The sequence below is a fragment of the Brassica napus genome, chromosome C1 (genome assembly GCF_020379485.1).
Source record: "Brassica napus cultivar Da-Ae chromosome C1, Da-Ae, whole genome shotgun sequence".
Lineage (NCBI taxonomy): Eukaryota > Viridiplantae > Streptophyta > Magnoliopsida > Brassicales > Brassicaceae > Brassica > Brassica napus.
The window spans coordinates 15,672,366-15,787,111 of NC_063444.1; the positions used below are offsets into that span (position 1 = coordinate 15,672,366).

General features: G+C 38.1%; 6 protein-coding genes, 1 long non-coding RNA gene, 2 other non-coding genes and 1 pseudogene across 9 annotated transcripts; 6 read left to right on the forward strand and 4 right to left on the reverse strand.

The window, feature by feature from the left end:
• The first annotated feature begins 21,907 nt into the window (after nucleotides 1–21,907).
• On the forward strand, nucleotides 21,908–22,435 carry BNAANNG11940D. Its single transcript, XM_013873241.3, has one exon. It carries the CDS (start codon nucleotides 22,024–22,026, stop codon nucleotides 22,210–22,212), a length of 189 nt encoding a protein of 62 aa, XP_013728695.1. The 5' UTR covers nucleotides 21,908–22,023; the 3' UTR covers nucleotides 22,213–22,435.
• Nucleotides 22,436–28,922: 6,487 nt separating this feature from the next.
• On the forward strand, nucleotides 28,923–30,465 carry LOC106432397 (annotated as a pseudogene).
• A 33-nt stretch (nucleotides 30,466–30,498) lies between these two features.
• LOC106432396 lies at nucleotides 30,499–40,352 on the reverse strand. Its single transcript, XM_022711733.2, has 4 exons — nucleotides 39,989–40,352; nucleotides 31,133–31,440; nucleotides 30,936–31,022; nucleotides 30,499–30,816 (listed from the first exon to the last, which is right to left on the reverse strand). Exons 1-4 carry the CDS (start codon nucleotides 40,224–40,226, stop codon nucleotides 30,691–30,693), a joined length of 759 nt encoding a protein of 252 aa, XP_022567454.2. The 5' UTR covers nucleotides 40,227–40,352; the 3' UTR covers nucleotides 30,499–30,690.
• A 1,649-nt stretch (nucleotides 40,353–42,001) lies between these two features.
• LOC111210935 (glutathione S-transferase T3-like) lies at nucleotides 42,002–42,775 on the forward strand. The gene has a single exon (XM_022711732.1). It carries the CDS (start codon nucleotides 42,002–42,004, stop codon nucleotides 42,773–42,775), a length of 774 nt encoding a protein of 257 aa, XP_022567453.1.
• A 1,200-nt stretch (nucleotides 42,776–43,975) lies between these two features.
• LOC125579838 (putative nuclease HARBI1) lies at nucleotides 43,976–45,538 on the forward strand. The gene has a single exon (XM_048743711.1). The coding sequence runs from the start codon at nucleotides 43,976–43,978 to the stop codon at nucleotides 45,233–45,235; it is 1,260 nt and encodes a 419-aa protein (XP_048599668.1). The 3' UTR covers nucleotides 45,236–45,538.
• A 401-nt stretch (nucleotides 45,539–45,939) lies between these two features.
• On the forward strand, nucleotides 45,940–47,325 carry LOC106432403. Its single transcript, XR_007317917.1, has 3 exons — nucleotides 45,940–46,617; nucleotides 46,733–46,797; nucleotides 46,886–47,325. It is a non-coding gene; the product is annotated as an uncharacterized LOC106432403 (long non-coding RNA).
• A 12,180-nt stretch (nucleotides 47,326–59,505) lies between these two features.
• Nucleotides 59,506–60,006, reverse strand: LOC106432402. Its single transcript, XM_013873234.2, has 2 exons — nucleotides 59,745–60,006; nucleotides 59,506–59,633 (listed from the first exon to the last, which is right to left on the reverse strand). The coding sequence occupies exons 1-2, from the start codon at nucleotides 60,004–60,006 to the stop codon at nucleotides 59,506–59,508; spliced, it is 390 nt and encodes a 129-aa protein (XP_013728688.2).
• Nucleotides 60,007–77,592: 17,586 nt separating this feature from the next.
• LOC125581152 lies at nucleotides 77,593–77,699 on the reverse strand. The gene has a single exon (XR_007318863.1). It is a non-coding gene; the product is annotated as a small nucleolar RNA R71 (small nucleolar RNA).
• A 1,238-nt stretch (nucleotides 77,700–78,937) lies between these two features.
• LOC106367870 lies at nucleotides 78,938–79,378 on the forward strand. Its single transcript, XM_013807733.1, has one exon. The coding sequence runs from the start codon at nucleotides 78,938–78,940 to the stop codon at nucleotides 79,376–79,378; it is 441 nt and encodes a 146-aa protein (XP_013663187.1).
• A 10,806-nt stretch (nucleotides 79,379–90,184) lies between these two features.
• On the reverse strand, nucleotides 90,185–90,292 carry LOC125581151. Its single transcript, XR_007318862.1, has one exon. It is a non-coding gene; the product is annotated as a small nucleolar RNA R71 (small nucleolar RNA).
• Between the last annotated feature and the right edge of the window lie 24,454 nt (nucleotides 90,293–114,746).

Consider the following 114,746-nt stretch of genomic DNA (forward strand, 5'->3'; position numbering starts at 1 on the left):
GTAGGTACTGAGCAGATGGTACATGATCATTATAGAGGGGAAGAACCAAATCCCGAATCTAGGAGATTTTTTGACATGTTGGATGCAGGAAAACAACCTTTGTATCAAAATTGTAGAGATGGTCATTCAGTCTTATCATCTGCAACTAGATTAATGGGTATTAAGACAAACTATAATTTGGCTGAAGAATGTATGGATGCGATTACTGATTTTGTCAAAGGTATTCTACCTGAGGATAACCTTGCACCGGGTTCATACTACGAGGTTTAGAAACTTGTTGCCGGTCTTCAACTACCGTACGAAGTGATAGATGTATGTTTTGACAACTGCATGATCTACTAGAGAGCGGATGAGACACGGAATGTATGCAAATTTTGTGGGAAACCTCGTTATCAGGAGACGAGGGGAAGAGTTCCGATCCCATTCAAAAGAATGTGGTATTTGCCTTTGACGGAAAGATTGAAGAGGTTGTATCAGTGTGAGCGCACAGCAAAAGCAATGAGATGGCATGCAGAGCATTCCACAAATGGTGAGATTAGACATCCTTCAGATGCGAAGGCTTGGAAACATTTCCAGTCAACATATCCAGAATTTGCGGAAGAGAGAAGAAATGTTTATCTTGGATTATCTACTGATGGTTCCAGCCCATTTGGAAAGCATGGAAGACAGTATTCTCTATGGCCAGTTATTGTGACACCGTACAACTTACGGCCGAGCTTGTGCATGCGACGAGAGTTTTTGTTTCTCTCAATTCTCGTCCCCGGGCCAGATCATCCTAAAAGATCACTAGATGTGTTTCTTCAACCACTGATATATGAGTTGCAACAACTATGGGCGCATGGTTTTGAGACATACGATGTTTCGTGCAAAGAAAACTTTCAGATGCGGGCAGTACTTATGTGGACAATAAGTGACTTTCCAGCATATGGTATGTTATCTGGATGGACAACACATGGGAGGCTATCATGTCCATATTGTCAAGATGACACAGATGCTTTCCAACTAAAGAACGGAAGGAAAACGTGTTGGTTTGACTGTCACAGACGATTTCTACCACCTGATCATCCATACCGCAGGAGTAAGACTTCGTTTACGAAGAACAAGCAGGTGTTTGATGGTCCACCTGAGGAAGTTAGTGGGAAAGATTTGTTGAAGCAGTTTAGGTATTTTGATGCAGAAAGGACGCCAGATGTAGGTGGACATGAAAACATTCGAGTCAGTGCGGTTGGAGAGCTACATAACTGGCACAAAAGAGTATTTTCTGGGATCTGCCATATTGGGAGAGTCATCTATTGCGGCATAATTTAGATGTCATGCATATTGAGAAGAACTTCTTCGACAATCTGATGAACACAGTCCTTAACATCCAAGGTAAAACGAAGGATAATTTGAAGTCAAGGTTGGATTTAGTCGATATCTGTGATCGTTCTGAACTTCACGTTGATGAGAACGGTACGGCCCCTTTTCCCATTTATCGGCTGGATGGTGCTAGAAAAGAAGAGTTCTTTGATTGGATTACAGATAAAGTGAAATTTCCTGACGGATATGCATCAAATTTGGGGAACTGCGTTGATAGAAGCGAAGGAAAGTTTACTGGCTTGAAGAGTCATGATTGTCATGTAATTATGCAGCGCCTCCTTCCGTTTGCCTTTTCAGTATTATTGCCACGTAATGTTCATGAAGCAATTGCAGGTATCTTATATTTTTACAATTTAATTTATTTTTATATTTAACAATTATGCTTATAAAAACTTAATACTTACGAAAATTATGTATTTTATCTATGTAGGGATTAGTGTTTTCTTCCGCGACTTATGCAGCAGAGTAGTGACTGAAGAGAGTATTAATAATTTGAAGACAAACGCACCAGTCAGCATGTGCAACCTTGAGAAGATATTTCCTCCATCATTCTTTGATGTAATGGAACATCTTGCTATTCATCTCGCAAGAGAATTGGAACTTGGTGGTCCTGTGCAGTACAGATGGATTATATTTTTGAGCGTTATATGCATCATCTGAAGAAGATGGTCAAAAATCAAAGCAGGGTGGAAGGATCTATAGTGGCACAGGTGATCAATGAAGAAACTGCAATCTTTGCTGAAAATTATTTTCCACCAGAAGTGCATACAAAAACCGAAGACCTGCTCGGCATGATGATAGAGGGGAGAGAGCAACATATCATGTTACTGTCCCAAGCATGTTCAAGGAAATAGGACGACTTAGTGGAAAATTCACGAAGCGGAGACTTACGGACACTGAGCACGCTCATTTGCAAACATATTTGCTCACCAACTGTGAAGATGTTCTACAATATGAGAGGTAAAAATATTTATTCATTTATTGTTAGATTAATATTCAATAAATTTATTTCATATTGATAATATTTTTGTATATAGTGTATATATGGCGGAGTTGCGTATGACTCACAGGCATGCAACAGAAGATGAGCTTCGACAACTTAGAGATAACGGATTTGCTGCGTGGCTTCGTAGTTATGTGAGTCATATATCATATTACCCTATGCAAATGATTAGTTTAAATTTAATATAAACTAATTAACTTTTCAATCATATATGTTTTTAATTTATAGGTGAATGATGGTTTGGCCAGAGGTCTTGTGTTCGATGATTGGATACGCGAATTTGTGCAGGAACCAAACTATGTGGTCAAATCATATCCTAAATTTTGTACGCGAGGATATGCATTCACAAGGAAAGGTCATTCTAAGACAACATATGATGCTGGTGTTTCATCTTCTTCCGGTGACGATGTCTACTACGGCAACATAAAAGAAATATTGGAAATCCAATTTCTGGAATGGTTGGATTGCGTTGTGTAGTATTCTATTGTGATTGGTATGACACCACCCCAGATAGAGGAGTGAAGATTGATGCGTTTGGTGTTACATCAGTTCATTCGCGGCGGAAACTTCAATATTATGATCCCTTCATTCTTGGTTCGCAAGCTGATCAGGTATGTCAATCTATTCATAATTTTTTACCAATATAATTAATTAATGTTATATATTTTACTAATACTTGTATAATTGATATGTATAGGTGTGCTACATAAGTTACCCTCGGGTGACGTACAGAGACGATCCATGGGTTACTGTAACGCAAATCAACCCAAGAGGACGAGTGGATGGAACTTCTGATGATGATGAACCATTGCAACCAGAGTCTACCAGCAACGCCCATGCAGTTGAAGATTTGGAAAATGTTTAACTTGTTGAGAATTTGACTGTGTTTGGACATGATGCTGTTGTACATTCGGAGCCAGATGCCGAGGTTGGGGAGTTTGATGAAGATTCAGAAGATTCTGATTAGTTTTTTTTTTTTTGTTTTTATTGGTCCGTCAGAAATCCCTCCCAATATACCGACGACATAGCGACGACCAAGGGTTTCGTTGAAGTTTGTAAAGGTCGTCGGTAATTCGTCGGTATATACCGACGACATTCCGACGAACTAGTATAGTATTAGATCGCAACCGTTCAAATATAACAACTCATTAAAATATTTATGTATGCATATCATTGTTTTCATAACATCTCATCTTAACACTCATATACTTATACAATCATATTCATATAATTTTACATTACAAAAAATGTTGTTGTGTAAAATTGTGTTATAAAAACATTTTTGTTGTTAAATCTTTATGAAAATACTATATATCTTATCAAAGATATGGATTTTGCATTTAGAAACTTGTAATCAACACCCTAAACACTAAGTCGTCGGAATTCTGTCGGAATATACTGACGGCACATTCCGTCGGAATATACTGACGGACACATTCCGTCGGAAATCCAATTCGCCCAGGAGAACCAAACCGCGTGAAAATTTTCGCGAATCGCCATTTGGTGTATTTTAATTATACCGACAGAATACTGACGAACCCGTGTCCGTCGGAATCTTCGGATATAATAACCCTTCTTCTTCCTTCTTCGTTATTTCCGCCTCTCTCTCAAAACGATCTCTCTCCGGCGATTTCTCCATCTCTCCGGCGATTCCGGCCCTTCTCCACCTCTCTTCACCGGCGAATCCTCTTCTCACCCTCATATCTCTTCCCCAAACCCCAAATCATGTAAGAATCATCCCAAACCTTCTTTTATATCAATTGTTTAGGGTTTTGGAAGTTAGATCTCGGATTTTAGGTTGTTTGATTGAAAATTTTAGGACTGAATGGATAGTTTAGGATATATAAGTTAGGATTGTTGTTTTAGTTTTTTTTGGAATTTTTTTTTTTGTTAAAATTCAAAACGTTTAAATATTTTTAAAATGTTTTTTGATTTTTAAAAACGTTTTTCAAGTTTCCAGTAATGAAATATATATAATAAAACGTTTTTAAAATTTTATAAAAATATTTAACAATATTTTCATATATTTATAATTTTTTTATAATTTTGTATACATATATATATATATAAATCATGTATAATAAAAATTTTAAAATTTTTTATAATTTTTTATAAGTTTCCACTAATAAACTATGTATAATAAAACGTTTTTTTAAGGAAAATTTATAAATATTTAACAACATTTTTCTACATTTATAAATTTTTTATAATTGTGTTTACATATATATATATATATAAATCATGTATAATAAAAAATTTTAAATTTTAAATTATTTTTTATAAGTTTCTAGTAATAAACTATGTATAATAAAAGGTTTAATAATTTTTTTAAAACGTTTATAAAACCATTTGTAAATATATAAATGAAAATATTAAAAATAGAAATGATTTGAAAATATTTTTGATGTATTAATTTTTTTTAGGGCCGAGGATGAACCCCGCCTCGCAGCCCGTTTTCGACGTAGTTCGGTGAGCAGTTCCCGTGCATCGGGATCGTCTCATGAACAAAACTCGGTTCCCGCATATATTCCCGCTCCAGCTCCCGCTGCCCCTCGCGCTGCTGCTCAACAGGATCCGGGGGTCATGCCAGTTCAACTATTGGTTCAACAACCAGGTCGAGAGCATCTCCCGGTTCTCCAACCCAACCCACGACGAGGACATAGCACTTGGTTAGTATTTTTTTTATTTGTACCATTATGTTTTTTTCCTTTAATTAACTTGCTAACTTGTATTTTTTTTAAAGGTTCACCAAGTCAAAAAATGGCATTAGCCGGAGCATCAACCAGATGATGTACTCCATGCTCCGTTTTGGATATCCAAAGTGGAGTGTGATCCCTTCCGACGAACGAGAGTTGTGGTTTCGTCAGTTTGCGGTATACTAACTCTTCATTTTTTTAAAGTTTTTACATTTTTTAAATATATTTACTTATTAAATTATGTTTGTTTTGTAGCAAGAGTTCAACTGGCACTCCGATCATACGGAAACAGTCTGTAAGAAATTCAACGAAAATGCCATGGACTCTTATACGAAGCAGATAAACGCGTGGAAGACAGTTTGGCAGAAGAACAAGAGGCCACGGTTCATCAACGGGACGGTGTGGGAGTAGTTGATAGCTCATTGGGAGAAGGAAAAAACTGCAGAGACGTCTTCTAGGAACTCCAAGAACCGGAAGAGCGATCGTGGCGGGAAAGGTATGTATGTGCACAACCTCGGCGCTTGCTCTATGTCTACTAAGGAGGATGAACTTGTAAGTTTTTTATTATTATTTATCTTTATATTTTTTAAATAAATATTTTATATATTCCTTGGCTAATAATGTCGGTTTTTTTTAGATCGAAGCAAATGACGGTAATCCCGTTGATCGTCTCCAACTCATTAAGGTGGCTCACACTAACAAGACGACATGTCAAATTCAGGACCCCGTGATCAAAGGTGTCGTTGATTTGGTGGAAGCTGAAATAGTATCTCAATCTCAGCCTCTCTCTGATGACGGCGATTCTACGGGAGCTTCAACCAACTTGTCTCTATTGCAAATAAATGAGATGGTTGAAAAGGTAATTTTTTTTTATTAATATATTTTTTTTATAATGTCGATTACTAACTTGTCCATATTTACTAACTTTAAATATTTTTGTAGGCGGTTCCTAAAAGGAAAGAAGGCCGTTTAGTTGGGTTGGTCCGCCGTGCTTCTTTGTATCCGGCATCTTCTTCGCAAGCTCCGTATGCCGATCCCATGATTCTCGAGGAGCTACATGACAAAGATGAACGGATTGGGGCATTGGAGGAGCAGAACACCACTATCCTTTCTGAGAATGCCACTATCCGTTTGGAGAATGCCACTATCCTTGCTGAGTTGGCATCCTAGAAGAAGTTCAACACCGAGATAATGCAGAAGCTAGATCGTTTGATGTCTTCGAGTTCATCTTAGTTTTTTTTGGCTTTTTAAAACTTTCTGAATGTTTTTTTTTCTATTTCGGTTTGTATGAATTTTAAACTTTCTGAATGTTTTTTTTCTATTTCGATTTGTATGAATTTAAATTCTATAATATTATTAGTTTTAAATTTCTGATTTTTTTTAATATAAAAAAATATATAAAAAAGCAAAATTAATTCGTTTTTAAAATTGGTATATTCCGACGAACTCTGGGCGTCGGAATATACCGACGGACAACGGTTCCTCGGAATATACCGACGAACCAACATCCGTCAGAATTTACCGACGAACCAATATCCGTCGGAATATACCGACGCACAAATATCCGTCGGTATATTCCGACGAACCAATGTCCGTCGGTATATTCCGACGAACCAACGTCCGTCGGAATATACCGAGGAATCCACTACGTCGGAATTGTCTGAGAAACGTTCTCCGTCGGTACGTAGTTTTTCCGATGAACTATGGTCTCGTGTGTCCGCATCGTAATATCGTCGGAAGTTCGTCAGAATGACGTTTCTCGGTATTCGTCAGAAAGTCGTCGGAAGTTCTGACGAAATTTCGACGAATTTTTTTTTTCCGACAAAACGATACCGACGGACAGGTTCGTCAGAAATTCGTCGGAATCGGTGTATTCCGACGAATTTCTGACGATTTCGGCCATCAGAATCCCCCTGTTTTCTTGTTGTGTTATTAGTTATGGATTTAAATGTGTGTGTTTTATTTAAAATAATTATAGTTAAAATATTTCTATATTATTATTTTTATTTAAAAATAATTATAGTTAAATGATTCTATATTATATTTTAACTAAAATAATTATAAAAGCTTATTATTAGTTATGGATTTAAATGTGTGTGTTTTATTTAAAATAATTCTAGTTAAAATATTTCTATATTATTATTTTTATTTAAAAATAATTACAGTGAAAATGATTATATATGATATAACGAACATTTATTTTTGCTTTAGGCCACCCAAACTTTTAGGACGACACTGATAAAAAGGTCGGTCATAGAAGTCTGTTTCCTTGTGAGCTACGAAAAACCAGCTTTGTCATATCACCTGCTTTTACGTTAACACTACGCTCAGTCTTCAAAGTAAATCATTTTGGATAATTGAGCTAAGTTGTTTACATGCAGTTCAAAAGTAATGGTTTTGATTTTGAGATATTTGCAAGAAAATATGAATAAACTTTGAATTTTGGGTTTATAATTTGTAACCGAAAGATTGCTAACCAAAGGGATATTTATATATGTTCATATGTGCACATGAATAGCGAAGATAATTAGCAAATTGCATGGAAACAACTAAAATATTTCGGGGGGAGGGTTTCTTTTTGAATTGTTCACGTAACGTCGTTTTCACAACCGTACCACAATTGCTTCCCTAACGGGATTCTTCCTTCTCAGTATCGATAAGTGTTCAGGAAAAGAGTTTAATTTTGTAAGCAAGACGCTCTCTAGTTAGCTAGTCATCTTCACACTCCTAATTTTGTTGAAAGTACTTATTTTGATGATTGTAATAATTCTCACTTTCTTGAGTTCCATATTTAGTTACATAAAAGAGCTAGTCATTTGTTTATCAGTACTATTTGTTTATACGGTTAGGAAATTATTGGCCCCACACTCATGAACTCGATAATTTTTGGTCAAAGTATAATCAATATATATATATATATATATATATATATATATAGGGTATTTTTTTATTTATTTATTTTATTTTTTTTTTTTTTTGACATCGAACGGCCATTCTATTACTCATGCTTGAGGTGGTCTGGGTAACCAGACCGGAATAGAACAACCAATGAAAAGTAACTCCCTATGGAATGATCTAGCATTCTTAGCTAAAAAGTCTGAAAATTGATTTCTCGCTCGTGGAACATGATTGATGCTAAACTCCGGGAAGCATATCCGTAACGTCTCTATCCTCTCCAATTCCGTCGCAAAGCTAGGCCACGCATGAGGATCATCTAACATTGCGATCAGTTTCTTACAATCCGTCCCAAAGCGCTGGCATGTTGAGTGCTGTAGCATATTCTCCATTGCCCACCGTAGCGCTTCTACTTCCGAATGCAAAGCTGATTCACGTCGAGGAAGATTGTGCGATTGCAATTTTGAATATAAGTATTGGGTGTTGTGGCCTGGTTGTTTCAAATAAAAAGGTGTCATCAAATAATGTTTTGAAAATAAGAACGTGAAATCAGTGATGCTTTTACAAAGCACATGCAATAAATAAACTACCATGCAGATCTACAAAATAAGCCTTACCCATTGAAATGTCCATCTCATTAATAGCAATCGAACTATCTAATTAGTTAATATGTGTGTCGACGTGGACAAGATCATCCCCATTTTTTGAAATTTTTCTGATATCTTATTCGTGTGAAAATTTCGTAAATATTGAGATATTTGATACTTAAAAAAAAAGATACTTACACCTAGGTTTTAATCAACTGCATTTATGTGGCCAGAAAGCGGAAGAAATTTGGCTCTCTCATGTCTTTGTGGCTCATATGAATTATGACTCACTTTTATCTCTATCCTTGAACCTGTTCTAGGTGTTGGCTTCTTTTAAACGTTGATTTATGCCCTGTTTTTTAGTTTCTTTTTGACAGGGCATCTCTTGTAAAGGCTTGCTACTTTGTAGAACAATCCTCATATCTTATACAATTAAGGAGCGTTGTCTCTTTCCTCCTTCCTCCACATCATCGTTTTAGTATGGGCAAAATTGGACACGTGGCAGGTGATTTTTTTTTGTTTACTCTTTCTTTTTTTACGTTTTGAGTGTTGGGCCTCTTATTTTGTCTTTTGTTATTATAGTTTTCTGGATTTTGGGCTTTTACAAGACGTTTTTGTTCAGACCAATCACGTGTAGGGTTTCATCATCTTCTTAACTTTAACATTCATAGCTCAGCAAGTCAGCATCCTTGCTAAGCCGTCGATCAACTCACTATAACGTATCTAATTTGCATTAAAACTTACATTAATCCGAGTTTTAACGTGATTACCCCCAACTCCTACTCTCAAAACATTCAATTGGACTCATCGTCTCCCAATTAAACCGACGGGGGCTCCGACTATAAATCTCCTAGCGATGACAGCACAACTTCACCAAATCGAGAAGAACGAGGACCAGTCTCCAAGGTCTTCCGATCCGTTCACCCTCTCGATCACTCTCTAACTTTCGTTATCATCTCCTTGCTACTTTCGATTTCAAAATTTTAGTGTTTTTTCTTTGTTTTTTATGTGGGATAGTGTTGGAGATCAAGAGATCAAAGGATTGATCTTTTGATTTTAACACGATTATAATTTTATGTGCAGGAAGATGACAGGCTTAAGAGTATGTGATCAGTGATGCTACTGCGATTGTCCAGACAAGTTTATAGCATCGTATAATATCGTGGACGGTACTGTATACCAGGCTCCACAGCGTTGTAGTGTCTTTGCAGCTCGAGTTGTATGTTTCTTCATCCTTTCTATTTACGTTCATGTGTTGCTAAGAGGGCTGAGACGCAAACAGTTTTTTTTTTGTTGCTGCTAAAGTGTTTTTTTTTTTGTTTTCTTCTCTTTCTCCTTTAAGGTTGGCTGTTTATAATATTTAGAAGGATTTCTCTGCAGCTGCATTAAAGTAGGAGACCATTAGGCAGGGTAAGATTCTGTTTTCTTCAATAAGTTGGTTCTGTCTCAGTTTCATGTGATGTAAATATTTTTGCTACTAATAGTTAGTTTCAAAGTTTGTTGCGAGCTTGACTAGCTATGTCCATAAGACTGGACTGAGAAGTATATGTTTTTTTTTGTATGAACTGCATGTAGATGCAAATGTAAAAATTCTTTTAAATTAACTTAGGAAGCTCATACCTGAACAGATTTAATTTATCAAGTACTTTAGTATCTGTTGTTCTTTGTTGTGATTAACTTCATCGATCTTATGATATGATCTATGGTTTTCAGTTGATGCCAAAAACCAGAATGAGCCTTCTGAGACAAAGCCCCCAATAATACACAATCTTTCACACCACTTCTCTTTCGGTAAGTATCTCCAATATAAATTATTTTTTTTCCTCCGTTGGGTTTTGTGGGATTGCTCTGTGACAGAGGAATTGAATTTGATGTTCTTAGATTCATCAAAAGATGTCTTCATAGAAAACATGAAGCAACACACCTTATATAAGAAAAAAACGGAATTGAACAGTATATATGTCGAAGAAGTCAAGACTTCTTTGAGCAACGCGTTTCTTCAGGCCGATCTTGCTTTAGCAAAGGACTGCAACAAAGGCTCTTTTCTCAGGTTTTTCTTCTGGTACCTGGTACCTCGGCTCTTGCTGCCCTTATTTTTGGAAGGTATTTTTGTTAGCTTCGACCAAACCCGTCTTCAGAATCACTAAGATTTGATCTTAAGTGTAGGTTTGTGTGCTCATGATTGTTGTTCTGTTTCTGAACCAGACACTTAATGGTTGCAAATGCAGGAGATGGCAGAGCTGTTCTCTGTAGGAATGGTGAAGCCATAGACATGTCTCAAGACCACAAACCCATCTACTTACCGTAAAGAAGAAAATCGAAGGAAGTGGCGGCTTTGACGATGCCAGTTACTTAAATGGCATAGCGATTAGGACATGAAACTATCACGAGGGTCATGATATCCACTCATAGAAGAGCCAGGAGATCAAAAAGATACATTTAATAGAGGAAGACAAGTTTCTGATAATGGGATGCGATAATTCAAAAGGTTTTTGTATCGTTAGGTGTGAATTACGTCGTCACCATGACCCGATAAAGCTTGCTTTGAGGTCTTTAAGGCTAGATAAGTTTGCTAACCTAACAGTGGTTGTTTAATTCTTGTCGGCTGATGACATGGCGATGGTCGCTCCTCTGGTGGAGGATCAAGTTTGACGGCATAAGCTTCTCAGAGATTGTGGGCCTTATTTGACGGTTGAATGAAAAGATAGTAACATTCCCTTTTGTGTTCTTGGCTGAGCTTTTTCTTTTTGTTGTATATTTGGTGTCTGTATGTAACTTCCAGTGTCTACATGCCCCAGTTTTGTGTAAGCGGTTATGTGTTCATGAATGGATTGAAAGTTTTTATATGTACATGCTTCATTTAGCTTATATAACTCCATGGATTCCAGTTTTTGAAAACAAACTAGATTTGTATGCTTGGTCGCTAACTACATGCATATCCAATTTGTATGCTTGGTTGGTCGCTATTTTGTCCACTTTCTTAAGCAAGCAAATAGTTTTGTAATATGAACATTAACAATATACATTATTAAACACTTAAGGTTAATTAGGAACCAACAATTGTCCAACATGAAAATAGTTTTGCATATTTTTTCACTTTTTAGAAGATCATAACTACACTAGAAATTCTACAAATTAATATTCAATAAATTAATAAATATTATAAATTAATAAACTTAATCGATTTCAAGTTGGGTCAATTCAAAATATGACACAAATTGATAAAATAATAAGATAATATCTTGTTGAAGATCCCATGTAAATATATAGTCTCGCTAAAATCATAATTTAATAATTTCTATATATAAAATTCCCGTAAGTATAAATAATATATTATTGTATTGTTTGTTTTCGATTTACAATGGTATTATTTTATAATATCTAAAAATTTGTCTCTAAAAACACATTTAAATTATATGATACATATCTCATATACATCAAATAATATAATAAAAAGGATATGCAGGTCGATGTATAAAATTTAATGAATATATAAACAGTGAAATCAAATATTTTTTCTTATTATACGAAAATATTTTCAAAATATATATATTTAAAAATTATTATTTTTATAAATTAATAATTCTGTAAAGTAATAAATTTATATAGTGCCAACATTTTTAATAGAGTTTTACTGTATTTTTATTTGTCCATTTTCTCAAACAAATAGTTTAGTAGTATGCATATTAACACTACATTATTAAACACTAAAACTGAACTATAAGTTTCTGTCTAACATGAAAAGTTTCTATAACTTCCATAAAGAAATACATTTACACTTAAAAAAAAAGCCGCATCCACATAAATTGCTATATCAGTTGAATGTCAAATTAATCAACAATACCATCAAAAAAAATGTTCATATTTAAATAACAACAAAAAAGTTTAAAGCAAATAAGAAAACAACTACAATTATTAATACATCAGTAACCCGCCATCTAACAAAAGTTCTATATAAGATCTTCAACAAAGAGAAAGATTCACAAGAAAACATATTTCTCCACTATATTCAAAAACAAAAGAAAAAACAAATAAAATGGTATCATATACTTTTAGTCAACAATTATAACAAACCCTGCCGTCCACTTCAAAAACCTTAGCCTATGATATTTTGCAGCAGAACTACTTAGGATGATGAATCAACACATTCAGTTAATGAATCAATGTTTGGATAATGACAATTCAGAGGGTCATTACACTGAGGGGTTAAATCATTATTTCTCCACCATAAACCTATCAAATGACTCAACCATCTTTGTCAATCCGTATATGGGAACTATGACCATGGTATGTATCTTTATGGTATATTAATGTTGTGTAGAGACAATTGTGAAGATGTAAAGAATTTTTGAATAAGCTATCCTGGAAAATAGTCAATTCAAGTCCGATCAATGTTGGAACATGATTAAGAATTCACTTACTAGATTCCAAATCACTTTGAAAACAAAGTATTTAACCAATACGACCCCAATGAAGCCTCCAACAAATTGCCACATCTTTGACATAAACAATGTATGCAAAAATTGTTACTATTTTAAGAGGATGAAATAATTTATTATCTTCCTTAAAACAAGATAATCATAAAAAAACAAAAGCATTTACATTTTTCCTTCTGGAACATCAACTTTAATTCATGTTTAAATGTCAACTGAATTTATTTTATTACGACTATCAGCTTTTTATTATACTTTTATTGATCAGTCATAACTAGTTATGCTATTCCGTATTGTCCTAAGCAATTTTAAAACAAAATAATACACTACGGCCGCTTACCACTATCAAATGAATTAGAAAAATATCATTATTTTTTAATATACATTCATCTTCATATTTTTGAACATATTTTCTTTACTAATACCACAAAATAAACTATAAATTTATTTAATAATAAAACATGCGAACCTGGCGCGTAGCGCCAGAAGACCACTAGTCTTAAATGAAATTAACATTCTTAGCAAAAAATATATGGAGGAACAACTTATCATTTTTTTTGTCAATTCAAGAACAACATATTTTTTTTATTTACAATAACCAATCAACATTTATTTTTGTTAAAAGTAAACGTAACTCGTCAATCTACATGTGTGTTACTTTTCTTATTAAAAAAAATTTGCTTGAAAAGCTAGTTCTAATGATTTCATAATCCACTATTTTATCTGGTATATGAAACTTATACCAATGTGTTCAAATTTCAGATATATAGCCAGGATTATGAAAAAATATATATTTGAAAAATCAATTTTGTTAAAAAAATCCAGATCATGATAAAAAAATTCCATGATTAACAAATGATAGTAAAAATATTGACATTTAAGTGATTAAAATTGTTTAAATGATTAAAATTGTCTAGGACTAGACCATATCCATTAGTAATTTAAGTTTGTCGTACATGTCATGCCGACTCTGTCCAAAAATCTTTGAGAGATACTAAGATCAACTGATCGATGACATCAAGTATACAATAGATTACACCATACTAATTAAACTTGAAATCTGCCATTCGAATCTATTGTATATGAATCTAACCACTTGTAAGGGAGAAAAGAGACATAAGAATGCAAGTAACCAAGTTAAAAAAAAAAAGAATCCAAGCAGAAGGCGGACCTACGTTATGAGATGGTGTGTCAATTGACCCATGTTAAATATTTAAAACTTTCTTGTGGCCTATGGTAATTATGTCTACTCAGCTCAAACGGTCAGTGTTGCACCCCTTTAAATATGAGTTAACGGGTTCAATACCCTATTTTGTTTTACTTTTTCAAATGTAATTAACCATTTCACAAAAAAAAAACAAGTAAGAGTATCATGTTGTTTTTCTAGTGTGTCGTAGCAGAATGTTTGGGTTTTATTCATAAAGAAAAAACTATTTAATATTTATTGTATTAAATTAGAACTGGTCAGTAAATGAGTCCACATGTTCCTAATGTTACATCGCGAGGCTTCTGTTACTTTCGTCGACTCGTCATGTGTGTGAAGCTTTTAGCTTCGGATCTTCAAGCCTCTATAGGAAGCAAGTGTGGATGTGTTCTGCCTCCCCGAGGATGTGGCCGGTGTTTGGATTCAACAGACATCTATTCTCCTCTGCTTCTGGTTTGGTTGGATTTTTTTTTTTTTTTTTGTAACTTTGGTTTGGTTGGATTTGGGTCTCGCTTGACTTCGATGGCTGGGGCCAGGATGCTGAACCGCCTCGGCCTGTCTGTTTGTCAAGCTTCTGGTTTGGTTGGATTTGGGTCTCGCTTGACTTCGATGGCTGGGGCCAGGATGCTGAACCGCCTCGGCCTGTCTGTTTGTCAAGTGACTAACTGTTTCTCCTGCAGGTTTCCGGCGAATAAACTAGTTTGGTCTACGGATGGCTTATAGCTGTTGTTAACTCAATCTTCCGTTTAGTTTTAACCATGGTCATTCTGATTTTGTTTAGACCTCTAATTAATGTATCTTTTTGAGGGGGCTCTTAGATAGGATTTTGCTTCACAGCAGCTTTAGATTCAGGAATTATGTATCTCTTTGCCATTTCTTTATGAAATGAATTCACATGCTTGACAGAAAAAAAAAATATAAGTAGACAACAATCTAGCTTTGGAGCGCGAAGTAGTGGAAAGTGGTTCTCTCCTTTTTGTTTTTTGAACATAATTTTTTTTTGTTCAAGCTTTATACGAGATCGATCCTTATATACTCCGCATTATTCATATACCGTCATTTTTTACGAAATGTTTAAGTGGAATTTTTAACTCTTCACAATTTTTTTTATGTACGCTAGATCTTCGTAAGTTTCTAACTCATTTTAAAGGTTAACTTTAATTAATTCCAAATCTTTTTCCACGATATCTTTTTAACCCGGATATTGTGGAAAATAGCAATATCCCAAACATTATATTTAATCAAATAATTTAGTTTTGCAAAATATTTAAATTGGCCAGGGTAATTATTTTTATAATTTTGATATGGTTTAAATTTGAGAAATTTCTTATGATAATCCTTTTTAAGTTCGTGTCACAAAAATAATTCTTAGTAGAGATGACAATTGGGTCCTTAGCCCGCGGACCTGGCCCATAAAAGTCTAGTGCGGAACAGGTTTGAGTTTATATTTCTTAGGACCGAAAATTTGCGGGCCTTGTGGGATGGGCCTCTGCAGGTTGCGGGTCACGCGTAGAATCCGCTTTGCTTCATCACTTTCTAAGTTTCTAGACCTTTGGAAAGCTCACCTACGAAATGGTGAAACAATGTCGACTTTGGAGCGATTCTTGAGACACTCCACCACCGTTGCTTCTCTTATTCTTCGAGCCGATAATGGAGATCCGATGATGGCCGTTTTATGTCTGGATAAACATATTTGACATCTCTAGCTCTTAGGAAAAAAATGACTAAAATAAGTTTTATTAAAGGGTAAAAATACATTTTACCATAGGGTTAACTTATCTAGACTTAGGGTTTAGAGTTAAGGAGTGTGGTTTTGAAAAATTAAAAAATTAAAAATTAAAATTAAAATTTTAAAAATAAAATAGCTCTTTTGATCATTTTCTTATTTGATGGCTATTTTGTGACAAGACTTAAAAATACTATTTGAGATAATTGTCTTTTAAATTTAATATAGATGGTTGAACAAACTCAAAATAATCAAATTATATATATAAAATTAATTTTAGGTATATAATCAAACGCGTAGATTAGGTCAATGTCGTTCTCACGTTGATTCTTAAATTAGTTAATTACAATAATAACCTTAATGAATTTAAATTATTATAAATATGCCATTATTAATATATTTATTAATTTTTTTTGTCTAAACACTCAAATGTTTCTTTAGTTAAAAAAATCATTTGAGTGTTTAGACAAATATATAATTTTTAGATATAAATGATGGAAGATACGCAGATTGTTATTAAATCTTTATTATTAAAATCATTAATTATCATATATATATACTATAATCATATTAGGCAATTCCGTAGCTTATATTTAAAGAAAGATAAAACATATTAATTGTTCATTATTAATTAATTTTATAATTAGTTTAATGAAAACTATAATTTATATTTTATGGACCAACATATTTTTTAAGAGAATTTGAGAAATATTCTAGTGATGACACGTGTCATAGCTAAAATATTGTAATGTTTTTCTTTAAATATATACTAGGATAAAACATGTGCATTGCGCATAGTGAACTATTTATTAAAAAACTTATGTTTTCATATTGTAAAATTTGATGATTTCTGAATACATGTGTTTTTGTGGTCAAAATATATTTGGTATTTATGATTTTCACAATATAGAATAATTAACTAACTATAAATATTTGGTACACATAAAAAAGTATAGAAGTCCAAATCAAACGATTAAAATGTGATATCATTGATACTCATATAATCATAAATTAAGAGTTGTGAAAAAATTTGAAGGTATTTCTAAGGGAAAACTCAATTGTGTATATATATATAGGTAGGTTTTCGGATTGTTTGGAAAGTTAAAATAATTAGCATTTCTTTCAAAAAATAAAATAATTATCATTAATTATCTAGAAACCGTATTTTAGCGTGATACATTGAACCAATATTTATATATCAATTTTCAATAACTACAACGAACATATTTGACAAGTTGTTTTCAATGGTCGAAATTATAGACTTGGTGACAAAGTATATTATTATCTTAGATTAAACTTACCATATAGAACTTCTTCAAAATTTTCTACCAAACTTACAAATTCGGTGGAAGCATTAACTTGGTAGAAAAGTTTCTTATTTATTCAAACAGCCTGGTATAAAAACAGTTAATTTAAACTTACCAGAAGAGCTTAATTCTAAAATTCTGTATCATGAAAATTTGGTTCAAATTTTAGAATTTTTATTGTCTACTAACGATAATAATACCGACAGCTTACGACTGATCTTCCTTCGGCTCAATTGAAATCAAAATGAACATTTAAGCGACCTCATAAATAATCTGAAATAAGTAGTTGTTTTCTAATTAAAACATGTTATATTGACAAATTTAAGATTTATATATGATCGAATTGTTTTTATATGTATACAATTTTTGATTGTGTATATAATCATCTACATGTTAGGTCGATACATTTGGATATTTTTTTTTACTAACTTATGAGTAAATAAAATTTATACTTTTTTTATTTTGAAGTTACACTATTAATAAGATAGATAACAGTGAAAATACATTCACCCGAGAATTCAACTGGTAAATGCATTTGAAACTTTAGTGTCTTAGTCACGTTCAGGATATGCCTATGTTTCCTTTCTACTCTTCCATTCTATTGAGAAGTGTCTACACGATGTTCATGATATCCCCTATATATTAAAAGAGAATCATTGGTTTTAATGTATTCACACTACCTTTGTCACGTGGCACTCTCACAGTAACTTAAAAAAAATTTCGCTAACGTGTCGCTTTCACAAAGCTTCTAAAAAATTTGTTTTCTTTTATTCTTACAACTTAGGACATCACGTAAACTCACAAGACGTGTTTACTTCGTTAGGACACGCCGTGAACTCATCAGCCCCTCTCGAAAGATGTAGTCTTTCTCCCCGGAGACACGATCGGGGAATGGGTTACGTCATATCTGAAGTCGGTTCCGACTTTGGAGACGAGATGGCAGAAGACGGAGGAGGAGTCCAGGACGTTGGAGATGAAAGAGGTGGCACCGCCGAGGGTTTCGGCTACGATGGATCCGTTTTTGATCAGGACGTCGTGGCAGTAGTTTCCGGCGATGAGAACTTGGCGGTTGGGAATTGGATGCAGCGATGGAGCAGAGGATCATGGAGATGGTGAGCTAAAGAAGGTAGTGAAAGTGAAAAGCAGAGTCATGGAGGAAGAAGAAGAGACAAAAGCTTATACGTAACTACTTGAGATTCATTCGTTCTCTCTGTTTTTATGATATGTGTCGTGCGAAAGATGACACACCCCATCACCTAAATTCGGTTTTTAAAAGAAAAAGACTTTCCAAGTTTGCATATTAAAAAAAAAAGAGTACGAGTTTTCTAATGGCGTATCAATCTCTCAAGGTTTTGGCGAGTTTCCATAGTGATCAAGTTCATGAGAAGCAAATTGGAGATGCAAAGCAGGCTCAAAATTACCTTTTCCCACAAGAACAATCAAGGCTTTGACTGAAGTAGAGGCTTTTTTCCTTGAAGCTGAAGAGCTCAAGTTTTTAGCAAGTCAGTTTAGGAGACTTCATAGCCGACAGGTTGAACAGACTTTTAGGTTTTACTCTCAGCAATGGAGAACTTGGGCTTCTTCCTTCATCCAAGCTGCTTGGAACATTTAAGAAAGAAAAACGCTGAGCTGAGACGAATTAGAGAAGAGGAAGATGAGATGGGTTATGAAGATGAGTATGATGATGCTGAGGAGGAAGACAACATGACTCCAGTGTTTACAAGAACAGAGTCTTCTTCTAGACTAAGGAGCACAGAGAGTTCAAAGAGGTTGTTGACTCTGCAAAAGCCTCCAGAACCTGATTTTGATGTTAAATAATAACTCTTGTGTAGAGGAAAACATAGAGCAGAGACTACATAGTAATTGATTTATACACATAAATGCTATATATACAACGTGTTTCACAAACTTGTAAGAGTATCTACACGAGAACCAATGATCCTTCAAAGACATGCATTGTATTTTTAGCAGTTCTTACGTCTATATCTGCTATACTTCCAGTCTTTGAAGCAATAATGACACAGTTACTCCTCTCTTCTGCGTCTGGTACAAAGAGATTCGCTTTCTCTTCTGAACAGAACAACCCAATACTGAAAGAAGGAGAAACACCTTTTGGCAGACATAGACGTTCTTTATCCATAGCCCAGAAAGAAGAATCAAACAGTGTCACTGCATATGATCCTAGACCAGATTTGGTTGATATTGGCCATTTTGTTTATCGTTTATGTTTTTGTATATCCATGCACGTAAGAAGAACGTGTTTCTCACCATAATATGTATATAATAATTTATTTATTTTTTAGGTGAATAGGAACAATGTATCCATTTACTTCTTGATATTATTATGGTTAATAATGTAAGTTCATATAAAAACATGTTAAGTTGATAAAATTGACGGGTGTACACATACCGAATTAAACCGAGAGTGTGGGTTTTGAATAGCAATTAAATTTGGTATTTACACATAAGAAGAATGTTTTGAAAATATTTATTGTGGTGAATGATTGTGAAGGTAAATTTATGATGTAAATTGGTATATATTTCGAAGTTTTATGTTATGGAAATATTATTATTAATGAGTGATTGTCAAGGTAAATATATATGCCGCTTAATGTTATATTTTTCGAAGATATTATTGATATCGAATTAGGTATATTCAACCTATATAAGACTCGCGTCTCCCGTTCGTTTTATTCATTCTCTAAACTCTGAAACCTTAAAAACTATTTTGTAAGAATAATGTCTGCCAGAACTGTTGTGTCTGATTTGAAACCATTCAAGTCAATGAGATAATTAGGGTGAAGATCATCGTTTGTGGAATAAGTATTCTACTGCTGGTGGCCTAACGATTGAGATGATTTTAATCGATTCTAACATGAGTGTCCCTTAATCTATCTCTTACTAAATTATATAAACTGAAATGCTTTCGTTTTCATATATTTAAGTTTTGACTATCTTTTTATTTTTATTGTATGGGGTCTTTATCATCCTATGTACTATGTTGGTATGTGAACTATTGCTTAATCCCTTATGCACATGTATTGTTTTTTAGATAATTTGTGTGATTGTTAACTAATCGTCTCAAATATATCTAAGCAGATTTATACCCTTACTATTTTCTTATGTAGATCTATGTGGGGCGTTGGGTGGAGTAGGACAACTTCAAGCTACTGAGATTGTTGAACCTGGCAACAATTACAGTACCATGCTTTATTCGATGGAGTTATCATTAATAAATCTAGAGTTTGAACATTTTCTAATTACATCTTTTAAATTTCAATGCTTCTATAAAATATTTTAGTATTGACAAATCATTTTTTAAAAATAGTAGGTACATTCATATCAAGTGTGTTGCGCATGGAAGTATAGCCCGTAAGTTAAATGAATATTTGCGTTCGACTACTGCAAATGTTGTGCTTGTTTGTTCTAAGTATATGGCTAATTGAGTGGGGGAGAAAGTAAGCAATAATAATTTGTATTCTTTGGTATTCATATATTTGGTTAGTTTTTTAAATATTGATTTATCTTAAATAGTGGCTTCAATTATGTAACAAACTTAGAAGGTGGTACCCAAATTTTATTTGATACTGATATCCCGAAATTTAGTACTTCAACTCAAAGTAAGAATATTATACCAAGTTTTTATTTCTTATTTCTGTATATATACTAACAAACTCGATGTGTGTTTCAGATGTTTTTTGTATTTTGTTATGACACCTATTTGTTTACTCAAATAACTAATAAAGTTTACTAACAGATAATGGCAATTTGAATATAAGCCTGCTTATTTTATATCAACCCCAAATTGTCATGTCGAATAACACCTGGAAACGAACAGTACACACATCTTTTTTATATTAATTTGTTAAAATTTCAGATCAATTAAAATTTGAAACCCTATAAATTGAAATATTGAACTGTTATTGTGAATGGTTCAATAAATAACTAACTGTACATTGTGATTAAGGAAAAAAAATACGAGCCATTCTTTTCTTTTGTCTAAAGAAAATAAATTCATTGGAACTTTCACTGGTTATCATCTTCCTGCAGTTTTGAATGTTTTGAATTCTTCATTTATCTATGTACTCTAAGCAATTTAAACTTAGGATATTCTATGTATATTTTTATTAAAAAAATTATTATAAGTACATTTTATACCTTATAAACATGAGCCATTGAAGTAGAAAATTATCCTTTAGCAGCTACAAATTGTTTTGATGGATCAGTATAGCCGACAATGGCTTCATTTTATTCGACATTATGATTGTATAAAATTCATATAACATAAAATCAAACAAATAATATGTTTCTGTTTATAACCAAACAAACAAAAACCTAAAGCATTTTAACCGAAAAACCAAAATAAATATAAATTATAATGATTGTAATATTTTAGAAAATTAAAAACCAAAAAAAAATCCAACCCGAAACCGAATCGATATCCAGATTAAACAAATCTACGTTTTCTTATTTGAAAAATAACCAAATTAATAATCTCATTCAGCGGGTTATGCTGAAAGCAGATTATTGTCTTTTTTTGCCAACGCTGTGTGACTATTGTCTACAGCGCGTGACACGAGGCAAGTTACTAAAAAAAAGCATAAAATAAAATAACTCAGGAAAGTAATATACGTGTACGAGTATCCAGAACCACTTGTGGAGCTCTAAGATTTTATGGCCTATATAAATGGTGGTGTGTCTCTCAATCCCAACACCATTTCCTAAAGAGAAAGACAATTTAAAAGGCAGAGAAACTTCTAGATTTTCCGGCGAATCCTTTGAGAAGAATATATATCCACTATAACTTCTGAACATGATTTCTGTTGTTATCATCACTGAGCTACTGCTCGAGTACACGGCGGCCCTCGCGAAACTCACAGCTGGTATTCTTCCTAGACGGCGAGGTGACGGAGATGTTGTAAGGATCGGTGGTTTCTCTCTGCGTTGTCCTCCTAGATCGTCGCCTATTCCAGATTTCTCTTCTCATCTCGTTGACTTCTGATATGCGCCCCAAAGGACTTCTTTCAGATCTCAGTGTTGTGCTTTCACCGGAGCTACTAGGATATTGTGACGGCCGAGACTTTTTATTTTCCCTCTGATCGTGTCTCTTTTTCTGTAACTTCTTTTTTTAGCTGAGGAAGCTTCATCTAGATTCTTGATCATAGCTTTGTAAAATTGTATCAACAATCCAATTATAAATAGAGGTTGATGAACTCTTGATCTTACAGTGTTTCTTAATTTTGACCTTTTCATTCTTATTAAAAAATATATTTATTTCGGCTGTGGGATGAGAATCTCGCTTTCGCGTTTCAGACTGAACATATGCTGTAAAGCCTAACCTTAGTGTCCATAGGGCAAAGCGGGAAATCCTTCTGTTCTAGTTTCACTTTTCTGTCAAGACGCATTTGTCTGTTTAGCTTCTGTTAATTCACTTTTAAACCAACGTAGCTTGTAGGCTCGTAGCTATATGGTCCCAAAGTAATCAACTTGAGTTAGTAACTTGTTAACTATCGCTTTTACTTGAATGTGTTCAGTAAAGTTAGTGAAGTGACTAAAGACAGGACTAGAGAACTTACTAGAATTAATAAGTAATTTATATTTTCAGACAAATAAAATAAAGTTCAAAACAAATGAAACAATCGCATGTAATTATATTTTCAGGATTTTTTCATACTTTAAATATTAATTTTTGTAGGATAGTAAATCTGTAAAATTCATTTGCAGTTAATTTCCTACGTTGAAATGATTTGCAATCGTCCTATGGACCATTAATTTTGTATAATGTTATGCCATCTCTCAATTTGGTCTGTTTGGACCAGTAGGTCAGCTGGATCAACTCAGACAAAAGTGAATATCCATCAACCATTATCAGCAACAAGGTCACAGTAACTTCAGAGGTTGATCCCTTAAATACAACACCTACCAGTGAATTTGAGAGTCCTTCTCGTTTTACAATTCTAGGAGATGTGGATGAAGCTGGAATTGAGCCTTCAAGCTCGTGTAACTTCACAAGAGGTGGGAGAGAATCAAAGCCTCCTATCAAATACCAAAGTATGGAAAGGAATACGGTTCATGGGAGAGACAAGTGTGGTTGTCGCGGCCGAGGCTCCTCTCACTAGATATTGTATTTCATACCATTGATGGTCTATCTTACCTTTCCCATACTTTTGTTTTCACTGGTCTGGGATTGAATTCGCTCATGAAGTTTGTTTCATGAAAACTTTTCCCGACTATAAGACCTTTGGGTCTTATCCTGTAATTGTTTTAGTTTAAATTTGAATGCTCTTTGTCAAAAAAAAAAACACAAGAGATGGGAAAGAAAATTTATGGACCTCGCTGGTCATCCAATATCCACACAAGAGTTGGGCAAGAAAACTATTAATACTCGTGGGGCATAAAAGTCAGGTTTATCGTCTTCCTCCAGTGGACCACACCATTTGAAGCCGATTTACTAGTATCTTTGAAATTGATATATGTGGTTATTTAGACTGTTAATATGTGGTAGGGTATGATATGCTCAGTCAATGCATGTGTGTTTTCTTTCTCAAATAATTGAAATAATCAAAAGGAGATTATCTAATTTCGTTCATATTGATTTAATTGATAAAATATGTCAACATTGTAGTTACATTGATGTATACATGTAGAAAGGGAAAGAGATATTCGAGAAATTTAAAGAGGGAAAATAATGGTTAGGTGGATAGATGGGAGTGTCAAAAGCAAAGTATATGGATTTCTAGAGACAACACCACACACATCAAACTACTCGTAGACGTGTCTCTATATTTAGGACTATATGGAGTTGTGGATGTGGTTATTTCCTTACTCCTTATTTTTCAAATCTCGCAATTATGCAATAAAGACAAATCTTTTGATCACTTACAATTTTCAGGCGTCTTTCTCATGTAGCTTAGGCCTAAACCGGCTTTCACACCTATCTTTATTCTTATCTTCCATAATGGGTATAGCTTATTTTTGTTAATCAATGTTCTATGTATTCATTAGTTACCACTAGAACATCATTCGGTTTGTTGCTTCTATATCGCGTGTGTATGCGTTATGATTTCAAATCTATTTACCCAAAAAAGTTGTTAAGTGTTTGTATATAATTATGTATCAAGGGTATCATTTCTATTTTGAGGTCTACTGAAACCTAATACTGTAGTTGCTTATGCTATCTTATCTAGTTAAAGCTTTGATCTCCGATCAAACCTTTTATTGTTCTAAGAGGGTTCTTTTTACTTTTTTTTGTGTGGCCCTCTTAGGCACATCTGCAATGTTTAGCATCTATAGATTCACTAGGATTTGATTTCTTCAGAACCTATTGTATCTCTTTGTATCATTACTCTGTTAATGAAGATTCACATACTTAACAAAAAAAAAAGGGTAGTGCATGCATACATAAATATGTAACCTGATATTTTGTACTAGTGATGTTTCCGAGTCACGTTTTGGGTACAAGCTTGATATAATACACATATCAGCTGTCAAAACAAACGATCTACATCCATTGTTATTATAATTTTCCATATCTTTTATCTTTCAAAAGATTATCAATGTAAAATCGTCGCATTTAGTTGGTGTTCTTGGATTTATCAAAATGATTAAGCAGTATTTCAGTAAGACACTTTATATAAAACGTTATAAGTGTAAGGAATTGTGTATATGAAAGCTGCGGTGCACAACTTGATCCACGATCGTCTTTATTCGGGTTGAAGGAGTTTGTATCCATGTGACTGTTTTCATATATAAATGCTGCTGGTCAGTTGATCCCCGAATCAAATAGCAAATAGCATCCACTAATAATCAACACACTTTTATGATTTAACTCTCCAAATTTGGTATCCCAACCTAAAGTATCTAACGGCATCCACTAAATTGGAAAAATCTATGGCTTATATAGTTATATGGGAAGATTCAAAATAATTGGGTAGAAAATTCTTACCTTGAAGAGTAGTCTGAACAAAATGTAAAATGTCATTTCCCTTCTTCTTTCCTTTGCCCTGTTATTTTCATAATAAATCAGAAGTTTGGAACAGACAATAACGATAATAATAAATGGAGACAGCAATTAGAATGATAATTTATTGTTATCTTTATTGTAAGTAGATTTAAAAAAATAAAAATAAAGAAGTGTACACTTTTGTTTATGAGGTTAATGACATTAAATTTTATTGATTAGGATTTAAGAACAAGTTTTTTTATAGTTAGTTTTGTTAGACATAGATAAAATATAGTTTGACTTGAAGTTTAAAGTAATTACTGATTCAAAAAAGAGTTGAAATTTAGACTACTAGCCTAATTTACATCATCACCGCAAAACAAAGAGGCAAACTGACAAAGTATTATAAAGAGACCTTTCACACGCGATTTGGCGGCCTGTGTGAAACTAGCCAAGAGACTTCTTCCTAAGACGCCCGCCGTTCATGTATGGAGCCACCTTTATCACTTAATATTTTGATATTAAGCGATGATTGACAATTAGTTGTAAATTAACAACTAAACTCCACTTCAGATTCAATAAGAGGGTCAGCTCAAAACACAACAACAACATTTTGGGTATACTATTAATTCTCGTATTATCAATTCAATTCGCTACAACTTGCTACAGCCATCGCTGGACCAATTCTGACATGCCTATCTAGTTAACACACTGAAAACAATCAACTTCCATCAATATCTTTTGTAAGATTTGATTGCCAATAATTATAAACTTGTAATTGGTTGATAATAATTGGTCCTTTTTGTCTAGTGATATCTAATTTTCTTAGCGACAAAATCTCTAGAGTTATTGAACATTAATTTTTGTTTTACTCCATTTCTAAAATGAAGACTTTTTGGAGGCCGTGTTCAGTTTAGACACACTGTATTGAAACAATATCCAATGTTTGGTGTCCTAATAGCAGCATTAACGCGGGTTGTTAGGGAGATGCTTATGTGATTTTTGGTTTAAAAAAAAGAAGAAAATGATGTTATTAACCAAACATTGACTTTTAATTAAGCTCAGGAAACAGCGGTGCTTGCCAACACGTGTCACTCTCTCAGCACTCCGCGTTTCTTTCTCTCTCTCTCTCACGAAACATAAGTCGTTTGTGTTTCTCTCTCGACGACTCCGCCATCTTCTCTCTAGACGAAACCAATCTCTCCGTCGACTCCACCACGATGGCTGAGTGATCAATCACGGCTGATGTCGCCTCGTGTCTCTCGATCTCCCTGAAGGCTCCGTGATCAATCGGCGCTGATGTCCCCTCGTGTCTCTCGGTCTCCTCGACACCTCCTCGACGACTCCGCGACGATGATCTCTCCTGGTCTCTGTCGATCTCCTCGACGACTCCGCGACGACTCCGCGACGACTCCGCGACGATGATATCTCCTCGTCTCTCTCTCTCTCTCTCTCTCTCTCTCTCTCTCTCTCTCTCTCTCTCTCTCTCTCTCTCTCTCTCTCTCTCTCTCTCTCTCTCTCTCTCTCTCTCTCCTCGACGACTCCGCCATCTTCTCTCTAGACGAAACCAATCTCTCCGTCGACTCCACCATGATGGCTGAGTTATAAATCACGGCTGATGTCGCCTCGTGTCTCTCGATCTCCCTGAAGGCTCCGTGATCAATCGGCGCTGATGTCTCCTCGTGTCTCTCGATCTCCTCGACGACTCCGCGACGATGATCTCTCCTGGTCTCTGTCGATCTCCTCGACGACTCCGCGACGATGATATCTCCTCGTCTCTCTCTCTCCTCGACGAATCCGCCATGAATCTCCTCTACGAAATCAAAAAGAAAGGTAAAGAGACAGACATATATGTCTCTATCTTTGTTTATGTCTCTGTCTAATGATATGTCTCTGTGTTTGTTTCTTCAGATGGACGGACCAAGAGACGGAGGCTGGTCAAACGAGACAACAACAATGAAGCGTCTGTGATTCAGGTAAAATTTCAACATGATTTGATTGAACGTTTGATAAAAAGACTTGGTTTATATTGTAACTGAGTTGAGATAGTATGAACTGAATGGTTTCATGTCCTAATTGTTTAAGAGTTCTCAATTGAATCGGGTCTCATGATAGCGGTTCTGTTTATCACTTGTTTCATGAATGGTTCTTGTCTTTATTGTTTAAGAGTTATATTAGATTGAAATAGCTTTTATCTGAATTGAATCGAGTGTCCTGAACAATGATTTGTTTCTGTTTGTTTGTCTCTCTATCTCAGTTTTTCATTGTTGTTTTGTTTTTGCTTGTCTGTCTGTGTCTTGAGCTCCATCACTGAAGCAAAACAGGAAGGATCGTCTGCAACCAGAGGAGTTTATTCCCCTGCGCAAAACATGTAGATGTTTAAAACTTTTACTGCCATTGAAAGCTTTATGGTTAGGTAGTTAATGCGTTTGGTGTGTTTGCATTGATGTTGTTAGTTAGGTTATTTAAAACTTGCTGTAGTTAAATGACTTTCTTTGGTTTGAATTGCCGATAATAAATTTTTTGCTTTAGTTTGAAGTGTCTAAATTTGAGGTTGATTATGGTTGTGAAACGGTAATAAATGGGAGTTAGATATATGTCAACTCGTAAACTCTTTTAAAACTCCTTCATTCTCATCCATCTAAAACAGATTCCTATCTGTTTTTTCTCTATTCTCTAACCTCGGAAATGGAATTTAATCCTTTTACTGAGCCTTCAAACTTTGTTGACCTGCTTAGCAGTCAACAGAATGTGGTCTTTGGTAATGTACCCGAGTCACAGCTTCCCTTCTTTGCCAGTCAAGACACACACGATTCGAACATTGGTGAAGAGACTCAAGGCAGTCGTAAGGAGAGGAGGACGTGGTCTCCAACTGACGACATTGTGCTCATAAGCTCGTGGTTAAACACGAGCAAAGATGCAGTAATGGGGAATGAACAGAGGTCTATTGCATTGTTATACAAACACAAGACCATCTCCTTTCTTCTCATTGTTATACAAACACAAGACCATCTCCTCTCTCATTCTCACCAAACCATCTCTTCTCTCATTCTCACCAAACCATCTCCTCTCATTGTTTCTTCACGAGTTCTCACCAAACCAAAATCACTAATCATATGGCTTCATCTTCTTCTCAAAACCTTTTAGATGAAGCTTTTGATGACAGATTTGATGAAATCTTTGATCAACGTTTTGATCAAGCCTTCGAAAAACTTGTCATTGGTGGTGATGAAGATGTACGAGGTAGAAAAAGAAAAAAATGACTTTATATCGAAAGAAATCGGGAAGAAGGCAATGAACGTTTATGGAATGATTATTTCAGTGAAACGCCAACGTATCCTGGAAATTATTTTCGACGACGTTTTCGAATGAACAAGCCATTGTTCATGCACATTGTTGATCGACTCTCGAACGAAGTTGACTTCTTTAACCAAAAGAGAGATGGTCTTGGAAGGCTTGGTCTCTCAACACTCCAAAAGTGTACAGCAGCTATCTGTGTCTTGGCATATGGTACTGCGGCGGATGCGGTCGACGAATACCGCCGGCTCGGTGAAACGACAACTCGGTCATGTGTGGAGAATTTTGTGGAGGGAATAATTTATTTGTTCGGAGATGAATACCTACGAAAATCAACACCGGATGATCTTCGACGTCTACTTGATATAGGAGAGTATCGTGGATTTCCCGGGATGATAGGAAGCATCGATTGTATGCATTGGGAGTGGAAGAATTGTCCCACTGCTTGGAAAGGACAATATTCTCGTGGTTCGGGCAAACCAACAATCGTATTAGAGGCGGTTGCTTCATATGATCTCTGGATATGACATGCGTTTTTCAGACCTCCAGGTACCTTAAATGATATCAATGTTCTTTGATGACATAATAAAGGGTCAAGCTCCGCAAGTTACCTTCTCGGTTAATGGAAGAGAGTATCATATGGCTTACTATCTCACCGATGGTATTTATCCGAAATGGACAACTTTTATCCAATCTATTCCAATACCACAAGGACCGAAAGCGGTTTTATTTGCTCAACATCAAGAAGCTGTCCGAAAAGATGTCGAGCGTGCTTTTGGAGTCTTGCAAGCTCGCTTTGCCATTGTTAAAAATCCAGCACTTTTTTGGGATAAAGTCAAAATTGGTAAGATTATGAGGGCATGTATCATACTCCATAATATGATAGTAGAAGACGAACGAGATGGATACAGTCAATTTGATCTTTCCGATTTCCAACACGGAGAAGACAATGGAAGTTTACATGTCGATCTCACGTATTCTACAGATATCCCTACAAATATCGCCAATATGATGGGTGTTCGAACTAGACTTCGTGATCGACAAATGCATGAACAACTGAAAGGTGATTTGGTTGAACATGTGTGGCGTAGATTTGAAGGTGATGAAAACAACCAATGAGTTCACACGTTTTTTTCAAATTTATCTTCTTTATTGATCTAATCTATTTTAATATGTTTTTAAAATCTATGTTTAAAATGTTATCTTTTAATATGTCTGATGTAATAAATAAATTTTATCAAAAAAAAATTAATATTTTATTTTCTTAAGCACTCCATAACAAGCACCTTGCATTGGAGGATCAATATATACAAGTTTCTTAATCAAATGCTTAAATCCTACTTAATAATAAAAAAGTGATTAAGCACCCTTAATGGGGTGCTCTGGTTAATGCTGCTCTAAGAGGACAGCATGTATCCTTTTCAATTAGTTCATTATTGACTTGTTGGAGATTCCAGAACCAATGGTATCGCACAAATTCAAATTTTATACTTCTATTTCTTTAAAGCACAAAATCACCTATAAATCTGCATTCCTTCTTCAGAATATTCATTTCCTCTTCATTCTCCACTTCCAACACAAATAAACAATCTTTCAGATATCCATTGGAATTTCATTCCACAAGAACATTCATATTCTCTAGGTTATTCCACGAGGAGAAACTTTAGCTGTGCAACTCGCTTTCTACACAATGCTTTCACTAGTGATATTTGCTGAGTTACTTTGCGAGTACACGACTGCTCTCACCAAAATAGCTGCCGGAATCATTCCTCGACGTTCCAATGATCGCCGGTGAGATATTCGCATCGGCTGTCTCTCCTTGCCTCGTCCTTCCTCGTCACCTGTTCCGGACTTCTCCACACATCTCGTTGACTTTTGAGTTCTAATTCGTTAAGATTGTAGCAGCCACGTTAGAGATTTTTTCGTGTCACAAGACTCACAACTCTGTTATTCTTCTATCTTTGCATAACTTGTAATCTCTTAATGAGCAAATTAAAAAAGAGTGTCTTCTGTGTATAGTAGTAATAAAGTACAAACGAAAAGCGAAGGTAAAGCAGAAATGAGGTTTTATTCATTTTATTAAGTATAATATTCAGCTAAAGATGGGGGCTGAGTTACATACAATATTCATAATATAATATTCATCAATCTAGCTTCTGCCATTGGAAACCCCAAAACTCCATCAGAAAGTCCTTCACTTGTTGTTTGGTGTTTTACAAAGGCGAGCAGCAAGACTCCTGTTTACTTGCGGTGAAGCTCCCGTAAACGGTTCCACCTTCTTTCCGCCGATGCTTCACAATGCGATTCGTAAGCAATAGGCGTCCAATGTGGGCAAGGCGCAGCCACATCACATACATAACAGTAGCACTACACACACCAACAACATTAAAAAGACAATCATCAAACTCTTGAAGCTCAGAAGAAAAAAAACATGTTTCCAAACATCAAACATAACACATTAGAAAATAACACCAGATCTGTCTTACGTTGTTACAATGGAGTTGGTGATTGGTTGATCCAAATGGATATTTCAAGCAGAGATGCCTTGGGTGTGGGTAATCCCTACAAGCCACCTGAAAGCACCAGATTCAATCACAAAACCCTAAATTCAGTAATCAATGCGAAAAAAGCCCTAAACTTTACAGAAAATCAGAACAACCCATGAGTTTTTTTTTTTTTTAACCTGGCCTTTCTCATGGACAATCGCCACGTCATCGTCACTTTCTGGGTTTTCAGAGGAGGAGAGCTTCTCTGAGTCAAACGAATCGTTGGGATCGAAATCGAGGATAAAGCAATCCTCTTTCTCCTCGAAGATCTTCATGTCTTGTCTTTGTTTAAGACAGAAGATGCCCGTGAGAGGTGTATCGTCTTCTTCTTCTTCTTCTTCTTCCTTAGCGAGCTTCTTTCTTCTCTTGGTGATCGTCGTCTCCCGTGTAGTATTATTGGTTCGCTTCGTCCTCACCATCTTTCGAAATGACCGTTGCGCCTCCACTGCAGTTTTGAGGTTTGAGAAGGAGTGATGAGCGATTCAGTTTCGTCTCGAGTTCAATTTAAATATTAAATTGTTTTGAATATCGATCAAGCGCAATTGTTAAGGGCTTTGGTCCGTTAAGTGAATATGGGCTTAATAGACAGCCATACATTCGGTTCGGTTCATAGAACACAATAGATCGTGCGGCTGAGATGTCTCATTGACAACTCACCAACAGGGTATAGAACTTGTATATTCAACCCTTTGTCTGTAAATTGTAAACTTAAAAAGTAATAAATGGAATAAATAGGAATAGAATAAAATGCATGCAATGTACATTGTACTAAAACAATTGAATAGATTCATTCCATTTACTGTTTATCAAAAGTGGAATGTTTTGATTTGAATACAACTGGATTATCAATCTTTGGAATGAAATAATATGGGATTACATATTCTATTAATTGCAAGGATTTTTGACCATTTATCTTGACTGGAATAAAATGAATGAAATGTAATAGAAAAATAGAATAGATTTATTCTATTTAATTTCTATTTAATTTTAATGACTGTAATTGAATCAATATTTGGAATGAAATAGTTTGAAATGACGTATTTCATCAAGGAAATGGAATATAATACCTATTGCATTAGTTATATAAATAAATAAAAATGCAAATAAAACGAATCTATAACAAATGTGATAATGAATGAATGAAATGATAATTTAAATATATTTTTAATGTATTCCATTCATTTATCCCATTTTTTTATTCTATCGATTCCTAAAATATTTACCAAGTTGCAGATGTTGTAATTTTTTTTTTGTGTGTGTGGAATTTATGGAATTATCATTTCATTCAACAACATTATATTTCAAAAATAAGTGATCTAATTACAGCCTTTAATTTGTTAATGGTCTCCTTTTTTAAGTTATACAATTTAATCACAATATTAATATATTACAGCCAAACTCAATAGAGTTTTAAGTATTTGATGCTCTTACAATATTAAGCGAATAGGGAAACCAATTGTGTTGCCCAAAAAAAAAAGGGAAACCAATTGTAGCTGAGAATTCGGCCAAAAAAATCACGTACTTTGCACGAATTGCCAAAAGAAACCTGGACATATTGGCTGGCCAATAAAACACTGAACTTTTATTGACTTTTTTAGTTTATTAAAAAACTTACGATTGACTGACCAGATCACACCGTTAACCGAGTTAACATATAATTTAGACGACATTAAGTCGAAGTTAATTTTGGGTGTTAAAGTATACGACGTCGTTTCATCTCTTTGTCTGATTAAAGACAAATGAATGAAACGTCGTCGTTTTATATATCTTTGTTATTAAAAATATGGGCTTCCATCGAATCGAACCCGTGCACTCGAGTTTAATGGTAGGGGTTTTTGCCACAGAAGCATCGCGTTTTCCACCCTTCTTCGCCGATCTCTTTGGTTCAGACACACTCCCATCACCACCTTTTCCACCCTTCTTCGAGTGTTGAACCACTTCTTCACTCCCACCACCATTTTCATCCCTGTTCGACTGTTGAACCGCTTCTTCACTCCCGTAATCGAAAGTCCTCAACGCTCCTCCCCAAATCATTACCTCCCTTCCATTCCTTGTGAATTTCGTCTTTACCATCTCTTCACACCACGAGACTACATAGCCTTAGGGTTTTCACAGAGAAAAATCCAGAAATCGATTTGGATTTCTGAGAAATTAGGGTTACGTTTTGTTTTATTTCAATCATCCACATCTTTTGATCAATAAAAAGAAATATGTATGGTAATCTTCTGAAAAGTCCACTAGCTCAATGGTAAAAACCCCCTAAAGACCACGAGTGCAGGAGTTCGAGTCCAACCAACAACAATTTTAATTAAACAAAACGACGTCGTCTTGAGATTTTGTCTTAAACAAAACAACTGGATGAAACGACATCGTTTCACTAAACGGCAGTATTTAACGGTGAGTTAACACTGTCTTAACTGTCGGTTAACGGTGTATTAATCTGGTCAGTCAATCGTAAGTTTCTTAATAAAATTAAAAAAGTCAATAAAAGTTCAGGGTTTTATTAGTCAGGCTCGAGTACAGGTTTTTTTTGGCAATTCGTGAAAAGTTCGTGATTTTTTTGGCCGAATTCTCAATTGTAATTTGTTAAAGTTCTCTGATTGAGATGTAGAAGTACAACGGGACGGGACACAGTAGTAAGCCCGATTATGAGCGTTTATAATAAAGTCCAATTGAATTATTATAAAGGCTTTCATATAATAGTAGGTTAATGGAATGCTTTGATCACCATTTTGTTTTGTCTGTCTTGAAATTGTCATGGTTAACTTAAACTAATACTAGTGTTACAAAAAAAAAAAAAAAAAAAAAAAACTTAAACTAATACTAATAAATTGATATGTCCATAGTATATGTTATAAGGTTTAAAAGAATTGATTTTGCTATCTATATCATTAAAGTGAATTTACTTTTTTCGTCACACATCGATTTAGAACTCCAGAGTTAATCGTGCTTAAGCTGGAGTAACAAAAGAATATGTGACCTATCGGAAATTGATTCGCGATACCGTGTAAGTGAAACCAAAGCACGAAAAAATGTCATGTGGTGATTGCAGGGTTAGTAAACAAAACTTTCGAGCATTCGAAAAATTAATGCATCGCCTGTCAGACGGGATCGGGCCCACGGATCGAGTGAGCGGGTGTGAGAGGTCCATTAACCGTGGGCGATCAGGATGTTACAAGTGAAATCAGAGCCAAATCCAGACGAGTGTGGAGTAAGTGAGGGCTTACATTAACATGGATAACGATCCCTAGAGCGCAATAGAGACGTTGCGTTCTTTGAGAGGGAGTGAATTGTAACATCCCGGTTTGTGGTATATATTTGAAGGCTTAAGAGAATTGATTTAGCTACCTATGTCACCAAAGTGTATTTACTTTTTTCGTCACACATCTGTTTAGAACTCAAGAGTTAAGCGTGCTCGAACTGAAATAATAAAATGATGGATGACCTATCAGAAAGTGATTTGCGATACCGTGTAAGTAAGACCAAAGTACGAAAAAATGTTATTTGGTGACTGCATGGTCAGTAAACAAGACTTTCAAGTATTAAGCAAAAATAGTGTACTACCCGTTAAACGGGATGGAATCCAAGGACCGAATGAGCGAATGTAGGAGGTCCGTTAGCTGTAGGCGATCGGGGCGTTAGGTTTTATTCCACCACAATTTTTAACGACATGATAGTAACCAGTCATTGTCAAAAACCATAGTTGTCTATGCATTGCATGAAACAAGAAGGCTGCTTAGAGCATCTCCATTAGGGGTTCACTCTCCAATCTCTCATATTTTCCAAAAAAATAAAATATTATAATATTTATGGACTCCACTGATTTTATGAACCTATCTCGCAGAGGTGCTTCCTTGTGAACCCGTTTCATCAATGTTTCGCGGGCTTCACGCCACGTAGCGGCCCGCGATTGGCTCAGTTAATTATTTTTAATTTTTTTAAAAGATAGAACGAAAAAAAATAAAAATAATAATAATCAATTATGTTGTTTTGGTAATCGAGTCCCCTTAAGTTTCACTAATGGGATGCTGTTAGGCCATCCATAGCGATAAAACATTCTTCCCAGTTTCTTAAGACATATTTTAACATTTAAATAAAGTTTTCTACTCAAATGATGACATAGACATATGTGTCAAAAGTTTATCATGGAGAAATTGTAATACAGTTTCTGGGAAGAGCTGGATGTTCCTTCTCTTTCTTTCTTTTTAACTGGTATTATTTTTTATTTAATTTACCATGAGAGACGGACTAACAATGCGCATGTCCTTATGGAATTGTACATATTATTCTTCTTTTTTTTTTTTTTTGTCATCTACTTTACAAACTCATATAGACTCTGTGAACCAAACTGAGAGATCTTGATCCATGTGAACTACAAAAGACGTTTCTTTCCTAGCGCTACGGGCTAAGCTATCCGCCTGCTTGTTCTGCGTTCTTGGGACATAGATAATCTCTGCACAGGAAAAACTCTCCTTCAAGCTGTTTATATCCTCCAAATAACTTGCAAATGCTGGCCAACCCTCTGGTGTTGAAACCATCTTCACCAATTGAGAACAATCTGTTGCAAACGTAACCTGAAATTGTCGTAAGTTTTTCATACATTCCATTGCCCATAACAAAGCTTCCATTTCTGCATGAAGTGGAGAAAGGGACGCCCGGACATTCCTTGCACCCATCAAACCCGCAAATCCCTCTAGAGTACTATACCATCCTTGTCCTGAGAAAATATCATTGTCTTTCCAGGAACCATCCGTAAAACACCATCTTCCTGGGATTGACGGAAGAACCATTGCACCAACCTGTTGAACTCTCTTTTCATCAGTCAGAATTTGCGACTCAGCCCAAAGCTTTGATTCCGTGTCAGCCAGTTTAAGGGTATCTAGCGGATCTACATCCATATTACTAAAGACTTTATTATTTCTTCCCTTCCAAATATACCATAGTATCCATGCAAACTGATGATCCTCCATCTGTGGAAGCACTCTCCAAAAAAGATGATCCATATTCACAAAGAGGGAACTTGTCGGAAACATATTTGGATTTGTTGGAATCTTTGAAAGAGCCCATGTCTGAAGTGCAGGAGGGCATTCAAAAAACACATGGTTGATTGATTCCTCCTCCGCACCACATCTTGCACAAACAATGTCTCCGGGTATCCCTCGCTTATGCAGATTTTTCTTGACTGCTATACACCCTGTCACCAATTGCCATAGGAAATGTTTAATCTTTGGTGGACACCGTATTTTCCAGCAATGTGCCTTCAAAATATCCACCGTAGGTCCAAACACTACTGGTGGTTTTTCCCTATCTGGATATATCCTTTCCACCTGATATCCAGATTTAACCGTGTATTTTCCATTATTTGTGAAATGCCATCCATCTTTGTCTGCCATCCGAGTCCTACTCAAAGGTATACTCTCTATTAATTTCACATCCTGTGGGTCCACCAAAGCCCGAATCGCCTGCGAATTCCATCTTCGCAAATGAGGATCAATAAGCGAATCCACTGTAAGGTCTGAGTAAAGATTGTGTTGATTTTTATTTGCTGGTCTCGGGCGAGTGGTTGGGAGCCAAGGATCATTCCATACAGATATGGAGGATCCTGTTCCCACCCTTTTGATTAGTCCTTTGCTTACCAGAGATCTAGCAGAAACAATACTCCGCCAACCATAAGACGGAGAGTATGAACGAATCGGTTCCAGGGGTGAAGCATTCCTGTAATACCGACCTTTAAAAACTCTAGAAAATAGAGTATCTGGCTTTTCTATCAGCCGCCATAATTGTTTGCCAAGCATTGCAGTGTTAAAGTCAGTGATATCTTTAAACCCTAAACCTCCATCTTCCTTACTGACACATACTTTGTCCCATGATTTCCAATGCATTCCTCTTGTGCTACCGCTTGGGCTCCACCAAAACTGAGCTACCGCACTCGTCAGTTTTTTTGCAGTAGCCTTGGGTAAACGATAGCACGACATCACATGATTTGGCAGAGCCGTAATCACGGATTTGATGATCACCTCCTTTCCTCCTTTTGTAAAGAACTTAAAAGTCCAACCATTGACCCTATTATTTAACCGTTCCTGAACAAAGACAAAAACTTGTATCTTAGAACCTCCAAGACTCTCCGGTAATCCTAAGTATGTTCCCATTCCTCCCAAATTTTGAATGCCCAAAACATCCCTTAGCTCCTGTCTGACAGATTCTTCAATTTTGTGTCCAAATTGAATCGAAGACTTATCAAAGTTTATAAGTTGACCCGAAGCTTTCTCATATTCCTTTAATATCCTTAGAATAGTATGACATTCCTCCTTTTGAGCTTTGCAGAAGAAGAGACTATCATCCGCAAAAAGCAGATGTGATATTGATGGGCATGCCCTGGCCACCTTTATTCCTGTTAATTGTTTCTCCCTCTCCGCCTTCTTAATATTTGATATCAGAGCCTCAGTACACAGAATGAATAAATAGGGAGATAAAGGATCTCCTTGTCGTAAGCCCCTCTGTGGTATAATAAGTCCTTTTGGTTGGCCATTCAAAAGAACCCGATATTGAACTGATGATATGCATTCCACCATTAGTTTAATCCAATGCTCATGGAACCCCATCTTTTGTAATAATGCCTTAATAAATGCCCATTCAACCCGATCATAAGCCTTACTCATATCCGTTTTGACTGCCATATACTTGCCTTTACACGCCTCATTAGTCCGTAATCCATGAAACATTTCCTGTGCTATAAGGATATTATCAGAGATCAGTCGCCCTGCCACAAATGCTGATTGCGTTTCTGAAACTAGGGAAGGCAGCAATACCTTCAGCCGTTGACACAAAACTTTCGAAATAATCTTATACCCTACATTACATAAGCTGATAGGTCGCAACTCAGTCATCCTTGTAGGTCTCTCCGTCTTTGGAATCATGCAAATATTAGTAATATTTAACCTTGAATCCATTTCTCCAGACACTAAAAAATCATTCACCATCTCCACCAAATCCCCTTTAATAATATGCCATGAATGTTGAAAAAACAGAGCTGTCATGCCATCCGGTCCTGGTGCCTTCTCAGGATGCATCATAAACAGAGCCTCTCTGACTTCCTCCTCTGTCGCTATCCTCAATAATCGTTGATTCATCTGTGGAGTTATACCCGGTGTTACCTCTGAGAGAAACGCATCAAACTCCGATGGAGAGGTAGTAGTAAATAAATCCTCAAAATATTCAACCGCCACTCTCTCTATTCCAATGTCCTCTGTAACCCAATTTCCTTCCCCGTCATGTAACCCAACTATCCTATTCCTTACCCTTCGTTGCTTAGTTAAAGCGTGATAGAATTTTGTATTGAGATCTCCAGAAGAATACCACATATTTCTACTTTTCTGATGCCAATACTCTTCCTCATCCTTATATGCCTCTTGTAGCTTCCTGGACACCTCAATAATATCCTCTTGAGTTCTAGTATCATCTGTTTGTACCTCTTCCAACGCTTTCTGTAATTCCGATATTTTTTCCTTCCCATAAGGTGGATTATTTTTCCTCCATTTGGCTATCTCACGGCGACAGTGACTAATTTGTTCCACTACACCCGGTCTTGTGTCTCCATTATTATCAGACCATCCCAGTGTGATTGATTCTATAAGACCTTCCTTACCAACCCATCTTTTATCGAATCGAAACTGGCCTTTTCTCTTGGGGACTTTATCTTCTAGATAAGCCACCACAGGACGATGATCCGATGCCACCATCCCTAGATATTCTGTATAAGAACAGGGAAAAAGCGTATGCCATTCTTCATTTGCTAACGCCCGATCTAACCGACATCTAACCATAACTGCCCCTTTGCCCTTGCCCCTCCTTCCTTGCCATGACAACTTATTTCCTTTAGCCGGAAACTCAAGTAAACCACAATTCCTTATCATATTATTAAAAGGAACAAATGAACTCGCACTCCGTAACCCTCCCCCTTCTTTTTCATGATTTCCTGTAATCTCATTTAAATCACCAATAATAAACCAAGGTTCTGAACGCGAAATTCCAAATCTGGTTAATCGTTCCCACACTTGTTCACGCAAGTCTTGCACTGGTTCTCCATACACAAACGTCATATAAACCATTTTCCCAAGAGCCACTGCTTCCACATCTATCATCCGGTTACTTGAATATAACACGTTAACCTGATACTCATTATTATAATAAAGCGCTAATCCACCACTTCTTCCAACCGGATCCACTGTGACCAAATTATCAAATCCGAAATGACCTTGAAATTTCTGGACAAACCCAAAATTTTGCTTTGTCTCCGATAAAAATAAAAAATCCGGTTTGTGTTTATGCCATATCTCCGTTAAATAACTTATCGTCCACTTACTTCCTACTCCTCGGCAATTCCATCTTAATATTCTCATTTAAAAAACTCTTTTAAGCTGGCGAAAGTGGGTGTAATGAAACCCTGAGCTCTCCAATACCCTCCTTAACCCCTAATAGTTTTCCTTTTAAACTCCAATTAAAGCTCCTATATAACCCGTACAAAAATGAAAAATAAGGGTAGTCACTAGCCAATAACAATTTTCTAATATCCAATCTTCTCTTGGAATTCCTGAGATATCCAGCTAGCAACACATCCCTGCCCTTTCCCACAAGCTGACTCTGAGTCATTATCACCCAAGCCAAGATAGAAACGATAGAAATATAAAACTTTAGTGAGATGAGATGTGAAACTGTGATAATCTGTTCTAGTTCACATCTACTTTTATAGCAATTCCATATGCTTGTCCCCTCACACCAAATTCGAAACCCATTAAAACCATATCTCCTACAACAGATTCTGGAAATCGCAATCCGAGAATCAAGTATCCTGACAATAATTTCCAAGGTTCCATCGCTTAAAAGATCCAGTATCCCTCTATGCCATTCAGTATAATGATCTAATCGTGAGTCAATATCCATACTTTCAACATCCAGAGAGTAAAGGTCCGTTTTGATGAGAACAAAAATCATACCTCTGTAATCTTGTGATTGATCCTCTTGATTCCATGTCCAATCCAAAGATCTCCATAGAGGTATCCCTTCAAAACCCATATTTCCTCTATACCGTATGTCTCTTCGTAAGTCCCGTCGAGCCCGTTTCGCCGAAATTCCGTATCGAAACCATATCATCCCGATCTTGTTATCATGAGAAAGATCTGCTCGATTCCGTACCTTTCCTTCACTACCCGGATCCCACCTTCGAAAATCCATGGTTAACCTAGGTTTTAATCACCGTCGCCATCGCCACACATATTTTTATTGATTTTTTGGTTTTGTACATATTATTCTTCTAAAACATTGAATAATAAGTTGAAACTTAATTAAATGCAATAATATAGTATTTTATTTTTGCATAAACATGCAGTAGTTAAAAACATTCGAAACGATTATTAGATAAGCATGCTTAGACCATGCGCATCAGGGGATCATGACGGGGTCGTGGGCTCGAGTTCTTAGACCCGAATGATTTAAAGAAAATCAAAAATGGGTTTAAATCGACGAACCGGGCCTTACGCTTGAACCCGTAAGAGGCGAGTTCAAGCCACGCGTCGCTCGCTCACTTGCTTCTCCTTTCCGCGTCGACGAGGAAAAAAGCAGGGTATACGCGTTACACGATTCATTTCTCTCATCTGTGAAAAAAGCTAGGGTTTAATCTCTCCGAGGCGATAATTCGTGGTTGGGCGATTTCCGTCGTTTTTCTCCATCAAATCGATTCTGTTTTCTCTTCTCCACACTCTTAGGTCAGTATTGAGTAGATTGACGGTGTGTTAGCGTCGATTTTGTGTGCGATAGGGATTTGCGATGGGGTGATTTTAAATTGATTTGGGGAATTTTTTTTTTCAGGGTTTTTAATCGTTATGGGAGTTCGATTGAGGGTTCAGTTACTATTATTATTCCTTTATTATGTGCTAATAATTTGATTTCTGGATCCGGCAGAGGAGAGAAGACATTCACAGAGGCAACGGGATCACATAAACATGCTAGGGTTCGTGAGCGATTCAGAGTACGGGATTCCTAAAAAGTGTCCATGTGGTGGGAGAATCATCGGTGAGGTTCGCCGGAAGAACGAATACGACACTCTTCCGGGGAAGCGGTTCTTCACATGCAAGAACTACGAGGTAAGTTTGAATTTAAAGGCTTTGATTATCGTTTATGGGTTTACAAATTGAAAATTTTCTGATATTTGTTTATGTTGTAACCAAGGCTGATGGGTTCCACTATCGTCAGCCTTGGGTGATAAGTGTGCATGAGGAGATCGAAAGGTTGACTAAGCGGGTGGAGGAGGCTGAACAAGTGATGTTGGGGACGTCGAATCTCAGTAAACTGATCGACAGACTGGAGGTTAGTCAAAACACTTTTTCAATACTTTTGTGGTTTGTTTTGCGTGACTAACACTTTTTGTTTGATGTTTCCATTTCCAGGATCAGGTTAAAATCCTCTCTGACCAGGTAGATAACCTCACCGTGCAGGTTGCTACGTTGGAGAAGGTCTGCTTCGAATGAAAATCGAAGGTAAGACTCAACCAAACTTTAGATGTAGTTCGAAAATGGCTGTTACAAATTGTTGATTAGTATAACCAGTTTAGCTATTTAAGTAGTTTAATACAAAGCTAACTGGTTTTGAAAGTTAACTAGAAGTTATGAAAGCTTAAAAGATAACTACAACAATAACTAGAAGTACAACCCAAGTAAACTACAACGACACATAGAACTCTAACTACAACTTTTAAAAATCTATAATTAATTATTTGTTAGTTGTTGGTTGCTGTGATCACTTATATATTGTACTTAGGTGTAGTTAATATTTTCCAGTGATTTGATGTGTATTCACTGCTATTTGTGAACTACTTGTGGTAGGTAGACTTTGTTTAATTCTTCTGCTGTAGTTAATTATCTCAAATGAAAGCAAAAACTTGTTTATAAAACATAGCAAATCCACAACTAAAAACACACAACATATAAACAACAAACCAAACCCAAACGAAAATGGAACCTTTCTCCTTCAACTCTCCCGGGTTTGTTAACCTTTTAGCTTCGCAGAGCAGTCCACCAATAGACGTTGACTCTGCTGAGGCAGTTGGTAACTCGCCCGGGTTAGTTAAACCTTTGGAAAGGAGAAAGTGGGTAGTCAAAGAAGACTTTGTGCTCATTAGAGCTTGGTTGAACACGAGCAAGGATCCCATAGTCGCTAATGAGCAGAAGGCATGGGCGTTTTGGAAGAGAATAGAGGAGTATTTCAACTCAAGCCCTCAGCTCATTGGCGCCGTTCCTAGAGAATGGGGTCAATGTAAGCAGAGGTGTGGAAGGGTGAATGAGCAGGTGTGCAAGTTTTTGGGTTGCCATGAAGCCGCTTTGAAGGAGCAGACGAGCGGCCAAAATGAGAATGATGTCATGAAAGCTTCACATGACATCTTCTTAAATGACTATAACAATAAGTTCACACTTGAACATTGCTGGAGGGAGCTGAGGTTTGATCAGAAATGGAGGTCACACGCGTTGTCGGTGAAGAGGAAGGAAGCATGTCCGGAGGTGGTGCCTGACGATGAAGAGGTGAGGCCTCCTGGTGTAACGGCGAGCAAAGCAGCCAAGCGCAAGAAGGACGGGAATGAAGCAGCTTATGATCAAATACAAACCATGCTAGCTCTGAAAAATAACATTTCGAAACAAAAGATCCTTGATCGTCTCCTTGGCAAAAATGAGGAGACTCTTTCTGATCAAGAAAAATCCCTTAAGAATAAACTAATTGGTGAAATGCTTTGAGTTGGTTAGTGCCTTGTATTGGTGCTTTGTTTAGGTTGCTTTGCTTAGCTTGATTCGATGGAATGTTTAGGTTGCTTTGCTTAGAATATGTTTAAGTTGCTTTGCTTTGTTGCTTCGATGTAATTGTTGGTTGAACTTGTTGGTTAAATTCTTGAATTATTGATTGGGTTTTATTTTATTTTTCAGGTCAGAAAGTGCAGGTCACGGGTTGGAGTAAAGGTGTTGGAGGTGAGCAGTTGTTGCAGGTGAAGCCTAGTTGTTTTTTTATGTATGTTGCGGGTAGTAGGACTTTAGACCAGCTTTGGTCATGGGAAAGTGTAGTGTTTTGTTTCTTGCTACACTTATTTTCATTCACGGATTATGTACTATGTATTGTGTCAGTCACAACTTGATTCACGGATGATGTAATATGGTTTCAAACTCTCTATATATGTTTGCATTGTATCATTTTATGAAATAGCACTTCTCTCACTTTTTACTCTCTATCAAGTTCATTCTCTTATAGCACTTGTCTTTGTATTGAGTGAGATAAGAATGTTTCCCACTTCGTGATGTCTCAAGTTCATTCTCTTCTCTTACTTTTTACTCTCTATCAAGTTCATTCTCTTCTCTTACTTTTTACTCTCTAATTTTACTCTCTATCAAGTTCGTGATGTCTCATCATGGTGATTCCCACTTCTCTCCATGGTGATTCTCGTATAACACTTCCCTCCAAGGTGATTCTCTTGTACCAGTTCTGAAGGAAACCGAGGTGATTCCCACTTCTCTGCAAGGTGATTCTCTTGTACCACTTCTTTCCAACAGTCATCTTCATCTTCACAAACGGAGACAATAGCAAGGATCCACAACAAGGTATAATATACAACAAGGTACAATAGCAAGGATCCACAACAAGTATGTAAAAAACAAATAGAATACGAAAAAAATATAATTATGACAACTTTTATATAATTATGTAAAAAAAAAATTATATTATGAAAAAGATGATAGAGTCATGTAAAATAAAAGATTATGAAAATAATTTATAGCATTATGACAACTTTTATAGAATAATGTAAAAATAAAAGATTATGAAAATAATTTATAGCATTATGGCAACTTTTATAGAATAATGTAAAAATAAAAGATTATGAAAATATTTTATATAATTATGACAATTTTTATATCCCCTTTTGTCATGTTAGGAAGAAAAAATCAACAATGTCTTCCTCATCAAGTGATGAAGTTGATGAAGTTATAGAAGAAATGGTCGACCAAGTAGTTGATAATTACATCGACTCAATAGTTGAGGTTCAAGCCAACAAGCCGAATAGACGAGCTTATATCGAAAGAGATCGGGAACAAGGACACAATCAACTATGGAACGATTATTTCAAGGAAAATCCTACATACCCACCGGAAATGTTTAGGAGGCGTTTTCGAATGAACAAGCCATTGTTCCTTCGCATTGTCGAACGTATAAGTAATGAAGTTCCATACTTTCAGCAAAGACGAAATGATTGCGGAAGGAACGCGCTATCTGCACTTCAAAAGTGTACGGCAGCTATACGTATGCTGGCATATGGTCAATCGGGAGATACATATGACGAATATCTCCGACTTGGTGACAGTACATCACGTTTTTGTTTCGAAAATTTCACTAATGTAATAATACAATTGTTTGGAGATGAGTATCTACGAAGTCCTACACCTGAGGATCTTCAACGATTACTCGATGTTGGAGAGGTACGCGGGTTTCCAGGGATGATAGGCAGCATCGATTGTATGCATTGGGAGTGGAAAAACTGCCCAACGGCTTGGAAAGGTCAGTACACACGTGGTTCAAGAAAGCCGACAATTGTCTTAGAAGCCGTGGCATCACATGATCTTTGGATATGGCACGCTTTTTTCGGATTACCAGGTACCCTCAACGATATCAATGTTCTTGATCGGTCACCAGTTTTTGATGACATCTTACAAGGTCGAGCACCTAAAATTAAGTTCAAGGTCAACAACCACACTTATCGTATGGCCTACTACCTTACGGACGGAATTTATCCGAATTGGGCAACATTTATCCAATCCATCCCACTTCCTCAAGGTCCTAAAGCAGAGCTATTTCCTGAACGTCAAGAATCCACCAGAAAAGATGTCGAACGGGCTTTTGGAGTATTGCAATCGAGGTTTGCAATTGTTAAAACCCCAGCTTTAGTATGGGACAAGGAAAAGATAGGAAAGATAATGAGAACTTGTGTCATATTGCACAATATGATAGTAGAGAACGAACGACACGGATACGCTCAAATTGATACATCTGAGTTCGAGTCAGGAGAGTCAAGCAGAAGTTCGAAAGTGAAAAGGAGAGAAAGTATTCATGTCGGTGATATGTTAGGCATTCGCAGAGAAGTTCGAGATACAGAGAAGCATGATCGTTTGAAAGCTGATTTAATGGAAAATATATGGCAAAAGTTTGGTAATTAAGATGAATAATGTTTGTATGTTTGTATGTTCTCTGTAATCTACTCTTAATGTATTGAATAAAAAAGTTTTAAAATATTTATTCATGTATTTTCAATAATTTGATTTTTTTTTAAAAAAATATAAATATTATTATTTTATTCCTATAAACTGATTCTTCAAGTTCACTAATGCACAAAACAATAAATACCGATTCATAACTATTTATGGACCCACTAAAAAATATTAAAAAATCCTTATGAACCCGAAGGGAGGTTCACTACTGCTCATGCTCTTATACTTTAGAATAGTGACAAGATGCAATATTATTATTTTATAAACACATTAAGTCTTTTAAAGCCTTGGGATAGTATATATGAAATACTTAGAAACACAATTTTTATGTTCGTCGATTGGTCCGACTCACCAACTTTTGTTGCATGAGCCATGCCGTTTCCTCTCTATCTTTTTTTTTTTTTTTTTTTTTGCTAAAAACCTCTCCTCTATCTTGTTAAACTTAATATATATATATATATATATATATATATATATATATATATATATATATATATATATATATATATATATATTTGCATTTGTTTTATGTAATGGTATTTGACCTATAGTTAAGATTTATTTTAGAAACATCAATTGCGTGACTAAAGGAAGAACCAAATTAATGAATTCCGTAAATACATATAATTCAATGCCCATGTTGGTATAGGTCGACTACCTTTTAGTATAAATAGATAGCCTTTCAACCCTAATTCTCATTCATCAGTTTCACAACATTTTCAAGTCAGAGACCCAAAAACGTCAAATCAAAACACAGAGTCATAATGGGATCTTTGGCTGAAACACATATCACTTAGGTTAAAAATCTCCGACGAAGAAGCCAACCTCTTTGCTATACAGCCCGCTGGTGCCACCGTGCTTTCAATGGTTCTTACATCTGCCCTAGAGCTTGACCTTCTCGAGATCATATCCAAGAATGTTGCTCTCCCTAGGGGTCAACTGTCTCCTCGGATGTAGCTTCTTATCTTCCGACCAAAAACCCTGATACTCCAATCATGGTTCACCGGATCCTTAGGTTGCTTGCGGCTTACTTCATCTTGACCTGCTCTGTTCTTTAGCTTTCTGATAGCGGCGTGGAGCGTCTGTACGGATTTGGACCAGTATGCAAAGTACCTCACTAAGAACAAAGATGGAGTCGCACTCGATGCACTCTTGTTTTTGGAATGTCCAACTACACCATCGTCATGACCAAGATTCTAGAGACATGCAAAGGCTTTCAGGGATTTTTTCGGTTGATGTTGGTGCCTGGTGGTGGCATTGAAGTCACTTTCCGTAATCCGTATGATTGTCTATGTTCCCTCATGTCATTGCGGAAGCTGTTTCTTATCCCGGTATATGTACTTTCCTTTTTGCTATTTCGGAGAAGCATTGAATCCTAGTATATATATATATATACTCATCGTGGATGTTTCAATGTCTTAGCTTGAGTTTTGTTGAATGATTCAGGTATTGAACACATTGGGGGAGATATGTCTCTAAATATCCCTAAAGCAGATGACATCTTCATGAAGGTAAGTAAACTAGTCCTATTATAATTCCTGACAACAAGTTCTTTATAAGAATTAATGCATTTCAAACATTTTTTTTTACATGTGATAGTGGAAAAATGTCATGATTGGAGCGACCAACACTGTTTAAAATTTCCGAAAAACTGCTATGGACTGCCTCATGCTGGCTCACAACCCCGGAGGCAAAGAACGGACTGAAAAGGAGTATGGAACATTAGCCAGAGGTTCTGGCTTCCAAGTTGTCTGCAGAGCCTATGGTACTCACATCATGGAGTTCCTCAAGAAGATATGAGCCTTTTAAGTACAAATATCCATGGAACATTTTCTTCTCGTTTTTCTTTTGCGTCCAAGTATTTTTCTACATTTCCAATGTTATCTTGTTCTGCATGTGTTGTCTCTCTGGCTTGTGAGGCCACTATCGTCGTTGTTTACTTGTTTAAGCTGTTTTGATGTTATTGGAAAAGCATTTCTTTGTAATTGTACTCCGATTTTAATGCATATGACTTATGAAAGTGGATTAAAAGTTTGTTTCTCTATGCCTATGTTAGACTAATTAATACAATGGATCAACGATAACTGGTTTACTAGGTAATAACCCGTCCTTGTGCGGAATGTGATTATTAGTTTCGTTATTTTTTTAATAAAGAGACATTAAGCTGTTTAATCTGGATATCAGTTCGGTTTTAGGTTGTTTTTTGATTTTTAATTTCCTAAAATATAACTATCATTTTAAATCAATAGTTATTTGGTTTGTTCGGTTAAAATGTTTGATGTTTTTGTTTTTTTTCCTGTGATAATCAAAAATTACTATTATTTGTTTGTTTTCATGTTATGAATCTTAGACAGTCGTGATGTCGAACCAATGGTTCCATATTATAGTTTCTAAACGGATAATAGTTAAAAAAAAGAAAAAAAAAACTATTAAGACAAATCATTTTACTACAATTTGGTCTATAGTGAAAGAAGCATTAAGAAAAAAAATATTTTAACTTCCAAAAAAATTAGATATTTCAGTTGTGGTAAATACTTAGTTATAAGGAGCTCACGTCAATGTGCACATGTATGTGTATGTAAAAGTATATAAATATGGTTGATAAATATATAAAGATACTGTTAATTAATATTAAATGACATTTTTTTCAAACTAATACATGAAAAATAAAATTCTTAAAATGAAATTATTTAAAAACAAAAATATTGTAAAATTTATATAAACTATTATATATAACTTATATATAATTCTTTAAATATATGTTTATATATGCATATAACAGATCAAATTGGATATATGTTCCTATAAATATTGATATTTGTGGTTTTTTTTTTTTACGGATATTGCATTTTATTATTTGATTTGTTTCGTAGAATAACGAATATCCGAATTTTTTGGTTCGAATCAAAACGAATAACGAATCGAATCAAAATTTATGAATAATTTGTCCAGCTCTATTCGTAAACAGTAAAATTAACGTAAAGAAGAACCATGCATGTGAGTTTTATATTAAAAAAACGTAAAGTACATAGTGTGAACATATTTATGTAGAGTTTGACTGAGAAGCTCTCTACATATGACATGTGTCCATTTTAGTATGAACACATTTATTAAAATGCTTCTACACATGACATGTGTCCAGTTTAGTGTGAACACATTTATTACAATGTTTTTTCTTTAATATATAAGAGATATCATCTTTTTATCCCAAACTAATTTAAACCAGACATATGAACTAAAAGTTTTGTTTCCCAACCTAGTGGATGCTGGTCGTATTTGTCGTGGGGACATTTTTGGTTTAAAACATGCACGTAAGAACTTATTGGTGATTTATAGATCCCGTCGTCAAGTGATGAAATGAACTAGAGTAGAAGAGTTCATGCTTTGTTAGGAAGTATCAGGAGTACGTCATACATGAAGCAACGAATTGAGTTTTCAAGTTTTGGCGACTACATCTTAAAACATGACTTGCACTATATATACTAGGTAAGGAACCCGTGCAATATAGCACGGGAACTCATATACAATCTATAATTTATAAATCTATATGCTTAAGTAATAATCAAATTATATAAATAATTAAATTAATCTTAATAATTAAAATATGATTTGCAAAGTATTAAATATATATATATATATAAACCTTAATGTTCCAGTTATATTTTATAGAAAAAATATTGCATACAATTCCGTCTCTATCTTTTAAAAAGATTTCTTAAATTTTAACATGATATATTTAGCTCCAACCAATCTTGAAAAAATCCAGTTATTTTCACATGAATTTTTTTATAAAATTTCTATCTAAGAGATAATATTAAAATTATTAGTTTATACTCTTTTTTTTAAAAAAATTACTATTTCTATGTTAGTAAAACAGTTATTATTTATACATAATTATTTATCGGCTTTATTTCTAGAGAAAAAAATATTAAGAAGATTGAATATCATAATAAATATATGGAGACTTATGTTGATATATATGACCTTTTCATTTATAATATCATCTTGAATTTCTAAGAGAGTTCTTATAAAACACTAACACTTATTATATTAAACTAACACAATAATTATATAAAATCATTAAAATTGATAATTATGGATTTCATTATTGAAATCATGCTGACTTTTGTTAAATCAGCAAATAGTATTTTTGAAGTCGATGTGGTATTGAAATATAAATACTTTAGAGGTTTATCTGTTTTTCAATCAAATTTTCCTATCTTAAGCTACGATAGAAGAACAACACAAAAAAGGTTTTGATGTTTATATGTGTTTCTTCAAAGATTTTTGAAAATCGTTTAATAGTGAGTTTCTACATTTTTAGTGTATTGGTGGTTTGTCAATGCCTACAACTTCTTATATAAATGACAAAAGGTTGCACTATTCGATAACTAAACATTGCAATGGTTAGCTAACAGTTGTAATGGTTAACACCAGAAGTTACGAAAAAAATCTATATTAATAATAATATATAAAAAATTAAAAATAAAGTTTAAAAATATTTCTATAATTAATATAGTTAAAATGAAAACACTTTTTTCAAAATAGTTTTAAATTATTAAAAATTTAATAAGTATAAAATATGATAAAATAATGCAATCTCTTAAATATATTTTGGTTTTTGTTTGCGCAATATATTTTGGTTTAATATTACTAAAGAGTATGAATAAATGTATATATATATATATAGCAAAAGAAAAGTCGCTTTTAAAAGTGATACAACTCTTTAAAACATTTTTTGTAATGTTAAATCGTCAAAATGTCTGTAATAACAATTTTTTATTTTCTTTTATTTTTCAGTTTTAAAATTCACATGCATTTGCTATTATTTGTTTTCTGTAATTAAACTAATAAATCATATATCTAATTCCTAAGAAATTAAAGTTAAATGAAAACAATTTAACAAAAAAAAACTTTTCATAAAATTTAAAATAAAATTAGTATATTAGAGAAAATTTATAAAATATCGAATCATTACAATATAGTTTATTTTAGTGTGATATTTGAAAATGAACAATGAGTTTGTTATAATTTGCTAACAGAATTTTATTAAAAAACTTATCTTTTGTAATAGTTTGGGACTTTGAAAAATTATGATGAATTTTTTTGACATCTAAAACCTTCGTTTATACTAATCAAGATTACCAAGGTTATTAACAAAACCATATAAATGATTTTTTACATAAGCTGTTATCCTTTTATTCTTTTATTGAGGATAATATACATTTTGCTACCATACCTTCTTTTTCATACGTCTTTTAAACTCATAATCGCATAACTGATCCCGTTGCTTCTAATGTTGGTTCCGTGAAAGTATATTGATACCAATTAGCAGTGGTGAATGTAGGTTGACGATTATGGGTGCAAGGGCATCCACTCTTTTAAAAAAGTTATATATTTTGTAAGAATTTTGTTTAAATTTTGCCATAATTTTAACCAAAACAGAGTTCTGCACCCATTGAAAATCTTTTATGCCCCACTTAGATTCACTTATGATGTCCTTCTAATTTATCTATCTACTAAAATGTGCACCCACTAATAATATATTCTGGATTCTCCCCTGCCAATTAGTCTGTACCAATGTATTTGGTGATAAAGTAACCCTTGCGGTGAAATTAATTTTGACTCAAAACACAATCTATCATGTCGTACTCGACGTGATTCCGAAAAAGGCGTAAACACTTTCACCATTATCCTGACTTCAAAATCCTGGACTGCTTTGATGTAAACCTGAGAGATCTTGTGTCACTTGCGACTTCTCCTAACATTAGTAAGCAAGGTTTTTCAAAGCATGCATCTTCATTCTCACAAGGCTCAGATTATAGAGAATTGAAAGTTGGTGTAAGAATATTTTATATTCTTATATGACCTATATTTTATATTCTTATAAAGTTCAAGTTCACATTAAAGTTATAGATTCTAATATTAAAAACTATATTAATGACTTCTTCTATATTGGTGCTATATATATATATATATGTGTGTGTGTGTGTATGATGGTGCTGAGAATATGTTGATCAGATAGAAAGTATTGTTTGTGCTTGAAAGAGTATAAAGGAAAAGGTGTGATTATCGAAAAGGCACAACAACACATATCTATGTATATGCTCGCGTGTGTTGGTGGTTAATATAGAGAGAAAATCGACTTTTCTTATATGCAATAAGAGTTACGTTTGTGTCGGTAATAAAACCATTACGAAACGTATAAGCCACCGTAATAAACGTGAATAGAAGGGTTTAGATTCCTTGGTTCATCAAAGGGAATCATAAAGGATTGAAGGCCAAAGAGAGGAGAAGATAAATTGATAGAATTGCATTTATATTAAGTCTAATCAAGCATGATCAAGGTTAGTGTTTCTTTCTCCTCATAGAACACTATTAGGGTTGAATTAAGATAAATCTAGTTTGGTCTTGGGTAGATTTCATAACTAAAATCATAAAAGTATATCTTACTAGGGTCGGCCTGGGCTACGCCTGAGATTTTCTTATATTTTTTGTTATATGTATGGTATTTATAGTTATATATATATATATATATGTGTGTGTGTTATAAAAATATATGCCGTTAGGTAATTTTAAAATTATTTTCATTGTTTTTTTAACGAAATTTTTTAATAATAAAAACTTTTTTGGGTGTTTCAAAGAAAAAACAAAACTTGCTATTTTTATTATTAAAACCTATGTATAACATAATGAGAAAAACGAATAAATAATAAATTTAATCTTTAGATATGGTCTGAATATTTTTTGACCTTTCTTATTTATGTTTAATGTACAATAATTGTTAAAAATACACAAAAAAAAATTACTTTGGCTTTGGAACCAATAATTTCATAATTTTAAGGGTTTTAGAACATTTATTTTTTGAAGTTTTTTCTTCAACCTGTCCTAAATATATTTATTTACTTGTACCACCTATATTTTCAAATATATATATATATATAATCAATTTTGAAAAATGGTCATAATCGTATTTGCATAATATTGTTATTTTCTTGAACATAATAGTTATTAAAAAATTATGTAGTGTGGTTAAAATTCTATATTATAGTTGTCTTTGGATGTCGTATGATAATACATATCATATGATATGTACTTTGACATTTTTCTTTTTAAAAAAATAATACAAATTCGGAATTAAATGTAGGTTTCAATACTTGTTATGCAATTTTTAAATTAACATATTTAAGCATTTTATATGGTATATAGTTTAATTTAAACAATATATATATATATATATATATTTTTTTTTTTGAATATCTATTAAATGAGATTTTATATCCATATGATTTTATATCATTTATTTCTTGTTATAACAAAATAAAGTTAAATCACTACTCACAAATTTTCAAGGTAGGATTTTTTTAATAATTTTAGTAATTTATAGTCATTTAAAAAAATTCAAATATAAGTTAGAAAAAACTAAAATTTTTATTATATAGTTAATGGGATGTTTAGTTTTTTTATAATATAAAATTAAACAAAAAAGATGGATAATACAAAATTGTTATCAAATCTTTATTAATTAAAATAATTAATTGTCATATATATTAATTATTTTAGGTAATTTTATAGTATTTCTTTTTTTAAAAATGAAAAATTATTTTTTGTACACTACTAATCAATTTGATAGTTAATTTAATAAAATGCATAATATATGTTTAAATAAACCAATATATTTTTTTAAAGATTCTAAAAATTATCCTAGTACTTTAAATACATAGTAGATGAAACAATAAGTTTACATTCTTAAGTGTGTTATAAAAAAACCTTGGAGTATAGAGTTTATTTGTTTTAAAAATAGTGACAAAAAAGATCTAGATTTGTTCGAAGGGTTCTACAATAACATGTTTTTTGGTGGTATGCCGTCATGTTTGACGGGCCACATGGATGTTATAATTAATTTCTTTTGTATCATATGGTTTTCGTAGATATTTATCTATTTTTTCTTGTTTTATTTATTTTATCGTAAAGTTTAATAGTATCTGCTAAAGAGACCCAACAAAATGTAATGGATTAATATACATATATTCTTTATACATTTTGTTTTTACTCTTTACAGCGTTTTGTTGGCCAACACATAGTTTTAGTTTTGTATAAAATGAATTTTACTATTTTATTTTATTTTGTCAATGAAAATTTTCATTGATTCTAGCCCATTGGGAATACTAATTCTTTGGAAATTGCAACATTTGGTATGAGATTTTGAATTACAATAAAAGAGAAGCCCAAAAAATTAAAAAATTACAGCCCAAATTGGAGATGAATCCAGAAACCTTCCACGTTTGACAATGATCTTGTTGACTCCACATCACCAGGACACGCATCTAACATGCGTTAAGCAGCCATCACCGCGGCATTGCTGAGCGTCAGCGCCGTAAGCTTGACATATCCAACTATTCCGATACCAAATATAGCCTTCCACTTTAATCAGGCGGAGACAGATCCTGACACAAAGATAACATAGAGAAATCTGGAGAAACCTAGTTCCAAAATCAAGGGAATTGTAAAAGAAATTTATGATTTTCGATTTAGAAGAGAAGGAGAGGAAAGGATGCCACTTCCCGAACACACCTGACAGAATGTTGCTGATTCAGATGGATTTGATGTTCTACCTTTATTCTCTAATGAAGCTCCCTTTAACGCTAAATCTTCATTTTCTTCTGGACATGTGTCGTCTTCACCCAAAGATGGAAGCAAAGAAAGAAGCCAGAGAGATGATTTCGAGATGAAAAATCCTAACATATTTATACCCGAAATCACACCAACGCATTGAAGACCTCATCACGGCTGATCGAATTAATGGAGGAGTTATCACGAAAAAGCCACAAACTCGAACCGTTTCAGAGATCTATGAGAAGTTCAGTAGTTGCAAAGTCGCTGCATAAGGAAGAGAAAAGACGAATGCCACTTCTTCGCTGCATTAGATCTAGGGTTTCCAAGAATGGACCGTTGGGCCTCAGGCAGAATCTGTAATTCATAGCCCAAAAGCATATACAGTTGCCAAGACACGAACTCCCGATGTCACAAAGACGAAGCCCATACATGATTTCGTTTTAATGAAAAGTGGACACGTGGCGCGCCCATAATCATTGACTTTCCTAGCTGGAATCCTACGTGGACAGCCTAGGAGAGAGTTAAACACTCTTTTATATATATAGATAGATATATAGTTGGTCCTCCTGATGCATGAAGGAACATGCCACCTCCGATCTCGAACCTTTTTTTTTCATTTCCTCTGCCTCATAAGCAAACTTTGATACGATCTTTTGAACCATATAACCAGTGAATTCTCCAAAAATAATAAAAACAATGGAAACTCCATTCCGAATCCCTTTGTCAAGATTGGAAAATGGGAAAACACCGGAGAACAGTTTTGTAGAACTTAAAGTCACCACCCACTGCATTTACCGGACAAAACCCGCGAATAACGATAATGGTAAACCATGCATGTGTTCATCAAAGACGAGTACTAAAAGTAACCACTTGAATTATTGGAGATTAGTCAACTCCGTGACGAAATCTGAAAATCTAAAAACCGTGTAGTCGTAGTTCTTAATCTCTGGAACAACACATGAAGAAATATGAAGATGCGTGTAAAGATGACTCCACCGTTATGAATCGTATTTTCATTCATAGGTCACCTTTATCGCAGTTAACAAGAGAATTTTTAGTGATCTGGGTCCCGCAAAAATGTGAATAATCGATTCTAAAAGTCACTAAAGAAGAAACCGTAATTGTGAGTTTTTTCAACTGTTCATGGGTCCCATTGACACTCGGCGGTTCGCGATTGGTTTACTTTTTAATTTTTTTTTTAAATCAGAAAAAAAAAATAAGAAACCCTTATGGGTTTTTATGAATAATGATGCTCTAGCCTCTTCCACTGATTTTAATGGTAGTAACCAGAGATCTAAATGTATTAAAAACAGAGTAAATAAAAAGAGAAAACAACCATCGTTGGGGTCAACGTTGGCCGAAAATAAAAAGAAAATTGTTTAATAGTCGCTTGAAGATACAACAGAGCGAAGATATGCATATTAGATTATGATAATTTGATGGTGCAAAAAATTGTGAACAACACCGATTATATAGACTTCAAAAGACATAAAGGAAAAAAGACACAACTTTATAACGACAAGATCCTGTTGTAAAAGAATGGGAAATTGTTTCTGTGTATTATTAATGAGTAATAGATGTTCCTTATATAAGGATTACAAAGTATAGGAAAAAAGAAATTATCCAAAACCTAATACAACATGAAATAGGAAAAGATTTAAAACAGATAAATGGAAACATCCTAGATCTAAGGTCGGCCAATCTCTCTCCTCTTGGGCCGCCGACTCTCTCTCCTCTTGGGCAAGGCCACGGCTGGGCCTAGACATGGTCATTGGTTATGGGCCATCCACATAATGATTTATAACACTCCCCATTGGATGCCATAACCATATGGGTTTGTATCATGCACGACGTTGCCTCATTAAAACCTCTCTAGGAAAACCAAAAACCCAAGGTGGGAAAAAGTGGAAACCGTAGACAGGAAAAAGAGTACAACACATGACACTCCCCCTGATGAAGGCATCACTGAAGATCCTTCAACTGGCGCATTCCTATCTGATGAACCAGCTTCCTGAACGTTGAGGTCGGCAGAGACTTAGTGAACAGATCGGCCGAATTGTCACTGGACCGAACCTGAACCACTTGAACTTCTTTAGCCTTCTGCAGGTCGTGGGTGAAGAAGAACTTAGGCAAGATGTGTTTTGTTCTATCTCCCTTGACGTATCCATCTTTGAGCTGAGCTATACAAGCTGCATTGTCCTCATAGATGATCGTTGGTTCTTCCTTTTCCTTTCCCACGGCCAGGCCACTTTCCTTAAGGATATGGCCGGTCATGTTCCTCAACCAAACAAGCTCTCGGCTTGCTTCATACATGGCTATGATCTCGGCATGATTAGAGGATGTTGCCACTAAGGTTTGTTTCGTGGACGCCAACTTACTGCAGCCCCACTGTGTATGAACACATAACTTGTCTGAGATCTAGCATTGTGTGGGTCAGATAAGTACCCAGCATCTGCATATCCGGCCATGCTTTCTTTTGGCCGATCGGTATAGAACAATCCGAGATCGGTCGTTCCTTGCAGATATCTGAACAGATGTTTTATTCCGTTCCAGTGCCTAAGTGTCGGACATGAACTGAATCTAGACAGTAAACTCACGGCAAAACTTATGTCCGGTCTAGTATGGCTAGCCAAATACATTAAGGCTCCAATGGCACTTAGATAAGGTATTTCCGGCCCGAGCATATCCTCGTCCGGCTTCTTTGGTCCGAATGGATCCTTCTCAAGGTCTAAGGACCTCACGACCATAGGACTTGACAAGGAATGAGCCTTGTCCATATTAAACTGCTTGAGTATCTTTTCTGTATATGTCTTTTGATGCACAAGGATTCCATTATCCACATACTCAAATTGCAGTCCCAAACAGAACTTAGTTTTTCCTAAGTCTTTCATTTCGAATTCTTTCTTTAGACATTCGACCGTTTGGGAAATCTCTCCAGGGGTTCCAATCACATAGGTCGTCCACATAGACAGACATAATCACGAAGCCCTTGCTGTCAAATCTCTTTATAAAGATACATGGACTTATTGGATCGTTCTTATAACCTTCTTTCATTAGATACTCTGATAATCGGTTGTACCACATTCGACCTGATTGTTTCAAACCATATAAGGCTTTATTCAGCTTAATACAATGCTGTTCTCGAGAACCTTTCTTATCTTTGAGCTCAATACCCTTTGGAACTCTCATATGAATTTCATTATCCAGTGGACCGTACAGATACACTGTTACTACATCCATTAGGCGCAGATCAAGTTTCTCTTTCACGGCCAGACTGATCAAATATCGTAATGTAGTTTCGTCCACCACAGGGGAATAAGTTTCCTCATAATCTATTCCTGGTCTCTGTGAGAATCCTTGTGCTACAAGCCGTGCTTTGTATCTCACTACTTCTCCTTTCTCATTTCTCTTTCTCACAAAGACCCATTTGTATCCCACTGGTTTGACATCTCTAGGTGTCACGGTTATAGGGCCAAAAATACCTCTTTTCTTTAATGATTCTAACTCCACGTTTATAGCTTCTTTCCATTTGATCCAATCTGATCTTTGCATGCATTCATATATGGACGTGGGTTCCAGATCCTCATCTTTTTCCATGATCTCAAGTGCTACTTTATAAGAAAAAATATCATCGACGTCGATATCATTTCTGTTCCATTTCGTTCCAGACATTATATAGTTTATAGAAATCTCTTGATTGTCCGGCCCTTGTGTCCCATGAAATTCGGCGTCCCGAACCCCATCATTTGGAACGGTCGGATCATTTGGTATGGCCGGCTCACTTGGCTCGACCGTCTGGGTCGGCTCGGCCGGTCCATCAATGTTCTGGACGATTTCCTTGATGCTCTCGGATCCAGCACCTCTCTTGGACTTCCGAGGCTGTTTATCTTTGGAACCAATAGGTCTACCACGTTTGAGACGTTGGTTAGACTCTGTAGCCACTTGACCTTGTCCCTTCTGGACGTCTATTCGTATTGGTGCATTACAAGCCGGGATATACGATTTTATCACTCTATTTGGGTCAGCAAATGATTCTGGCAGTTGATTAGCTAGCTTTTGAAGATGTATAATCTTTTGGACTTCCATATCACATTCTTTAGTTTGAGGATCTTGCCAAGATATTGATGGTCGAGACCATTCGATTTCTTTGCTCAACCGGCCGTTATCTCCCCCTAAGGTCGGATATGTGGACTCATCAAACTGTGAGTCTGCGTATCTGGCCTTAAACAAATCACCGGTTGTTGGCTCAAGATACTTTATAATGCTCGGGGAGTCATATCCTACGTATATTCTCATCCTCCTTTGTGGTCCCATTTTCGTTCTCTGTGGTGGAGCAATTGGAATGTAGACGGCACATCCAAATATTTTGATGTGGGACACGTCTGGCTCATGACCCGTGAATAACTGGGATGGCGAATATCTATGCTCACTAGATGGCCTGATGCGAATCAGTTCTGCTGCATGTAATACGGCATGTCCCCACGCTGATACCGGGAGCTGAGACCGCATGAGCAATGGTCTGGCTATCAGCTGGATACGTTTAATGAATGATTCGGCCAAGCCGTTCTGCGTATGTACATGTGCCACAGAGTGTTCTACGCTTACCCCCATGGACATACAATAGTCATTAAACGTCTGGGACGTAAACTCACCAGCATTGTCTAGACGTATAGTCTTTAAAGGAAAGTCTGGAAAGTGTGCTCTCAGTCTTATTATCTGAGCAAGCAGGCGTGCAAATGCTAAGTTCCGAGTGGACAGTAGGCAGACATGCGACCATCTGGTCGATGCATCAATCAGGACCATGAAATACCGAAATGTCCCACTAGGTGGGTGTATAGGTCCACATATGTCTCCCTGAATCCTTTCCAGAAAATTTATAATCTCTTTATTAACTTTGGCTGGTGACGGCCTAGTTATGAGTTTCCCTTGTGCACATGCTGCACATGTGAGATTGTATGGGACAACTCCTTTGAACGTGTGCCCTTGTGAGTTCATCATCAACTTTCGCATCATGTTAGTACCGGGATGGCCAAGCCGGTTATGCCATAAAGTGAAATTGTCGCAGGCATTAGCCTCGATCATACTGACCTTTGCATAGTATAGGCCAGTAGACATTGCAGGTAAGGTTTCTAGGATCCTTTTATAGCCTTTGGTGATCGAAATTATGTTAAGGAATTCTTTATTTCCTTCTTCCCATGTTTCAAGATGGAAACCGTTCAATCTTATGTCTTTGAAACTCAATAGACTCCTTTTAGAGCTTGGGGAATACAAGGCATTTTTGATCCCTAGATGAATGCCCTTAGGCATCAATACATAAGCCTGGCCATGACCTTCAATCAGGCCGGCTACACCTGCAATGGTGTGTACGTTTGCACTTTGCATTGTGAGATTTAAGAAATATCTTTTATCTCTAAGAATTGTATGACTTGTGCCACTATCCACCACGAGTATGCTCATTTCGTCATTCATTTCTATAAATAAGATTTCATTTCTCAGAGACTTCAAAAATTTCATTTTATTAAAGTTGCAGAACACCAAAAATAAAAACACCAAATCAATCATAAAACAATAATAAAGCAGTAAAAACAAGTCGTATCGAAAATTTAGTCTTTGAGACAATCAGAAGTCTCAAAGTCCATCAGGTCGTCATTTGCAACATCAGATTCTTTATCAGCCTCATAACCGGAATCATGAACCATATGAGCCTCCGGGTTCTTGTCCTTAAGACTCTCTTGGTAGAGCTCACATAGGTGCTTAGGAGTTCTACAATTCTTGGCCCAATGGTTGCTCATCCCACATCTGTGACAATCGGATTTGGTCGAGTAAGACGGTTTGGATATACCGCCTCGAACTCGTCCATATCTGCCTCGGCCACGGCCGGGATTGGAACCACGACCACGGTTATTGTGGTTTCCTTTCCGGCCGGCCAAGTGTCTATCTCGACCGTTCGAGTAATTGTCACGGTTCATGTATCCACCACGGCCTTTGCCATGTGATCTCTTATCATTCTGGATGTAATTGCACTCGTTGGGATTTTTCTTTTCAACTCCATTGACCTCTGGTAATGGAGCAGATCCGACAGGTCTAGCTTCACTGTTCTTCATCAGGAGCTCATTATTTGCCTCGGCCAGGAGCAGGCACGAGATCAGATCAGTGTATGTGGCGAAGCCTTTCATTCGGTACTGCTGCTGCAGGATAATGTTTGAGGAATGAAACGTAGAGAATGTTTTCTCGAGCAACTCTTCTTCGGTTACTACTTCACCACAAAGTCTCAACATTGAGACCGTCTTAAACAAGACCGAATTGTACTCATCCACTGACTTATAATCCATGAATCTTAGATTCTTCCAGTCATTTCTAGCTTTTGGGAGTAACACCGTTTTCTGGTGATCATATCTATGCTGTAAAGCATCCTAAAGCTCTATTGGATTTTCCATCGTAATGTACTGATCTTTTAGACCTTCAAAGAGGTGATGGCGTATAATACTTATAGCCCTGTACCGATTCTTATTGGTCTCATTGTTGTCCTTGATAATTGTATCACCAAGACCTTTTGACCTTAAGCTGATCTTTGTATCTAGCGCCCACTGCAAGTAGTTATCTCCGGAGAGATTAAGGGCTGCGTAGTCTCTATTTGAGATTTTCGACATCTGTATCACATTATCATTTCAATTTAGGTTCACAATGTGATCATGTGGCCGCATGGTATAACAAGCTCGGCCACAAACTTGTCTTACGCATCTATGAAAAACAATCAATCTAATCGACCATGGTACGAACAAACAAGCCGCACAGCTATGTGGACAAGCAATAGGATCGGGCGTGTAAAACTAAATTGACCATGGTGCGAACAATCCTAACATTTGATTCTACATGTACCAGGAAGATTAATGCCACACGGCCATATGAATTTAAATGCAATTAGATTTGAATTCGTATGTTTTCTACATGCTGGTCGATTTCATTAATCAATGTGAATGCAATCCAATTCAAATTCATATGTAATGCAAACAACCTTAGCAATTGATTTATGAATTTAGGGTTTCAACTTTAAAACTAAGGCTGCCGGTTTAATTAAAGGTTTCAAGGCCTTTAGGATTCAAGTTCTAGATTAGATTACTTCAATCAATCAATCTAACAATCCTAAAACCTCAAACATCAAACATTCAATCAATTAAAATCGAATTCTGTCCTTTAGTGTTTAGGGTTTCGATTCCTAAATTAGGGTTTCTCAAAATCAAATCAGGAACAACCAATTTAAGTTCTAAGGAATCGATTTCTATCTTTCAAGTTAGGAGATTGCCGATTTTAATCTTGTAGGTTTTTAGGGTTTTGATCAAGATCAAAGTTTCCATATTTATGGATTAGGGTTTCTGATCAATCTAGGTTCTCAGATTAAGTTTATACCTTTGTTTGTAGGGGATTTAGAACCGGACCACCTTTAGAGAGAGAGAGAGGACGAGCGGATGCAATCGGGCCGCGGATGGTAGCAGACGCGAGCTGAGGACGATCGCCGGCTGTCTCGGGTGTGAGTCTCTCGGACGCGGGTCGTGTGCGATCGCGTCTCGGGTGTGGATCGCGAGCTGGACGGGTTCTTCTGAGCTGGAACGTGATCTGAGAACGTCAAGGATTCAAGAGGGATCTTCTGAGTTCTTGAATGAACTAAGAACAAGATTAGGGTTTAGGGTTTTTTCTTTGGGTTGTGGTCGCCGGTTTTGGCTTTTAGGTTAGAGAGAGGTTTCGATTTTGTCTCAGGGATCTAGAGACGATCGTGTTGATAACGTGTTGTAAAAGAATAGGGAATTGTTTCTGTGTATTATTAATGAGTAATTGAGGTTCCTTATATAAGGATTACAAAGTATAGGAAAAAGGAAATTATCCAAAACCTAATACAACATGAAATAGGGAAAGATCTAAAACAGATAAATGGAAACATCCTAGATCTAAGGTCGGCCAATCTCTCTCCTCTTGGGCCGCCGACTCTCTCTCCTCTTGGGCAAGGCCACGGCTGGGCCTAGACATGGTCATTGGTTATGGGCCATCCACATAATGATTTATAACAGATCCAACTTTATAACGAAAAGAAACATCCTTAGTAACCGCAAACGGTTATAAACGAAAAGATACAATAAATAGGTGTGAGTAAAGTTATAATAAAAAGACGCAAATGTATGAATTAAAAAAACTATTTTTTCTTTTACAATGGAAAACATGACTCTTCGTATTAATTAATACACAATTCTTGAAATAAATAATAAAAAAACACATCTTAATATATAATAAAAGATACAACCTTTAACAAAAATTGAGAATATTATAAAATCACGCTGTTTTTGGAATTATTTGGAATTGTTATTATTAGTAGATAAGTGTATAGTTACATTTCTAGCACAAAAATATGACGTGTACTGTACACGTATATATATTCAGTTTATGTCATCACAGCTGTTTATACGATATCGTTTTCTGGTTTGATTACACATGTTGTTAAAATGAAGAGATGATGTGAAATGTCAACGGCCAGACTTTCGCTCCACATTTTTGATATTCCTATCCTGTTAGAGAAAATAATATGAATTTATATTGATATATTACGTATGAATTATATAAATATAAATTAGTCAGTAGAAAAAAAATACTTATTATAAGATTCCTGGAAATAATGGATTCCTGGAAATAATGGACAAGAATAAAAAACTTATTAGTTTTACTTAGGGGTAGGCGTTCGGGTATCCATTCGGGTTCGGTACGGGTTTATTCGGGTTTCAGATTTTCGGGTTCAAAGATTTCAGCTCCATTCGGGTATTTCTAAATTTTGGTTCGGGTTCGGTTCGGATCTTTGCGGGTTCGGATAACCCATTTAAATTATTTTAAAATTTTTAAAATTCATTATATATATACTTTAAATTTCTCAAAATCTATAAACAAAGCAATATACTACATATAAATTCGAATAGCATATGTCAAAATACCTAAAATTAACATATAAATTGGTTTGGTTTGAATATTTAGATTGAGAATCAATAGATATTTTAAGAATTGTTGGTATTTTGAATATACTTTAGCTATTTTAGGCAAATACTTTTGACTATTTGTATATATTTATAAGTATTTTGGACAACTTAAAAATATCTTATATATTTTGATGTTTTTAATATATATTAAATCTAAAAATAATTAATATATATATAGGTATATAAATCAATTTCGGATATAATCGGGTACCCGAAATACTTCGGTTTCGGTTTTTTAAATACCAAAATTTTGAATCCATTGGATATTTAATCAATTTCGGTTCGGGTTACATACTACTTTTTTGGATCGAGTTCGGTTCGGTTTTTTGGATCCGGTTTTTAGCCCAGCCCTAGTTTTACTTTTAGTACTCATAAGAAAATCACAGCAGCCATTTATGAAACCAGTTACAAAAATAATTTAATAAATCATAGATGAATCTATCAATGTCAAGAGGACTTATTATTTTTCTTTTACTCCTTTTTAAGGTCTCGATGGTTTTGGTTTCAGACTCTCATGTTGACGTGATCTACTACTTGTTTTGTTGACTCTACTCAGCGACTACTTTTTTTGAATCGTTCCACATTTTCTTTCGTTACACATTATAAACTCACAAGATTTACCCAGTGCCGGTCTTGAGATACTCAAGGTCTAATACGAAATAAAAACCGAGGCCTTAAATAGTTCATAAAGTTAATCTTTTTTAAAAAATCCAAAACTTAACCTAAAAACATTAATATTGTCATTTGTCAGTCGTTGTTTTTCTTAATTTTCTTATGAAAATAAAAAGTATTTAAGATTTATTTGCTTCTATTTTAAAGTGGTCCCATAGCTTGTGATGTTTTTTTTTTTTTTTTTGAAAAAAAAGGCTAGCTTGTGATGTTTCATACATCTTATATATTAAAACAGAAGTCAAGACTTTGATTCATGTGTAATTTTTTTAAAAATGGACCTAATGGACCTATTCCTAAAAAATCATGTTACATTTAATCTCTAATCTTATCATTTAAAATTTGGACCTACCAGAAATTTTTATTGGGTTATTAATAATTGGATTTAAACAATAGATGATTCATTGGATTTATAGATAGTATAAATTAAATAGATATAATTTAATGTTGTAATATTATACCTCCGTATATTAAATATTTAAATATTTGCCGATGTTAACTTTTAAAATTATAAAGATTTTTTTTTTAAATAACAAAAAATATATTATTTAACAATGATTAATCTTTACTACCTTAAACCAATGAAAACAAATTCTAAACTATATAGTTTATTTTAAAAATTAAACAAAACTAAATGTTTAATTATTTACTCGATAATATAAATCTATGAAGCAAAAATTTTAATTTTTAAAAAACTTTCTAAATTTGTGAAATGTTATAATATCTTTAAATATGACAATAAAAAAATATTTTTCTAATCTTTTTATATATATAGTTACAATTTTAATAATGAAATAATAATCCAAAAATATATAAAGAAGATACAAATATATGTGAAAATTTGAAGCAATCTATTCAATGAAAAAATATACCGTTAATTTATTATATTTTAAAAATTGATAGACACATAATATTATAATATATACCAACTTAGAATTAAAAACAAAATATTTATATAAAAATAAATAAAACAAAAATCTGCGCGATCGCGCGGATCGAGATCTAGTATTCTTCTAAAATTGCATATGTTGCTACATACCTACTAACAACAAATCAAATCAATGGTCATCAATTTTTTCTAAAAATATCTAGGCACCATTCATTTGTTTCATGAGAATTAAGGCAAAACCCGACATTGCATATATGCAGTACAGGTTTTTAGATATTTGGGATCCAACCAAGGCCCTAAATAGTTCATATTTTTTTCTTAAAAAAGTTCCAGAACTTAACTTACAACATTAAAATTGTCAATCGTTGTTTTTCTTACTTTTCTTATGAAAATAAAAAATATTTAAGATTTATTTGTTTATGTTTTAAAGTGGTCCCATAGCTTATGACGTTTCACTTATTCTTTTTTTTTTTTGAACAACACTTATTCTTTAAAAAAAAAATCCATATGTTACTACATACCTAGCAATAAATCAAATCAGTGGTCACCAAACTTTTTTTGAAAAAATCAAATCAGTGGCCCTAGTCATTTGTTTCATGGGAAAGGGGTCAAAACCGGTCATGGATTTACGAAATGCTAGTTTTGTGAATTCGTAAAATATTTATTTCTGTATTTTTCTCAAATGGGATGGAATTGAGTATCTGTTATATACATATATAGATGGGTTTTAAGATATGAAACCTAATATCGGGGTCTGCTTTGTGACCTGACATTTGGGAATCACGCTAAACGACCTAGATATTTTGGATTTACAAAGTCATTATTTAACTTATTTGGAGTTAAACTTTTTAATTTGGATTTAATTCAGAAATTAAATTTGCTTTATTTTATAGCATTTAGGTAATTGTTTATTTTAGTTTTAAAGACATTTCTATAAATGAGATTAACAATAAAATAAATATTCAAAAACTTCTGGATAGGAACAATTACTTTTAGATTTTACTTAAGACCAACCTAAATAAAATCAAATAGCAAATTGAGCTAAACCAGTTTGTAAGAGAGTCACAATCTACCGACCGTTGATGATATCCACATGATTTAGAGATTTTAACCACTTGACTTGAGCACCACTCAGTATATTACATTATCCAAAACTTCTATACCTACAATGTCAAGAGTTGCATACTTTAGTAAGTCTTTAGCATCAATTGTCAAATGTCTCCCCATGTGTTCTATGGAGCTCATTCCTCGTAGTCATGTTTACTTGGACGAAAGCTAGTTTGTTGATGAACTTTTGCATTTTACGTGATTGTACTACGTTATTTCATCTGAAATTCATTTACTGCTACTGCAAATTCTAAATATGTCGGTCTGTTTCCAAAATAATTCAGAGTATCATCAGTAAAACGTAGTTATATGCCGGTCTTGATAGGAAGCACAAGCACCAACTTCCAATAGAACTATGGTATGACAGCACTATAGAACTCGAGATTAAGATATAAAGAACACTCTTCTTTATTGTTTTAGAAAAATAACTCAAAAACTAAAGCTCTCAATCACAACAACGCATATCATAATATCATTACTCGACACTGCTTATATAGAAATATTATATTTCCTATTCCTAATTGTAACACACACAAATCATGACCTTTATCTCTTAAGATGATAAACTAACTGGGAATAGGTTGCTTGACTCTCAAGCTATCTTCAAGAATATCCTAATATTTTTTTCTTTGAGCTTGAATTCACTCTCACAAACTTCAAGTACTCCAATAAGTTGCCTCATCTCTTTAAACTTCAGGCGACCAAGCGATTTCGTAAATATATCGGCTCTTTGTTCATTTCCCGTAACATGCTCAACTTTAACTTGTTCATTTTCAACACACTTCCGTATGAAGTGAAATCTTTTATGAATGTGTTTACTACGACCGTGAAACACATGATTCTTTGTGAGTGCTATTGCGGATTTGTTGTCAACCCTTATGATGACTTTCTTGCTTGTTTCTCCAATAACTTCACTCAAAAGTTTCTGAAGCCAAATAGCCTGTTTTGCAGCCTCTGTAGCTGCCATAAACTCGGTTTCACAAGAGGATAATGCAACTATCTCTTGCTTTTGAGAAGACCAAGTCACAAGACTATTGCCGAGATAGAAGACATGCCCGGTTGTTGACTTTCCATCGTCTATGTCCACACTATGCGAGCTATCACTGTAGCCAGTTAGTATTAAACTCGTTGCTCCAGTAAAACATAGACCGGGAGATGTTGTTCCGCGTAAGTACCTCAGAACCTGTTTCAAAGCTGCGCCGTGAGACTCCTTGGGATCTTGCATATATCTACTAAGTACTCCAACACAGAATGAAAGATCAGGTCGTGTATGTAGTAAATAACGAAGACACCCAATGCTTCTTCGATACTACCTTTCATCAATACTTCTTTCTTGTGGAGATTTTGACAATCTTATGTTTGCTTCCATGGGAATGTGAGTAAGATTGAAAGCGTGCATAGCGGTTTCTTCAAGAATCTTTTTCGCATATCTATCTTCTGATAACACAATGCCTCCATAACATTGTTCACTTTGATGCCTAGATAATAGGTTAGTTTTCCCAAATCGCTCACCTCAAATTTACTCCTCATCTCCCTTTTAAAGCCGACCTTTAGTTGCAGAGACGAGCTTGTAACAAGCAGATCGTCGACATAAACACACACAATGAGAAGACCTCTTCTCCTCCTTTTAATATAGCAACAACTCTTTAGAACATCGTGTAAAGCCAAGTTCTTGTAGGATCCGATTGAGTTTGATATTCCACTATCTAGGAGCATGTTTCAAACCATACAAAGTTTTCTTCAATCTATAAACCTTGTCTTCTTTTCATTTAACTTTGAAACCCTCAGGTTGAGTAACACACACCTCTTCTTTTAAATCTCCGTGTAAAAATGCAGTTTCAATATCAAGGTGATGTATCTCCCAACCATATGATGCCGCAAGCCCAATGATCAATCTGACTGTCTCAATCTGAGCCACTGGTGCGAAGACCTCGTCGTAGTCGATATCGTGTCTCTGAACATAACCTTTTGCCACTGAACGAGCTTTGTACTTGCTAATACTCCCATCTGCATTCATTTTAATCTTGAATACCTACTTGAGTCCAATAGATTTGAATCCTCTTAGTAAGTCGATAAGGACCCAAGTGTTATTCTTCTCTATAGATGCAATCTCGTCTATACATGCATCGATCCACACCTTTAGCTCTTTGGCTTCATTGAAGTCGTATGGTTCATTATTGATTACCATCAATAATCTTTCACACTCCGCTTGTGCCAACAAAACATAATCATCTAGGTACGAGGGTTTAAAGCTTACTCGTGTTGATCGTCTTGGATGCAATTGTTCTTCCTCCTTTTTGTTATCATCAGCATGTTCTTCACCATCAGTATCTTCTTTGCTATTTGCATTCTTACCTATAGCGTGATCACCGGGATGATATTCACTACCTTTCAATAGTCGCAGCTCGATTTCAAAGCTGTCATCCTCCTTAGCTTTGGCTATGTTCCAGTTCCATCGTCGTTCTTCATCAAAAAGCACATCACGACTCACCACGATCTTCTGGTTTGTTGGATCCAGAAAACGATAAACCTTTGATCAAGGCCCTGTTCCTAGGTGCACCAAGACTCGTTAACGATCGTCGAGTATCTTCCTTCATGCCACCTCTGTTTTGGGGTAACATACGCACCCAAAGACCTTGAGATGCTCAAGGTTTGGCTTCTTAGCTCGTAATACTTCGTATGGTGTCCTACCAACCAGGGATCTCGTTGCAACACGATTCATCAGGTAAGTAGCATGTCTAACTGCTTTGCCCCACAAGATATTCGGTACGCCCATGTGCTTTAAGAGACTTCTCGTCTTCTCTAGTAATATGTGGTTTCGATGTTTGACGACTCCTTTCTGTTGAGAAGAGTACGGAGCTGTTAAATGTCTATTTATACCGTTTTTGTCGCAATAAGATATGAACTCATGCGACATAAACTCCTCTCCTCGGTCAGTCCGGAATGTCTTCACCTCTGTTCTCGTCTCTTGCTCTGCAAGTATTTTAAACGTTCTAAATTTGTCGAAAGTTTCATTTTTCTCCTTAAGTAACACTGTCCACATGTAACGAGTGCAATCATCTATTAGCACGAATACATAAAGTTTGTGCCCTGGTGTAGTAGGAGTGATTGGCCCGCATAAATCTCCATGAACAAGCTCAAGTGGATGACTTGCTCTGTATACGGTTAACTGTGGGAATGACTGCCTCGTTTGTTTGCCAAGGTAGCATGATACACATGTTTCTTTCTCGACATTCAGCTATGGTATACCTATGACAACTCTCTTGTTTATCATCAACTTCATTGTTTCCAGATTAATATGACCGAGCCGCGCATGCCACTTCGATGATTCACTAGGGACTGTCGTCAGTCAATAGACATTGAATAGAGTCAGCCTGTAATATTACCTTATACAAACGGTTTCTTGATCTTGTCGTTTTAACCATCAAGTGGTCTAAACGATCGAGAAGAATTAGTTGATCATTTTTCATGCTTACTTCACACCCTGCTTTTGTGTCCTGAACCAAACTAATAATATTGCTCTTCAATCCATTTATGTAGTAGACGTTACTCAAAATCTTCTTCTCACCTCCTTCTAAGATAAATCTTATAGAGCCTTTACCTTTTATGTCAATTCGAGAATCGTCTATGAATCGTACTTTTCGGTGATTTATTCGTTTAGAAGGAAGATGAATGAACGGTTTCCACTCATTTGATTGTTTTCTCCGGTGTCAAGATACCATAAGTTCTCCACACTCTGCTCTGCTTCGTATACACTTGGGTTTACTTTTTTTGTTTAAGTAAACTACCTCGTGCATCATCAACTCTTCCGCTTCTTGAGTGTTACCTTCTTTCTACTCAACAATTTCCTGCAGTTAAAGCAACCGATCGGGACAATTTGCTGCGTAATGGCCAAGTTTGTCACACCAAAAGCATGTGATGTGAGATGTATCTCGCTCTTGACCCTGTTTGTATGATTCTCTTTGCGCATAGAAGCCTCTGTAATTGTGCCTCTCGTACTCTCTCTGCTCCAACGTGTCTTGTGATATACCATGGATTTTACCCACTTTCACCCATGGTATATAAGTGTTTTAATACTACTATATAGAGTCTATTTAGAGTATTTACAGGTTCAAGTACGTTCTAGAGAAATATAGTGATTTTTGAGCCTTTTGAGGTGCAAAACTGCACAGACGCATCAGATATTTAGCTATGGATGGAGACCTTCCCACCGTTAGACCGAGCCCATCTTTTGACACAAGATATAGCTTTGAGTTAGATTTCCAACGCCACCGGTTTGAGATCAATCAGCATCCTGTAGCAAACGTTATGCCTGTTTTATTGAAGAGCGGTCAGTCTGCCTCGCGAGAGGAAGTTGCCGAGGAAATGAAGGACTCTCGATCGATATTGCATCATTGGTGTCGGTCGACAGTGATTCCAGAAAACAGGACAAGCCTGTTTCGTGACCAATTTAGGCCCAAAAGTCACCACATATTACGAATATACCCCTGGACGACCTGAAACCCTATTTTACTGTTTTCTAAGCCATTGTTGACGGCTATGTTTCATACTATTCTAGAGAGAGAGAGCTGAGGATTGGAGAGAGAGAGAGATCTGTACACCTTGAGAGAGGAAAGATCTTGAACTCCCTTTGTTTCTATACTCTATCATGTTTTTATTATTTTATTTAAGTATTATTCAGACTATGTTTTTCATGAATATGTCTCAGTAGTCCTTGCTGTAAGGTTTATGTTTCTCAATAGGTTGATAAATGTATTACTGACACAAACGATTGTTAGGGTGTTTAGAAATATAGTTCATTCATCTAGTTGTGCTTAAAGCTAAACTTCAGATTGATCACCTCTAAACTTAGAACTTATGTTTAATTGGGATCAAGCCATTGCTTGACCCAATACCTGAAAATAACTAGTATGATCTAACTGACTAGATACAGACGAGAGTTGATATAGTGAGTAGATAATATAAATCAAACCGGTCCGTAAAGCTTTCTAGAAGAAGTATCGATCAACGCAGCGATAGCCCTGTCAATCGATATTTTGAAAGGTGTATCGATCGATATTCATAAAGAATTATCGATCGACACTTTCTCGTGATTAACATACGAGAGTTTAGATCCGAGATCCAGATTAGAAAATTAAATAGATTATCTTAGTTTGAATTCAAGAACAATTAATATCAATAAACCCCTAAAAACCCAAGTTAAGTTTTACTTATCATACCTGAGAATATACCTGAATCTAGCTACTTCACCCAACTGTTAACAACCTCAAAACAATCAATCGAGCAATAAACTTGCTCACCAAACCATTTACAGCTTTAAAACTTTTAAACCATTCCATCTAGATTTATTTCAAGACCATAATCTATTGTGTAATCCTAAAGTCTTTGTGGATTCGATCCCTAAGTAATACATCCAAACCTCTTATTTGAGAGAGTAATTCACTCCTTAGAATAATTTCAGTGATATCAAATTTGGCGCCGTTGCCGGGGACTCTTTCTTATTACCATTAGATTAATTTTAGAATATAGTCTAGATTTTGTTACTGAATCTGCTTAAGTTTTTCCTCTCTCCCTGCTGACACAGGTACTTAAGATGGAAGACATGAATTTCGGCCCGTATTCGATCGACGCTCAGACAACAACATCGAGCGACGGGTCGACACAAAAATCGATCGACGCTCAAACAACAACATCGAGCGACGGGTCGACCGAAAAGTCGATCGACACTCCGCTACCAATATCGATCGACGCCATCCTGCTGGAAGCAGGTAAGTATGCTCTTACCTATTTCAATAATGGAAAAGTAGTTCTAGGAAATCAAAAAGGTCAAGTATGCAATGCATCAAACCAAATGGATTATAAACATAGGGCTCCAATTCCTATTGGAATAGCTGTTGTTTTGAAACTCCAATTCCTATTGGAGATTGCAACAGACCTGATCGGTTCTACACTAACAGGTCTGCGATCCATCCTCCAGCAATTCAAAGAAAAGACTTTGAACTGAAACCCAAATATTTCTCTCTAGTAAGTCAGCACTTGAGGACTGTGGGAACAGAAATTTGCACTGTCGATTTCCGTTTAAATAAGGAAAGTAGGAGCACCCTAATTTCTCAGAGGTCCCGGATATCTGCTAATACCACACACCAAGCAATCAGAACACGAAACGAGAACAATAATAAAATAAGAAATCGAAAAAGAGAACAAGATAGTTCTTATTCTCAATCTGCGTTTGAGCGTTTACAACAAGGTAAGTGCCTGGGCTACGAGAGCTGTCGGCGAGATTCCTAGTTCTAAAACCCTAAGACGACAAAAACCTAATTGAGTCGCAGCTCGAATAACAAAAACGGAAAATTGCCTAAAATCGCTCTAAGTGCTAAGTTTTCTGTGAAAAAGTCCTCCCCCATGCCTCTCGCCTAGGACTCCTTATATACTGGCTCCAAGGTCGGTTTACGCTTTTCCCCTTCTGCCCTTAAGCCGCCATAGCATAAAAATGGAGTTATTCCATTTTTTCCGATCTTCGTAATTATCTTCAAAATTTCGTATTTATCCGCGGAAACTTGACATTTATCTTTCCTTACGAACCAAGCGTAAACCGTCATGCGGCTTACGGGCTGTTGGTTAAGAAATCGTAAGTTGGGCTTTGAGTCATGTCTTAGGTCCCTTTGGGCCGTCTTCCGACTCGAAGCGTTTATTACGGCTTCTTTCGATAAAGAACGAACTTTCCGCGGTTTTTACGGTAAAGTTTGATCGATAACTTAGAATGGCGGGGAATCGTGAAATGGGTTCGCTATGGTCTTCGGGAGATAGCATCGAAGGGTAGACGAGAATGCATGGACTAATGTCGTATCGACGTTTCAGAAGAGCTCGGTCGGTACATAGCGACCGAGCTTTGGCTCGAGCTCGGTCGCTACGTAGCGACCGAGCGGAACATGCGTTCGGTTGCTGCGTAGCGACCCTCTTCGAGCTCTTGTCCGATGACTCGCGTTTCTTCCGCAAAGCTTTTCGTAAAGAAGAATCTATTTCGAAAAAGTATTTGTCGAAGAAGGTTTCTACGTTTTCTTCTTCGGGGATTTTGACGTTAACTTCGTTGCAACCGTTTTCGACCCCAACAGTTAGCCCCCCAGCTCGTTAGAGTCGGGACTCTTGCGAAGTTAGGCGTATTGAACGAAGTTTACTTCAAACTCCGCGGAAGATAATTCTCGAGAAAAAGTTTATTAAAAAATATAAAATTCCGAGCCTATACTTCTATAAGTAGTGAGCTCTTGTCATTCATTTGCTTCACACCTTCCCTTCTTCAAACCTTCAAAACCTCTCTAGCTCCAAATCTCTTGTTTTTAACATGTCTTCTTCCCATGGTGACAAGCAAAGTTCCGATGTGGAGATGGGCGAGGCTACATCTCCGGCGCCGATTCCGGCTTCTCTGGTCGAAGCGCCGGCTTGCATTGCCGATCATCTCTCCTTTCGAGAGAAATTAGTTTGTCGCCAAACCGAGAAAGAACAGGTTCGAGCCGGCGCCGAGTTACCGTCCTCTTCTGCACTGGCCGTTGCTCCGGGTCATGGGACCGAGGGCGTAACTCCACGAGATACGGGAACTCTCGCAGGCTCGGTCGTTCTGGATGCTTCGGCTTTACCTGCTGGATCGTCGACGACTCCGATTCTCGTCGAAGATAAGGAGAGGGCGGCTGACTCTATGCCGCCTCCTCCGGCCAGGAAGGAGATCGTTCTAGCGCTGCGCGCTCCTAGTGTTGTTCCGGTTGCTCAGCCTAAGGGCCGGAAGAGGATGTTTACCAAGGGCGGTGATGGGGAATCTTCGCAGCAAGTAGACTCGAGCATAGCGTTGGGGCTTCGCGGAAAGGTTTGTCGCTCACTTACTTTCTTGATTGTTACATATTTTTCTAAAAGACAAATTATCCCTAACTTTCTTCTCGTTTCGCAGTTCATATCGTTGATCGATGGGATGATCAGCGAGTGCAGTTCTGAGACCAGTCGTCTTGCCGGGGAGTTGTTGGAACTGCAGGGTAGAGGTCTCAAACCGAGGCCATGCTGACGGCTGTCAAGGATTCTCACTCCGTGAAAGTGTCAAAACTTGAGGTCGCGATAGGGGAGCTCGAGAGGGACCTCGGGAAGACGGCGAGTTCATTGCTTAAGGAGAAGAAAGCCAGGAAGGCCAAATCTTCGGAGGTGCGTCGTCTTCAGCGTCAGATCGAGGGTGATGCTTGATTAGCGAGCCGCGGGATTCGAGAGGCCAAGGACGCTCTTCGTTCTGAGTTTCAAGCTCGCTTGGCGAAGATCTCCGCCTTTCTGGGCTCTCTCGAATGCATCCGGAACAGGGATTTAGACTTGTCGACGATCGAGGGCGGGATGGCCGTGGTTCAGTCGTTCCAAAGTGAGACTCCTCCGACCTTAGAGGCCGAGGAGGCCCGACTGTCCGGCTGCAAGGGAGATTTGGCAGTCGTGGATAGAGATTTCGATCTCATTCTAGCTGACCTGAAATCCGCGTGCTTTCTTCCGACGTGTTCAGAAGGCCCGGAGGGGAAGGATCCGGTGCTCGGAGGTGATGCGGCTCCAGGTTTAGACGAAGCGACAGGTGAAGAGAGAGCGTGAGCTCTGAGGATGACTTAGGTTAGATCTTTTGCGGGAGATTTTTTTTTATGTTTGATGTTTCGGCCTTAAATGGCCTCATTTCGTGTTTCGGGACTGGCCATATGTGGCTTTGAATCCCCGCCGCTCTGCGGCTTTTTATGACAAGATGGTCAAGTTGCATTTTTCATAAGCTTACGTATGGCGTGGAAGAAGAGTGATGAGTTGTCGTCTCATATCCTTTTTCGATGTGAAATGTTTTGTTCGATATCTCTTTCGAGAGTTTTTCCGCGAGATATCGACTTCGCGGGATATCTGAAGATGTCGAATATAAACATAGAGGCTTGGTTTTGGGATCTCGTATCTTTTGGATATCATGCCTTGAGATGTTAGAGACCAGTGCGCAGGGTTTAGGGCAAGACCTAGGTTTACTTTCGGTTTAAGATTTTATGAGGTGACTACCCGGCTATCGATTTATCTGTCGCGATTTTAACCTGATTCGTACCGATTTAAAGTCCGCGATAGGTTCTCGGCTTATATGACTTGTTAGATACGAATTGAGCATCTCTCCGGAGACAATTTTTAAGCCAACCGGAAGTGCTGGACCAAAATTTCGGGGTTCTTTTATAGCGCTATTATCCTTGTGTCGGATGTACGAGAGTCATCTTCGTGAGATGGCTATGTTTGTTTACGACGTTCAAGAGTTCGATGTGATCAGCACCGAACTTGGCGGCAGATGCCGTCGTTTATAGTTTTTGCGCAAGATATGTGTTAAAATGTTCATCATTTTTTGATGGAGTGTCCGTTTTCGTCGTTTGGAAGAAGTAACCCTCGAGGCATTGCTCGCGACGTCTCGCGATGCCAATGGCTGCTTCTCCCTACGGCTGATTTATTTTCGAATATCAAAAATGTTTCGCGGATAAAAGATAATTTGCTTGGTTAAGATATGTCGGAAACATCGAAGGCGTGGTCGGATGTTTTCGAGTTTGAAAGTATACGAGTATACGTATCCACTCCCCCCTTTTTTGATGAAGGGGGACAGCTGAATTTGCCTTTCGACAAACTGCCTACGTACTCCTTATGGAGATCAAGCCGTCTCGTAGTTCGGTGATTGTGAGTTGGTTAGTGATAGTATTTTTTGAGATGCATCGCGTTCCAGGTTCTTGGAATTTTTTATGCCTTGCATGTTGGTTATTTCGTAGGAGCCCGGTCGGACGACTTTTTCGATTTTATAGGGTCCTTCCCAATTTGCTCCAAGTTTTCCCGCGTTTCGTTCAGCGGTGTTTTGGAAGACTTTGCGAAGGACTAGATCTTCCTGATTAAATCTGCGATTCCGTACGACGGAATTGTAGTACTTTGCGGCTGCGTGTTGGTAATTTTGGATTCAGATGAGCGCTCGTTAATGAGATCGAGATCGTCGAGGAGCATTGCGTTGTTGAGCTCCTCTCGTTCGGGAAGTAATCTTCTTCGAACACCGGGGAACTCTACTTCTGCGGGAATCATGCATTCCGTTCCGTACACTAGAGCGAAAGGGGTTTATCATGTTGCTCACCTCGGGGCGGTACGGTGGGACCAGAGGACTCCCTCGAGTTCGTCGGCCCACCTGCCTTTTTTGGCCTCTAAACCTTTCTTCAGTCCGTCGAGAAAGGTTTTATTTATCGTTTCAGCTTGTCCGTTACACTGCGGATACCTGGGCGTTGATTTGTTAAGCCGTATCTTCCATTTTTCGCAGAACGCCTCGAACCGGGTGGAGATAAACTGAGATCTGTTATCGGTTACGATTTCGTAAGGAACTCCATGCCTACAGATGATGTTTCTCCATACGAAACTTTCGACTTGGACATCTTTTATACTTGCGTACGAATCTGCCTCTACCCATTTTGAAAAGAAATCCGTGAGGACTAAAAGGAAACGCTTTTGCTTTGAATTATGAAGGGAACCGACGATTTCCATGGCCCAGCGCATAAAAGAGAGCAAGATAGTTCTTATTCCGAATCTGCGTTTGAGCGTTTACAACAAGGTAAGTGCCTGGGCTACGAGAGCCGTCGGCGAGATTCCTAGTTCTAAAACCCTAAGACGGCAAAAACCTAATTGAGTCGCAGCTCAAATAACAAAAACGGAAAATTGCCTAAAATCGCTCTAAGTGCTAAGTTTTCTGTGAAAAAGTCCTCCCCCATGCCTCTCGCCTAGGACTCCTTATATACTGGCTCAAAGGTCGGTTTACGCTTTTTCCTTCTGCCCTTAAGCCGCCATAGCATAAAAATGGAGTTATTCCATTTTTTCCGATCTTCGTAATTATCTTCAAAATTTCGTATTTACACTACAAGAAAACACCGGTATTCCGACGACAAATTATTCCGAAGACATACCGACGAGAATGGTCGTCGGAAATTTCTCGTCGGAAAGTAAAATTTCCTCGGAATTTCCTCGGAATTTCCTCGGAATTTCCTCGGATAATTCCGAGGGAATACCGAGAATTAAAGATTCCGAGGACATTCCGAAGAAACATTTACTAGGACTGTTCGTTGGTATCTCCTCGGATATTTCCGATGGAACGGTCCTCGGAAACATTCTGAGAGAAAAGAGGTATCGGAATATTCCGACGAACCTCGGCCGTCGGAATATTCCGAGAAACGTTTGCCTTCGGATGTAAAAACCTGACATTTATCTTTCCTTGCGAACCAAGCGTAAACCATCATGCGGCTTACGGGCTGTTGGTTAAGAAATCGTAAGTTGGGCTTCGAGTCATGTCTTAGGTCCCTTTGGGCCGTCTTCCGACTCGAAGCGTTTATTACGGCTTCTTTCGATAAAGAACAAACTTTCCGCGGTTTTTACAGTAAAGTTTGATCGATAACTTAGAATGGCGGGGAATCGTGAAATGGGTTCGCTACGGTCTTCGGGAGATAGCATCGAAGGGTAGACGAGAACGCATGGACTAATGTCGTATCGACGTTTCGGAAGAGCTCGGTCGCTAGCGACCGAGCTTTGGCTCGAGCTCGGTCTCTACGTAGCGACCGAGCTTTGGCTCGAGCTCGGTCGCTACGTAGCAACCGAGTGGAATATGCGTTCGGTTGCTGCGTAGCGACCCTCTTCGAGCTCTTGTCCGATGACTCGCGTTTCTTCCGCAAAGCTTTTCGTAAAGAAGAATCTATTTCGAAAAAGTATTTGTCGAAGAAGGTTTCTACGTTTTCTTCTTCGGGGATTTTGACGTTAACTTCGTTGCAACCATTTTCGACCCCAACAAGGACTTTGTGTCTAACATCAAGGTGCATGGAGTCTCTGAAGACTACCTATTTTGCAAACTCTTCCCGCACTCCCTAGCTGGAGATGCGACTCACTGGCTGAAACAATTACAGCCAGGATCTTTGACTTGCTGGAGTTATATCAAAAGCGTCTTCCTCAACAACTTCTTCGATAACGCACGAACCGTGGAATTTAGGAATAAGATCTATAATTTTTCTCAAGGCACTACTGAAGCTTTTAAGGCTTCTTGGTTGAGATTCAGAGCCTACCAGCGAGACTGTCCTCATCATGATTTTATGGAGATTCAGCTGTTGAAGAAGTTCAGCAAAGGTATTGATGTGCGATATAATATGATGCTGGATGCTGAAAGCGAAGGAAATTTCGAGACAAGGACCCCATAGGAAGCTAAGAGACTGATTGAGAACCTGATGTCTAGCATCAGTTCCAAAAATCTGGATATGCACAGGATAAAATCAACTGCAATGGATAGTGACAAGATCGTTGAGGCTGAGATTGGTTCTGTACATGAAGTCTCGTTGGTAGAACATGCTGTAGATAAGGATGAGGATCAGGGCTATATAGGAAATATGGAATCTATGATAGAAAAGGTCCTGAAAATTCAGCAGAAGACGAGTGCATACTTAAATCTGAGGTTGGATGTTCTCTACAAAGAGCTGAATGGAAAATTTGAAACCTTAGATGCCCATGTCATGATGCTAGATGCCCATGTTTCTCAGACTGCAGAAGCTGTGAAGAAGCAAGAAGCTCTGGTCAAAGAGAAAGCGGTGGAAAGTGAGAGGTATCAGGTTAATGGCATCTCAGATAATGACTTTGGGGAAATGCTCGAGCAAGAGAAGCTGGAAGAAGATGCTTTCCTAGTCAAAAGCTCCATGTCCATAGACAACTGGTACTATTGTCGACACTGGTGTCGACCAACAACAACAACTGAGCATCGACCGACATAATCAGCCGATCATTGATCGACACCATTTTTGGGATCGGACAAAACTGTTCGAATTCAGAGCCACTCAGATTTCGCCGCTCGACACCCGCATCCTCCCACCCTAGCTCGAGTTAAAAGGGACAACATCGATCGACAACAATACAATGGAATCGATCGACAGCAACATAGGAACACCGATCGACAACAGCATAAGAGCAGCGATCGACAACCGCCAATGCCATACCAAGTACGTTTACCAGATCTTGATGCACACCGCTTGAAGGAAACTCAAAATCCATCTCAGACCTCAGTTTGCTTGAAAACAACAGAGAAGATAAGTCAGCAATCTGCAGAAGCACCAGAGCAAGAGCAATCAACCCTAGCTGAAACCTCTTTCGTTGAGAGTGTCTATCGACGGTATATACCAGGTGTCGATCGACACCAAATTGACGGACACGAACCTGCCATGGAATGGCAGGCAACAGAAGAAATAATTCCAACTGAGAAGAGAGTGAAATCTAGGAAACCATATATTCCCAAACACCTAACTTGATGGATTTCACAAGAGGGTGAAGAGGGTTTCTAAGGATATGTGTTTCGAGGATGCATATCATAAGTATAGACTTGGTAATTTCTTCAGAAAGAGTAGAGAAACTGATAAGGATATTGAGCTCCTATCCAACAAGGCCAGCCGTAAACCCAAGAGGATACTGAAGAAGGAACAAGATCCTGGAAAGTTCCTGATTCCATGCTCTATACATAGCCACCATTTACCAAACGCCCTATGTGATACTGGATCTGCAGTCAGCATCATGGCCATAGACACTGCGGAGCTATTAGGACTGAAGATGGAACCTTCTAAAGATAGTTTCACTTTCGTGGATAGCTCCCGAGTAAACTCAGCTGGCATGATCAAGAATGTTAAGGTGGAGATAGGGGAATGCATTATTCCTGTGGACTTTCATGCTATGGATATCAAATCAGGAAGACATCTCCACTTCTTTTTGGAAGAGCCTTCATGGCTACAGTAGGGGCAGTCTGTGATCTTAAGAGAAATAAGATGTGTCTGACTAATGTTGATGAAACTGTCTTCTATGATCCCATGGAAAAGAAGAAAAGTGAGGAGCTTATTTCATGCATAGGGTGTTTGAAGATCCGGGACCTACAACTGATTCAAATCGCGAGCCTGCAATACCAGAATCAGCGTCAGTCGACATTAGAACTTCAGCATCGGTCGACTTCCAATCCTCAGCATCGATCGACAATAAGCCTTCAGAATCTGACGACTCTCAGTCTTCAGAATCGATCGACACAAAGCCTTCAGCATCGGTCGATGCCCTCCGAGTTTCTGAACAGCCCGAGACTGAAAAGTCGAAGTTCGGAGGAAGGAACAAGAATAGAAAGAAGAAAAAGAAAAGGAATGCAGATGCAGATTCCCTATCAGTAGTTCCTTTGCAACGTCAATAGGGTAGTCTTGAGTATAGAGTGCGTTGCAGAGGAGGTTCTGAACCTTTTACCAAGGTTAGAGTGCTATGTGATCCAGAGCTGAGAGAGAAAGGAGAAGTTTCTACAATAGCTTTTCTTAACTGCATCAACAAAATGAGGAAGAGAGACACTGAGACTTGTTTTAGAGCACGTACACATCCTCATCCGGACTAAATCACATCTCCAAAGTCAAGCTAAGTGACTATAACAAAGCGCTGAGTGGGAGGCAACCTACTATTAGGTAATTTCTTTCAATTTAGTTTAGATTGTTACTGATTAAAGTTTTCATTCATTGCATGTCAAAAAAAAAATCCGAGGAAGACGAGTTTGCACGAGGATAGACGATGGCTGCGCAGCATCGATCGACAGAGTATCACTAGCATCGATCGATCGCCACTTAACTGTATCGATCAACAGAGCTTCAAGAGAATTGATCGCCACTTAACTGTGTTGGTCGACACTCACATCAAAGTCAGATATACTGTTTTCCTTGTTAAATATCGTCCTTATGTTTTATTTCCCCACTGATCTTAGACTGTATAACACTGGAGATAGTGTTGTTTAAGTCTGGGGGAGGTTCTACTAATATTGTGTTTAGTTAGTTATTTAGAATATTAAAAACAAAAAAAAAATCCGAGTAGACGATTGCCTAGCATATCGACCGATGAAAGCATGTCGATATCGCTCGACAGTACGTTACTGCAGCGACCGATGGTAACTCCTTTCCATCGATCGACACTTAAACCGGTCAGGTATATCGTTCTAACTTGTTAAATTGAGTACTTATGATTTATTTTTCACCATAACTCCGACTAGATATACACTGGGGACAGTGTAATTTAAGTCTGGGGGGAGGTTTACTGATATTAGTGTGTTCATGAGTCTTATCAAAATGTTTTCAAAAGAGTTTTATTGAGTCAAGAAGGGGATAATGAACTTATTAGATTTTTGCTTGTTATCTAACCACTCTTTAGCACCATTCTAGACTTACTGATTGCAGATAGTACTAAAGATACTAAAGTGGATCAACCTGTCACTTGTCCACACTTGCTGAGATTGTTTGAAGGAACCAAAGCTGACCTCCAACACTAAACCTGACATAACTGCTTGTCTTGGGGCTTGGTATACATGAGATCAGATTCTTCAAACAAGTCTGGAAGGTAAAGCGTTGTGTAGATTTATCATCTTTTCTCTCTCTATTTCGACCTTTTATTTATAGGTAGATATATTTATATATAATAGGTGTTAGTTATGTGGAATCTGAACAGGACTTGGTGGCTACAACCATTAAGGCTTGCTTCATAAGGATTCCAACAAAAAGAATTCGAACGGGACTTGGTGGCGGCAATCATCAAGATTCGATTCACATGAATTCTTAGATATAGGTCAAAAAGAAGTGAACAGGACTTGGTGGCAACCACCATTAAGGCTTGATTCATGGAAGCCTGTCCAATCTTGGTCAATGATCCTGCAATGAAAGCAGACTTTGACTAAAGAGAGAAATTAGAAGAAACAAAAGATATGAACTAACTTTTACCTGCAGATCCAGATACTTGTTTGAAAATCCTTGCATCCTGTGATCGATACTCCCAAGGTAAAGCTTGCACTTTTATTTATGCTAAGAAATGAGGTTGGTAGAGGGGAATGTCAGACATGATATGTTAAGTTGTTGGCAATGTGAATTTGGTTGCTAAGCTAGGATATTGTATAATGTGCTTTTGTGATTAGGACCTCTTAGATGTGGATTGCAATATTGTAGAGGTGATGATTCTAAGTTTTAAATCATATGAGTTCCTGCTGTTTTCAAACCTCTTTCAGAGAGACTGCCCGTCTGTTTTGCTTGAAGACAAGCAAAAAGGTAAGTCTGAGGGAGTTGATATACCATGGATTTTACCCACTTTCAGCCATGGTATATAAGTGTTTTAATATATATTTACTACTATATAGAGTCTATTTAGAGTATTTACAGGTTCAGGTACGTTCTGGAGAAATATGGTGATTTTGGAGCCTTTTGAGGTGCAGAACTGCGCAGACGCATCAGATGTTTAGCTATGGATGTAGACCTTCCCACCGTTATATCGAGTACAATATTTCGACACAAGATAGAGATTTGAGTTAGCTTTCCAACGCCACCGGTTTGAGGTCAATCAACATCATGTAGCAGAAGTTATGTCTGTTTTACTGAAGAGCGGTCAGTCTGCCTCACGAGAGGAAGCTGTCGAAGAAATGAAGGACTGTCGATCGATATTGTAGCATTGGTGTCGGTCGACAGTGATCCCATAAAATAGGACAAGCCTGTTTCGTGACCAATTTAGGCCCATAAGTCACCACATATTACCAATATACTCCTGGACGACCTGAAACCCTATTTTACTGTTTTCTAAGCCATTGTTGATGGCTATGCTTCATACTATTCTAGAGAGAGAGCTGAGGATTGGAGAGAGAGAGATCTGTACACCTTGAGAGAGGGAAGATCTTGAACTCCCTTTGTTTCTTTACTCTATCATGTTTTTATTATTTTATTTAAGTATTATTCAGACTATGTTTTTCATGAATATGTCTGAGTAGTCCTTGCTGTTAGGTTTATGTTTCTCAATAGGTTGATAAATGTATTACTGACACAAACAATTGTTAGGGTGTTTAGAAATATAGTTCATTCATCTAGTTGTGCTTAAAGCTAAGCTTAAGATTTATCACCTTTAAACTTAGAACTTAGGATTAATTGGGATCAAGTCATTGCTTGACCCAATACCTGAAAATAACTAGTATGATCTAACTGACTAGGTACAGACGAGAGTTGATCTAGTGAGTTTGAGAATATAAATCATACCTGTCCGTAAAGCTTTCTGGAAGAAGTATCGATCAACGCAGCGATAGCCCTGTCGATCGATATTTTGAAAGGTGTATCGATCGATATTCATAAAGAATTATCGATCGACACTTTCTCGTGATTAACATACGAGAGTTAAGATCCGAGATCCAGATTAGATAATCAAAGAGATTACATCTTTGTTTAAATTCAAGAACAATTAATATCAATAAACCCCTAAAAACGCAGTGATAGCCCTGTCGATCGATATTTTGAAAGGTGTATCGATCGATATTCATAAAGAATTATCGATCGACACTTTCTCGTGATTAACATACGAGAGTTAAGATCCGAGATCCAGATTAGACAATCAAATAGATTATATCTTAGTTTAAATTCAAGAACAATTAATATCAACAAACCCCTAAAAACTCAAGTTAAGTTTTACTTATCATACCTGAGAATATACCTGAATCTAGCTACTTCACCCAACTGTTAACTTTTTTTTTTTTTTTTTTGACGAGAGAAAGATAATATTCGGAAACCTACAAGGCGCCCACAAGCCGGGATGAAACTTTCAAAACCTTAATTATTTAAAGAAAGAAAAAGAAACTGCTGAACTACCTCGTCTCTTCTTCACTTTTTCACCGCTCCAACTCTCCATCAATCTTCAAAATTTTAAAATACCTGACCTTCTTCTTCTTCTTCTTATTTTTTCCCCTGCTAGAAAAAGTTAAACCACGTACCTAGTAAGGTGGTATCAGTCCGCCTAGAGTTACTAGCTCTTGACAAGGGATCCAAGCGGCCTTGTATGATTTGCTTCATCTCAACAATCACGGCTTGTGCTGGTCGGAAAGCTTGATTATGAATTCGAACATTTCTCTCTTTCCAAATACTATACAAGGCTGCCTGGAACACAAGCTTGGCGATCAGCATCACAAACTCATCAGGCGATAGGTTTCTAAGCCATCTAAGTCCATCTTCAAACAAAGCAGGAGGGTGGAGATTCATTCTTGAGCAAAAAAATGTCCACACCTCAGTACTATATGGGCAATAAAAAAAGAGGTGTTGCCTCGTCTCATCCGCCCCATTGCATAGAATGCAAGTTGCCGGCACTTGCAGGCCCCAACTCCGCATTCTGTCTCTTGTTCCCAGCCTGTTGCGAGCAATCACCCAAGTAATAAAAGCATGTTTCGGTATCCTCCCTTGAAACCAAACTTGGCGGTGCCAGAAAACTGTTTCCCTCTGTGGGTGCAAAGCTACCCAAGTATCCGGAGTTGAGAAGGTACAAGAAGCGACTTTGCTGCCTGGTTTCCAGAGATAAATGTCTTCTGCTTCTGAATTAAGTATAGGGGCAGCTGTTAACAACCTCAAAACAATCAATCGAGCAATAAACTTGCTCACCAATCCATTTACAACATTAAAACTTTTAAACCATTCAATCTATATTTATTTCAAGACCATAATTTATTGTGTAATCCTAGAGTTTTTGTGGATTCGATCCCTAAGTACTACATCTGAACCTCTTATTTGAGAGAGTAATTCACTCCTTAAGATAATTTGAGTGATATCATCTTGCTTTAATTGCGTCCCATACGAACTTGGCTGTATCAAGGTTGCCTCCTTGAAAGGTTAATGCTTCAGGTATAGATTGGAGTAGCAAGGCGATAGCCATGTTGTTCTTCTCTTCGTGTTTGTTTCCAGGATCGATAGCTTCCCAAACTTTGTTGATCTTGAGAGCGATCTTCATCCTCATGGTCCAAACAGTATAGTTGGAAGAGTTTAGCATCGGAAATTTTATCGAAGAGGGTCATGCTTCTTTAGTGGTTGTATCCGGCTCATCTTTTATGTCCGCTATCGTTTGATCGTCTTCTTCGTGTAGTGTCCACGATTTTCCACTTCAGGTTTTGCTCTGATACCAAATATAAAACTCGAAATTAACATATAAAGAATACTTTTATTTATTGCTTTAGATAAATAACTCAAAATCTAAAACTCTCAACACAGCAATGTATACCATAAATCATTACTCGACACTACTTATATAGAGATATTATATTTTTCATTCCTAATTGTAACACACACAAATCATGATTCTTATCTAGTAAGATCATAAATTAATTAGGAATAAGTTGTTTACATCGAACGATTACGTTCACCAGCAGAATTCTCTTTTCGTCACATAATTTATATATTTTCATTTCTTATTGGCATAATTGACTAAAACGTTTTAGAAGATTCGTTGGCTTTCCAATACGTCGCTTTTAGGTGTGAAATTTTTAAACGTTTTTCTTAAAGGTTTTATGGTTAAAGAATACATTATTTTATTCCAAGCTACATGGTTCACACTTCACGGGGATCCACGGAGAAAATAGAAAAAAAAATCAGTAATACGACAGGAGGGAAAAAAATCATCTGATAAACTAAAGTAGCATGATCAATAAATTAAGAAACATTATTGGATAACACCGTCTAACTTTAACCGAATTCAAATAATGATTTCGTAAAATTTCATTGTATTTTTCCTTAATTTGTTGAATTGCCGCAATATTTCATCTACGTTGAAAAATAAACAAATCCGTTGGTTCATAGTTTCCCGCATCAAACTTTATCCTGACTCTGCTAACAACTTCTAAATAACTATCCTGGAGCATGAGAAACTTCTCCATGCGCAATCTGCTATGCTCTCTCTTCCCTCCTCTTCAAAAGCTGTTATCGAGCTTCAGGCTCAACATGAGTGGGAGGAGCTGTCATCAGCTGAGACAGCTTTCTTCTACCAAAGAACAAACATCAACTGGCTATCTCTTGGGGATGGAAATTCAAGTCTGTTTAATCGCTATGCAGCTTCCCGGCAGGCCTTAAATCATATTCATTTCCTAACCTCAAGCACCGGGGAGCAAATTACTTCCCAATCGGGTATTCAAGAGCTATGCGTGGATTATTTTGAGGATCTCCTAGGCAGCCCGGTTTCGGATCCCTTATTCATCTAAAGTGACATGGACATTCTGCTTGACTTCAAATGCTCAGAAGCCCAGGCTGCTAGTTTCGAAAAAGAGTTCTCCGCTAAGGATGTTAGGAATGCGTTCTTCTCTCTTCCAAAGAATAAGTCTGGGGGGCCTGATGGATACTCGGCGGAATTTTTTACGGCTTCTTGGACTGTAGTGGGTCCGGAAGTCACTGAAGCCGTCATGGAATTCTTTCGCTCAGGAAAGCTACTAAAGCAGTGGAACTGTGCAAACCTAGTTCTCATTCCCAAGAAGCTGAATGCATCACTGACAACGGACTTTTGGCCTATATCCTGTCTAAATACAGTTTATAAAGTCGTATCTAGGCTTCTGGCCTCAAGACTCAAAGAAATTCTCCCGCTTATGATTTCTAAAGCTCAATCCGCTTTCCTCTCAGGGCGACTCTTAGCGGAGAACGTCTTGCTTGCAACGGATCTCGTCAATGGCTACAACACTCATGCGCTATCACCTAGAGGCATGTTGAAGGTAGATCTGAGGAAGGCGTTTGATTGTGTCCGCTGGGATTTCATCATTGCTGCTCTTCGAGCCATCGCCATTCCTGAAAGCTATATTGGTCTGATATCTGAATGCCTGTCTACAGCTTCCTTCTCTGTTTGTGTTAATGGAGTTTCGGGTGGGTTCTTCAAAAGTATAAAGGGAATTAGGCAGGGTGATCCCCTTTCGCCTTATTTGTTTGTTCTTTCTATGGAATGTCTATCAAGGTTGCTCCTCTCTCGCTTTGACTCTGGGCTTATTGGGTATCACCCAAGAACGGAGCAACTAAAGATTTCACACCTTATGTTTGTAGACGACGTCATGGTGTTCTTCGATGGCACTAGTAACAGCCTGCACGGAATATCTGAATGCCTTGATGACTTTGCTTCCTGGTATGGCCTTCATATGAACACAACTTAGACCGAGCTCTTCACCTCTGGAGTTGACCAAGCTGAATCAGCGGCTATTGCTAGCTACGGATTCTCTTCGGGTCAATTCCCTATAAGGTATATCGGTCTCCTTCTCATGAGCAGGAAGCTAAAGATCTCTGAATATGCACCTTTGATGCTTAAGATCACCTCGAAACTTCAATCATGGACTTCTAAGATTCTTTCCTTCGCTGGAAGGCTGCAACTACTCAGGACTGTGATCTTTGGTTTAGTCGCCTTCTGGCTTTCTGCATTCATCCTCCCCAAAGGCTGTATTAAGAGCATTGGGACCCTTTTCTCCAGTTCCTTTGGTCTGGAAACCTAGAGAAGAGAGGTGTAGCAAAGATAGCTTGGCAAACAGTATGTCTTCCCAAGCAGGAAGGAGGGCTTGGCCTTAGGAGCTTCTCGGTTTGGAATCAAGTACTCTGCCTAAAGTTCATTTGGTTGCTATTGTCTAAATCCCCATCTCTTTGGGTGGACTGGCACTGGAGTATTCACTTAAATAATAAGTATTTCTGGATCATCCAAGCTTCACCTGATTCTTGGGCCTGGAAAAAGTTACTAGACCTCCGACCCCTCGCGCTTCAATTCTGTCAATCCAAACTGGGTAATGGAAGAACTGCAAGTTTTTGGTTCGATGTATGGACGCCGTTTGGCCAGTTAATTGAATATATTGGCCCTTCTGGTCCGAGAGCTTTGAGGATCAGAAAGGAGGCGGTTATTGCTGATGCAATTAGAGATGATGCTTGGAAACTTCCGCATCCTAGAGCCCAAAAGGAAGTTGATCTTCATGCTTATCTCACAACTATTACCTTGCCTTTAGCTACTGATATAATAGATGAATATGAATGGATTGCTGCTGATTGTCCATCTCGTAGTTTCAGGTCATCTTCGACGTGGGAGATGCTGAGGCCGACGGAGGAGACTAAAGATTGGGTAGACGTCGTCTGGCTCAAAGGAGGAATTCCTAAACATACATTCACAATGTGGGTTGCAAACTACGACAGGCTGCCCACAAGGTCGAGGCTCGCTGCTTGGGGTCTACCAATAGCACCTACTTGCCCTTTCTGCGCTCGCTATGATGAAACCAGAGATCATCTTATGCTTTCCTGCGAGTACAGCTATGAAGTTTGGTCTGGGGTGCTGAGAAGATGCCAACCCCCACCATCAATGTTTACCTCCTGGTCGGAGCTTCTCTCTTGGATACGGTCCTCCCCTTCAAAGAAGCTTACTCTACTGAGGAAAATCGCAGTTCAAACGGTTATCTTTCATCTATGGAAACAGAGGAACAATCTTATACACAATCAAGCGGCTTTATCGACTGTTATATACCATGGGTTTGAACCATTTTCATCCATGGTATATAAGTGTTTTACTATCTATATATTATATATTATATCCTATTAGGTATGTTTTCAGGTTCAGCAGTATCTTGGAGTAAAGTGATGATTATGGAGCATTTATGAGCTTAAAAGAGATTTCATCCGAGCTGACCATTAGAGGTCGATACGAAGAAGAAGCAATCGTTCGATGCACATCCAGTGCCGTCGATCGATACAGAAGAGAAGCCTCGACGATTGAAAATTATGATCGATCGATGTACATCCTGTATCATCGATCGATGTCGAGACGCGAGATGCGTGACTTGGTTCCAGCCGACTTTAAACCCAAAGCTTCACCAAATTACAAGATTACCCCTGACGAGTTTTTAACCTAATAGTCATATACTTGCCTAAGTGTTAAGAGGCAAAGAGCTTTAGCCACCATTGTATTCTTACTTTCAGCAAGTGAGGGAGAGAGTTTTAGGAGAGAAAATCATAGAGAGATTTGTGATTGGAACTCCATTGATTCATCTATTCTATTCTATAAAGTTTTTATCTATATTTTGTGTCATGAATTGCTTAGCTATGTCTGAGTAGTTTACTTGTTAGATTCATTGTTCAAATAGGTTAGAGGAATTAGCCCCAACAATAGATTTGTTGAGCTGTGGTATTCATTGATTGATTGTTCTTAATGCTTGTTTTAGCATTGCTAACTAGAACGTGAACCTAGGAATTTGCATGTGTCAAACATCCTTGATCATCCTGTCCTGAATCTAATCTGTCATGATAGGACTGCTAGAGAGAGCTAACCACTGATCTAGGAGACTAGTGAGCATTATCAACCCGCGCCTAGGGCTTAACTAGAAGATATCGATCGATATTGTCTTCTGACAATCGATCAATATTGTCTTCTGACAATCGATCGATATTGTCTTCTGACAATCGATCGATACTGCGAAAGGTGTATCGATCGATATCCATATAGGATCATCGATCGACACTTTCTTGTGATCAAAAGATGACAGTTGAGATCCAAGATCTAGTTAGTTAACCAGTGAAAATTGCCATCGGTGATCACTGTGATTAAGGAGTTGAGCTCTAATATATCATGCATTCAACTGTTAGGCATCTATAGGATTATAATCTCTAACACCTGAATAGAAACCATGCATCAAATATCTTCCAATAAAGTTACACCCCCAATCATCTTGTTAGTCGAGCAATAGGCTTGCTCAATTAGGATTGCTATTTACTTTTAAACCATAAAACAACAAACACCTAGAATTAATAACCTGACTAGATTTAATAGGTTCCCTAGCTCCTTGTGGATTCGATCCCTAAGTACTGCAACTGAACCTCTTATTTGAGAGAGTAATTCACTCCTTAGGGTAATTTGAGTGGTATCAAATTTGGCGCCGTTGCCGGGGAGCTTTGACCGCCATTAGATTTAGTGTTATTGATTCGTATTCCTTTCTCTACCCCCATTCTGACACAAATTTTTTTCTTGTCTTTTCAGGTGCATGCCCAGCAGTACTAGAAGCAACAAGGACAAACACCTGCTATTCTCAGAAGATCCTGCTCACTTGGAACGCACGATCCACAAAGACCAACGTTCCACATCGCTCGACGCAACAGCTTTCATGACGACTGATTCTCGCACCAAACCGTCGACCAACATCCAACCTTCATCGTCGACCTATCTACATCGTTCGACATCGATCGATACTACACCGCGTACATCGATCGATCATCAGTCGCGAGACATGGTTGCGATTGTTATTCTCAGACAAAACGAGAATGGAAACTTGTATGACCAGGATGGTCATCTGCGTAATGCAATAAGTCATAAACTAGACGCTCAGGGGAATGCAATCCCTGATACTGATGCTACAGGAGCTGCTCAACCTGTAGAAGAGGCTGCTCGACCAAGGGCACTGGCTGACTACAATCGTCCAGATGAGTACTACGCCAACAGATCAGCTATTCGACTTCCAGAGATTCAGAAGCAGAATTTCGAGTTGAAGCCTCAGTACTACACACTCGTGTCACAAATACCCTACTCTGGGTTACCGCACGAGCATCCTATGGACCATATGGAGAGGTTCTAGGATCTTATCGCTGCTATTCGTATGGATGGAGTCCCCGAGGACTATCTATTGTGCAAGCTCTTCTTGTATTCTCTAACTGGAGAAGCGATGCACTGGCTTAAGCATCTACCCACATGATTTCTAACATCCTGGGCCGACATCAAGAATGCTTTCTTGCGAAACTTCTTCGATGAGGCACGCGCTGAAGACTTGAGGAGCAAAATCGCTACATTCGCGCAGGAGACTGGAGAGTCTTTCAAAGATGCGTGGATCAGATTCAAGTTCTTCCAGCGAGACTGTCCACACCACGGATTCAACGAAGTGCAACTGCTGAGCACTTTCTTCAGAGGTATCGCCTTGAAGTATCAGATGGCTCTTGATACAGCTAGCGAGGAAAACTTCAACACCAGGAATCTGGTGGAGGCTGTGAGACTGATAGAAAATCTAGCAAACAACAGCAGAACCAAGAACACTGACTTTGAGAGGAAGAAGTCTGTTGCATCCCTAGGGAAGGAGCAGATGGACGAAGTTAGAGCAAAGTTAGATGTGGTTCATGAGCTTCTTAGGAAGCAGGTCGGCTCGGCTGAAGGAGAAGAAGCTGTAGACATGGAAGGAGAAGAAGATGTGAACTACATTGGAGGTACTGAATTTTAGAGGTCTGGAAACCAGGGTGGAAACAGAAACTTCTTTGGCAATGGTCAGAGGAGTAACCAGAGTTCACAGTTCCAGAAACCTTTCAGCAGCAACAGCAGAGGCTATAGAAACTCATTCTACCAGAATCCACCACCACAGACTCAGGAAAGCAAGATTGAACGATGCTTGACAGAGTTCTGGAAGGACAGCAAGAATTCACTGTGGATTTCAATGGGAAGATAGATTCTGCCTACAACAGTCTGAACACAAGAATTGAGACCTTAGGGACTCAGGTGAGGAAGCTTGAAATGCAAGTGGTTCAGACTGGAGACACTGTAAAGAGGCAAGAAGCCTTGGCTAGAGAGTCAGCAGTTGAGAAATCAAAACACCACGTAAATTGTTGGGGTCAAAAATGGTTACGACGAAGTTAACATTCAAAACGTCCGAAGAAGAAAACGAAAAACCTTCTTCGTCAAATACTTTTTCGAAATAGATTCTTCCTTACGAAAAGATTTGTGGAGGAAATACAAGACATCAGACAAGAGTTCGAAAAGGGTCGCTACGCAGCGACCGAACGCGTGTTCCGCTCGGTCGCTAAGTAGCAACCGAGCTTGAGCCAAGCTTGGTCGCTACGTAGCGACCGAGCATTCGTTCCGCTCGGTCGCTACGTAGCAACCAAGCTCGAGCCAAATCTCGGTCGCTACGTAGCGACCAAGCATTCGTTCCGCTCGGTCGCTACGTAGCGACCGAGCGTCCGTTCCGCTCGATCGCTATGTAGCGACCGAGCGTCCGTTCCGCTCGATCTCTACGTAGCGACCGAGCGTCCGTTCCGCTCGATCGCTACGCAGCGACTGAGCTCTTCCGAAACGTCGATACGACATTAGTCCATGCGTTCTCGTCTACCCTTCGATGCTATCTCCCAAAGACCGTAGCGAACCCATTTCACGTTCCCCGCCATTCTAAGTTATTGATCAAACTTTACCGTACAAACTGCGGAAAGTTTGTTCTTTATCGAAAGAAGCCGTAATAAACGCTTTGAGTCAGAAGACGGCCCAAAGGGACCTAAGACATGACTCGAGGCCCAACTTATGATTTCTTAACCAACAGCCCGTAAGCCGCATGACGGTTTACGCTTGGTTCGCAAGGAAAGATAAATGTCAAGTTTCCGCGGATAGATACGAAATTTTGAAGATAATTACGAAGATCGGAAAAAAATGGAATATCTCCATTTTTATGCTATGGCGGCTTAAGGGCAGAAGAGGAAAAGCGTAAACCGACCTAGGAACCAGTATATAAGGAGTCCTAGGCGAGAGGCATGGGGAGGACTTCTCAGAGCAAACTTAGCACTTAGAGCAATTAGGCATATTTTCGTTTTTGTTATTCGAGCTTCTACTCAACTAGGTTATTGCCGTCTTAGGGTTTTAGAACTAGGAATCTCGCCGACAGCTCTCGTAGCCCAGGCTCTTACCTTGTTGTAACGCTCAAATGCGAATTCGGAATAAGATCTACTTTGCTCTCTTTATGATTTCTTATACTTTATCGTTGTCATTATTGTGTTCTGATTGCTTGGCGTGTGGTATTAGCAGATATCCGGGACCTCTGGGAAATTAGGGTTTTCCTAGTTTCCTTATTTAAATGGAAATCGACAGTGCGAAATTCGGTTCCCACAGTTTGGCGCTAGAAGGAGGGGGGACACGGATCAATCTAACCCACAAAAGCCACTCAACGATCAGGAACGATATTCAAGACTCAACGTGCGTGAACGTCATCTCGTTCAATGGGGAGCAACGGTCGATCGAGCCAAACCTCGAAACGATCTCCTTGTTATCGAACTGACGATCCAAGATATCGACGTCCCTAGGGTGCTAATCGACACCGGAAGTTCGGCCGATATCATCTTCAAAGATACTCTCGAAAAAATAGAGATCGATCAATCCGAAATCGTGAAATACCCTAGCCCACTACTGGGACTTTCGGGAGAAACGACCATGGCCTACGGGTCGATTAATCTCGCAGTCAAAGACGGAACCGTGACAAGAGTCATAGAGTTTCTAGTCGTCGACCGTCCCGCATCTTATAACGTTATCATGGGAACGCCATGGTTGAACACCATGCGTGCCATCCCATCAACGTACCATCTTTGCCTCATGTTTCCAACCCCTAACGGAGTCGAGGTAATATGGGGAAACTCAAGAGTATCACATGTGTGTTACGCCGCAGAACAAAAACGAAAAAGACCAGACCTCGAGACCACTCCTAGAAAAACGGAGAAAAAGGTCTTCAACCAGGATTCGTGAAGTCAAGATTCGGCTGAACTCTTCTGGCAGTCTCGTAACATCACGGCCCTAGAGGAAAAACCAAACCAACTTGCGAACCTGTGGTCACAGTCTGTCTCGACGAAGCATCTCCGGAACGATGCGTCGAGATCGGAGCCAATCTCCGCGAGCCTTTGAGAACAGAGCTCATAACCTGTCTAAAAAAGAACCTCAATACTTTTGCATGGGCCGTGGAAGATATGCCAGGGATCGACATTAACATAACGTATCACGAATTAAATATCGATCCGACCTTCAAACCCGTCAAACAAAAAAGGCGGAAGCTAGGACCTGAACGGGCTTCCGCGGTCAACGACGAGGTCGGAAAATTGCTTAAAGTCGGGTCAATAACGGAAGTGAGGTATCCAGACTGGCTCGCTAACCCTGTAGTAGTCAAAAAGAAAAACGGAAAATGGCGAGTTTTCGTGGATTTTACCGACCTAAACAAGGCCTGTCCAAAAGATAGTTTCCCTCTGCCACATATCGATCGATTAGTAGATGCAACGGCGGGAAACAAACTTCTGTCTTTCATGGACGCCTTCTCAGGTTGCAACCAAATTTTGATGAACCCTGGCGATTGCGAGAAGACTGCGTTCATTACCGATCGCGGAACCTATTGCTATAGGGTAATGCCCTTCGGCCTTAAAAACGCTGGCGCAACTTACCAACGACTCGTGAACCGTATGTTCTCTAAACAACTCGGTAAAACGATGGAGGTTTATATCGACGACATGCTCGTCAAATCCCTCCAAGCAAAGGATCACGTATCACATCTCGAGGAATGTTTCGCGCAGTTAAATTCCCATAACATGAAGCTCAACCCGACAAAATGCAGGTTTGCCGTGGCATCAGGGGAATTCATCGGCTACCTAGTCACATTCCGCGGCATCGAAGCTAGTCTAAAACTGATCAACGCACTGATCGAGATGGCTTCACCGAAGAATAAGCGGGAAGTCCAAAGGCTGACCGGTAGAGTCGCGGCACTTAACCGGTTTATTTCACGATCAACAGACAAGTGCCTGCCCTTCTACGATGTCTTACGGGGAAATAAAAAATTTGAATGGTCGGAAGAATGCGAAAACGCTTTCCAACAGCTGAAGCGGTATTTAACTTCCCCTCCAGTCCTCGCAAAACCTGTGGAGGGGGAACCTTTGTTCTTGTACATCGATGTATCGGCAACAGCTGTGATCGGCGTGCTGATCAAGGAAGAACGCGGCGAACAGAAACCTATTTTCTATATAAGCAAAACCTTGCTGGATGCCGAATCTAGATACCCGCTAATAGAAAAATTAGCACGCGCGGTCGTAACATCGGTCCGAAAACTAAGACCATATTTACAATCCCACATGATCGTCTTCCTCACGACTTTTCCCCTACGGATGATTCTGCATAGCCCGAGTCAATCAGGCCGGTTGGCCAAATGGGCGGTCGAATTGAGCGAGTACGATATCGAGTACCGACCGAGAACAAGCGCAAAGTCACAAGTGCTTGCGGACTTCTTGGTCGAACTACCGACAGAGACCATAACCAACGAGGAACCAAATTCCACTTGGCTCCTTCACGTCGACGGATCCTCGTCCAAGCCGGGATCAAGCATCGGAATTCGCCTCACATCTCCGACGAGCGAGATCTTAGAGCAATCATTCAGGCTGGAATTCCACGCCTCAAACAACGAAGCCGAATACGAAGCACTCGTCGCAGGGCTGCGTTTGGCTCACGGCTTGAAGATATGAAACATCCACGCTTACTGCGACTCCCAGTTAGTGGCAAGTCAGTTCAGCGGAGAGTATGAAGCCAGGGACGAACGGATGGACGCGTACCTCAAACTGGTCCAAAAACTAGTTCAAAAAATTGACTGTTTTGCCCTTACGCGAATTCCCCGTTCCGAAAATGTCCAGGCAGATGCTCTCGCGGCCTTAGCATCAAGTTCTGACCCAGGACTTAAAAGGGTAATTCCGGTCGAGTTCATCGAACATCCGAGCATCGGACCACCAATCGTCGTCAACCTCATAGAAGGTCAAGATGACGAAGAAGAAGAAGTTACGATACGACCGCAATCAGAGCAATCTGATTACGGCCGCGATACCCCATGGCTGCAGACAATTCGAGACTACATTATCAACGGACACATGCCCACCGAGAAATGGGCAGCCCGCAAAGTGAGAACACATGCTGCGCGCTACGTAACGGTGGACGGCGAAATTTACCAATGGAGATTCTCCGGACCAGTCATGACGTGCCTGGAAGGGGAAAAAGCAAGAAAAATGATGGAAGAAGTACATTCTGGGTCCTGCGGCAATCATTCCGGCGGAAGATCACTGGCAGTGAAAATCAAGCGCCATGCGAAAAATGCCAGAGGCATGCTCCAACCATCCGACAACCAGCCGAAGTTCTCGCCTTCATCACATCGCCCTATCCTTTTATGCACTGGGCCATGGACATCGTCGGTCCCCTTCATAATTCAAAGCAAAAGTGTTTCCTTTTATTCCTCACCGATTTCTTTTCAAAATGGGAAGAGGCAGATTCGTACGCAAGTATAAAAGATGTCCAAGTCAAAAGTTTCGTATGGAGAAACATCATATGTAGGCATGGAGTTCCTTACGAAATCGTAACCGATAACGGATCTCAGTTTATCTCCACCCGGTTCGAGGCGTTCTGCGAAAAATGGAAGATACGACTTAACAAATCAACGCCCAGGTATCCGCAGTGTAACAGACAAGCTGAAACGATTAATAAAACCATTCTTGACGGACTGAAGAAACGCTTAGAGGCCAAAAAAGGCAGGTGGGCCGATGAACTTAAGGGAGTCCTCTGATCCCACCGTACCACCCCGAGGTGAGCAACAGGAGAAACCCCTTTCTCTCTGGTGTACGGAACGGAATGCATGATACCTGCAGAAGTAGAGTTCCCCGGTGTTCGAAGAAGATTACTTCCCGAACGAGAGGAGCTCAACAACGCAATGCTCCTCGACGATCTCGATCTCATTAACGAGCGCCGAGATCGAGCGCTCATCCGAATCCAAAATTACCAACACGCAGCCGCAAAGTACTACAATTCCAACGTACCGAATCGCAGATTTAATCAGGGAGATCTGGTCCTTCGCAAAAGTCTTCCAAAACACCGCTGAACGAAACGCGAGAAAACTCGGAGCAAACTGGAAAGGACCCTATAAAATCAAAAAAGTCGACCGACCGGGCTCCTACGAAATAGCCAACATGCAAGGCATAAAAATTCCCAGGACCTGGAACGCAATGCATCTCAAAAAATACTATCGCTAAACAAACCAACTTGATCTCCATAAGGAGTACGTAGGCAGTTTGTCGAAAGGCAAATTCAGCTGTCCCTCCTCATTAAAAGGGGGGGGGGGAGTGGATACGTATACTCGTATACTCTCAAACTCGGAAACATCCAACCACGCCTTCGATGTTTCCGACATATCTTAACCAAGCAAATTATCTTTCATCCACAAAACATTTTCGATATTCAAAAATGAATCAGCCGTTAGGAGAAGCAGCCTTTGGCATCGCGAGACGTCGCGAGAGATGCCTCGAGGGTTACTTCTTCCGAACGACGAAAACGGACACTCCGTCAAAAAATGACGAACATTTTAACACATATCTTGCGCAAAAAACTCTAAACGACGGCATCTGCCGCCAAGTTCGGTGCTGATCACATCTAACTCTTGAACGTCCTAAACAGACATAGCCATCTCACAAAGATGACTCTCGTACATCCGACACAAGGATAATAGCGCTATAAAAAAACCCGTAATTTTAGTCCAGCACTTCCGGTCGACTTAAAAATTGTCTCCGGAGAGATGCTCGATTCATATCTAACAAGTCATATAAGCCGAGAACCTATCGCAGACTTTAAATTGGTACGAATCAGGTTAAAATCGCGACAGATAAATCGATAGCAGGCTAGTCACCGCATAAAATCTTAAAACCGAAAGTAAACCTAGGTCTTGCCCTAAACCCAGCGCACTGGTCTCTAACATCTCAAGGCATGATATCCAAAAGATACGAGATCCCAAAACCATGCCTCTATGTTTATATTCGACATCTTCAGATATCCCGCGAAGTCGATATCTCGCGGAAAAACTCTCGAAACAGATCTCGAACGAAACATTTCACATCGAAGAAGGATATGAGACGACAACTCATCACCCTTCTTCCACGTCATACGTAAACTTATGAAAAATGCAATTCGATCATCTTGTCATTAAAAGAAATAAAAAGAAAGCCGCAGAGCGGCAGGGATTCAAAGCCACATACGGCCAGTCCCGAAACATGAAATGAGGCCATTTAAGGCCGAAACATCAAACATAAAAAAAAATCTCCCACAAGAGATCTAACCAAAGTCATCCTCAGAACTCACGCTCCCTCTTCACCTGTCGCTTCGTCCAAGCCTGGAGCCGCATCACCTTCGCCTTCTCCGAGCACCGGATCTTTCCCCTCTGGGCCTTCTGAACACGTCGGAAGAAAGCACGCGGATTTCAGGTCAGCTAGGATGAGATCAAAATCTCCATCCACGACTGCCAAATCTCCCTTGCAGCCGGACAGTCGGGCCTCTTCGGCCTCTAAGGTCGGAGGAGTCTCACTCTGGAATGACTGAACCACGGCCATCCCGCCCTCAATCGTCGCCAAGGCTAAATCCCTATTCCGGATGCACTCAAGGGAGCCTAGAAAGGCGGAGATATTCCCCAAGCGAGCCTGAAACTCAAAACGAAGAGCGTCCTGGCCTCTCGAATCCCGCGGCTCGCTAACCCTGCATCACCCTCGATCTGACGCTGAAGACGACGCACCTCCGAAGATTTGGCCTTCCTGGCTTTCTTTTCCTTAAGAAATGAACTCGCCGTCTTCCCGAGGTCCCTCTCGATCTCCCCTATCGCGACTTCGAGTTTCGACACTTTCACGGAGTGAGAATCCTTGACAGCCGTCAGCATGGCCTCAGTTTCAGACCATCTACCTTGCAGCTCCAACAACTCCCCGGCGAGACGACTAGTCTCAGAACCACCCTCGCTGATCATCCCGTCGATCAACGACATGAACTGCGAAACGAGAAGAAAGTTAGGGATCTGTTGTCTTTCAGAGAAATATGTAACAATCAAGAGAGTAAGCGAGCGACAAACCTTTCCGCGAAGCCCCGACGCAATGCTCGAGTCTCCTTGCTGCGAAGATTCGCCGTCACCGCCCTTGGTAAACTTCCTCTTCCGGCCCTTAGGCTGAGCAACCGGAACAACACTAGGAGCGCGCAGCGCTAGAACGATCTCTTTCCTGGCCGGAGGAGGAGGCATAGAGTCAGCAGCCCTCTCCTTATCTTCGACGAGAATCGGAGTCGTGGACGATCCAGCAGGAAAAACCAAAGCATCCTGAATGACCGAGCCTGCGAGAGTTCCCGTATCTCGCGGAGTTACGCCCTTGGTCCCATGACCCGGAGCAACGGCCAGGGCAGAAGAGGACGGGAACTCGGAGCCGGCTTGAACCTGTTCTTTCTCGGCTTGGCGACGAACTAGTCTCTCTCGAAAGGAGATATGGTCGGCAACGCAAGGCGGCGCTTCGACCGGAGAAGTCGGAATCGGCGCCGGAGAGGTGGCTTCGCCCATCTCCACATCGGAACTTCTCTTGTCACCATGGGAAGGAGACATACTAAAGGCAAAAGATTTGGAGCTAGAGAGGTTTTGAAGGCTTGAAGAAGGGAAGGTGTGAAGCAAATGAATGACAAGAGCTCACTACTTATAGAAGTATGGGCTCGGAATTTTATATTTTTTAATAAACACGTTCTCGAGAATTTTCTTCCGCGGAGTTTGAAGTAAACTTCGTGCAATACGCCTAACTTTGCCAAAATCATCAAACCGCGCGCTAGAATCTCGACTCTAACGAGCTGGGGGGATAACTGTTGGGGTCAAAAACGGTTACGACGAAGTTAACATTCAAAACGTCCGAAGAAGAAAACGAAAAACCTTCTTCGACAAATACTTTTTCGAAATAGATTCTTCCATACAAAAAACTTTACGGAGGAAACACGAGACATCAGACAAGAGCTCGAAAAGGGTCGCTACGCAGCGACAGAACGCGTGTTCCGCTCGGTCGCTACGTAGCAACCGAGCTCGAGTCAAAGCTCGGTCGCTATGTAGCGACCGAGCTCGAGCCAAGCTTGGTCGCTACGTAGCGACCGAGCGTTCGTTCCGCTCGGTCGCTACGTAGCGACCGAGCGTTCGTTCCGCTCGGTCGCTACGTCGCGACCGAGCTCGAGCCAAAGCTCGGTCGCTACGTGGCGACCGATTCCGCTCGGTCGCTAAGTAGCGACCAATTCCGCTCAGTCGCTAAGTAGCGACCGAGCGTCCGTTCCGCTCGATCGCTACCCAGCGACCGAGCTCTTCCGAAACGTCGATACGATATTAGTCCATGCGTTCTCGTCTACCCTTTGATGCTATCTCCCGAAGACCGTAGCGAACCCATTTCACGTTCCCCGCCATTCTAAGTTATCGATCAAACTTTACCGTACAAACCGCGGAAAGTTCGTTCATTATCGGAAGAAGCCGTAATAAACGCTTCGAGTCAGAAGACGGCCCAAAGGGACCTAAGACATGACTCGAGGCCCAACTTACAATTTCTTAACCAACAGCCCGTAAGCCGCATGACGTTTTACGCTTGGTTCGCAAGGAAAGATAAATATCAAGTTTCCGCGGATAAATATGAAATTTTGAAGATAATTACGAAGATCGGAAAAATTGGAATATCTCCATTTTTATGCTATGGCGGCTTAAGGGCAGAAGAGGAAAAGTATAAACCGACCTAGGAGCCAGTATATAAGGAGTCCTAGGTGTGAGGCATGGGGGGACTTCTCAGAGCAAACTTAGCACTTAGAGCAATTAGGCATATTTCCGTTTTTGTTATTCGAGCTGCGACTCAACTAGGTTATTGCCGTCTTAGGGTTTTAGAACTAGGAATCTCGCCAACAGCTCTAGTAGCCCAGGCTCTTACCTTGTTGTAACGCTCAAACGCGAATTTGGAATAAGATCTACTTTGCTCTCTTTTCGATTTCTTATACTTTATCGTTGACATTATTGTGTTTTGATTGCTTGGCGTGTGGTATTAGCAGATATACGGGACCTCTGGGAAATTAGGGTTTTCCTAGTTTTCTTATTTAAACGGAAATCGACAGTGCGAATTTTGGTTCCCACATAAATGTCATCATAGATGATGATTTCTTGCAAGTGGTGAAGCATGAGAAGCTTGGAGAAGGAGACTTCGAAGATGAAAGCTCCATGAGTTTCGACGGATCACATTGGTGTCGACCGATGTCAATGGATACACATCGCTCGACAAACCATGACGAAGATCGATCGACAGATTACTCTAAACATCGATCGACATCATCTGCTGAATCGACTGCGGAGTGTAGTGCAGTTCCAATCATGACTCATGAGGAATTTGCAGAAAAACATCCTCACCCACCCCCCCTTTCTACGTCAAAATCGATCGACCGCATGAGCCAGCAGTCAACCGACAGAGAGAGACCGATATCGATCGACCCCCCTCACCTCTCATCGATCGACGGGCACCTCTCACCTACCGAGTGCGGTTACCATCTATTGATAATGACCGAATCAACGCACTCAGACTACCACCTAAACCTTTAGCAAACCCACCAGAACCTACAACCAACCCTTCAGATACTACACCAGAACCTATGCAAGTTGATGAGGCAACTGAAGGAAGAAGGTTAAGGAAAAGGAAGGAGAAGATTCCTAAGAACCTTAAGAGGGAAGCTAATGAGAAGGAGATGGATGGTTTCACTAAGAGAGTCCTCAGAATCCCAGTGGAGAAACCTTTTAATGAAGTTTATTTCACACACCGGTTGTGGATGTTCTTCAGAGAGACTAAGGAGAATGAGGAGAACATTAGGAGAATGTTTCATCATGTCAGGGAAAGGATGAAACTAAGGATCACATTGAAGAAGAAGAGTCATCCTGGAAAGTTTGCAATACCATGTGTGGTGAAGGGAATTGAATTTCCCCATGCACTTTGTGACACAGGAGCATCAGTCAGCATACTACCTAAGGTTATGGTAGACCAGCTGGGTCTGAAAATAGAGCCCTCATCAGAATCTTTCACCTTCGTGGACCTTTCAGAAAGAAGCTCAGGAGGCATGATAAAAGACCTTGAGGTACAGATTGGTAATGCCCTTGTCCCAGTAGATTTTCATATCCTGGACATCAAGCATAACTGAAACTCTTCACTTCTGCTTGGAAGAGCTTTCCTAGCTACAGTATGAGCTGTATGTGACATGAACACCAACAGATTGTGTCTGACACTGATAGATCCAGATGTCCACTATGAGCCAGTTCGAGTTGTGAGACAACAGATCAACCTCGTGGAGCTTGGAAATGATCTTGGCTACATTGCAGCATGCCATTGTGGAGCAGAGTACGAAATAGAGTACTCAGAATCGATCGACACTCACACTGCATCATCAATCGATTCCAATGAGTCACTGACGACCGATGAACACTATCCCACGTCACTCGACGGGAAGCATCCGGTTGACCACTTCACGTTACCAGATCAGTGTTATCCAAACTTTGCCTTTTAACAACCCAAAAAAAGAGGACGTGATGACTATTCCATAGGCAGTTGGGCGGACAGTAGATTCCATGAAAGTTTTGCAGTATAGGATCCTACTGAGGAATATGATGAGGATTACTGGAAGGAAAGAGCTATAGAGATTACTATGCAGGATGATAGATATTCAAGCCATTCCTTCAACAACATGTCTCCACCATCGATCGACAGAGTCTACTCAGCATCGGTCGATACCCACCCTCATCCAGCAAAACGATCTTATGCATCGATCGATACCACACCTTGTACATCGATCGATATTAAAGCCGCCGCCTTAAAAAAGGAGAAAGGGAATATTCCAATCACAAGTAGGTTTACCAACACCTATATAAGGAGTTTTGCACCCCAGATAACTTATCACGACACCGAAGCAGAAAAGATGAATGCTCTCACTAACCAATCAGAAGGAACATCAAGGAAGAGCATTCGATCCAAAAACCTTAATTCAGCAGACAAACGTCTACCATCGATCGATACTCCAGTATCAACATCGATCGATTCTCATTCTAAACCTAAACTTTCTTTATTTACTAAGAAGAATATGATTATTGATTACAGTTTTCTAACTCCTGATGAATTTGGTATTTTCAGGGACCCAGATGGCCATGCAAGAGCTATGGATGGAAGGATTCTACAAGTATCCAGAGAGGACAGAGCAGACATTCGTCAGGTGGCCAATGGACCAGACAACTTGTTTATGCAGAAACGCAGCATTTCAGTTATTCCAGACGAATATCCAAGGGCCGACACAACAAAAATTGGTTCACACCAATCGTGCTGACCAGTTTGCCAACCATCGATCGACAAGGTTGCTCCTACATCGTTCAACAGGGTAGCACCAATGTCGCTCGACAAGGCACCTTCACAATCGATCGACAGACGTTACGAATTTGGACATCGAGCTTATGACATCTATGGAGCCAGAAAGTTCAGATGGGAACAGAAGGACGAATATGGTGTCTACAGAGATGAGTCTGGATATGCAAGGAGCGTAGCTGGTGAGATGATCCCTGTTACCAAGGAAAACATCAGAAAAATTCTGGAGAGAGCATCCCTATTTGAAGAGAGTCACTTATGTCTTCCAGAACATGCTACTTCTTTCACACCTACAAAACTGGCACCAAAGATCTACACCAAGGATGAGATTAATGAGATGGTGACTGGTATTTATGGAGCTCATGAAAAGCTAGGAGATGAACTCAAGACATTGGTAGATGACACTTATCAGCCTTAGGACAGAGGTTACAATGAGCTTTTCAGAAGTATGGCAGAGTTGAGGACAGAGATTGAGAGTATGCAGCACAACATTAAGAAAGAAGCTACAACATCACCATCGATCAACGCCAACAAAGCAACATCGATCGACGTCAAGCCACAGGCATTCTAGATTCCTGCAGAACCGGAAAGTTTGGCAGAGAAGAAGGATGAATGGGAGATCGCATACATCAACACAGGGATTAACGACGTATACAACCCTCTCAAAAACAACGTGGACTGGATAAGCACGAGAATTGATCTGCTACAACAAGATTTGGACACCATTCAAAAGAAGGATCCACAACCAGCCACATCGATCGATATCTGCACCATCACATTGATCGACATCAAGTTCGCAGACATGGAAGATAGGTTACAAACCTACGAGGATATGCACGACCGTTTCACCTCACCTATCATGCGATACTTGGACACCTTGTCTACACAGATGATGAATGTCCAGAGGGACATTGGCAAGCTTTATGATCAACATGATTTTTAGAAAGAAGGTTCAACATCGATCGATAGGTTCCGTAGGGCATCGCTCGACGGCAAGAAACCTACATAACATCTTCCCTACACAACAGCAGAAGTTGATCAGATCACATCAAAGCTTTACACAGCTCTAGACACCATGGAGGAACGACTTGAGAAGCGGTGTGATGACATCTACTTTCCATTCGACGTCAGACTCGGTGGACTGGATAGCCAAGCAGAGTGGTTACAGAAGGAAGTCAAAGCCATTCAGAGGAAACTCGCATCTCAACACCAGATATCAGCATCGATCACCAGAAAACGCTCTAAATCGATCGACAGTAAGGCACCAGCATCGACCGATAAACACTTGGTCACATCGATCGATACCACGTCTACACCAGACGACGAGCAGCTGATACAAAACAAAATGGAGTCAATGCATGAGGAACTGAACGATCTATCAACATACGCCTACGACAAGATAGGATGGCATCAGTTCAGCATGGAAAACATCCTAGAAAGGCTACAGAACATCTCAAATGCAATACAGAATATGGATGAGAGATGGACCAGAAATGATGAGGTCACAAGAAGTTTCATTGCAGCTTGGTCCAAAATGTGCAGAGATGAGGTAGATGCTTGTTTCCCAACAAGTAGCTGTCTTTCCACCAATTAGCCACATACCTCCACAGTCAAGCTAAATGACTATAACAAAGCACTGAGTGGGAGACAACCCACTATTAGGTAATTTTAATTGGTTTTCCTTGTGTCAGAATTGAGAAATTCTATGACTTGAAAATCTTATTCATTTTTTAATTCGACTAGTGCTTTAGGGCGTCCACAAGATATGTTTAGTTACTAGTATGTACTTTCGTTTTCATTCTTTCAGATTTATTGCAAGACCCAAGTAGGATGATTACCAACATATCGACCGTGGACGAGACGTCGACATCGATCGACCTACAATCACATACGACAATCGATGCATACCGATGCACATCGATCAATTCTCAGTCCGGTCAGGTTTATCTTCCTAACTTGTTACATTGAGTACTTATGATTTATTTCCACCATAACTCCGACTGTGTTACACTGGGACAGTGTAATTTAAGTCTGGGGAGAGGTTTACTGATATTATTTATTATGATTCTTATAAAAGGATTTTAATAAAGTTATGCTTAGCTATGTGAAAGGGACTATGATCTTATTATTGATTAATACTTGAATGCCTAACCACTCTTTAGCATCATTCTAGATTTACTGATTGCAGATAGTACTAAAGATGCTAAAGTGGATCAACCTGTCAACTATACACACTTGCCTTGATTGTTTGAAGGAACCAAAGCTGACCTCCAACACTAAACCTGACATAATCGCTTGTCTTGGGGCTTGGTATACATGAGATCGGATTCTTCAGACAAGTCTGGAAGGTAACGCCTTGTGTAGATTCATTTATCACATTTCCTCTCTCTATTTTTGACCCTAGAGTAGTTAGTTTTTATCTTAAAAAAAAAAATCCGAAATTTATTACTTAATTAGGACTTAGGATCTAGTTAGGAGGAGTCTGAACAGGACTTGGTAGCTAAAACCATTAAGGCTTTATTCATAAAGATTCCAATAAAAGAATTCGAACGGGACTTGGAGGCGGCAATCTTCAAGGCTCGCTTCACAAAGAATTCTTGGATATAGGTCAAACAGAAGTGAACAGGGCTTGGTGGCAACCACCATTAAGTCTTGATTCATGGAAGCATGTTCAATCTTGGTCACCGATCGTGCAATGGAAGCAGACTTTGACTCAAGAGAGAAATTAGAGAGAGAAAAATTAGGAACTAACTTTTACCTGCAGTTCCAGATACTTCTCTGAAAATCCTTGCATCCTGTGATCGACACTCCCAAGGTAAAGCATGCACTTTTATATTTATGCTAAGAAATGAGGTTAGTAGAGGGGAATGTCAGACAGGATTTGCTGAGTTGTAGACTAGTTGAATTTGGTTGCTAAGCTAGGATATTGCATAATGTGCTTTTGTTATTAGGACTTTTTAGATGTGGTTTGTGAAATTGTAGAGGTGATGATTTCTATGTTTTAAATCTGTTAGTCCCTGCTGTTTTCAAACCTCTTTCAGAGAGACTGTCTGTTTGTTTTGCTTGAGGACAAGCAAAATGGTAAGTCTGGGAGATTTGATATACCATGGATTTGACTCATTTTCATCAATGGTATATAAGTGTTTTACTATCTATATATTATATATTCTATCCTATTAGGTATGTTTTCAGGTTCAGCAGTATCTTGGAGTAAAGTGATGATTATGGAGCATTTAGGAGCTTAAAAGAGATTTCATCCGAGCTGACCATTAGAGGTCGATACGAAGAAGAAGCAATCGTTCGATGCACATCCAGTGTCGTCGATCGATACAGAAGAGAAACCTCGACGATTGAAAATTATGATCGATCAATGTACATCCTTTACCATCGATCGATGTCGAGACGCGAGATGCGCGACTTGGTTCCAGCCGACTTTAAACCCAAGACTTCACCAAATTACAAGATTACCCCTGACGAGTTTTTAACCTAATAGTTATATACTTGCCTAAGTGTTAGGAGGCAAAGAGCTTTAGCCAGCATTGTATTCTTACTTTCAGAAAGAGAGAGAGAGAGAGAGAGTTTTAGGAGAGAAAATCATAGAGAGATTTGTGATTGGAACTCCATTGATTCATCTATTCTATTCTATGCAGTTTTTATCTATATTTTGTGTCATGAATTGCTTAGCTATGTCTGAGTAGTTTACTTGTTAGATTCAGAGTTCAAATAGGTTAGAGGGATTAGCCCCAACTATAGATTTGCTGAATTGTGATATTCATTGATTGATTGTTCTTAATGCTTGTTTTAGCCTTGCTAACTATAACATGAACCTAGGAATTTGCATGTGTCAAGGATCCTTGATCATCCTGTCCTGAATCTAATCTGTCATGCTAAGACTGCTAGAGAGAGCTAACCGCTGATCTAGGAGACTAGTGAGCATTATCAACCCGCGCCTAGAGCTTAGCTAGAAGCTATCGATCGATATTGTCTTCTGACAATCGATCGATATTGCGAAAGGTGTATCGATCGATATCCATATAGGATCATCGATCGACACTTTCTTGTGATCAAAAGACGACAGTTGAGATCCAAGATCTAGTTAGTTAACCAGTGAAACATTGCCATCGCTGATCACTGTGATTAAGGAGTTGAGCTCTAATATATCATGCATGCAACTGTTAGGCATCTATAGGATTATAATCTCTAATACCTGAATAGAAACCCTGCATCTAATATCTTCCAATAAAGTTACACCCCCCAATCATCTTGTTAGTCGAGCAATAGACTTGCTGGTATTTACTTTTATACCATAAAACAACAAACAGCTAGAATTAATAACCTCACTAGATTTAATAGGTTCCCTAACTACTTGTGGATTCGATCCCTAAGTACTGCAACTGAATCTCTTATTTGAGAGAGTAATTCACTCCTTAGGGTAATTTGAGTGGTATCAGACTGCAACTGTTTTCCATGGTATAGGCAGAGAGGTGCAAAATATCATCTCAGCTATGAGACTAAGGAAGCCATTCAAAGACCTCATGCAAATGTGGCTGAGATAGGCTCTTTTGTTTATTAAAATTCTCTTTGATCCATCTTGTTTTTTATTCTTTTTTTGCAAAGATGGTTTCAGAATTAAAATCTTTCTTGTAAAATCTTTTGCTCATTTATATAATATTTACAGTTCAGCAAAAAAACTTCTAAATAACTAAATTATAGATAACAATTTTTTTTTTTTTTTTGCTTTAACTTTGAACAATTTTTTTTTTTGAAGACTTTCTATTAAAATGCAAGTAACCATTACAACCATCACAAAAGTCATACAGTTTTTGGAAAGTAGTAGAGATAAAGCAAGAGCTTAATCTAGTATTTGGAAGCAATACAAAAAAAAATTGATAACAACTTAATTCGTTACTGAGTGTTGCATGCATTATAGATCTCTGTCAACAGGTTTCAGTCAAATAGAAGCATGATTGTAGATTACAACTTTCACAAAAAGTATACAGGGATACAACCCAAATCTAACACATTTCTAAAAGGGTACTGGCCGTAATTTATGGGTCTGAAATCAATGTGCGATGGATTTGTAAATTTTAAATTCTGCAATTAAGATCAACACACAACCATATAAAATATTATGTATACAATGCAGAGGGGTTAAATTCAACCTTTTGGTGATTGCATTAATATATTTTGTTTTCTAGAGGTTCTTTCCTTTCACTACAAGAAAACATAAGTTTAACGACTGCGGTATTCCCCGTGAGTTCATCGTAAAAGAGACTTTACGAAGAATTAGCGAGGAAACACGTTTCGTCGTTACTCGTTTGTCGTAACGCATATTTCCTCGCCAATTCGTCGTAATTTAGCGAGGAAAACATTTCTTCGTAAAGACGAAGTACAATATTTCGTCGTAAAGACCACGTAATTATTCCACGTAAGAATGTCGCTATATTTCCTCGTAAATACCTCGAAAAGAGTTCCTCGTAAACTACACGTATTTATCTCGAAAGTATTTCCTCGTAAAGTACACGTAAATACCTCGAAAGTATTTCCTCGTAAAATACTCGTTTAACCTTCCTCGTCATTTTCTCGTAAACTTTCCACGTAAATAAGTCATAAATTAGTTACGAATTTACTTCGTTTTATTATTTTACAGAATTTAAAAATATAATTAAAAAACAATTAAAATTATTTAATTTATTTATAAAATTAAATTTTTTTTAAAAAAAAAATCAATACGAAAATATTCTATATATATAAATAAGTTTTGAATTTATAATACAACAACAGGGAAAAAAAAGAACTAAGAGTCGTTCATCGCCCGGTAGAATTCATCACTCCTCCTCTCTACATCCGCCTCGGCATGTGTGTCGGATGATGACTCGCCTGGAATGGGATTTTGTCGTCGCATGTTCCTCAACAAGGACTCCCATTCCGGATTTGTGGCCGCTATAACGTTCAAGTAGCCCTCGACTCCACCCACACGAGCTGTGAACGCAGATCGCGTCGAGTCCAACTTGTTACGCAGCTGAGCGGACTCTCTACGCAGCTGAGTGACTTCATCTTCCTGTGTCTGACCATAAGACGATGTCGCTCTCGGAACATCGTTGACGGTACCAATCCCCAACGTACGTCCCTTTTTCGTAGGGACAACCTTAAAAACAAAAAATAAATATTGTTAGTAAAAATTTAAAGTTAAATTAAATGAATAATTAAAAAATTAAAATTTTAAAAAATTTACCTCCTCGTAAATCTTATCCACTTCAAGTGTGGATAAGGAGACGTGTAATCCGTCGATGGACTGCTGGGACAGCTGGGTATGGCGCTCGTCAACCTGAGCAACCAAGTCGTTGAAGATTTGCTCGGACTTGCCATCTAGAAATTGGCCCGCCTTGTTCTTGTGGGTCCTCTCGTAAAGTTGCAAAAGAGACGGGAGTTGTCCCGTCTCTTTGGCCTAAAAAACATTTAAGAAAGTTAGAATATATATATATATATATTAAAAATTAATTAAATAAAATATTTAATTACCATTTCAAAACGGACACCGGTGTGGGGTTTTTGGCCCCTAGAGTGAAGCATCGGCCCGTGGCCGTGCTAATCTACCGTGTTACGGGAGGTAGAGCAAGACTGAACGATTCTAATAGACTCAGGATCCCGCCAATAACAGATGAGGCCATCCCACACATCCGTAGTGAGCTCAGCGGGTTAGCCACGCTCATATCCCTTCACGATCCAGTCACCCTTCCAGTTGGAGACCGTGTCCAACAAGCAAACTTTCGCCTTCGCGTAAAACGCTTTCCTCACCCTCTCATTGACCCCCATGGACCAATGATATTTTTGCTGTAAAAAAAAATTAAATTAATAATTAGTTTTTAAAAAAATATATATATATAAATCATGAAAAAATTAAAGTATATATAATTAATTAATAGTAACTTACAGCGTAAATTTTGAACCACGTCTTTCTGACGTAGATCAGCATCTTTTTCCAGTTCGGGTGTGGCATGGAGAAGTAACCTTTGATCGTGTCGGTTACATCCGATGCAAGACATTCGTCAACCCCAAACCTGAAAAAAACAAATGTAAAGTATAAATTATTTATTAATGTTATAAAATAATTTTACAAGAATTAAAAAAAATTTAATGTAACATACCACAAAGTTCCGTCCGGTCGGTCGGGGTCTATGACTGGTAAACCTTCTCTGCCTGGCTGACCGAGAAGGTCCTCGACAGTGTACTGCGTGTAAGGAGCACTCGGAGGCACCATCAAATCGGGATGAATCTCGGCGGGCATCGGAGGAGCCATCGGAGGAGGCACAGGAGGAGGCATCGTCGGAGGAGCCATCGGAGGAGGCACATGAGGAACCGATGGTGCACTAGAAGAAGGCGACCGAGAGACTCTCTGAGAAGACTGAGTCTCGGGGACAGTCTCCGGATCCGAAGAACCGGGAGCTGAAGAAGACGGGTCTAAACGACTACCAGGCTCACCGAACATCTCTCTGTAATGGGGAGTAAGTCTGCTCTTTCGAACCGTCTGGAAAAAAAAATTAATTTTTAAAATTAACATCAACAATAATTAACAAATTTTATAAATAACAAACTCTATAAATCTAGCTAAATTCCCTACATTAACCACCTAATCAACACTAATTAACATAAAATCCGTAAACCTATCTAAATTCCCGACACTAACCACCTAATCTATCCTAAACTAATCAAATTAGAGAGGAATTAGAGAGACTTACCATTGCTACGAAATAGAGAGGAAGTGGAGAGGAATTTGAGACGAAATAAAGTGTGAGCGCTCGGGAGTATATATATGAGATTACATATCCTCGTAATTTCCTCGTAAATTTACAAGGAATTACAAAGGCCCGCGTTTTATTTTACGAAGAAATAACGAGGCCCGCGTTTTCCAGTTACGAGGTCTTTATGACGATTTCTGCTTATGTGGAATTAACGAGTTCTACGTTCTTCATTTACGAGGAATTAGCGAAGCCCGCTTTTCTATTTACGATGAATGAGACGAAGCTAATTGGTCGTAAAACCTTTCGAAATTTCCAATAAATACTCACCAGTTTGCTTCTCAAATCAAAGATAAACTCACCAATTTGCTTCTCAAATCAGAGATAATTACTCACCAGTTTGCTTCTCAAATTAGAAAGATTTGAAAAAAAAAAAAGGAGACGAAAGATACTGGAACACATGTGGGCGGAGACAAGGCTAGACTTACGTAGGTCTCGCTAGACTTACGTATGTCTCGCCTTGTTTCTTCCCACATGTGATTCCAGTATCTTTCTTCTCTTTTTTTTCAAATATTACAACGGTAGTCTCTAATCTACCATAAACTAATCAAATTAGAAAGGAAATAGCAAGGCCCGTGTTTTTATTTTACGAGGAAATAGCAAGGACCGTGTTTTCCGGTTACGAGGTTTTTACGACGTTTCTGCTTACGTGGAATTAACGAGTCCCACGTTCTTTATTTTTTATTTTCGTCGGTATTTCCTCGTTAGTTTACGAGTTTGTTACGACGATTTCTGTTTACGTGGAATTAACGAGTCCCGTGTTCTTTATTTTTTAATTTCGTCGTTATTTCCTCGTTATGTTACGAGGAAATTACGAGGATTATGTTTAAATCCCTAAAATCCGAAACCCCAAACCTCATCATCCTTATCTTCTACTTCATATATTCCAAACCCCAAACTCATCTTCCCTTTAACCTCAATCTATACTTTCCATTCCAAATCCAAAATTCTAAAACCACAATTCCTTAACTTATAATCTCAATCTCTTATTTCTAGTACAAACTCCCATTACCTTACACAAAATCAATTATATAAATAATTTTTCATGATTAAATCCATCAAATCACACATGCAGTAAGTCTGAAAATCAATCTTATTAAAAACAAATACATCAATCGGATACATCGACATTCTCGTCATCACTAGAAACATCATCATTTTCATTAAACTCGTCTTCAACAGCTTCGTCCGTGGCATCGTCGGTAAGATCTTTGTACTCATGATTATGTGGATCAATGAGAAGCATGTCATCAATTTCTTGTTCAGGTTCCTCGACTTCATTTATCTGTTCTTCTTGCAATGGTGGTTCTTCTCCACTGGTGATTCGTCCTAGAGGTGTAACTTTGATCACGGCTAACCAATTTATTCTCGATTCTCTCATCTGAGGGTTTGAAAGGAAGCTAACTTGGTCTGCTTGTGAAGCTAAGATGAAAGGCTCGAATTTGTTGTACCTGCAAAAATAAAAAAAACGTAGAAATTAATTTATTTTGCTCATGTATGGCAAAAAAAGAATTTGTTGTACCTTCGTCCACCATTGACATCAACTACACCGAATTTGTTAAACCAAATACCTCTGTTGACGACGGGGTCGAACCATTCACATTTGAGGATGACGCATTTCAGCTTCAATATCCCTGGGAATTCGACTTCAATAATCTCTGTCAAGATCCCGTAGAAATATGTTTCTCCTTTCACACATATTCCATAGTTACTGGTCGCCCACTGTCTACCATACTCATGTGTGTGAAAAGTATAGCCTCGTGTGAAATACATATGTGATGTGGTGACCTTTACAAGTGGAGATTGAATTACTTCTTGTAACCACTTAGGATAATCTGCATCGTCGTCATAATCAACCTGCAAAAAAATAAAGAGAACGTTGAAATACAGATCATGTATGAAAAATGAGTTTGATCGACCTGAAAAAATTAAGAGTTTGAGTTAATACATGATTCTTCAACCACTTAATAAAGTGTTGATCTTTCCTTTTGTCTACGTCACTTGTGGATATACCTGAGAATGTTTCTTCGACTTGAGAAACAAATAGGCTGTAAAATCACATTTTATATTAATTAATCTTTGGCAATTATATAATTTATACTTATATGTGTTTAGAAGTGTCCATATATGTTACCTTTCAAAATAACGCATCAATGGATCCTCGAAATTGAGTACAATATAGGTGTGTGCACTATGAACGTCTTCTTCACTTGACCACCAAACCTCTTTTGATTTCCCACCGAGACGTCCAAATTGGCTAAAGATGTGTGGAACACGAGCAACTGCATATGTTGGCGCGACACCACCATCATCATATCTTTTTGGAGCTCTTTTCCGGGTACGTACTTTTGACGCAAAGTAGTACGATGTGAAGTGAGAAGTTTCTTCCGTCAAACTTCCAGCAATTATAGAACCTTCAACTTTTGCGAGGTTCTTTGCTTTTCCCTTCAAATATTTCATGGCTCGCTCATACTGATACATCCATCCGTAATGTACAGGTCCACGAAGCAATGCCTCATATGGGAGGTGGACAGCTAGATGCTCCATGACGTCAAAAAATCCCGGAGGAAATATCTTCTCTAAGTTGCACAATAAGATGGGAATGTTCTCCTGAAGCTGTTCCATGACTTCTTCTTTAAGAGTGCGTGTGCTCAGATCCCTGAAAAATGCTCCAATGCCTTCTATATTCCAAAAACCATTAAACACATTATTAGTCATATATTATTGCAAACTAAACCATTATAAAATTACTGCGTTATAATATACTACCTGCAAGTGATTCATGTACGTTTGTTGGAAGTAGCTCTGCAAATGCAAAGGAAAGTAGTTGTTGCATAAAGACATGACAATCATGACTCTTCATCCCGGAGAACATTTGACCCTTTTCAACATATCTAGAGAGATTTGAAACATACCCATCGGGGAACTTCACTTCTGATGCCACCCAGTTGAAAAACACCGACTTTTTTTTTGAAGATAATCTGAATATCGGAACGGGAACTTGTCCATTGCTTTTTATATGTAACTCACTTCTTGAGCAAATATCCGGCAAGTCCAACCTCGATTTTATGTTGTCTTTTGTCTTCCCTGGGACATTCAATATTGTATTCATGATGTTCTCAATGAAATTCTTCTCTATATGCATCACATCGAGGTTGTGGCGCAGAAGATGATCCTTCCAATATGGCAACTCCCAAAATATTCTCTTCTTGTGCCAGTTGTGATGAACACCGTAAGAATCAGGCATATTACGAGGGACATGCCAGTTACCACCACAACGAACTGTTTCTTTAGCTCCGTAGTAGTCGATTTGCGCTTCAATTTATTCTCCAGTTAGATATGGAGGAGAAGTGTCTCTCACAACCCTTTTGTGCCTAAACAATTTCTTGTTTCTTCGGTACGGATGGCCAATGGAAAGAAATCGACGGTGACAATCGAACCAACTTGTCTTCCTACCATTCTTCGGTTGAAATGCATATGTCGTTCTATTACCATATAGAAAAGCTAATCTCCCATGTGTAGTCCATCCAGACAACATCCCATACGCAGGAAAGTCACTTATGGTCCACAAAAGCATCGCTCGCATCGTAAAATTCGTCTTCGTTGAGCAGTTATACGTCCTCACCCCTGTTGACCACAAATCCTTCAACTCTTTTATCAGTGGTTGTAGGAAAACATCCAGAGACCTTTTTGGATGGTTCGGACCAGGTATTAATATGGTCAAGAATAGCAACTCTCGTTGCATGCACATCTCCGGTGGCAGGTTGTATGGCGTAAGAAAGACTGACCACAATGAATATTGTCTCCCTAACATTCCGAATAGACTAAATTCATCTGTGCATAATCCGAGATACACATTCCGGCTATTGCTAACGAAATCCGGATGTACTTTGTTAAAATATTTTCAGGCTCTTGCATCTGATGGATGAGTCATCTCACCATCCGTCTGAGTATGCTCGGGATGCCATCTCATCTTTCCAGCAGTCTGCTCTGATTGGTACAATCTTTTCAATATGTCTGTAATTGGTAGGTACCACATCCTTTGGTACGGTACCCTATTACGTCCCCGTCCTTGCGGCTTGAATCGTGGCTTCTTTCAGAATCGAAATTCTTCTAACTTCTCATCATCTCCCCAGTAGATCATGCAGTTGTCGATGCAAACATCTATCATCTTCGAAGGCAACCCAAGACTATAAACCAATTTCTGAATCTCATAATAAGAATCAGCAGACACATTGTCTTCCGGTAAATACACTTTAAACAAGTCTGCCCATTCATTAATGCAACTTTCAGGTAGATTGTGATCAGTTTTAATATTCATCATTCTTGCAGCCAACGACAATTTAGAGAGACCTTCTCTACAACCACTGTAAAGTGGCTGATTCGCCGCATTTAACATTTCATAAAACTTTTTTGCATCTATATTAGGTTCTTCATCTTCATCATGAGCTACGAATGCATCAGCTACCATATCATGAACCCTATCATAATCTACCATCTGCTCCTCCTGATGGTAACTATGTTCATTATGCAAATGATGATCAACCGGTTCTTCCTGAAAATTGCTATTACTACTAC

Coding starts and splice junctions, on each gene's coding strand:
- BNAANNG11940D (XM_013873241.3), top strand. CDS start 22,024: ATGATTTCTGTTGTTATCATCACTGAGCTACTGCTCGAGTACACGGCG.
- LOC106432396 (XM_022711733.2), bottom strand. CDS start 40,226: ATGGATTTTCGAAGGTGGGATCCGGGTAGTGAAGGAAAGGTACGGAAT. Junction 31,441..39,988: donor TCAATCACAAGATTACAGAG/GTATGATTTTTG, acceptor TCAAAACTGCAG/TGGAGGCGCAACGGTCATTT. Junction 30,817..30,935: donor ACCAACTCCATTGTAACAAC/GTAAGACAGATC, acceptor TGGTGTGTGTAG/TGCTACTGTTATGTATGTGA.
- LOC111210935 (XM_022711732.1), top strand. CDS start 42,002: ATGGAACCTTTCTCCTTCAACTCTCCCGGGTTTGTTAACCTTTTAGCT.
- LOC125579838 (XM_048743711.1), top strand. CDS start 43,976: ATGTCTTCCTCATCAAGTGATGAAGTTGATGAAGTTATAGAAGAAATG.
- LOC106432402 (XM_013873234.2), bottom strand. CDS start 60,006: ATGAAGAACAGTGAAGCTAGACCTGTCGGATCTGCTCCATTACCAGAG. Junction 59,634..59,744: donor ATATGGACGAGTTCGAGGCG/GTATATCCAAAC, acceptor AGCTCTACCAAG/AGAGTCTTAAGGACAAGAAC.
- LOC106367870 (XM_013807733.1), top strand. CDS start 78,938: ATGTGTTTCGAGGATGCATATCATAAGTATAGACTTGGTAATTTCTTC.